The sequence below is a fragment of the Erpetoichthys calabaricus genome, chromosome 12 (assembly GCF_900747795.2).
Source record: "Erpetoichthys calabaricus chromosome 12, fErpCal1.3, whole genome shotgun sequence".
In the NCBI taxonomy this organism is placed as follows: Eukaryota; Metazoa; Chordata; class Cladistia; order Polypteriformes; family Polypteridae; genus Erpetoichthys; species Erpetoichthys calabaricus.
In genome coordinates this window covers 94044-231548 of record NC_041405.2, presented here as the reverse complement: position 1 = coordinate 231548, position 137505 = coordinate 94044, and the positions used below count along the sequence as shown (strand labels likewise).

General features: G+C 46.1%; 8 protein-coding genes across 14 annotated transcripts; 3 read left to right on the top strand and 5 right to left on the bottom strand.

Moving 5' to 3' along the window:
- Positions 1-2907: 2907 nt before the first annotated feature.
- Positions 2908-14162, bottom strand: LOC114663211 (uncharacterized). Of its 3 annotated transcripts, none has more exons than XM_028816959.2 (12): positions 13553-14162; positions 9411-9536; positions 6728-6788; positions 6234-6289; positions 6006-6098; positions 5841-5909; positions 5617-5715; positions 5447-5530; positions 5257-5343; positions 4336-4431; positions 4173-4232; positions 2908-3695 (listed from the first exon to the last, which is right to left on the bottom strand). In XM_028816959.2, the coding sequence occupies exons 1-12, from the start codon at positions 13590-13592 to the stop codon at positions 3556-3558; spliced, it is 1011 nt and encodes a 336-aa protein (XP_028672792.2). In that variant the 5' UTR covers positions 13593-14162; the 3' UTR covers positions 2908-3555. The 3 variants fall into 3 exon arrangements, with proteins under 3 accessions (XP_028672792.2, XP_028672790.2, XP_028672791.2); XM_028816957.2 differs by having other exon boundaries at positions 4336-4434; positions 13553-13700; XM_028816958.2 differs by having other exon boundaries at positions 2908-3692; positions 4336-4434; positions 13553-13692.
- A 5891-nt stretch (positions 14163-20053) lies between these two features.
- On the top strand, positions 20054-31253 carry rabep2 (rabaptin, RAB GTPase binding effector protein 2). Its single transcript, XM_051934754.1, has 12 exons — positions 20054-20303; positions 20391-20570; positions 25568-25647; positions 25916-26296; positions 26563-26679; positions 29443-29541; positions 29953-30069; positions 30144-30246; positions 30390-30559; positions 30642-30740; positions 30817-30933; positions 31025-31253. Exons 1-9 carry the CDS (start codon positions 20267-20269, stop codon positions 30410-30412), a joined length of 1137 nt encoding a protein of 378 aa, XP_051790714.1. The 5' UTR covers positions 20054-20266; the 3' UTR covers positions 30413-30559; positions 30642-30740; positions 30817-30933; positions 31025-31253.
- Positions 31254-32704: 1451 nt separating this feature from the next.
- atp2a1 (ATPase sarcoplasmic/endoplasmic reticulum Ca2+ transporting 1) lies at positions 32705-49112 on the bottom strand. Of its 2 annotated transcripts, XM_028814734.2 has the most exons (24): positions 48820-49112; positions 48230-48247; positions 48062-48144; positions 44923-45027; positions 44693-44831; positions 44049-44129; positions 43868-43953; positions 42863-43160; positions 42602-42768; positions 42430-42518; positions 42241-42343; positions 42014-42145; positions 41805-41930; positions 40620-40838; positions 40425-40536; positions 40122-40345; positions 39689-39909; positions 39399-39601; positions 39234-39319; positions 38988-39121; positions 35599-35716; positions 34631-34748; positions 34424-34465; positions 32705-32847 (listed from the first exon to the last, which is right to left on the bottom strand). In XM_028814734.2, exons 1-23 carry the CDS (start codon positions 48935-48937, stop codon positions 34461-34463), a joined length of 2985 nt encoding a protein of 994 aa, XP_028670567.1. In that variant the 5' UTR covers positions 48938-49112; the 3' UTR covers positions 32705-32847; positions 34424-34460. The 2 variants fall into 2 exon arrangements, with proteins under 2 accessions (XP_028670567.1, XP_028670566.1); XM_028814733.2 differs by lacking the exon at positions 34424-34465.
- Positions 49113-61908: 12796 nt separating this feature from the next.
- On the top strand, positions 61909-75037 carry LOC114661602 (tectonic-3-like). The gene is made up of 14 exons (XM_051934484.1): positions 61909-62158; positions 62238-62364; positions 67975-68090; positions 68187-68296; positions 68370-68478; positions 68554-68666; positions 68752-68790; positions 68866-68940; positions 69467-69589; positions 69773-69862; positions 69945-70042; positions 74032-74182; positions 74268-74408; positions 74577-75037. The coding sequence occupies exons 1-14, from the start codon at positions 62056-62058 to the stop codon at positions 74790-74792; spliced, it is 1611 nt and encodes a 536-aa protein (XP_051790444.1). The 5' UTR covers positions 61909-62055; the 3' UTR covers positions 74793-75037.
- A 46-nt stretch (positions 75038-75083) lies between these two features.
- Positions 75084-84444, bottom strand: tufm (Tu translation elongation factor, mitochondrial). The gene is made up of 10 exons (XM_028814730.2): positions 84362-84444; positions 81372-81412; positions 81135-81294; positions 80763-80929; positions 76370-76639; positions 76161-76293; positions 75971-76075; positions 75741-75892; positions 75486-75605; positions 75084-75399 (listed from the first exon to the last, which is right to left on the bottom strand). The coding sequence occupies exons 1-10, from the start codon at positions 84399-84401 to the stop codon at positions 75226-75228; spliced, it is 1362 nt and encodes a 453-aa protein (XP_028670563.2). The 5' UTR covers positions 84402-84444; the 3' UTR covers positions 75084-75225.
- Positions 84445-88545: 4101 nt separating this feature from the next.
- On the top strand, positions 88546-107581 carry LOC114661600 (serine/threonine-protein phosphatase alpha-2 isoform-like). Its single transcript, XM_028814729.2, has 7 exons — positions 88546-88712; positions 96961-97092; positions 97183-97413; positions 97788-97892; positions 104247-104470; positions 104554-104688; positions 106930-107581. Exons 1-7 carry the CDS (start codon positions 88658-88660, stop codon positions 107038-107040), a joined length of 993 nt encoding a protein of 330 aa, XP_028670562.1. The 5' UTR covers positions 88546-88657; the 3' UTR covers positions 107041-107581.
- Positions 107249-113502, bottom strand: mto1 (mitochondrial tRNA translation optimization 1). The gene is made up of 13 exons (XM_028814728.2): positions 113270-113502; positions 110944-111213; positions 110669-110868; positions 110469-110586; positions 110095-110384; positions 109281-109393; positions 108970-109160; positions 108755-108885; positions 108465-108669; positions 108223-108394; positions 108035-108144; positions 107807-107964; positions 107249-107725 (listed from the first exon to the last, which is right to left on the bottom strand). Exons 2-13 carry the CDS (start codon positions 111134-111136, stop codon positions 107609-107611), a joined length of 1998 nt encoding a protein of 665 aa, XP_028670561.1. The 5' UTR covers positions 111137-111213; positions 113270-113502; the 3' UTR covers positions 107249-107608.
- Positions 113503-119968: 6466 nt separating this feature from the next.
- LOC114661597 (SH2B adapter protein 1) lies at positions 119969-132337 on the bottom strand. Of its 4 annotated transcripts, XM_028814726.2 has the most exons (10): positions 131997-132308; positions 126967-128268; positions 126578-126679; positions 126414-126505; positions 126234-126340; positions 123918-124082; positions 123475-123680; positions 121689-121860; positions 121444-121534; positions 121117-121281 (listed from the first exon to the last, which is right to left on the bottom strand). In XM_028814726.2, the coding sequence occupies exons 2-10, from the start codon at positions 128182-128184 to the stop codon at positions 121263-121265; spliced, it is 2172 nt and encodes a 723-aa protein (XP_028670559.1). In that variant the 5' UTR covers positions 128185-128268; positions 131997-132308; the 3' UTR covers positions 121117-121262. The 4 variants fall into 4 exon arrangements, with proteins under 4 accessions (XP_051790447.1, XP_051790446.1, XP_028670559.1 ...); XM_051934487.1 differs by lacking the exon at positions 121444-121534 and having other exon boundaries at positions 119969-121281; positions 131974-132326; XM_051934486.1 differs by lacking the exon at positions 121444-121534 and having other exon boundaries at positions 119969-121281; positions 131997-132326.
- Positions 132338-137505: the final 5168 nt, after the last annotated feature.

The window sequence follows — 137505 nt, the reverse complement described above, 5'->3', positions numbered from 1 at the left end:
TATTCAACGCTGGCATGGACTGGGTGTTGGGCAAAGTCGTGGGGTCCAGCGGCTGGGGGGCATCTGTTGGTGAAGAAAGGTTCACGGATCTTGACTTTGCTGACGATGCTGTGATCTTCGCAGAGTCAATGGAGGCTCTGATCAGGACACTCGAGAGACTGAGTGAGGAGTCTGAGTGTCTGGGCTTGCAAGGGTCCTGATAAAAACCAAGATGGAGGCCTTTAATGACCTCTTGGGCACGGCCATCAGCAGTGTGTCTGTCTGCGGAGAGAGTGTCGACCTTGTTGAGAGGTTTACTTACCTGGGCAGTGACATTCACTTCTCTGGTGACTCTTCCTATGAAGTTAGTAGACGGATTGGGAGAGCATGTGGGGTGATGAGGTCGCTGGAAAGGGGTGTGTGGCGCTCCCGATATCTGCAAAAGGACGAAGGTCCAAGTCTTTAGAGTCCTGGTGCTTCCTGTCTTACTATATGGTTGCGAGACATGGACGTTATCCAGTGACCTGAGATGAAGACTGGACCCCTTCATGTGTGACTCTCCGGAAAATCCTCGGGTACCGTTGGTTTGACTTTGTGTTGCTCATGGAGTCCCGAATGAGGCACGTGACCTGCATTGTGAGGGAGCGTCAGTTGCGGCACTACGGCCATGTGGCGCAATTCCCCGAGGGTGATCAGCTCGTAAGATCTTCATTGTTGTGGACCCGAGTGGCTGGACAAGACCAAGAGGTCGCCCACATAACACCTGGCTGCAGCAGATAGAGGGTCATTTCTGGAGGGTGGGACTGGACCACGTGTCTGCCTGGGGGGTTGCCAACCGGGATCCCGAGTTGTTTCACCATGTAGTGGGTGTGATGACGGACTGTACCAGTGCAGGCTCCCCAACTTGACTTGACTTGTGACGTTTTGTAATTCAGGTTTAGAATGATTTCTCTTTATTGTGTTCACGAGAGGCTCGGGTTGCTTAGGAGTACACAGACAGACAGAAGGCGCGTGAGCAGGAGGAGCGAAGGACAGACGAGGTAAAGGCGAGCCTCAGTGACAATGGCCAAGACGTGCCACGCTGTGCTCAATGATGGTGACTCCAAGAAGACTAAAGCTGCTGACCCTCCCCGCTGTTACCCCCCACCTTTGTAGGTGAGAGTGTGGTCCAGACAACTTTGTCCAAGATGACCCATAAGAAGAATGAATGGACAAACATCTGAGTAAGGACATTTAAAAGTCAGCAGGCATTAGAAAAGGGAATTTTCAAAAATGGAAGAAGCCCAACTCTCAAGTTCATGTCCAGGCTCTTTGAAGGCTAACAGGCCGACAGGTGATGGGTGGGCAGTGCAGAGGAGTACAAAGCGCCATGTCATCCGCAGTGCTCTGTACAGAGGGCTGTCTGGACATCCGCAGACGGGCAGCACAGCAGATGGTAAGGAGACGCTCAGCCCAAGGTGGACAATGAGAGCTGATCTTAGACGTTCAGAACACTGCTGTGGACTGACATTGACTGTTGGGTCCCGAGGGGCTCATGTTAAATTTGAAGCATTTTAAAAGATTACACACAACAGCAGGTTTGTACAAAGATCTGAACTCCAAAACTGGACAAGCGTCACCTCCATGCCTAGAAGTGTTTGGAAGGCCAGAAAACCACAAGAGATGGCTGACCGAGGTGGGCAAAGCCATATGAAGTTATTACAACAGCATGGAAGTCACTGTCATACGAGAGGTCACCTTAAATGTCATGATGGCCACAGCTGCCCACTGTCCCAAATGAAAACATCACTGGGGGGTAAAATGGCAGGAGACCTCAGCACTCAAACCATGTGGCCCTCAGGCTGTCACTTTACCACTGGGGGCTTCAATTGTAGAAATATTGGACTTCACACAATGGGGACTTGGAAGTCACTTTGAATGAAATCATCAGACACAAAGCTCATTGATTGTTTGTTACTTTATCTCCATAACCCTGAAGTGAAGTGTTGGATGGACACATGAAGTGAACGTCAGTTGATTGTCACACTGTCACTGTGCTGGAGGCTCTTTAGTGTCCCTACAGGTTAAAGCTGATAAAGTCAAGTAGCATGTACAAGATTCAAGGTTCAAGATGAAGCTGCTGGTCAGTCTGGTCACTTTAGACTGGCAGTCACACATCTACTAGTCATTCATCATTAGGCTGAGGAAAAGTCCTAACATCTACAGGACATGTGGACAATGCAGTTTGAGCCCAGCCATATTCACCACTACATAGGAATGGAAAGGTTAAAGTCGTGCGTTTGAATGAGAAGGGGGCGCTAGTGGGCACTGAGGACACAGTGACTTTATACCAGTGGTCTGCCATCTCCACAGATGTCTCTATCTAACTGGCCAGTGTCCAGATCAGTAAAAGGCCAGTCACCGGCCCAAGGTCAGTCAGCACATGGCCACCACACAGTGCTTGAACCCTCCCAATTTTTGAACCCCCTCTTTTTAAATCATTCCAATGTGACTGAACTGGTGCCCCCCCCCCCCCCCCCCCCCCCCCTTACAGGACAGGTCACTACTTTGCTCCCAGTGCCGTTACAATGGTGACCATGTCCTGAACACAGTAAAGACAACGGGTGATCAAGTGACCAGTTAAATCACTGCTGGTCTCAAACTGTAGGTAGAGAATCCCTCATTCCTCGTCTTCCATTTTAAAGGACGTTCACAGTGACAAGGCGCTATATTGATGTTCTATTAAGGCTACCGCTCAAGAGTATCCTTACTCACTTTATTATTTTTTTATGTTAAGTTCATTTTTAATATTTGGGGTCTTGAACCTGACCCAGAGCACACAGGCTGGTGCAGACCACCGCCACACTCATCCCGTCTCCTTCACCTTTGGTTGTTCTTCAAAAGAAATGACCGAAAATCTGAACAAGAACTTCCAGGCAAACAAGTTCATTACGGAATAGAAAATGCTGAAAACTTTGGTAAATTTGTTAGAACGCAAACAGAAGGCTGGTCATTGACAACTGGATGGACACAACAATTAAACCAAGGCACATAGACCGTTAATGAAAGCATCAGCCACAAGGGGGCACCACCAGAGAGGTCAGGACCTCCATCTTTAAATGGGAGAACAACGCCAGGCTGCTGGGTAGAGTGGCCTGTCTTCTCCATCCTCCTCCAAGGGTCTTCAGTCACTGAGTCCTTTGTGTCTCCAATGTCACTGGCAGGAGACCACTGAGGAGGTGCCCCTTCACTTCACAGACCCCACGTCACTCAGAGATGACCAGTATGAAGCTTTCCCCACGACATTCACATCCACAGAGGCACACAGATAACGTAATTACTGAAGCTGCAGTCAGCCCACTGCCCCCAAAGTCTTTAGCCTGCGTCAGTTCAGCCACTAAGGTGGGCAAAGTGAGGATATCCCAGTGGTCTCATTGCCCCTCTTGGGATGGCCCCTCACTGCCATTTTGTTTTGTGACTCACTGACACCTCAAGTTGCTGACTTCAGTGTCATTGTGGACTTACACCCCTGCCCTCCAATGTGACTCCACTCTTCTGATGTTGGCGTCCCGAGACCCTCTAACTGTCCACCATGACTCAGCTTTTCTGCGCTTCCTCTGTCTTTCTGTCTTCTTTAATGTCAAGACCTGGACACAGTGCCCCCTGCTGGAGATGTCCCTTGATGCTGAAGTTCTGGTAGTGTCCACTGTTGTTTGAGCTCCACATCCAAGAGTCTGCTAGGAATAAAGACACACATGAAAGAGAACCAGATGAAGGCGCTAGAGAGCTGCCATCTACACCAGAATACTGCAGTGTTCAAAGACTCGATGGCTGGCCTTCACTAATAAGGTGAGGGGCTCTCTGGCACCCCTAGAGGCCACAAGGAGGACAGGCTTTCCCAAAATCATTCACCACCACAGATCTCCATGTCTTTAACTCCCAAACATAACCTCCGGTGACAAGTGGATGCCATTCTGTCAGCCCTGTCACTTACTTACTTACTTCCTGAACTTCCCTGGCATTCCATTCCTGACCTGACCCCATGATTGATGGCCATGACACTTCCACTTGTCATCATTCTAGCAGACCTAAGTGTCACTGGTGCCCCCTTGAGGTCACACAGAGGAGAGCCTCTTGAGCCTTGAGACCCACACTTGACTTCATTCCAGCAGACTCAATGGCACCCCCTAGAGGCACAGACTGTCATCCCTTACCTGGTACCACTGCTGCAGTACCCAAGTCGGCTGCCTCCATGTTCTCATACGAGTCGTTGTCTGTAAGATTAATAAAAGCAGACAAGGACTGTGAGAAAGTGTGCAGGTGATGAAGAAGTGGACAGAGGGACAGACAGACAGAGACAGAGAACTGGTCATTTACCGTCCTCCATGTTGGCCCCACTCAATGTCCTGAGGGGAGTGCTGCAGTTCTGAGGCACGGCGTACACTCGGGGGTCCACATCATCGCAGAATCGTCCTGCTGTGTTAAAGACAAACTGTGGTCATTCACTGGATGTCCAGGTCTTTGACCTGTGACCTGGTAAAAGAGCCGATGACTTCACCAAAACGTGTCATTAGGCCCAGTGTGTGAATTTGTGACTGAGTGTTCAGTGACACCTAAGGGGGGTACACCAGCATGGAGTAATGGTCAGTGGGGACGGACAGGGTTACTGTGTCCATGTCTGACTTCACAATCTGAGGTCATTCAGAAGAAGCAGGACACATGAGGAGGGGTCACTGCACTTAGCGGCCACTGTGAGTCAGTGAGATTTGGACCCTTGTTGTCATTTTAAAAAGTGACAGTGGAGCCGTTCAAGGGACTCTGTTATATGATTATCATCACAACTACACTTACGTATTTGATAGACATCTTTACCCAAATGGGACCCTACAAAGTGAGGATACGAGACAACTGTTGATGGATTTCTACTTCATGTTCTGTCGGTTTACGCATATTTTAGCATATATTAACATATCTCAGCATATGTTTTCTTAAAAGTGCAGTGCAGGCACGTTAAGTGACTTGCTTTGCACCTCACGGTGAATGACAGCCCCCGTCCCGTCCCCGAGTTGCTGTGCTGTAGCTGGTTTGAGACGCCACATGATATTCTCAACAACTGCTGACCATTTCATGGTCAAAATGAGGCCATGGCATATTTTCCAGGTGAAAGTTGAACAAAACAATTAAAAACATCTTTGAGCTGGGACTGACCAGGCAGCAGGTGCCATACTAGAGGACACCACATGTGACTCTACTGTCACCAGACTCCATACTGTTAGTGGACTCAGTGTCCCGTCTCACCTTCTCTCTCCCACTCAGCTGCTCCACTGAATTGACAGGTGTCCCCACTGGGCAGATGACCCTCCATATTCTCATAGGACTGGGTGTCTAGAACAGGAGACACAGAGAGCTCACATTAATGGCCTCTCTGATGACCCCTCAGTTCCTCTGTGAATTCTTCAGGTCTTCAGGTCTTTCTCCCTGGACTCACCTTCCTCCTGCTCCTTTTCCTGACCATTGTCTCCACTTGTCCTGTAGGGGGCACCGTTGCTCATATTCTCATAGGACTCTGCATCTGAAGATAGAAGAGCAAGTGAGACGGGTGGACGGCACACACGGTGTGTCACAGATGACACAGTGATGACGTCAGTGCCAGTGTACCCATCTCTGTGTGACTGGCCAGTCCCTCCTGCTCTGGCTCTGTAGACATCATCTCACTGTTCTTCCTCTCATCTTCTTCTTCATCTGGGTTAACATAATCTAAAAGACATAGAGATCTGAGTCATTTGCACTGGTCAGCTTCCGGGGGCTGCTGGACATGAGGACAGGAGTCAATGGGCATTTTAGGCATTTCCAATGGTGCCAACCATATAATACACACATACCGTTGACACTGAGCTGACAAGAGGTCTCCATCTTCTCGATAATTTTCTCCTCATCAGGAATGAGATAATCTGCAGATTGACAGAAAAAGAAATGACAGTCAAGTGGTCATTGTGGTCACTTCACTGAGCATGCAGCAGACATCAGTCCCAGCAGATATAACTTACCCTCCTCCACTGGCAAGTTCATCATGGAATCCATCATTTGCCCAGCTCCCACATTCTCATAGGAGACAGCATCGTCCATTGGGCCCTTCTGATCTGTGGGTAGGACATGTAGTGGTCAGTGAGAATAAGGACACTGGGGTCTGCTAATGGTGTGAATGAAGCCTGATTAGCCCGATGACCTGATATCCTGGAAATCCTTAACCACAGATATCCTTAATGGGGACTCACCTGGTTGTCTACAGATTGACTCCAGGGCACTTCCATTGGACTTGTCTTTGAAGAAGCTTCAAAGAAAATAATATAAAGAGCACAGTATGAGGACCTGTCGATTGGGGCTGTTCTCTTGAAATGTCCATTCCCAATGTGACCACCCATCATCTGTTGGTGTCATAACTAATATCAATGCTCTATTCTGGTCTTGTAAAGAATTTTTCTCCTCCATCTCGATCTTGTAATGACCACAGCTCCCTGTTTCTGTCTTCTCAGACCTCCACACATGTGTTACTTTTGCCATTGTCGCTTTGATCAATTGAGGTCTCATCCTGATTCCCAGCTCACCTCCCCACTCCTACGAGGCTTTCTTTTCCATTTCAGTCTCCTGAGGAGCCCCCTTGACTTCACACCACCTATAATTAAGTCATTCACCCCATCCAGATCTCATAATGACACCCTTCTGTCACCACTGCCCCACAGCCCACAACGCAGGCCTACATCCTCCATACCTCACAAAGGTCTTCATCCTCTCCTCCCGGCATCTCAAATTCCGCTGCATCACCCGATGCTCTGGAAGATATGAAGGTGTGTGGGGGTCAGAGGTCAGTGGCTCTCATGGCTTCTCCCTAATGAGTTGACTTTACTGTCAGTGCTAGCTCACTTGAAGGAGGATCAAAGGTCAATCAAAATTCTTTTTATGATACGGGTGTGGATGCTGAACAAGGATGATTTGTCATTTTTTGTCACTTGACCACTTTTTTCAAGTTCTTGGTCGTTGAACTTTTGCCTAGTCCCTACCAACTCTTCAAGTTCTCCTTAATGTCATCTTTCTTTTACCCCGTCATTCATTTTTAATCCACTTGCTTATGTTCAATTACATCTCCATCATTTTCATAACAAAAGCTTGGAGCAATAAATCTGAATGATCTCAAAGAGGGCTTGTTCCCAAATAAAACTACAAAAGGAACAAAAAGATCTCCAAGAGCAAGTAAAAGACTGATCCACTTCCGTTCTGCAAATAACATTTAAATAAATGGCAGATCATTTAATAGAAACAACAGGCAATCACAGCAGAGCCACCACAACTCCATGTACTCCACCCAGGTGGAGATGTAATATGTTTATCTCAGCCTTTCTCAGGGAAACAACTGGCATCAGGCATTCTTGGATTCAGACCTCATTTAATTCCCTGCAAAAACATTAAACATGTGCTTCCATCCAGTCTCAGAACCAGAACAACTGGACTACACCACTTACTACCGCTTTCCAGTTTACACTCAACTCAAGCATTTACTGAACATCCTGCCAATTCTCCCAGGGCTCAGAAATGCCACATTTAGATTTCATCACCAAGCCCCATACTCCTTCATGTTCAGCAAGATTGTTTTTTAAGAAAATGCTTCTTGAATGCTTTAAATAAATGACTGCAGATGATCTGTTTGTGCACCAGTTTAATAAGTGTGGGGTTTTCTGAATCAGTGCCAGCTGAACCTTGACCACGAACCACAATCCTACCCAACTGACAACTCAGACACATCACCTGTGTTGTTACAGCTTAGAAGTTTTCTTCAAAGAACTTACAGCCATTTTCAATCAGCTAGAAAGAAAAGATGTAGCAAGAATTTGTCTGTTAATGTGCTGGCAGGAGAATAAAATCCTAAGTGACCGAACGACAACCTCCAAAACAACAGCAGCAGATGTTGGGTGGGGAGACTCAGCTTGTGTGACTTTACTCAGAAACGGCCTTTCTAAGAATGAGGGAGACGAGCCTGAAAGTGACGTGGTGGGGGGCTCACTGGATGACATCATCAGTTTAGTTTGGCTCTGAAATGCTTGAGGGGGACTCAAAACTGCTGCTCCTAAACTAGGAACTGAAACCAAGGAAACGCAGGGCACAGGCCGAGGTGACAACAACAACAACAACATTTATTTCTAGAGCACATTTTCATACAAATAACGTAGCTCAAAGTGCTTTACATGATGAAGAAAGAGAGAAAAAAAAGACAAAATAAGAATTAAAATCAGAGAACACTAATGAACATAGAATAAAAGTAAGGTCCGATGTGCAGTGTTGCCCCTCAATTGAACTAATAGGAAAGGGAATTTAATGTAGACAGGAGTAAAGCTTATTTAATTTACCTTAACATTCTGATTACATTTTTGAATTTTCATGACTGGATTTCTTTGTTTGACTCCTCTAATTTTGACCTTTGTCTGTTTTCTGTCTCCCTTTAGTTTAACATTTTGAGGCTTCATCTCGCGCTCCACTTACTAATTCAACATGTCGTTCAGGATGAGCTCCTCTCAGCTCTCAACAGCGACACGTCAATGCAGTGTAAGTGCTTCACACTGACAGCAGCGGTACAAACAGCAGCTTTTATCATTTTTGAACAATCTTTACAGGACTTTTTCAATATTTTTAATATTTGTTTTTCTCATTTTCATCCTAAAGTGTTTGTTTAATACGTGACTTAGCCTTCCTAATTACACTAGTTGTGCATTTTCCACGTTTACCTGGTGTTAACATTCATACATACACTCTCGTGATTTGACTCTAATACTTTGATGGAGGTTATTAATAAGATGAGCAAATATCAGTTATTTAAACAAAGGACACATCATTCATCATTTTAAATTTTAGCAGTTGTTACTTCACTTTGTATCCGGACTGAAACTGAAAGCTCCTTTTCACTCAGGTAGTTGTAATGGCTCTGCGTTAACCGAAGTGTCACCGTCCCCCAGCACAGAATATCAGGCACCCAGATTGTCTTGTACTGTTGGCCCTTCCTGTGCCCAAGAATCAAAGGAAAACTAAGGAGCCCACTGTAATAGGCGGTTGGGGGTGGCAATTGTAAATAGACCCCAAATTGAAAATTCATTCATGGCTCTGCTATCGTAATCTGAGTTGCTTTACTGGCAGGAGTTCTGGAGTTCTCAGTTTTTAAGATGAAACAGCTGACCGTTTATATCAGAGGCGCTTATTGTTGTTTAATGGAGTCCTTACAAATATGGAGTCAGGAGTGAATTTAATAACCAGTGGTCACAAACTCTGACACCTCGCTGTCTGTACAACTGATCTGCACATCTGTAACCAGCTGCCCCACTTCCTGAAGACGAGATTTACTCTTTGTCAGTGCAAACTGGTCACACTTTGTTACGCCAGATACTTTTACTGGGACACACTGAGCTCACCTCGTCTGCGCTGCCACAGAGCCAGCATAAAGAGCAGCGCCCCCAGGAGGAAAGCAGATGCCGGTGTCACCAAGAGAATCCAGCCAGGCCAGTCCAGGAAGGAGATGTGGGACATCAAGCTGAGTCCTGTGGGGCAGAAGATCAGAAGACATGACAGTGTGGAATGATGAAGATGGACCTCAGGGAAAAACGAGCCGAGAGTGAAATCCCACTGAGCACTTGTAGTGTGTAAGCAAAGGAAGTGTCTGCTCACCTAAGGGACAGTCAGGAAAGGCACTATATGACACAGAGATGGAGGAAGGTAGACATTAAAGCTTTACAGAAGCTTCAGAAAAATACAAAAATGATAACACACCACAACCCCAAAAACACACAAGAACTTCTGACTGCTGCTGCCAGTGACAGTCTTGTAGGTGACAGTCACAGGAGCTCAGGTCTGCCCAGCTGTTGTGTCCTCAAATGGAAGAGCCTGATAGATGTCTGTCACTTACTAAGGGTCCTGGCTGAGACTGAATAATTCTTAATTAAGGACAATCCATGACATTTACCATTCATTACTCTAATTCTGTATCTTAAATCTGCTGGTGCTTGTAGCAGGAGGTATGAAAGGCACTATATAACAGATAGATAGATAGATAGATAGATAGATAGATAGATAGATAGATAGATAGATAGATAGATAGATAGAGATGAAAGGCGCTATATCATAGACAGAGTGTTGAGGACCCCTGAAGTGTTTCCAGTGACACACCCAACACTTCACTGCCTGCACTTCTCACTTCAGTGAAAAGGAAATTGTGACAAACCGCCACAGCAGGCTGGGTGACGACACAGACGTTCAGATGTCACCGAGCTCCAAACTGAATGTCTAACCCCAAGGTGATGTGATTTTTAGTAAACTTCGTCCTTTAGCAGGCGCTGATCTGTCTTTCCACCTCCTCCAAAGCTTGGCATCAGTCCGTGTCATCTCTCTGTCAGATTCTTGTGACATTTCTTGTAGCTCAGTCAGCAGTTTTTCTTCTTGCCCACATACAGTTAGGTCCATAAATATTTGGACAGAGACAACTTTTTTCTCATTTTGGTTCTGTACATTACCACAATGAATTTTAAATGAAACAACTCCGATGCAGTTGAAGTGCAGACTTTTAGCTTTAATTCAGTGGGGTGAACAAAACGATTGCATAAAAATGTGAGGCAACTAAAGCATTTTTTGAACACAATCCCTTCATTTCAGGGGCTCAAAAGTAATTGGACAAATGAAATAACTGGAAATCAAATGTTCATTTCTAATACTTGGTTGAAAACTCTTTGCTGGCAATGACAGCCTGAAGTCTTGAACTCCTGGACATCACCAGATGTTGGGTTTCCTCCTTTTGAATGCTCTGCCCGGCCTTTACTGCAGTGGCTTTCAGTTGCTGTTTGTTTGTGGGTCTTTCTGTCTGAAGTTTAGTCTTCAACAAGTGAAATGCCTGCTCAATTGGGTTAAGATCAGGTGACTGACTTGGCCATTCAAGAATTTTCCACTTCTTTGCTTTAATAAACTCCTGGGTTGCTTTGGCTGTATGTTTTGGGTCATTGTCCATCTGTATCATGAATCAATTTGACTGCTGTATTTAGCTGGATTTGAGCAGACAGTATGTCTCTGAACACCTCAGAATTCATTCGGCTGCTTCTGTCCTGTGTCACATCATCAATAAACACTAGTGTCCCAGTGCCACTGGCAGCCATGCACGCCCAAGCCATCACACTGCCTCCCTCCACCGTGTTGTACAGATGATGTGCTATGCTTTGGATAATGAGCTGTTCCACGCCTTCTCCATACTTTTTTCTTGCCATCATTCTGGTAGAGGTTGATCTTGGTTTCATCTGTCCAAAGAATGTTTTTCCAGAACTCTGCTGGCTTTTTTAGATGTTCTTTAGCAAAGTCCAATCTCGCCTTTCTATTCTTGAGGCTTATGAGTGGCTTGCACCTTGCAGTGCACCCTCTGGATTTACTTTCATGTAGTCTTCTCTTGATGGTAGACTTGGATATCAATACGCCTACCCCCTGGAGAGTGTTGTTCACTTGGTTGGCTGTTGTGAAGGGGTTTCTCTTCACCATGGAAATGATTCTGCGATCATCCACCACTGTTGTCTTCCGTGGACGTCCAGGTCTTTTTGCGTTGCTGAGTTCACCAGTGCTTGCTTTCTTTCTCAGGATGTACCAAACTGTAGATTTTGCCACTCGTAATATGGTAGCAATTTCTCGGATGGGTTTTTTCTGTTTTCGCAGCTTAAGGATGGCTTCTTTCACCTGCATGGAGAGCTCCTTTGACAGCATGTTGTCTGTTCACAGCAAAATCTTCCACATGCAAGCACCACACCTCAAATCAACTTCAGGCCTTTTATCTGCTTAATTGATAATGACATAATGATGGACTTGATCACACCTGCCCATGAAATAGCCTTTGAGTCAATTGTCCAATTACTTTTGAGCCCCTGAAATGAAGGGATTGTGTTCAAAAAATGCTTTAGTTGCCTCACATTTTTATGCAATCATTTTGTTCACCCCACTGAATTAAAGCTGAAAGTCTGCACTTCAACTGCATCGGAGTTGTTTCATTTAAAATTCATTGTGGTAATGTACAGAACCAAAATGAGAAAAAAGTGGTCTGTCCAAATATTTATGGACCTAACTGTATAACAGGGTATCCCAATGAAAACAGGAAAGGCACTATATAGTAGAAAGCTCTGAAAGACAATAAATTAAAGATAGACCCCCGTGCCCCCTTACACTTCAGGATTCTGCTCATGGTGGCCCCTTCTTCATATCGCTCATTCCCTAAAGAGCATTTTGCTTGTGCTGATGCCACATGGCTCCTTGTCCTAAGGATTTGAGTGCCAGTCATTCTACGTGCAGATTGTTCATATTTCTCCTGTCTTTCCTTCCACATCTCAGAATCTTTTTGTTTTAGGTCTCCTGGAGACTTCAAAGTGCTCCACTGTGACTAATTGTGGTAAATGTGTGTCTTGCCCTCATCTGGCATCCCTAACAGGAAGGATTTGTGCCCAGTGCTGTGGTGACCCTGAACTGGCGAGTGAGGCTCTTAACTTTATGGCTGGAGACCCCAGAACCTTCTTGGGATGCCCACCTGCTTGTCTCCTTTTCTTCACCTCGGATTTAGTGACCCAGCGTTGAGCTGCAAGTCGCCACTCAGTTTAGGGCACACCATTGCATAGCGCCTGCCCCTTCCTTCCCATCTTCTCAGTAGTTTTTAACCCCCAGGTTTTTCTGGACACTCCTTAACTATTTTGCTAATGTGATGGATTGCAGGCCCAGTCCCCCATTTACTAAATGGCCATTAGTGCCCCTGACCCACAGAATCTCATTCCGTTTGGACGTCTGAGTGCCCGTCTACTATTTAAGGTCCTTAATGTATCTGATTTAATGATCTTCATGCCTTATTGTGGATCTCCCTGTGGAAGGCGCAATATAAGTGACATTCTGACCTTTCCTGTGTCCCTCTGTCTCAGCCTTGACCCTTAGGTCACCAAACAGGGTGGCATTTGTACTTCTATACTTGTGCCTTGATGCCCACCCTGGGTCTAGCGGTCCAGCCTCAGGGCCCATCCTTTACACTAAACACAAGGCAGGCATTTGCCACTACAGGACAAACACGTCATCTTCACTTTGTATGTCACCTCGTGATGACAGCTCCTCTACAAGGCGCTATATGAGATGTTAACCACACTCAGACAATGGCACGTCTAAGCCCCCTGCTGCCCACCTCATCTCATACTCCAGCAGATCACCTGTTGCCCTCCTCATCTTTGTCTCATCAGGGGCCACTTCATGAATCCACTGCTGACCCCCCAAAGTCCTGCTGCTTCATGAGTTGCCATCTTTTAACTCATTCTGTCCACAACAGCATCCACAAGCACATTATTTTAATGATATAGCACCGTCATATGTAATTATATAGCGTCTTTTCAGTTGTGGTACTCCTCACCACCTTGCACATTGGCACCTTCAGACCTCAACAGCATTTTAATTCAAGTTTCTTTCCTCAGCCTCAGCTTTTGTTCCTCTTACCCCATGACAAGTCTGTGTCTGGAGGGGGCGCTATATAAACAAGCATATCAAGTAGTAAGCAGATCGATACCTGTAGTGTTGAAGGTCACCTGTGATGAGTTGTGTGCCATCCTGCCCAGCAGTGCCAGACCCCCAGGACCTCAATGCTCTCAAAATGCTGCCTGCTTGCCTGCCACAAGAGCCAAAAGACAAACGGCTTTAAGAGGCTGAAAGCAGCCACTGGAACGAGACCCCACCCCCCATCCCACCCCTCCTGAGGGTCTGACATCAAGAGTGGTAATGTATATAGTGCCTTTACTGGAACTGTGAACAGCCCTCTGAACATCTGTGTGCCAAACAATAGGGGGCTCCACGGTCCAAAACCTGAGCTGACACCAAACTGGTGCCATCCTGACCTGAATGTCTGTGACTCCTGAGGAGCTATAAAGAGGTGGGCACTTCACAAACTTACTGAGAGATAAACATCAGCCTGTCATGGAACTCAAGGGCTCTACTTTACATCCTTGTGGGGCCCTGCCCTTCTGATGACTGTGGTGGACCACCAGTGTGGACCACCACCCCACCCCCACTAAGCCTTCTGAGCAGCACAGGAAATGGCGGACTTAAAAAACACGAGCCGTAAAGAAACAAAAGGAGAAGTGAGAGCAGCGGGCCGTCCTGTTTACTAGCAGAGAGGAAGACGGGGCAGCCCCCATGGCAACAGACCGCCGCCTGGGAGGAAGTCAGGGGGTACTGGGGTGGTGGTGGAGGGGGCTTCACATTGGACACATGTTCCTCTCCATTGGTCAGCGAGTCCTGGAAAGCCACGAATAGCAGGAATTAGAATGAGTACAAGGGCGGAGTGTCACGCCTCACTGGGTGTGTGGGGTCCGCAGGGTGGGTCATTCTGTGACTGGTGAGGTGGCAGGAATAATGGCGGGCAAACCTCACTGGCCACCCTGACTGTGTTTGAGTGGCCGCGGTCACGTGTGTGTGTGGGGGGATCTGGGGGTGGGGGTCTTTAGGGGGGGTGCTGCGCCTTCTCGTGCTGCGCAGTTTCTCGGCTCCTTCCGTATTTTGAGTTTTCATTGTGACTTTGATCTGCAGTTCTGTTCAGCATACCAAAGTGAAAGGCGCTGTAAGAAATACACGATTGGCGTGGCCTTACATTTCATTACTCTTTCTGTGCATTACAAGAGTGCTGTGAGCTGGAACTCCATTCACTTTTCTTTGTTCTGCAGTGTTATGCTTCTAGAAAGGCGCTATATAATGCGCCAATAGCTTTATTTTAGCAATATGTTATAAACAACAGTTTAACATTTATGGGAGTTCCAAGACTGTCAGCTGCTGCCTACCCCCTGACTGGGAAAGACCCAAATATCTGCCACCATTTTCACAAGTGCCAGGGTGTGTCTGTGTTGGCGCCTGCTGTGGGCGATACCGCCATCTTATCTGACTGCGCCAATGAGGCTTCTGTGGTGTTGACCCTCCAGTGTGGCCCACAGTGTTCAGTAGAAATCAGCAGCTCCTGCAGTCAGTCGGGCTATTCTGCTGCTGCATGCATTTTTATAGCGCCTTTGTGATTGGGGGGCTAAGGCATATTTACAAATATAACAGGAGTTTAGAGACACACACGTTCAATTTATCTGGTTACTTGTGAATAAATGGGAGGAATCCTGGGGTGACAAGTTGAGAACCCCGCTTATGGCGCCAGACAGCAGCGACTACAACACGAGCAGACACAGAAGGGCGGGGAGGAATTTTGGGACAACGTCAAGTCACGTAAGTGACACTCTGCCAGCTCCCAGTCCAACTAATCTAAAGGCCCCTCTAAGGATTGTCACTGGAGTCCATCCCGCGCACAGCTGCACTGGCTGGGGTTCAAATGAAAGTCCACGGGGCGTCTCCCACATCCAGTGGCCGCCTGCTTTTGTGTTTCTACCTTCTTAGCTCGACGACTTTGTACGACGGAACTGAACAAGAAAAGGCTGACATCAGAGGAGCTCAAACTGCGTGCGTAGCCAATTCACGAAGTCGTACGTTAAACCCTTAAAGCCGACACCCCCCCTTATTATCAGGCCCATCAACTAATGTGGTAATCGGCATCGCTCCAACTCTACCCCGCACTTCTGACTCTGCAGCGCCGACCTTCTCCATAACCGTCCAAGTAAGTAGTGGCACTTCAACATCGGGACTTACCGTAGCGTACGAAGAGACGCGCATTTTAAAAAGTCAAAGGCACTGAAAACGACGGAGAGTGAACGCAGCCTGCGTGTAGTCCTGCAGCCCGAGGCTTCAGGTGTCTCTGACTTGGACTGTCCTGACGTGTAGAGAGTCCTGTGAGGAGTCACTGGTCAGGATATGGTGCCCTGTGATGATATATAGCGCCTTACTGTCCTGTAAAGATGTGATGACATATACCGCCTTACTTTTCTTTGACTCTGTCACGATATATGTTGCCTTACTAACAATTAAATTAGTGGTAATATATAGCACCATATTGTCCTGTGATTCTGTCACAATATATAGTGTCTTTCTCTACTGTGGCTGTGACAATACATAGCACCTCACTGTCCTGTGGTCCTGTGACTCTGTGATGCTACATAGCACTTTACTGCACTGTGGCTGTGATAATATATACCACTTTACTATTCTGTGACTCTGTGATACTATAAAGTGCCTTATGACTCCATAACTCTGTTATTATATAGCACCTTGCTATCCTGAAACTCTGTAATAATATACTAGTTGTGCTACTCATCTAAGGTGGATTGAAATGTAAGCAATCAACATAGACCTCAGTGCTAACACTTGCAGTGCACCATCTACTGGAAGGTACTGTGTAATACAGGGAGTAATAAAATGTATAGCATTAATCATTGCAACAGATGACACATCAAACATTTGTAGTATTAAAACGCATTAGTACAAATGTTTGTATGGGATCCATAAAAGCAGTGTTAATGTTTGTGGGGCACCATCTGTTGGAATGGCAATGCAATAATAATAATAATAATAATAATAAAACATTTCATTTATATAGAGCAAGGGTGGCAAACTCCAGTCCTGGAGTGCCGCAGTGGCTGCAGGTTTTCATTCTAACCCTTTTCCTAATCAGTGACCAGTTTTCACTGCTAATTAACTTCTTTTTCCCTTCATTTTAATAGCCCTGTTTTTAAGGATTCACTGCTCTGAATTAATTATTGTCTTTATTAAATGACAGCCAAACAAAAATCAAATGTGAAACAAGTCAACAGTTGACCAGCTAAATTAGGACTTCAAACTCCAACTAATTTCACTCCAACCAGTTTCTTAATGAGAAGCCAATTCTTGCTGTTAATTAAACTCATTATTCAATTCTATGGCTTGTTGCTGCTCTCATCCTGACACAGCAGACATTTCCAGAACTGTTGATTTTCTGTTTTTTTTAAGAACATTGTAAAAATGTTTTGGGGACCTGAGAGATCAACCTTACTGAGACCTTCACCTTTCTTTGTTTTCAGATATTGTGTGATGGGCACAGGTGAGCTGGTCATGTGGCACCTTGTTTTGTGTCTCATTATTGTTTGGCAGCTAATTAAATAAAAAGAAACAACTAAGGGACCTGAATCAAGTTAATTAAAATGAAGGCAAAAGAAGTTAATTAGCAGCAAAAACTAATGAAAAAGATGGTTAGAAGGAAAACCTGCAGCCACTGCGGCACTCCAGGACTGGAGTTTGCCACCCCTGACTTAGAGTCTTTCCCTTGCTCAATGTATTTTGTTACGACAAATGTTTATGGTGCACCATCTGTTGGAATGACACAGACATAGCAAACAAACACACAAGTAGCCTTTTATTAAGGTGGATAGCACCTTACTGGCTGGTAATGGTTTATATCATCCTAGTGCACTTTGATTCGGTGCCAAAATATAGCGCTTTGCTGGCATGTGACTTTTTGATAATATAGTCGTGTGAGAAAGTAAGTACACCTCACGGAAACTGTTAACTTTTTCAATATATTGAAACAGGCAAACATTCAGTCTTCATGGAAACAGTGCCTGCAGATAAAGGTGACCTACTTGAAGAAATAACACATCAAATGTCATGGTGTATTCATTCTCATAATTTAAATGAACAAAAATGCAGATTTGCAACATGGAAGACATAAATCCACCCCTCCATCAAATTAGAATCAGGTGCCAGTGATGAGAACCTCCTTATGGAGTCTGCAGGTGGACCCGACTGTTTTATTTAAAGTGCAGATATGAAGACTCTGGTGCTCTCTTTACTATTGACATGTGTGGTGTCATCACACCAAGTTCAAAAGAGCTCTCTACGGCCCTCAGAACAAAGGTTGTGGATGCCTTGGAATCTGGCAAGTGGTTTGAAAAGATCACCAAACATTTGGGAAATCAGCCATTCCCCTGTAAGGAAAACCATCTACAAATGGCATCAATTTCAAACAACTCCTAATTTGTCCAGGAGTGGCTAGCCCAGCAAATTGAGTCTAAGAGATGACCGCTTGATAGTAAAAGAAATATCAGAGAACTCCAAAATTTGATTGTAGGATTTGTAGGTAACTTTTGCAACAGTTTGTGTCAAAGTGCATGTATCTATAATTAGAAAGATATGACACAGATTTGACTGGCATGCAAGGTGTACCAGGAAAAAGCCTTTCCTACCTCTGCAGAACATCAGAGCAAGACTTCACTTTGTTATTGAACATCTAGGCGAAGGAAAGGCCTTCTGAAACAGATGAATCAAAGATGGAGTTGACTGGCTACAGTAACAGCATTTCAGGAGAAGACCCTCATGCCAACAGTGAAAGATGGTGGCAAAAATGTTCCGGTTTGGTGTTGCTTTGGGCAGCTTGCAGTCTTCGAGTCAGCTATGAAAGTGTGCTTGAGGAGAACACGAGGCCATCTGTCCTAAAGCTAAAGCACAGCTGGGCCTTTCAATATGATAATAACCTGGAGCATGCTAGCAAACCCACAAAAGAATATCTCAAAAAGACAAAATGAAGGGTTATGGACTGGCCAACTAGTCGAAGCCCTGATTTAAATCTCATTAAAATGTAGAAGCAGGCAGGAAATGCAAGAAAAACCACAAACTTCTTACGAGTGAAGGAACTGTGAGTGGAGGAGTGGGCGCCAAGTGAGTATCGGGGACTGCTGGGCAGTTATGCTAATCGGAAACAAGAAATTATTTCTGCTAAAGGGGGCAATATCAGCTTCAAGGGTGGACTTTCTTTTTCCCCTGTAGACCATCACAGCTATTGAGATTTTTCTTAAATGACAGAGAGGGCCCACTCTCCTTGTGTTGTTACTCAGGTATATCAGCTTTATCTGCCAGCACTGTGTGCATGAAGACCTAATGTTTGCCAGTTTCCAAGGGGTGTACTTACTTTTTCACATGACTGTACAATTATTAAAAAATCAGATATGTAAATGCTAAAAAAATTCATTCAGTTATGTAGCGGCAGATAAAGGGTGAGCTCCTTTGTTATTTTTTGATAGCTTTGATGATCTTGTATCTCATTTGTAAAAATGTGTTTAATCTCCAAATCTGTCATTCTGGGACAAGCCTCACGGCACTGGCACTGCACAGACATGTGGCTCTCCACTGGGCACTTGTATATCAGCTTAGTTTATTTTTTTATATATGAGATTTTGCTATGATAATTTGACACTTATGTGGAACACCTGGTGACAGTAATGTGACCAAAACATTAAAGGCTTTATAAAAGGTCTGCTGGCATCAATCAGATGAACCCAACCAATGGCAGCATCATGGGCTTCTATCAAAAGGGGACATTCCTCTTTATCTACATGCCAGGTTTGTCAATTTCACTTGAAAACACAAGTGAAAAAATAGAATGAGACTTCATCCGAGAAAACCACCGAGAAAGGACACCTCAATGAAGAGACCCCTAACTGTCCACATGCTGATATACCAGAGCCTCCTGTGATGGCACGTACTGATCTGTCTGTGCATTTTCACCGAGTGACTCTTATTAACTGTCATTGTTGTTTACTGCTGCTGCTGTTACCAGCTTTTCTGTTTTTATCAAAAGCACTTCATAAACTTCACCCAGGTGCTTCATGGCCGTGTCTCTGCATGACTGATCAGGGCTTCCCCCAAACAGTTGAGGCAGATCACTTACAAGAATTAAACTCAACTGCCAAAAAGTGTTATCCACTAGCACATTGGCATTCAGAGAGCTTCTCACGTGCAGCACCCTGCATTTGCTAATTTTACACTGACAACCTACAAATGTTTAAATCGATACACAGTGCCCCTAAATACAGATGGCACAACGGCCTTAAAACTTAAAGGGACCATTGGGTGTCCACCAAAGTTAGAATGAAAAGCAGGTGGTGACACCCACTGCAGCTGGCAGGGTTGGGTGACATCCACAGTGGTCTCAGTTTACGGCCTCTCTTCTCTGTATGACCCTCTAAACGTGTGGACTGGTTGAGGTTTCTTAATAAAGTCATTTCAAATCTTTGCCCATTACTGTATAAGGCTTGATATTTGTGGGTGGGTTTGTTTACAATTAGGGTGAATGTGCCAGTATAACGTAAGCCACGCCTCCTTCACTTTCTGTCCCACCTTATTATTGCCGGTACCGTCTGTTCTGTAGTCTAAAGTGACTTCTTCGGGTTCTCATTTAGTCCTCGGCAAACTACTAACCCGCCTGCGGCTCCCCGCCTCGTGACTCCAGTCTAAGCCGCCGTGGCGCTACGTGTTTCCGCCGCTGGGGCGGGACGCGGCTTCCTGGGGAGCAACCAGCGTCTACAAACGCAAACCCCGCTTGGGAGAAATGGAGGCTGCAGCCGACGAGTTATCCGATACCAGTGGTAAGCATCGCTCGGCGAGTGAGAAGCACTCGAGTGTCACAGCAGCCCGCGTACAAAGCTTCCTCATTCTGCGTCTCTCGTTTACAGATGCCTGCGACTCCGGCAGGCTGGCGGCCCGGCTGCAGGCCCAGCTGGTGGATGTGTTACGGGAAGTGGAGGACATGCGGGCTGCGGCGCTGGCGTCTGAAAGCACCAAGGAGCAGGCCGTCGAGGACATGTGTCGGCGCTGCCGAGAGCAGCTGGACAGTTTGCGGTCCGCCATCACAGGTGAGCTTCCATACTGGAGGCCCTGGGTGGGGGATAACCCGAAAGAAAGTAGGGGCATGCGCAGTAGAAGCGACGGCGGGCCGTTGAACTAGGACCGCCCATGTACTCGAGATGGGCGGGGTTGATAGTCATCCAGCCAATCATCACCCAACCCACCTAATCTCCACAAGGTGTGCAGGCGGAGACGTCTCACGGTCAGAGTTACAGATCCTTGAGTTGGCTTTCAGACTGGATACATTATCGTGACGTTTTGGAAATCGAGATTTATTACATTATTGAAGACATTAAGTACAGTTAGATTTCTTTATATATATTGTGACGTGTCTTGCCATTGCATGGGCTATAGGGAAGGGAAGCAGTGTTGGGGTGGAGTCTTGAGGGAACCCTGTTTGTAAGGGCTTGGGGCACCTCCCTAGAGAGAGATGAGTGACAGGGATCTGGGTTAATTAATGGGGCGTGATTAAAAGGGGTGTGTGGCCGGAAGTTTGAGTTGGAGGCTGGAGAAAGTGAGGAGAACAGTATAAGGTGTAAAGAAGGGAAGTACTGTAACTGTTTTTAGTGTAAGAGAGGTAGATAGGACGAAGGTGATTGGTCTTTGTTATTTTGGAGGTGTCCCCGTGACCCAGACAACGGGCGGCTGTAGGGCACCGTTTATATAGCGGCAGATTGAATAAAAAGCCAGTCGGCATTTTGTAAGACTTCCCCGGACAAGCGGCTCCTGAGTGTGTTTATTCCACGGGACGTCACAATATTTTGACGAATCGGCAAATAAAACACACAGGAGCCGCTTATCCTGGGAAGTCTTCCAAATGCCTACTGACCTTTTATTTGTTTTTCCGCGATATAAACGATGTCCTACCGCCACCCGTTGTCTAGGTCACGAGGACACCTCCAAAATAATAAAAACAGGTCGCCTCCGTCATCTGTGCCTCTCTCCTGTCCTTTAACAATTCGCTCCCTCTTCACCCTGATGCGGTCTTCCTAACTACTCCAATGCTTCTCCACGCCAGCCACACGCCACTCCTTTTCTCTGTTAATTGACCCTGACTCCTGTCACTCGGCTCTCTCTAAAGCGGTGCGCCGAGTCCTCACAAAGTACTTTCCCCCAAGACTACACTCCAACCCTGTTTCCACTATGGATTAAGATCGCTGTCAAAAATAACTCGTAATAATGTAAGTCAAGTTAAATTTCACACATGTCAGTTTCGGTTCGCTTCTAAATATTACAAGTACATTTCTCAAGAGTGAACAAACTGTCACGCAGCATTCTCTATCGAAGAAGAAACAATCGGTTTTTGTTACTGCGCATGTCCCACAAGGTGGAACGATGAAGTTTTTTTGACGGCGATCCTACTCCACATATACGGCTAAAGCTTTGGTCGTCGGATCAGTTGCCGCCTCGGTGTTGCGTGTTTCTGATCTAACTGGAGGTCACGGGACCGGAGTTTTCCCTAGCAGCATTTAGTTGAACATTCGTGGGCAATCAGCCCAGATTGTGACGGTAATCCACTACGGGGATGCGCCATTAGAGCGTTTATTTACTTCGCCTGCGAGTCTTCAGGAGGTCTGCCATAAAACCCACAGAGATATGGGGAGAAGGTGACCGTTTTATGTGAGCCTGAAGTTATTCGCTTTCAGCCAGTTTCTTATTCACACAACTTGTGCAAAGCAGTTACTTATTCAGCGATAAGAGCCAAACTATTCTTCTGCATAAAGAGATATTAACGCGTGTCACTAAAATGGGCCCTTTATTTGAAAAAAAAAAAGAAATCAATTTTCCACATTTTCTACCTGGTGAGATACAAAGGAGTTACGTCAAGTTGGACCAACTTAATTTTCAAAGTTTTGGGACAAGATGGGTGCTTTTGTTAAGTGGCAGTTCAGTTTTGCCCAGGTCACTGACAAACTTGGCACACTGTCATATCTAATGAGTAAGATGTACTGTGATGTTTAATGGGCACAATAAAGCGTTAGGTGATTCTGGGCAGCCCTCATTTTCACGGCTTTGTTACAAGACAGATGCCTTTGTTATTTATGAGTTGGATACATGGTCAAAGTGACAGGAAAAGTTGGCACATTCCCATATTTAATGTATAGAATTAGATGTTTAAAGGGCACTGCAGAGGGTTAGATGGCAGTGGGCTACGCTAGTGTTGAGAAAAGAAAGATGCCCTTGTTAAATTGCAGTTGAACTTTGGGTACATGGGGCCAATGGACTGGGAAATTTGTCATATTCCCATGAATCGAATGAACAGATTTCAGTGTGATGTTCGACTGGCATTATACAGGGTTGTTACCCACTGTAACTTTCAGAGAAAAGTGAATACCGTTGCAGTTGCAGTGCAGTTGAGTTTTGCTGTCCCAGTGCGATTACAAGGGTCAGACTGACTGGCAAACTTGGCAATAAGGGCAATTAACTGTGATGTTTAATGGGCACTGTAAAAGGGGTTAAATGGTGTTGGGCCACCCCAGTGGTCTCAGTTTTGAAAAAATGCAGATGATTTTGTGAAGTTGCAGTTGAGTTTTCCACAGACGATATGAATACGTGGCTCAAACTGACTGGCAAATTTGTCACATTCCCATTTTTAATGACTAGAATTAACTTTGACGTTTAACAGGCGCTGTAGAGGGTTGGGCAGCATTTTGGAACCCTTATTTTCATAGCTTTGTATAAAAAGATTCCTTTTTTATATTGCAGCTGAGATTTGACTGGCCCAGTGTGAGTTCAAGGGTCATGTTGGCTGGCAAACGTGGCTTATCCAATGAGTAGGTTTCACTGTGATGCCCAGTTGCCATTGCAAAGGGTTAAATGGCACTGGACCACCCTAATTTACACACACACACACACACAATTTAGTGCCGCCAAAGCACCTAACCTGCATGTCTTTGGACTGTGGGAGGAAACCCCACAGACATGGGGAGAACATGCAAACTCCTATTTTTAATATAATTATATATTTATTGTTATATTTGACAGTTTTCCATTTATTTTGCTTATTTATTCTTGTCCTAAATATTCCTCCATTATAAGGGCGTAACATTCTCCGCACTCAGTCGTTAATCTAACTCGGTGTTTCCACTTCGCTAGCATTAAAAAAAATCACTTCAAAGCAGTGTTGTCATGAGGGGGCTGCTTCAGAAGTTTATATTGTGCAAAGACCCCGATCTTTACGTCTGTTTTGTAGCTTTGTATATATTCATATCCTCCAGAGGGAGGGGCTAATAATTCAGTGCCCCCAACCCCAAATCTATGACCAAGACTGCTGAAATCGAAGGTTGGGGGGCTTCTGCAACATCTCGCTCTCCAATACACGTATAACAAACATCAGGACGCTCGGCTAAGACGTTATGTAAAGTTTAAAACGCACCAACATTAATTTGTTCATGTCATGCTCTCACTTTTTATTGTTAATTGCATGTTGTCATTATTTAATTAATTTCATTGTGTCGGTTTTATTTTGTTTTTTGTGTTTTGCCCTTTGGAGTCACTTGTGAGGGAGCTAAGTATGACGTACGATCGCTGTCAAAAATAACTCCATCTTTCCACCTTTGTGGCACATGCAGAGTAACAAAACTCAATTGTGTTTCTTCTTTGATAGAGAAAGCCTTTTTGGGTCCAATGGCATATTTTTGACAGTTTGTTCACGCTTGAGAATTGTACTCGTAATTTTCAGAAGCAAACATAACTTTCAGAAGCACATACATTATTGACACGTGTGAAATGTAAATTTGACTTAAATTACAGTATTACAAGTTATTTTTGACATATTCCACTCCCTACAGCACATGCAGTAGTAAGACACGTCACAATATATGCTGTTACCCATTTACTGTGGCGTGCTAAGTGGAAAAATCTTAATTTTATATAAAATATGTTCCATTTTATAGTGCAAAAAAACTGCAAACCACATCAAAATGCAAATAAGAAGATAAACAGTACACACTGGAAGGACCATTTTAATATATCTGAGAGGGTTTAAACAGAACAAAAAAAGCTATAAAAGTGATACCACACATACAGAAGAAAAGCGCAAGAAAATAATTTGGCATTCAGAGATGACTAACGGGGTACGGGGGGCTTTGTTTTCCTTCTTTAGTGGGATATAACAACAATAAATGTAAATACATGGAGTTTACACTTCACTCTCTACTCTGGATTGTAGTGTTCACATCTAGTTTGTGATGTGAATCAAGGACTCCTCACAAAGCAGTGCACAGCCCAGTCAGTCTGACCAAACCCCAGTCACAGCCCACAATGTGCTTTCATACAGAGATGTATGTGCTGAGCCATCGGGCGCCATGCTGATCAGGTTTTTATGTAAAGCACTCAGTAGATTTGATGTGGAATTAACCATAGCATGGGAAATGGCCTTGGTCTGCTACCTTTTGAAAACTGAAAGGCTTAAGACATGTTTAATGGAAAACCAGAACTTTCTACTATTTGATGACCATGCCATGAGGGGTTTGTGGGGTCCTAGTAATGCCAAAGTCACCACGTAGTGCCCCATTTCTAAAATTAAAAAGAGTTAGGTATAATGTGATTATTAGGCTCCCATTGCTATGATGTTTTAGTAGAGTCCACTTCATCAAAATATTGCCACTCCAGTATGTAAATATTTTTGTATGCACAACCATCCTTAACTTCAAAGACTTCGCCGGTTTGATTCCAGTTTAGTTATGTTGATCTGTTGTTTGTCAGACAATAGTAAATGTTTAACTTCAAAATTAAAGAATGTCCTTTGTCCTTTCTCAGCCATTCACCCCAGAATTGTTCCTGCTCCCCCCATAGCCGTTTCTGTCAAAACCTTCCTAATGACAATTACTAAGAGCATCGGGACGTCAGAGATATGTAAGATGGGAAGCAGGGCCTAGGGGTGTGTATAAAGGCAGCTGTGATGGCACAAAGTAAGATGAGGGAAGGCTTCATGTTGAAAGCTCCACTGGTCAAGCAGAGGGTACCAGATCTGTGTACCTTGACTCCTTCTTCTATCCCACAGGGTCTTCTGCTGCCTACACAGCCCAGATGAAATCTGTGAAAGCCCAGAAATGCCAGGGAGCGGACCCAGACACGGGGCAGGTGAGGAGAACTTGGTCTTTTTTAGTCCAGTGTACTACTGATTCCAGAATACAGCAAGTGACTCCTCAGGCCCACCCTGACCTTCCATTTTATTGTCTCCATGTAAAAGAGTTCTGTCTTTGGGACAGCAGATTGTAGGTGTACAGTATGTAGAAGTCAGGCACTGTTGTCTGTTACTCCCAGTCTGAACTGGAGTCAGGCAGGATGGTGTCCCATGACTGGTCACTGATGTCTTCTTTCACAATTTTATTGTTCTTGTGTCCTTCAGGCCTGTCACCCAACAGCCTCCCCCTCAAAAGACCAGTCAGAAACCCTGGCAGATGGAGAAAGAGATCCATCGGAGATCTTTCAGGTGGATCTGGAGGGAGTACAGACATGCAGTGCAGAGCTCACAGAGGAGTCCGAAGCAGCCGGACTGTTTGACTTGGAGCTGCAGGGCGGGGGCGACATGTTTGCTCGCAACTGTGATAGTGCCTCACTGGCTTCGTTCTCACTAAGTACACCTTCCATTAGACGCCGTTTTGGACCAGAGCAGGAAGACACAGCTTCGGTGATATCCTCTGGGACACTCGTTCCTGAAGCCATCTACATCCCACCACCAGGGCACAGGGTCGTCCCAGAGAGTGAGTGGAATCACCTGCATGCCGAGGTAACGGGCTGCTGGCACTGATTCTGGGCAGTTGGGGGGGTTGGAGTGTAATGTGGAGTGGGACAGTTGCAACATCACACTGCCAGATAGTACATCAGTTGTCTGGTGGTAGACAGACAATGAGAAAGACCCCCAGACCCCTCTGTGTTATTGTGTCATTAGGCCTCAAGTGTGAACTGGAGAAGCAGTGACCTTTGGCTCCCAGTCATGCTCTTTTATGTTACTGGACCTCCAGTCATCTCAGTTTCATCTCCATTCCCTCTCAGGTGAAGCTCCTGCAGGCTTCACTAAGTCAGGCCACTGTGGAACTGGACCGGGTTAAAGAAGAGAGGAGCAGCCTGGAAGAAGAGCTGGAGAGGAGCGCTGAGGAGTGGAGCAGGCAGGTATGTGTGGGCAGTGGACTTGCCAGTAGGCGCCAATGGCATCTGGACAGGACAGCGAGTTGCTGCCATTGTCTTGTGTGCCAGTGTTACACTGCTTACTTCTCATCCCGTGATGCTGTGCAGGTTTTTGAACAAAGTAAGGATGTAGCTGTGAATACTCGTCTTGTCCAACAGGTGGTGCTGTTAGCATTCAGAGTGTCCTCCAGGGTGTGAGGCTCACTATTTTATTGTGCACATTCATGGCCAGGCTTCTAAGGTGGAATATTTTAAATAAACATAGAAATAAATACTGTATTGATAGAATACTGTGTGAGCATAAATAATGAAATGCCTGTTTTGTTGCTCATTTTTTTATGTAGTTGTTCATTATATTGCAGTCTCTTTATTTCAGTGACACCACAGGCAATGTGACATGAGCCTTGGTCACTTTTATCCATTAAAGATGAGAGGGTGGGCTCTCTCAGGGCTTTTTGGATTGGTGCATCGTCTTTGCTCGATTGATTATGCCTTATTCCTAATTAATACACAAATCACAAAATACTCCTCCAGTTTGGTGTAATGCCACTTCCATGGAGAGCTACTGATGTACCAAGGAAATGTTGCTATCTGTTCAGGTGTTATAAATGAACTTTGAGAAATGACACTGGTAGCTGCTGAAGGTTTGAAACAATGACTGGAGTGAGCGGCTGTAATGTGAACAATGGAATGAGATGAAGTATTTGTAAAAGAAATGACAGAGTGAGTTAGCTAGCTAGCTAGGACTGCCAGAATCAGGCAGAGTGGGCATTGGTAGGCTGCCATCAAGTGCCGCATTTCCAGTAGACTCTCTCGACAGAGATTCCAGAGTTTAGGGCTTTTTGAATGAAGTAGTCACTTTGCACAGTAAGTCGGGAAAACTTTTTCTTGTGCTCATGTCCCACACAGATGCTTGAGGTTTCAGCTTTGTGTTTGATGGTAACAGCGGTCACTCACGGGTGTGCGATTGCTGAGTGCACTTTGTGGCTTACCTCTCGATTGCTCTGAACTCCTGGCCTTACAAGTGGGTTTGGTCGAGTAATTCTGACATTCACTGAGCCCTTGTATATCGATGGCTGAAAGTGACCGTTGTTGTCATGTTGCATGTGTGGTTATTAAAATAATGAAGTAAACATTTTAAGAAATAAGCAGCAAAATGCGTTCATTTCATACACATTTAATTAATAATACAGCTATATCATTTAATGTCACAATGCACAATATAGTTCTTAATTTGTATCTGTATTTATTTATTTAATATCATTCACAGTTTTCCTCCATTGTCCCCTGGGTGGAGCAAAGCAAATATATTTTTAAAACACATTGAAAAACAACTTTTGTTGACCAAGTACAGAAAGATTTTAAAATCTCACAAAAATGACAGACCTGTAATTATGCAAAGATGAACACATAAAACATAGTAGACAGCTGTAGGGGACTAAAGAAAAAGTTGGGTTTTGAGTCAAGATTTTGGGACAGTAATAGAAGGAGCTGATCTGGTATATAATTTATAGTTTCTAGAGTCATTATTGTCACGTGTACTGAGTGATGGAGGTAAGCTGTGACACAGGTGGTCATCTTTCATTTTATATTGTAATTGTGGATCAGCCAACAGAAACTGACTGGTAGATCTTAATGACATAGAAGCAGAATATTGACCGACTAGATCAGCAGTAAAAGAAGGGGCCAACACGTTTAGCGCTAAAGGTAAAACTTTAACATGAATCAGACAGTCGGCAGCCAGTGAAGGAACATTAAAATGGGGTAATGTGTCTCCTCATCTAGCCGCTGCATTTCGCACTGACTGTAAGTAAGACACACACGTCTGACTGATCTCTGCACGCTGACAATTACAGCAATCTAGTCTGGACAATGTGCAAGTGTGGATCAGTCATGAAAAGAGAGAAATGTCTTAAAGACTGCAATTGTTCTGAGCTGAAAAGAACTTCTCTTAACAACAGAGGTCTGAATGAAACATCACACCAAGAGGTTGGTCTTGTGTTCAGATATATGGGGACAGTTTGGGTTTTTTTTTGACACACTCTCAATACATTTGGAACATCCAAATAAAAGGACTCCTGATGTGTTGTCAATTAAGTGGAGGATGTTATTAGCTATTTAACATTTTATTTTGTCAAGACAATCACTGAGTGCCTTGAGAGACGCTCATGTTATTTGGAGTTAGTGGGAGATAAGCATACAGTAGGTCCTATAATGGAGCCTTGAGGGACACCTCTTCTGGTATTGTCTCCTAAGGAGAAAGAATCACTAATCTGAAGTGAAACGGGTCTGTGCTTAAGATATGAATAAAAGCAGCTGAGGGCCGGGCCCTGAATATCTGCTCTATGCTCAAGACATTCAAGGAGGTAGGAGGTAGTTATAATCAAACAAGAGACAACAGCAAGTAGAAGGACATTTTTCACCTTCAACAGGACAGATTCTGTGCCAGGCAGTGCTCTAAAACAAGATGCCATTTTAACTAACAGAAGACAAAATTGAGGGAAAAAAACAACATTTTGTAATATTATAGAGAGAGGTCAACAATATCAAGAGTTTGCTTTTTAAGCAGCTGCTCAGCCACTGCATATAAGACATGCTAGAGCAGAGGCAGAGAATGTACAGGACACCCTCCTGGTGGCGATGCTACACTTCAGCATTACTCAGAGGGTGCTGCACAATGCCAGCTTGTCCGCTAGGTGGCGCTGTTCACTCTCTCTCTCTCTCTCTCTCTCTCTGTCTGCTTTACAGGTGGCACTGCTCACCAGCCAAGTTCAGAGCTCAGAGTCTGTGTTGCAGGACCTGCAGAAAACGTTCTACCAATCGCAGAGTCAGGTGCAGGAGCAGCTGGTAAGTGTTTCTCTGGGACTGTGGCTTGTTGACCCCACTTAAGTGCCTGGTCATCCTCAGACCATCTGAAGATTGATGATCACATATTCTGTAGACCTCCCTCATTGTTCAGGTGACAAATGCCCCTATTTTAACTGCAGTGAAATGGATCATGTTGGGAAAATCCAAAATGGTTGAGGTTCTGATGTTGTGAGGTGAACTACAAGCATTTAAAAAAAAATGAGAAAAATCAAAATAAGTTAATTTCTTTATGCATGGTGTCAGTCTACCTTAAATTCCAAAAATGGCATTCAACTTAAGGTGTCAAAAGGAAGCAGATAGGCCTGTAGCACCTTTAGCTTGCAGAAATGGATCATCAATGGGTGTGTAACACCAGTAGAACAGGTCACCATCCATATGTTTGTCCTCCAGGCCGAGCTTTCCCAGTCCCACAGGAAGGTCTGTTACGAGCTGACACGGCTGTCCACTGAAAACCAACGTCTACGGGGCACCGTCCCTGCACACTCTGGGACCCATGGCTCTGTACAGGTGAGACCTTGCCCTCATCTTGGTGGTTTCTTCCTAAGAGACAGTCACTCATAGTACACTTCTCTGCCCGACAGGAAATGCCTCACCTACAGGGACCACCCAGCCACATGGAGGAGAGGTTACGCATTGAGATCATCAACCTGAGAGAGCAGTTGGAGACTCGCACAGAGATGAGTGGTGAGTGACTGTGGGGCTCCAGGGGTGTTTGGACAGAAGCAGCACTTGTCCTGGTGCGTTATCTTTAAAGATCACAGCAGCTTAGAATATCTAACATGTGTCTCTTCCTTCTTTACTGTTGTCTTTATCCTGACGGACATCAGAGGTGCTAGAAGGTGAGCCCTGATTGGCTGCTTCACAGTAGGTCTGCGTGTTTGTGTTTAATGCATATGTAAGGGAATGTGTATCCCTCACGTCTCCACTTTTATCATTCGTAGTTCAGCTGGCTAGTCTCAAAACCGAAGTTGAACGCATCCAGAGCGAGAGGCTCCAGGTAGGTGTTATAGTGGACACTCCAGGCAGAGTCCAGAAAGGCCTTCTTGTCCCTTGCCAACCACCCATGCTTTCATTTGCAGCTGGAATCAGAGTTGGCACAGAGTCGCTGTGAGCTATCTGACATGAAGGAGGTGTTGGCCCAACTGCAGAGGCGAGCGCAGGAGGACGATGCAGAGAAGGTAGGCCTCTGCCATCCTGCTATTTGTCCAACAATTGGTGAATGTGAAATCCTCACTTACTTTTCTTTCCTCGTAGAAAGCCTTCAGGCAACAGCTGGCAGAGGAACGGACCAAGAGCCTTCGGCTGCAAGCTGAGCTGGACACGAGCGAGGTGGTGCAGCGGGACTTTGTGCGATTGTCCCAAATGCTGCAGGTAGGACAGTCCATCCCATAATTTATGTACCTCCATGGGACCTGCTATTAGATGTGCGCCTCACATGTCTTGCAATACTCTTTTCGTACAGGTCCGGCTAGAGCGAGTACGCCAAGCCGAATCTTTGGATCAAATTAAGGACATTCTAGACCAGACCCATCTGTCTGATATCAAAGATACCAAAGAAGACTGAGCCAATCGAGAGTGAACTATCACTGGAGAGGGGTGGGCTTCAATGGTGAACTGCTCAGCTGGCCTGTCGAACTTCATCTCAGGTGATTTCTGATTCTAAACCCAGAATAAAGATTGACATTACTGTATCAATACTCCAGTATTGTGTCTCTGGAGGGAGGCTGGTCAGACTGGGAGGTCTACTGGGGTCTCTACATGTTACTGATCATGGTGTGTGGTGGCTATTTTTTGGACTTTGTTGTTGAGCCACAAGTCTGGCTTTGACAAACTGGGGTGGCTAGTTTTGGGCTTTAGTGAGGTGCTCATTAAGGGGGGCTGTAATGTTAGGGGGTAGTCCTCACCTCCCTTTTCATATGGAGGTGCTGAGGTGTCCTTGTGAGAGCCATTTTTGGCCCTTGTCATTTCTTGTGATGCAGACGCGTTCTGCACTGGATGGAGGTCATGTCTCCTGCCCCCAGTTCATGAGCTGGTGTTTCACTGCAGCTGCTTTTGATGTACGTATTTTGTGAGTCACATTCTGACTAGTGAGCACAAGACGCACAAACTCATGGCTATCACGTGTGTGAGGATGTGCTGATTTTAATAGTGTTGTGTGGGGAGAGGAAACACGTTTGGGGTATATCTAGTGGAAATGCAGTTTCAGTGGCTGTGGACAACTGGCCGTTATGACGTACACTGAATCCAAATTTGTTAACACGGGTAAAAGAACATTTTGTATTAAGCCTAACGTAACCTGGCCACAAAGAATTCCTTCTCATTACATCACTTTCAAGTGATTCAGCAAAGTTTCAGTCTTAAAGTAATATGAATGATGTATTTGTTGAGCCATCAAGAACTTTAACAATGTCAGAAAATTTTGAAAATGGCTGTAGAGTGGAGCCCTTGGCATTCTGCATGATGTCAGTTAGTCCAGTTTAATGTTTCTGACTAGTATATGAGGCAAGATCAGTAAACTGCATTGATTGATTATTTTTTTGACTACTTTAATTCTGCTTAAACTCGGTCCAACTGTCCTTTTAAATATTGTCACAACCTCACACCTCACCCGTTTGTTTCTACAGTAGACCTTCATGTCAGGGATTACCAAGACAGGTCCAGTCTGAAGAATTCAGAATTAGCGTGAATCCGGCCCCCTCTTGTACCCGCCATCGGTAACCCCACTTAAAGACGCTACACAAGGATGAGCCTGAGTCACTGCCATTGAGTCTCAGATTTTTCATTTTAATTAAATAAATAGTTTGAACTCCCACCTTAGACCCACCCACTTTGACCATCTCTTAAATATTATTTGTAAATCCAGTAAAAACAGCTGAGGATGAGGAAGGAAAGGGAGGGGGCAAATAGACACACACACACACACACACATACTCACACACACACACACAGAGGAGAGACAGAAGGAGCGCAGCACCGCCATTGGCTGCATTTTCAGGCCCCTGCACTTTACTGGTCCCAGTGAGTTCCTGTCCACACCAGCAAGTTCAGCAGGTAGTCTGAAAACACTCGGCTTGTGATGACCCCCCACCCTGTGAACAGAGTGCATTGCAGCGGAAGCGAGGGAGAGAGAATCAGACTGATCGTTAGTAATAAAATCTCTCTTTAATACAATTAAGAAAACTCCTAGAATAAAATGTCCTTCTTCTTCTTCTTCTTCTCATCTTCTTCTGTGCTGCTGTTGTCTTCTTCATTTCCATTTGTTTGTTATGAATTTGTCATCTTTCTCTGTGGAAGAACAAAAATCAGTAAATGACAGAAAGTGAGCTGCTTAGCCATCACTCCTTTATGCTACCAGGTCTTGATGCGTGAAGAAATCCAAAGCGGTGTCTGTGCCGTTAACATTATATATATATTATATATTATATTATATTTGCAGGTGGAGATCCACAAAGGGAGAAGAAAATGAATCACGTATCATAAAGTAGTTTTTATTCCTGAGCTTCTCTTCCATTATATTATATATAATATGATCGAGACGTGACCTGAACATTCACGTACCGATCCATGCGATGTGACATTGTGACGTGGCTAAGGCTAAACATGGATCCCTACTTGTGTTTTTAACTAACGCTTCATTCCATATGTTTTAGAAGCTGAGCTCCTTTTCTAAATATGGATCATCACAGAAAAGAGTTATGACATTATAGGTCTTAGCATTTCCTGCCATGATTTCCATTTCCTTCATTTTGAGAAAAATTTGTATTCACAATAAGGGGCCAGGAGTGGTGGTGTGGCATCGTGACTCCCTATGACTGAAGTATTTTTGAATATCTGTGTAATTGTATGTACCTGTGACACTCTCGCCCTTTAATGCGTCACGTGATGCTCAAAACAGTGATGTCATCAAGCCACACCAAAGACTGTTTAAACTTGGATAGAATACAGCCAATCAGAATCGAGTCATAATTCAGTGCCACATACAAAACCAAGCAGCCATTACCCAATCTCAAACTTCAGATATCATGTGGGTTTAGGTGTTTAAACCAAAATCTGATCTGTGCCAAACATGGAAAAATCAGAATTGGGTCACTTCAGACTGGTATTTAGTGATGACTGAAAAATGTTTTGAAAATAATGTTAAAATGTTGTCTTTAATGTGATTTTACAATTGCAAAATTCAAAACTCCCTAAAAAAGCTTTTTTAGGTTGGAAAGAAAAGAATTTTGCTCCCTAAGAGTTTTGGCAACTTTTTACACCCGTTGTGGACTTGCAGATTTCCCAGAAAAAAGGATCCAGATGAAAATCAAAAGTGGCTGTGTGTGTCTGTAAGCACCTAGGGGTTGGTGAGAGAAGGAGGAATGGACTTGGCACCCTGACAGCCACCCTCCAACATTGCTGTCCCAATCCTCCACAGCTCCCTCCATTCGCCACCAGCACTCTCATCTGCACCAAGTGAAGCTCCAAGTTTGGCTGCTGGCTCATTATTAGTGTTAGTGTAAAGATGGCTCCTGTGGGGTCTAAGCCTGACATTTACCTCTACTCCTCAGTGACTATGTTGGCAGTCTTTCTCTAGTGAGCCTCAGTCCTTCAAGGCCCGCGGGCAGCCAGGAAAGAAGCTGCAGACAAACGGAGAAGAAAGTGGTGCAGACCACCCATGAACATACTTTAGCCTTCGGATTCAAAGAGCCCACCTCTCCTAGATTGCTCTTGTCATCTGGCTCAGCTCTCCCTTTACCTCATATTAAGCTATTTGTTCCTCAGAGTGACTCTTTTTTTATTGTCTCTGGCCACTGTGCCAACGCACAGTGCAGGAGCAGGAAGGTCAGGATGCATGCAAGAGAAGAGGAAGGATGAGGATTACCTTTAAGACAGGAGCAGGGAAGGAAGAGGGAGCGGGTTTATGCTGTAATGGAAGGAAAGGAGAGGTTAGTGGGAGAGTCGGTCAGAGGAAGGAGGTCAGTAGTTGAGGACCAGCCATTCTTGACATCTAGGTGTGCTGCCCATCATTCGTGCAGCAGAAGTCTCTCCTATAATGAGTCCTGAACCGGAGGCAGAGGGGCTGCATTACCTTCCAGATAGGTGCGGGCCACAAACTTGAGCAGTTCATCCAGAAGGATGACTGGGAAGGAGATTTTAAGGACCACCAGCCATTGGGTGACGGTCAGATGTGTCAGTTTGAAGATCATCTGTGAACAGAAAGTAAGAGACGGTCATTATCAGACTCAAAGGTCCAACAAGGCTCAAGTCACCATATCCAAGACTAGAGTACTAAATACATCTAAACACCTGGCACTTGTGTGGACTGCAGGTGACATTGGCACATCAGAGGGACTGGCCTGAGGATGGTGGGAGTTATGTGACAAAGAGTGATGGAGATGGAATGGGGGACAGATGGTGAGAAGAAGTGAAAAGGAGCCTGGAAGGCATTAAACAATATGGGTGATGAATGGACATGGACCAGGTGATCAAAGAGAGAAAATGTAACTGTGGGTGGTAGGGTGTCACGTAACTGGGCCTGGCTGGACTTAAAGTGTAATGCGTAAGGAGTTGGAGTTGGAGGAATACTGGATGAGAGAAGATGAAGATGAAGTTTGTAAAGTGTTAAACGAATTACTGTGGGTAGGGAATGATGAGTGGACTTGGACCAGCTGGCCAAATGGCAGTAATGTGGCTGGCAGGTCCTAGGATGCTATGTAGAGTAGAGCTGGGACTCTGGAGGCATGAATATTTGGATGAGCTGACTGTTCCTGGGCAGACTGGAACTGAGGTGTTTAAAGGGTTTGAATTGGAGGAATAGTAGATGAAAGATGCAGGATAGGAGCAAGGAGTCTGGGAGTCTGTAGATATGGGGAGAGTACCTCGACCATGTGACCAAAGAGAGAGGGAATGTGATAGGGTGTCAGGTAGAGTGGGACTGGGACCTCTGAAAGTGTGAAGAGATGGAGGAGGTGACTGGGCCAGGAGCAGAAGAAATCCATACTTAGATGCTGGGAAATATTTTGTGTCAGACAGGATTAACTAGGAGACACTCCTTACAGGTAGAGGGTCCACGTAGATGATCAGGAAGTGCAGAGACATGGACAGGCAGATGGCACCCAGCAGCCAGCAGTTGGACCAGGGTGGCATTCTGACCAGGGACTGGTTCTCAGACAAGCTGTATATGAGAAAGGGAAAGAGAAAGAGTGATGAGTGATGGAGATCAGCAATGGACTCCATGAAGCGTTGGATCTGGATGAGTCCTGACTTGGGTTCTAGGGGGATATCAGGGACTCCCTCAAAGTTCAGGCCTCTGAGCTCCTGTTTGGATGATGAATTCAGGCGTACGAGTGTTACAGTACAGAATTTAGAGTATATAGAAGAATTAGTGATTATTGTGTAAACTTTACCAAAGTGAATCCACCAAAACCCTCACTTATTAAAAGTAAGGTGAAAATAAAAAAGGAACATCCTGGTTATATGGAGAGACCGATGGCTGTGAGATAATGAAATAAATGTAAAAGCCAACTTTAAATCGTGCAGGACCGTAAAATATCCAAAAAATGAATCAAAAGCAGTAAGAAACCTGGCAGGTCTCCTCAGAGAACATTACAAAATTACCAAAGAAAAGACACCGCGACAGCTGAAAAGAAGTTAGAAACGTCAGAAGACATATGGTGTCTAAAATGGAAGAGTCGTCCTAAAAGTCTGCGAGAGGCTGACAGTCTAGGAGAAGGTGAAGCACATTAACGATTAGCAACACGAGGGTGGAAATAAAATATACAGAAAGGCAAAGAGCAGATGATCCAAATTCATAATTATCCTGCAGTTTTTATCTTTGGGGAAAGGAACAAAGACGCCTGTGCCAACAGCAAATATTAAAGATGGGGTAAGAAAATCAAACTGCAATGACCAAAGCGACATAGGAGAAGAAAGATGTAAGATGAATAGCCCTGGACTGCCTACCCCTAAGACAGCACAAAAATGTTACCAAATGATTTACCCGTAATGTCTATTTTTTAAGAAGTGACTTGCAATGCAGCAATGCCTTGTCCAGGTCTGTTTCCTGCCTTGCACCTATCGACTGCCAGGATAGGCTCGAGTCCTCCACAGCCCTGAATTGGATTAAGTGGGCTTCGACTAGGACTACATGACCAGGAACTTCCTGGACACAAGAAGCGACTAAACATTCAGTTACATAGAAAAGGAAGCTCAGGTGACCACTGTGCAAGTTAAAGTGCACCATGGGTAAAGAAGCAGGAGCAACTCTAGAAGACAAGATGGAGACCCAGGTAAACTAATGCTATTGTCAACAGAGAGTCGTCGTGGCTTTGGACAAGGAAGTCGAGCTTCACTAACATGTTAAGAGTTCTATGAGTGTCTCAGTCCAAGAATTCGCTGTGTGGTATCACAGCTTACCCTGCTAAAGATGTCATGCCATCAGCTACATGGCCAGGGACAAATTCAATTGAAGCAATAATTTCCCAGTCTGCTAGATAGTTGATGTTTCCAGAGGTTTCTGTGAATTGTAGTCTTTGGCAGAGTCTCTGTAGGAACAAAGGTGAACCAAAGGATCTCCATCTTCTCATTCAGTGAGCTTGGAGTTGGGAGTGGAGCAGAGACAAGGACTCGCCTGATGAGGAGAAGGAGGAGGAGAATGGTACCAATACGTGGGTAGATACCCTGGGTGAGTATTGGTTGGCCCAGAGAGGCATAGGCAATGCTATTTATTTTTAATTTGATTGTACTGCTTATGCAGGGTGAGAGCAATTTTGAGAGGTAAAAGAATCAGAAGATGGTACAGACGTTCAGAATTCAACCAACACTGGTAACTGTAAAGGCTATAATTAAGTGAACAAATCTCATGATCAGGAAACACCCCTGAGAAATAGAACGCCAAGAAGGTACACATAACCAGGGCCAAATCATAAAACATAATTTGTAGTCCTCCATCCAGCCATCCATCCATTCATTCTCTGTCATTTACCAAGGTCAGGGTCACGGGGGCAGCAGTCGGAGTAAAGATGTCCCCACCACCTCTCTCAGTTACTCCAAAGGGATACTGAGGTGTTCCCAGGCCAGCCTAAGAGATATGATCTCTCCAGTTTGACCTGGGTCTTCCCAGAGATCTAGTCCTGCTTGAACATGCCATAGATCCATGTGCAAGAGGCGTCAATGAAACATCCTGATCAGATGTCTGACCACCTCAACTGGCTCCTTTCAATGTGGAGGAGCAGTGGTTCTACTTTGAGTTCCTCCCAAATGTCTGCACTCCTCACCCTATCTCTCAGGCTGAACCCAAACACATGCCACTTGTATCCACAACCTGGACCTTTTGGTCACTACCCAAAGCTCATGACCCTGGTGAGGTTTGGAACGTCCATCGAGCAGGAAATCAAGAGCTCTCTGTTCACCACAACTGACCGGTACAACGTCTACATGACTGCGGATGCTGCTCCAATGCATCTGCTTCCTTCTTCCTTCATTCGTCAACAAGAGCAGCAGCTCATTCCCAACCTTGAGAGGGCATTCCAACCTTTTCCGGCTTAGGTCAAAATACAGAAAACGGAGTCATAACCCGAAAACTCAAGAGTTTACAGATGGGACTGACGCTAGAGTTTAGTCGTTTGAGAATCCAAACGTGGACAACCAAGAAGTGTGTGACACTGACTTTTATAATGTTGCATAATAACATCACATATTGCACACACGTGGTCAACCTGCCTAGCAACAGCATAGCAACCATCAGCAAAACAATCCCAAAAAGGCGGTGCCCATAAGGAAAACAAGACAGAGCCATTGGAGACCAAAGTTAATTTTTAACAACTTTAAAAACACACAGGAACAAAAAAAGAACAGCACTACTGGATTGCTTGGCCTCCAAAAGAACAGAAAATATAGTCAAATATTTTTAGAGGCTAAGGAATGGTGGGAAAACATGAAAACCATAAACCATATCATGGTATTGATACCGCAAGTACTCCTTAGCTTCACCCTGTTTTATATATTTTGTGAACTTCCTTTCCTAACCCTTACTGTATCTGGACTGTGTTGGTGTGTTTCTGTGTACACGGTCTTCTTCAGAGCACCCCACATAGCTTAGTAGGCTTTGCTAAACACCTCAAGATGGACAAGATGAGCTACTCTTACAGCAGCAAACGACACCAATTGTCCATCATGACTCACAGCCTCTTTAATTTAAAGGTCTTGTCCACTGTCTCCTCCACATTGGCTGCATCAAAATAGGGCCATGAAGTCCTTGTTGTCAAACTGAGAAGTCATATTCCATGTAGAGATATAGACATCCCTGTTGTGTGAGGAGACAGTCGCACGTGGATGGTCACTTCACTGCCTGCCCTGTTCAGTCCTCCCTGGATTGCACTGTGATGTTTGTCACTCACTTTAATCAAGATGAGCCCCGCACAACATTCACTTTACTTTGAGCTCACCTGTTGAGGGCATTGCACATCTCAATGGTGACCAGCACAGACAATGCCATGGTCATGGGGGCGGGTGACTCAAAGACTTCGCATTCCAAGCCCTCAAAGTCTGCGTTCTCCTCTGTGCACTGCATGAAATGGGACTGTAGAGAGAGACACAAGTGTCAGGTAGAAGACCCCACAGAGTTACAACATACACGTTGGACTTGAATACACCATAAAAAACACACTTGGGGGTCACCAGGATTGTCTTACCAGCTGGTAGTAGGTGACATGAGGGCCATCATCTGCATACATGAACCACCAGGCTGCTGCTCCAACGGTAGCTGCACCGACGTACCCTGTGAGGCAGGACAGAAAACTGTAAGAAATGGGCACCAGTGACCAAGTGAGGAGGCCTGGAAATGCTATGGTTCTCACCTCCAATGGCCATGTATCTGAAGAAGAGCCAGCCGCTAATGAGGGGCTCCTTGGGGCTGCGGGGTTGCTTGCCCATGATGTCCAGGTCAGGGGGATTGAAGCCCAGGGCGGTGGCTGGCAGTCCATCTGTGACCAAGTTGACCCACAGCAGCTGCACAGGGATCAAAGCCTCAGGCAGGCCAAGGGCAGCAGTGAGGAAGATACTGAGGAAGAGAAGAGCGACTAGTGAAGAGTGAGTTCAGCTACTCGGAGTCTGAAGAGGCCGGGACGGACACGAGAAATTGCCTTACCAGACCACCTCACCCACGTTAGAGGAGATGAGGTAACGGATGAACTGCTTCATGTTGTTGTAGATGGCACGGCCCTCCTCTACGGCAGCCACAATGGAGGAGAAGTTGTCATCAGCCAGGACCATCTCAGAGGCTGACTTGGCGACAGCTGTGCCAGAGCCCATGGCAATGCCAATCTCAGCCTTCTTCAGTGCAGGGGCATCATTGACACCATCACCAGTCTGTTGGAGCAGAAGGTCAAAATGGTGTCAGGTCCATAAGATCAACCAGAAAATACCACAAAAAAAGGAAATTTAAGGGCTTAAGGAACGTCTTTATAACCCAGGGGTCTTTGAAAGGACCCCAAATGTGATTGACAAAGAAGCAACCCATATTGACACTGTCCCCAGAACGTGACCAGAGACCCCTGCACCCCTGTGTGCCAAGATCTTACCATGGCAGTGATCTCATCGAAGGACTGCAGGAACTCCACAATCTTTGACTTGTGGGATGGCTCCACTCTGGCGTAGCAGCAGGCCACACGGCAGGCCTCTCTCTGCTCAGCGGGTGGCAGATCATCAAACTCACGGCCAGTGAAGGCTCGGCCAGTCACTTCCTCATCCTCACCAAAGATGCCAATACGGCGGCAGATGGCCACAGCAGTTCCTTTGTTATCACCTGCAAGGAGACAAAGACTTTGTCAGGTGTGGCTGAGGTTGTCCTTTTGGGATCCTTGTGGTCTTTGGAGACAGCTGACCTGTAATCATGATGACACGAATTCCAGCCTTGCGGCAGAGGTCAATTGAGCCAGTGACTTCCTTGCGGGGTGGATCCAGCATGCCGACGCAGCCCACAAAGGTCAAGTCACACTGCGGAGAGAGCGGGGAGACTCAGTGGACAGGCTGCAGAGGGAACAGGGATGTCACGAGCGGACACCGGACGATGACCTCACCTCATACTCTGCAAACTTGGTGGAGTCCTCCAAGTTCATCTCTTCTTTCTTCAGTGGGGTATCACGTGTGGCCAGGGCCAAGCACCTCAAGGTGTCACGGCCTGTACCCCATTCCTTGATGACTGTCATGATCTTTTCCTTGACTGGAGGAGTGAGGGGAACACGGGTGGTGCCAACACGAACATAGGCGCAACGGTCAATTACTCCTTCTGGGGCACCCTAAGAGTCAAAAGAGAACTATAACTGCCCTGAAGATGAACAGAAGTATTATCTCAGCGCTATATAGCGCCTATCATTGGGAGTCTTGAGGCAGGAGAGGAGGCAAGCAGACACTTGAGACACCTGGAAGCCCACAGCACCAGCAAGCCCAAATCAAATGGACCACATGACAGCTCAGCCAAGCTCAGTGGGAGTATCAGTTTCTGGTCTCATGGGGCACCTTAAAGCCACCCAAAGGCTCCTGGGCCAATGCTAAAGCAAAATGGGAGTCACAGATCTGAAGAGCTTCTGGATGAACTCATAGGGCACCCAGAGGGAGGATCACAGGGAGAGAAGTACAGGAATGAAGTTAACCTTCCTGAAGGCCAAGGGGAGAATCGTAGAGAGCACAATCAAAGTGAGCACAATGCCTTCAGTGCCCTGAAGAGCCAGAGGGACTTCATGTGACAACTTCTGAATCTTTATGTAAGGGCCATGTGTCAAACTCTAGAGCTTATAAGGGAGCAGCAAATTTGAGTGCACTGAGTTCAGCTCCCTGAGGAGCCAGAGGGACATGAGGTGTCCTTGGTGGCACCAGATATGAGTGCAGTATGCTACTCCAGTGGAGGGCACAGCACGTGTGAGAGCAGAGTGCCGCACTCTGGAGTTTATAGGGGAGGATCAGACGGAGAGAAGCACAGGAAGGAATGGTGTGAACCTTGATGGAGGATCACATGGAGCTCACCTAATAAACGTGCAGTGAGCTCATCTCACTAAAGAGCCAGCAAGATGTGCAGCACTCCAAGAGGAGCACTTGGGATCGATGAAGGACGTACCACAAATAAGCCCAGTGTGACATAAGGGAGGATCACAGGGAGCAGCTACTGAATATGCACCATAAGATGGTATCACGTGTATGTGTCTGAACTGATAGGAATTTGAGGGCGCAGATGTCACCTGAGACTGGCGCGGACCTTAGGCACTTACTTTGACAAACATCTTGTTGCCCACAGCAGCACGGGACGCCTTTGCAGGGGAGCAGAAGACGGACATTGACTTCCTGTCCCTGGAGAATTCCAGAGTGAACTCCTTCTTCATGAGCTGCTTGATGACCTGTAATGGAGGAGCAGCGGTCAGTGTGACCGGCCAGTAGTGTCCTTCTCAGTCAGAGGACTGTGTCAGATGGTCAGACTCACCGAGGTACAAGCATTGGCACGCTCCACTTTGGACAGGCCACGGACTTCAGTGTTGAAGACGTTCATCTTTTCCACCAGGCAGCACAGGGCAGTTTCAGTGGCCTCACCGACCTTCTCATAGACACCTTTAGCCTGGTAAAAGAGAGAAAGTGGAGAGCAGTTTAGAGGTCAGTGAGACAAGCATGCAGGGGGCTGAGCAGGCCAGGGTGGACAGAAACGAGCCTCACCTCGTTGTAATCCAGGGAAGAGTCATTGCAGAGTGCGCAAATGGTGGCCAGCTCCACCAGTCCATCATACTGACCGCACTTGACTTGCTTGTCATTCTTCGTTCTGAAGAGAAAAGCCAAGGATTTAAAGAGTCGGGCCATTGGCCAGACAGTTGAGTGGCTAGTTAAGGTGACCTGATGGATACTTACACTTCACCCTCGGGGGCGTACTTGGAGCCAGAGATGTTGAAGTCATTGAGGACGCAGGTGTCACCATCCACTTTGTCAACGATGAACATCTGTAGGTGACATCGAGAGGGGTGAGCGGGCAGGGGGCTACACCACAAGTAGTTCAGCTGTTAACCATCAGACCATGACCTACCTTGCACACGGACATCTGGTTGGTGGTCAGTGTGCCAGTCTTATCTGAGCAGATGACTGAGGTGCAGCCCAGGGTCTCCACGGAGGGCAGACTCCTGACAATGGCATTCTTCTTGGCCATTCTGCGTGTGCCTAAAGCCAAGCAGGTGGTAATGACAGCTGGCAGACCTGCCGAGGGAAGAGAGATGTGGTCAGCAGTGTGCCTTGAGTGGACAGATACAGTAGGTCAGCGGACACTCCTATAAGGACTGAACATTCGGACCTTCAGGAATGGCGGCCACAGCCAAGGCCACAGCGATCTTGAAGTAGTAGACGGCGCCTCGGATCCAGGAGCCACCGTGCACGGGGTCATTGAAGTGACCGATGTTGATGAGCCACACAGCCACACAGATGAGGGAGATGACCTTGGACAGCTGCTCGCCAAACTCATCCAGTTTCTGCTGCAGAGGCGTTTTCTCTTGCTCTGTGGCAGCCATCTGGTCGCGGATCTTACCAATCTCAGTGCTGACACCGGTGGAGACCACCACACCCACTGCCTTGCCAGCTGCAATGTTGGTGCCCTGGGAAAAAAGAAGAAGAGGACAATGTGGGCAATGGCATGAAAAAGAGAGAGGACGAGGACACAAAGGCATGAAAGAGCAGGAGTGCTAGTGTGATGGACAGAGGAGTGGACACACATTGGAGATTACAGGAGTCAAGGCCCATCGGAGAGAGAGACAGACAGGAGTGGACACACAAAACAGTAGCAGAGAAGGACAGCGACATGCAGAAGGTGGACAGATGAGAGGTCACATGCTTGACAGACCCATCCAAGTAGGACTGAGGCAGGAGAGCAAAATGGAGGGAATAAACAGAAGTAAGACAGACAGAGAGGTGGGCATAAACACAGACAGGACAGGAGTGGACACATGTTTGAGATCACAGGACAGGAGGACCATTCAAAAAGGCCTGAGTCAGAGGGAAAGACACAGAAGGATGGAGCTGAAATGGAGTTGAAAATGAGCAGCGAGAGCTGGACACATGGACACAAAAGGGTCAGAGTCCTGAGTGGATATTCAGGCAGGGAGGACAGAAGAGTTGACAACCATTTGAGATTACGGCACTGAGGACCCATCCAAGTAGGCCTGAGACAGAGACAGACAAGATGGGACACACCAGAGAGCAACAGAGAAGGACAAATGAAGTGGACAACCAGCAGTAAGACAGCATAGCACTAAGGCACAGCTGGCCGCACGCGCACATGACAGACACAAGGTGGCTCACTCACTGAGAACAGCATGTTCTTCTTGTCCTGGTTGACAGCCCTGGTGTCGGGAACGACGTCAGTGTGCTTGATAACAGAGACGGACTCTCCTGTGGGAGTGAAGTGGTGCCATTGAGTTGGAGGGGGGGGGTTCAGTTACCTGTGGGGGGGCTGAGGTTTGGTTTTGATGTTCACGGTCACTCACCTGTCAGGATGGACTGGTCAACACGCAGGGTGGTGGAGCGGATGGATGTCAGACGGATGTCTGCAGGGACCTTGTCACCAACTGTGTGGACGGAGAGTGAATTTGGTCAATCAGCTGGACTGTGCAGTGACATACCCCCAACCCCCCCACCACCCAGTGCATCTCCTGGCCCACACTTAAACTCTTGGCCTGGCAGTCATCGCTGGACTAACGGCCTCCTGCCAAGTCTCAGCAGCGTGACTTGTTTTTCTCTGTGGGGATGAGCAGGGGGCTGCAGATGGTGTTTTCATTAGCCCCCCACCTCTACTCCCCCTCACCTCTCTGATTCGAATCTGGCACCAGGGAGCTGCAAGACGTGGAAACAGCAGCTCAGCACATTCCTGCCCAGAGCGCCAGCAGCTCCTTACAAGGACATTCCAGACAGCACCTGTCCTCGGGCCTGCCAGCCAAAAGCAGACCGTGGTGGTACTGGGTGGGGGGTGGGGGGGGTGGTATGGGTTGGTCTTGAGACTTACAGCATGGCAAAGTAAAAAGCAGAGTCACACTCAGTGAGGCCCAACAGGTCAGTAATGCCCGTCTGACTCCAGTTGAGGACACTTGGAGGACCCCACATACAGACCTCCCAGGACATCACAGTCACTCACCGGCCACCTCCACAATGTCTCCAGGCACGATCTCCCTGGCCTTGATTCTCTGGACGCTCTTCCTGTCAGTCCTGTACACTTTGCCCATCTCAGGCTCGTACTCCTTCAGGGCCTCAATGGCGCTCTCAGCATTCCTTTCCTGTGGACACACGAGACAGGTGGCCATAAGAGAGAGACCTGCTGTGAAGGGACATCAGAGTGGGCAGACCACTGGGGAAAAGGCCATTTACCTGCCAGACACCAACGACGGCATTGGCGATAAGAATGAGCAGGATGACAAAGGGCTCCACAAAGGCAGTGATGGTCTCCTCTCCTTCTTCAAACCAGGCCAGGACCTGCAGGTGGGGTAAAGTGGACAAAACTGAGTGACCAAACTAAACTGACCGTGTTTGGCTCAAGTGGTTTACTGGCCCCTTCTAGAATAAGCAGAATAAGTGGCCCACTTCTAGATGGCTGGGCATCTCTGATTACCTGGTCTACCTACGATAGGCCAATCCTACAATGGGGCGTTCTTATTCTGACTGACTTGTGGCAAATGAATTCATGAATGTCAAGCTTATCAGAGAGGAAGTTAAATAAATACATAAATAATATTATAATAATATAAATAAAATGCATCATTATTATTATTAGGGGAACTTTACATTAGCAGTAAATCTCAAAGTTCAACATAAAAAGATTAAACAAAGGTGAGACAAGATAAAAACAGAATAAATATTACACAGAAGAGGGTATGAAGATAGAATGGCCACCCAGTGAGTCATAGTGGAAGGCTAATTGAATTCTGGGTTATATAGCGCCTTGCTGTGAGGACAAGTCAAAGGAGATTGACACTTTAATGACTTCCTTGTGAAGTCCCATATGCAGCTAATGATGGACATAATGGCACCTGAGGGAGAGAGAAGAGCAACTGAAGTGAGCCCAGCATTTGAGCACCAGGCATGGACTGAAGGTCTCAGACTAAGAGGAGATGAGCACAGTGGGCTTAAATCATGGAGGACGTAGGCAGGGTGGGTGTTTCTCAATAACAGGGGGATGCAGATGGACCCCTGTGAAGAGTAAAGAATGTCTACCCTTCATCCAGAGGGCCAAGGAACAAGTGACTGTTGAGCGTGGAAGAGAGCGGCACTCTGGGCAGCTTCAAATTGAGACTGGCATTAGGTGAGCAATGAGCCGATCAACGACTAAAAGGCGTGAAAACTGTTACTCTGCGCTTGGTTTATGGAGACGGGCTTTGATGTGAAAGGCACTATATAAAAGTGAGCCGCTGGCCAGTCTCCTGTGATATCAGACTATGCACAACCCCTGAGGCTGGGGACTTTACTACTGACCCTCTATAAACCCCCTGATGTCCTCGTTGGCCATCTTCCTGACCCCTTCGCTCTGTAGCACCCCATCTTTGTCCTGATGCCCTGACCTTTTTGTCTTTGTGTGGCTCTTGCGTGGCTGTATTGTGACGACTGGTCTTTACCCCGATGTCTGCTGTCCACCTCATGCCATTGATGTCTGCTGTCCACCTCGTGCTGTTGTCATTGATTTGCACTTCTGCAGATTTTGTCACAGCCTCGAGGTTTGTCTCTGAGTTCTCTGTGACATTTTGTTCCTGACGCATTTCTTTTAATCAGGCAATTCTATGACCCTGAGGTCTCGTTCACTTTCAAAAGCCACTAGAGTTAAGACTTGCTGTGAAGGAGCTATATAAACTAAAGATTCAGGTCAAGGCGTCCAATAGAGAACTATTTAGGGGGATCTGTGGATTAGTGACCGGACCTGACAGGACAAGCTTGATGTGTTTATATGCTAAGGAAGCCACTGAGCTTGGCACACTGAGGTCCGACTGCCCAGGCAGCAGAGCCGGTCATTCTGTATGCTGACCCTAACCCTAACCCTAACCCTGTGCTCTGTGCATTTGACAGCAATGGCCCAGGAGTTGTGCTCTCCCTGTACTCCTCCCGCCAGGTTCACTCACTTCAAGGATGTTTAATGTGCCTGACACAACCTTCAGGGTGGCCAAGGCACACCGAATATTCTGGAAACTGCAGTCTGACACAAAGAAGGCCGCCCAGTCAACTGCAAGCCAGCAGTTCAATGGCACTTGAAAGACCTGTGATAACGCAACAACTTTCTACCCTCACCCTCACCCTCACCTCAGGGGTCCCCCTCTATTGCAGACCCCTACTTTAACTCTAAATTCAAGTCCAGACTCCTAACCTTCACCTTAATTTTGATGCCTCCCCCAGTCCAGGTGCCTATGTTAACCTTAACTTTAGTGCCCTGCATCCTGGTCCCCTTCTCTTAAGGCTATCATCGGTGTCGCCCATTCCTCCCAGTCCAGGTCCTTACCATAAAGCTAACTTCAGTGCCCCCTCCCCCCCACTCCAATCTGGGCACCTACTTTAGCCCTAAATTTTGTGCCCACTCTTTCCTGTTTCCCTTATCTTAACCCTAACTTCATTGTCCCCCGGTCCAGACCCCTACCTGAAACCTAGCCTTAGTGCCCCCCCCCCCCCACATTGTGGATGCCTACTTTAACTATAGCTTCAGTGCCTCCTGTCCAGATTCCCACTTTAATCCTATAGCAATATCCCCTACCCTAAACCTAACCCAAACCAAGATTTCTAATTCAAATTTAATGCCAGCCTGCCCACCTCTATAGAACTGTCAGGAGCGGGCAGCTCAGGAGTCTCCCTTTCTCTGCACTTTCATTTTTTGTCTGATGCCCACGAGTCCACTTTGTCCAAAGCCCTGACAATCAATCCAAGTGCCTGAGACCCGGACAGCAGATAGGGGGTGCGGGGGGGGGCAGACTCATTTAAACACCCCAGATTTAGCACAAGGCCAGGTGGCTCAGGACATGTGAGGTGGCTCAGCAATCAGAGGCTCGTCTTGCCTGCTGCCACTCTGCCTGTGCCCATCGGGCAGCTATTTCAACTCGAGCTCCTTGACCTTGCCTCCTAATCTCCCCCACCCCCCCCCCCCCCACGCCCCCCCCTCCCAGATTAGGTTACGCCGCCTCTCAGGTTCAGTTTGCCATCCAGAAATAAACGATTGTGCAAGCCCCATGTCCATGTTTGGGCAAACACCCAGTCAGTGTGGACAGTGAGTGGCACACCTGACCCCACAGCAAGTGCAGGGGCCTGCAAACCCTGGGAAAGCATCTCAGAATTTGAGAGCCCCGACCAGCCATCCCAGCAGAGTGACCACATTGGCAGACTGGATTGTCGTGTCCAGAGTCCCTAAAGAAAGGCACACCTTGCTGAGGACTAACCAGCGTATTGAAGTAAAAAGACCAGCAGGTGCAGAATTGGCCCAAGGCCCCAAGCCAGACCAGTGCCCAGCATAAACCCCCAGTCACTCAGAAACACTTACAAAGGAGATGCAGGCAGCCAGTAGCAGGATTCGCACCAGCAGATCCTCAAACTGCTCCACCACCAGCTCCCATAGCGTTTTTCCTGAAACAGAAAGAAGGACGTAGTGATGGACCAGACTGACCACCTCTCAGGTAGTTCAGCCTGTTCAACTGAAGGCCTTACTTACCCTCCTCGGCTGGGAGTTCTGCCAGTGACCAGGTCCACCCCAGGAAGAAGTGACAAGAGCCGCATGGGAACAGAAAAGAAGAGAATTGATTAGTGACCAAGTCTGACGTTCATTCAGCACAAGGCACCCTAACTTGTGAAAATATTTACTACTGGTCATTCGAGGTGCCCGGCCACTGACCCTAATGGCAACCAACAGCCAACCCTTCATGAGGAGCACCAAGTAAGCCAACAGACAAGTGGCCCGATGGGCACAAACGACACAGTTCAGAGGTCAATCACTTGGCCATCAGCCAGAGAAAGCCAACGCCTGCTGGCACATCGACAAATGGTCAGCCTCCTGCTGCATGGACTAACCGGTCAGACATATTGATCTTCTTCTGCGTACTCCTACATAGCAGCTTGGACACCAGCGACCCACTAAACAATCACATTCTTGGAGCAAATCATATGGATGACCCTGGACTACAGGCTGGTCATTCCAAGTCCTAGCTGCTGGGCATTCTGCACACTTGGGCTGCTGCCAGGCACTACAGACAAACCCAGCATGTGGACAAATCTAAGCAGTCCAGGAATGACCACCGCACTCACCGTTGGGGCCATACTTAGCGAAGTTCTTCTTGACCTGCTCCGGTGACAGTCCGGTGGTCTCATTCGCACCGAAGTAGGCGAGGCACTCCTCGGTGGTCTTGGTATGTCCGTTCTCCATGGCAGCGGAGGCTCGGAGAACTCAGAAGAGAAGCAGCTCGGCGTTCACCAGCGTCTGTCCGTCCGTCAGTCTGTCTGTCTACTGGTCAGTGTGAAGTCAGCAGCGCATGACAGTGAGAAGCACACAACGCCGCCTCTCTGCCCCTGCAAACTGGAAGCCAGGAGTGCGGCAACCAGTGCAGCCAATCCTATTTATATAGGGGTGGACAGGCTCGCCACCCCATTGGCCTGTGCCCCCCGTGACCTCATGCATCTCATTAGCACTTAAAAGGCACTTTGGGATTGGAAGTGCCGAGTCAGGGAAAGCGCGTGCGGCTTGAGTGAAGGAGCAATGTGTTGTGAGGGGAGGGGCGGCCGGCCAGGCACAACTTGGGCCTGTCACTCAGTGGGCTTCCACTGGCCAGCAACTGGGACTACAGCGAAAAGGCAGGGGCACTGCTGGGGGAGCCGTGGTAAGAAGCTCTGGAACGAAGGAGCTGCCAGGGATCAGAGAAAGAAGGAGTGGGCACTCTGGGCACAGATGACTGGCCCTCCACATCCAAGACGGGCTTAAGGAGCCCACAAAGAGTGTAGGGATAGTTAACTGGGGGCACTATGCCAGGGAGAGACAACAGTGAGTGGAGGGGTATGGCATGGCACTACCATTAAACAAGGGAACCGCCATGGTGGTGAGAAGCTATGGGTACAAGGTGCTGCCAGAGAGCACAGAGAAATAGTAGGTACTGGGGGCACAGATAAGTGGGACTTCATCCCATCTACATCCAAGAGTAAGAGTGTGGGGACAGCATGCCAGTGAGAAACACTAACAACTGAGGGGCTGTGGCCTAGCCCTGCCAGTAAAGAAGGGCATTGCCAGATAAGTCACAAAGTAGAAGAGCAGCTTCCCATAACTTGCCAGATAAGTGAGAAGCATGCCCAGCACTGACAGAGAAGTATGTAGTAAGGAAATTGAGCAGATATGACAATAGCGCCAGCCACGCACAGCTGGGAAGGACGTCAAGTGCAGTAAACATGGCACCTCCACAAAGAACAGAGCAACATGTAAGTGGCCAAGGTGCAATGTCAGGACAGCAGAAGTAGGATAACAATACTGCCGGCCTGATATGTATCAGGAATCCCAGCGTGCCAGTCCCTCCCTTGGAAGTCAAAGGAGGAAACGGCTGGGAAAGACATAGGCAGTGCCATGGGAATGTCAGTCTGAGATGGGCAGCATGCCCTGTGCTGCAGCCTAAGTGAGCTAATAGAGAAAAAGCAGCAATTTAGGACATGCCACGGTGCCCTGCTCATGTCACCCCCTGTCCCACATCACCTGCATGACAGCTGGCACATGGCAGCCAACTTTGCGACATGGGGTAGCCCAGAGCCTGCTGGTCACACTGCCATCTGGAAGGTGAGGGCCTGTCAGGGTTCAGCCCTCCCCCACCCACCACTCAGATTGACTGGGACAAGTGACAAGCAGCTGTGCCCTCACTGACCTATGACCTCACGCACACTTGGATAAGAAACCGAAGGCTTTTAAAGGTGGCACTGAGTGCGAGGCACTATATGACCTTTTTCATTTGCTGCTAAGAAAATGAGAGCCTTGAAAGATGGCACAGTGTGCATGGCATTAGATTCCCTAAATGCAGGTTTCCAAGGAAGCTAGATGCCAGTTAAACCTTCATGAAGGCTCAGCCCTGACTCCCGCATCCCGTCAGCAGGCTGGCACCAGACACTCATTTGTGTGACCAGGTGGTGGCGCTTGTGCCCCAGAGGCTTCCAAATCCCATGAGCTCCTGGCACTGCTCCTGCACTCGTTTATCTTCAAACCACTAAAGCTGTCAGCAGCTCAGTAGACAGACTGGGAAGAAACCAGTGTGGGACGCTGCCAGGAAGAGACGTCTGCACAATCAGAGGGTGAAGATGCAGTAGTGGACTGCAGTTGAGAGAGGATGGTGGACCTTAACTGGCCAGCATGGGGCAGCAGCAGGTCAAGCTGTCAGAGCCTCTGGATGTGGTTACTCTGAGTGGAGGAATAAGAAGATGAAGGGCATTGGACATTTGGCCAGTTGCTGGTCGACTCGCTCATGGGCACGCAGAGTGGCAGCATCACAGTCCAGTACAACACCCACTGGGCCACATTAAGCCCACTGCGAGGGCTCACCTAATGGTGGTCACCCACATTCAATGCAGATCTACATGACTGCAGCTGCGAGGCGTCCACTCCCCGAGTGCCTGGTCACTTTGTTGTGGACGGATGTTCCTAGCAGAGCACGTGGAATGAAATCTGAGCCGAGCTGGAGATTGAGTTAAATGTCACCGTCTCCTCGGCAGGATTGATGTGACAAGCTGAGGACTCGCACAGCGGCTGACCCTAAAGGTAAAGGGTCGAGGAATAGGACAGCAGCTGACTGTGATGGACAAAGTGTTCTTCTAAAATTAGAGGAGGAGAGAAGGACCCTGAAGACTCAGGCTTAGCAGTGTGTGAAAACTCGGCCTCTGGGGTCAAGCCTGTGGGCACACGAGGATGGCACTGAGGTTGGGCAGACTTGTAGGTGTTGACACAGGCAGGCAGGCTGGTACCCTCACTTGGGATGGACAGAGTGTCCCAGATGCTCAGGCGCCAACACATTCTTATGCATGTGACATGACACACACACACGAGGTCACTCAGTCCCACTGCTGACCAAGCCTGCCTAGGGCCACTCCACCTGACCCACGCCATCAGACGCTGGGCCTGCAGTTGTCCCACTGGGGCACCGCAGGGTCCCTCCACACTCGTCCTGTCCTACAATGAGGTGGCCTGCCAGCTGACTCCATACCAGGAGGCTAAATTTAGTTCCCTGCCTCTCATCAGCTGTCTCCTTCTGCCGCCCTCCCTGATCTGGTGGCCCATTGGGTGCTACGCAGACTCAGTGGCACTATTCGTGAACGCTTTTGTGCCCGCTGGCAGCTGGACAGCAGGTGCCCAACTGGAAGCCAGTTAATCTCTATCAGAGGTCACTTTCCAGCTGGTAGAGAGTGACAATTCCACATTCCTGAACCCAAAGAAAACACCAATGAGTTGCTGAGGCTGGCAGCAGGGGAAATCCGTGGGTGGCATCTAAGAAGATGCCACTCACGATGCAACTTCTGAGCTTGCTGTGGTGCTGGGGCTCTTTGCCATGGCACTTTAACCTGCTTGAAGGACACAGCAGGACAGTTTTAGTGAAGGAGGCCCTTCAGGCTGACCGCTTGTATCTGTTAAAGGATATCAAGTTTAGATCTGGAGCTAAACAGGGCATCGCTCTAGCACGCTGGCTGGCACCCTAGAACACTCTACTCACGTCAGCCTACTCATTGTCACTTGATGTTTGCCTTGGCACTGTGAGTGACAGCCCATCACTGTCCATGTCACTCTCGACACCCTCCTGAGGCACTCACAGTTTCTCTGTAATGAAACTGCTGCCCACCACTCTGTGCCCTCCAGCTGGAACAATTGATACCAGTAGGGTAACATCTGCGTGACTCAATATGCCTCTTGCACAATGGGTGTGAGTGTGAAGCCCTTCCTGTTACTCTTGAGCCGTTGGCACCCCTGTAGTACTCTCTGTGAACAGCTGGCACAATACCTGTAACTCTAGAGTGTCTACTGTTCTAGAACAGATCTGATTACTCTCCAGCTCTTGAGACCCAAATCCCTGGTGCTGCTCTCTTAAGCAGCCTGCACCATCTGCTGTTCCTGAACCCCTGAAGCCACTCGAGTCCACCACTGTGCTACGCATGATGCCAGTCTGTGACACCACTCTGGTACAGTTGCCGTTCTAGAATTTGTGACTCTTGTTACGCACTCCATGCCACTCTCACATTCTGGAGCATTTGGGCCAGTGGCAGGCCATTCTACTACTCTAGAACCCCGGACATTGTTCTAGCACTTTCTCTGTAACTTTGAGATACCTGATGCCAGTAAGTACCACTCGTGTGCCAACGGGGCTCAGTACTTGGACCGCCACTTTGGGATCCCCAGAGATTCTTATTTGAGCACAAATGGAGCTTTGCCAGTGGTGTCCTTTAATTACAGCATTTGTGTCTGTGAGTTAAAGGAGTGGATGGATGTCTCTGACTACAGAAACTCTGAAACGGGGGGATGAGAAGACCACGGCACATTGTGCCACTTTGTAACCCAGCTGGTCTAAACATCAGCTTGACTGAAGACGTTGTCTCTGAAACCATTGGCAGTACGGCCTTTAAAACACACACTGCAGCCCAAAATTATTGAAATATTATGACAGTTTCAAAATATGAAGGCCACCGAGAAGCAAATTCCTGCTTATCTCAAGTAGGAAGTGTCACTCAGGGGCTTTTCAATTCACTTCCATTTATTTTTGTGTAGTGCTCTTCACTGAGTGCCGGTGCAGGGTGCTGTGACAGGTTCTCTGATACAATAATAAAGTATAAACAACGGAGGAGAGGAAAGTAAAAACTGCAAAGAGCAGCATCAATGGGGAAAGAAAGAAACCTCTGGAGGGTCCACAGTCAGCTAGAAGAGAGAAAGTCAAAGATCTAGCCAGCAGCCTGGAGACCCCAGCCAGCTAGCCGCCCACTAAGTGAGCCACTTTCCACTTATTCAAGATGCCCTTACTGGGAGTGGAGAGTCCAAGCACACAACCCGTGTCCTTGAGCCGATGCACTGGCCGCCCTCCAGTTAAGCTTAGCACTGGTTTCCAAATCCTCCTTCTTTCACATAAAGCTTGAAATGGCCGAGGCCCTGCTTATCTGACTGAGTGAGTACAAACATCTGAAGATGCTGGCCTGCTAACGCATTTCATAAAACAACGGTGGAGCTCGAGGAGCCCATAGCTGCGGCGTGACACAATGTCTGAAGCTGCTTGTTGTAATGTTCAGAATTCCTTCATTCCTTAACATTTCTTGCATTTATCAGTTATGTAGATCTGGGTGTCCATTATGTTTAGCATTGTTATGATGACATCAGCATGCTGCTATTTTGTAATTGTTTTCTTGACTTGGCACTGCCATTGTGTGGTGCTAATGGCTTGGCAGCTGTCATCTTGTATGCGGCAATGTGGCCTTTCATCAGTCATGTGAGTGGTGTGAAGGCCAGGGGGCGCCAGTGAGCCCAAACCCCATACACAATCACCCAAGACAGATAAAGGGTGTTTTATTACAAACACAAGCGCAAACCAGTCGTCTCTTCTCCTCCAGTCGAGTGCTGCCTTCCTTCCTCCCAGCTCCGACTCATCTGGTCAAGGCAGTGTGGTCGTTTCTGGTGACAGGGCTTTTGCCCATTTGAAGTAGTTCTGGGTCATACAGAGGTTTCCAGTAACAGGGAGTGTAACTCCTTGCAGTGCCCTCTTGTGGCACCCATGGACCTCAGCATGCTCTACTGGTTGCCAACCGAGCACCGATATCCAGGGCCATTGCCTTCTAGTATCCTGGGGAGATAAACAGTCCTCAGCAACAGTCCTTCCATGCCCTTCCCTTTTATCCTGGACAGGAACGGTACTCCAAATATATCTGGCCGGGACACGTGTCCATCTGCCTGTCCAGGTAAGGAATCTTCCTTTCCTTCTGGAATGTCCATCCATCTATTTGAGGAGTCTTCTTCGGGTATGGCTTCTTTCTCTCTCTCTCTACCTGGTTGCTTGCCCATCCACTTAGGGCCTCCCGTCGGGGTAAGGAACCTTCTCCTCTCCTGGTCGGGATGCCCATCCTTCCTGTGTGGCACTTACAGTGGGTATGTGATGTCAATGTGATCTCCTTGGTGCTCCAGTTTCAGGGTTCTGTTCTATCTATGACGTTTTCCTCTCCTGTTAGTGTTAATGAAAATCCTGAGGTACTTCTGAGGCAAACTTAGTGTCAGGTCCTCATTTGCTCGTTTTTGTTCTTTTCTGTGATTTAAAGGCCTTGATGGTTGCTCTTTGGGTCTTCTCACTTTATTTGCCATTTTCCTGTCTCTGCCTGGTCCTTTTTAAGGACCTCGTCTCCTGTTCTGCCTGCTGCCACTCTTTGTTCTCCTAACTCGTTCCTCACACTCTTCATATTCCACATCCACTAACAGCCTGTCCACCATTGCCTTCTCCTACTGCTCCCATTTTCTTTTCTTTATTCATCTCACTGAGGCTGTTGGTGCCATGCTGCTTTAGCCAGCTTACTGTCTATGGACTGAGACATCACAGTGACTGGGCACCTCAGGATTCAGTGCCAGGCTTTCAAATGTCACAGTTGTGGAGCTCACAATGTGCCATGTGACATTGTTGAGTGTCTAGGTGCTCAGCTGGCCAAGGTTACCTGAACTGTCCATTTTTATGCTCTTACTGACTGTGGACCCCCTCAATGTGTATTTTTCCCTCACTGGTCAGTGTACTTTTTGCCACCCTAAGCTTCATTGTCACTTCCCAGAGTTGTTGTAACCCCAAGGACATGCTGCTGACACTTTATCAACAAGAGGCCCCAGCTTCTTTGCTCATTGGCCTTTTTATATGCTCAAATATGTCCAGCTTTTACTGTCAAGCCTTGTACTGCAATTCTTTTGTGTTTGCGGTGGTCCTCATTGAAGGGTGCGACATAAAGCCTGAGTGAACTAACCGGTGGCAGACTCCATCACACTGCACTCCAGCTTCCCCTTGTTGACTCAAGCCCTTCCTGTCCCTCTTGAACCCATGACACAGATTAGACATGTGACACCTGACTGGTCCCCTCTCTCTGCCCACTGAACGTCACTCCCTGTGACTCTTGGGCTGGCACGCTTCTCTTCTTGCCACTCTCGCACTTCCCTCTTCTGTAATCCACACACAGCTGCCCCCCGGATATTTTGGGAAGGTGACCTCCTCTCCAAGGGCTATCCCAGCTGGGGGGATGGGCTGCCTCCTGGAATAGCTGGCTTCCTCCATGAAGGACACCAACGCTGCTGCCCATCACTAAGTACAGTGCCTGGCAACTCTGTTTACTCTGCTTGTGTGTGTGTGTGTGTGTGTGTGTGACATGTGCCGAGAAGACCACATGGGTGACAGGATCACATAGCAGCCCCCAAGGCCCGGTCACACAATACAAGTCAGCAATGGGCACATAGCCATCCCAGTAGCCATGTCCATGGGTCCCAGCCTTCTGGAATTCGTCCTCTCAATGCCACGAAATTAGAACAAGAGCTGTGAAAACAGCAATTGGCTGTCAGTCAATCGTAATTTAATATAGCGCCAAGCGAGGACTGAGACAAAGTGCCGCACCAGGCGGTGAGACACATTAAAGAACAGGGTGGGGAAAGAAGCCATCTGCACAAGAAAACGTCCATACAAGGATGGTATGGTCAAAATGGGCAGAAGGTTAAGAATAAAAATGGGACTTGTGTCTGTAATAAAGACCACCGGTGACATTAAATGAACATTTGATACACGGCCTGCACGTGAACAAGCACAACGATGAATCCAGACAAGCAGTTTGATCAGACGTTAGTCAGGCGAGCCACTAATGGCACACCAGCGTGGTCTGCAGCCCCGTCACCTTCGAATCCCAGGCTGTCACTACCTGTCCTCCTCGGTCCTTGGGGGCTTCTCTGGGGGTCCTCAGATTGCCACTAAGACAACGACATGAACAGAACTTGTGAAAGACACCTTCACGGCAAACGTCTCCACCAAGGGGTTTGGTAAAAAGTAAAACACCTAAACAGATTTTATAAAATGGTTATGTGGGTAAATAAATAAATAAATACATTTTAAAAATGGATAAGCAAACCAATAAGTAAACAATGACAAAATGGAAGATGAGATGAAGCCTGCTGGCCTGAGGCTGTTCTGATGGCTCAGCTCAGGGTCCCACCAGATAACACAGGCGGCCATGGAGGTGAAGGCCATGGAGGTGACATGCAGGAGCCACTGAGCGATCGTGTGGATGCTATGGACTGACATTGGAGAGTTTAGAGAGGAAGAGAGGAAAATTCAAACATCATAAAAATAAACCTGTTAGGGCTGCAGAGCCGAAAGCAACATTCAACATAAAAATGAGCAGACAATTCATTCATAAACAGTCGGTGATCCATCGCAGTGTGAACACACACACACACACACACACACACACACACACACACACACACACACACACACACACACACACACACTTGGGCCCGTTTAGCTTCGCCTGTACATGTAACTGGCATGTCTCTGGACATCTGACAGAAAGGCACACAAACACAGGGAGAACAGGCCAGCTACACACAGAAAGGCTCCTGGATGCCAGCCTGGTTTCCTTATTGTGAGGCAGCAGCACTGCCACTGCGCCAACCATGATAAATAATGATAAAATAAAATAGAGAAAGATGCTATATTGATAGATATAAACAGACAGTAAGAGAACTATGAAGAGCCATCTTAAATTAGGCAGACAGTAGTAATGACAGTATATTATTGTCACATGTACACATGACAGTGCAATTCTTAGAACTTGCCAGTCTAAATACCAGGCTTACATGGCCATTCTCTGGCACCAAGATAAACAAGAATGGCTTCCCCCAGGACCCTGGGTTTGGAAAATGGCTGGATAGACAGATAGAACTTTATTTGTCCCCAGGGGGAAATTTAGCTTTGTACAGGAGGAGGATGAGGAGGAGGTTGGGAGCATATACTGACAGCGTGATGCCACATCCACTGCATGTCAGACCACCTGGATTAGGACCCGAGTGCCGTGGGTGACACCTCAGCATCACCCTGGAACACTGTGTGTGTGTTTTTTACAGTGGCTGGAGTGCCAACCCTGACACCAACCCGCAGGACCTGCTTGAAGGTTAACATCAGACCCAGGAGGAAACAATGGAAGGTTAAGGGCCTTGCTAAGGTCACTTCTGGAGTTTACGGGTTTCAGACTGGCAACCTTCTGATTGCGAGCACAGATCCCTAGCCTAAGAGGCACCACTCCGCCCTGAAGGCCATTAAATAAAGAAAGAAATAAATAAGCAGACCCCCATGACCCTGTGTTAGGATATAGCGGGTTGGTCAATGACTGACTAACTGACCTATACTGTAGGTGCCAGAAAGGAAGGACAAGCATCCTGACCGGGATAAATGAAGGATTCATGCCTACCCAGGAGGCCATAATGGAAGAAGCAGGCAAACCAGCTCACTGGGAGCAGTTCATTCCCCCACAAAACATGTGGAAGCGCACCTCAAGGCTGGGCCAGTTTCAGGTACCCGCAGGGTGGCATAGGAAGTGGAGTCCGGAAACACAGCCCTTTCGGGGTCTTTGGGACCACTAGAGGGCACTGCTGTGGGAAATGCTCTTTTAGAGGATTGTGCACGGTGCATTTTGCTGGTGACTGTATGAAGAAGGCATTTCGTCAAATGAAAATTCTTGATTGGAACCTGGAAGTGTGTTGAGTATTGCTGTGTCTGTGATTTGGGGCTCAGTGGAGCCCCCTAGTGGCTATAATGTATATATACAGTGATCTGAACACACACTAGAATGACAGAAGGAAAGGAAAGCTTCCATCTTGGCAGTCCCAGTCCCAGTGAGGCACTATACAGGTGTATTGCTGTTGGAGTAATGGAGCCCCCATTGCGTTTCTTGACACATTTCTGCCTAATAATTTGTTGGCGCGTTGGTGTGTCAGAGCGTGGATGTGCAGCGTTGTTCATTGAGGCACTCAGTTTTGTCTTCATCCTCTCCTCCACTGCTACCTCCAGGGTGTCCCATAAGTGAGCCTGTCTATTCGGTGGGCCACCCTTGATGCAATGTTACTGGCCTAGCATACCACAGATTGTTTCAAATACAGAACTTCATTTACTTAATAAAAAGCAGAACACTCTTCAGCTGAGGTCCTCTTTGCTCATTGGAGAACAATGAAGTTCAAAAGCAAATTGGTGGAATGAGAATATGGACGAATGTTTGATGATTTTCCTGACTAATTCCTAATCTTCCATGCCTTTTCCCTCTCTCTCCTCTCTAAAGGCACATTGCTTCATTTCATTTACCCTTTTGGTGTTGCACAAGCCACTAACTTCTTATTCTTAGGACTTCACCCTCCACCTTCTCCATGTGCTCCCCGTGTTCTGTATTTCCTTTCTAGCTGCTTGCTCTTCACTCCCACCCTTCCTCCATAATTTCTAATATTCTCCTGTGGCTTTGTTCTCATTTTTTGGCACATTTTTTCCTGCAGCCTCATCCTTACAATGAGCCCCCAACCACTGGTAACAAAATGCCATCTTTTTAGGTTGTCTAAGGTTCTTCTGTGTGTTAAACACCAGGCCAGCTTTGGCACACCTTTAGTCGAGTTCTGTTCAGTCCATGTGTGCAAATAAAATGAAAAAGCAGCCAGTCGTTGTATCACAAAAAACAGCAGGGCAGGCATTTACAAACAATGGGGGACTCTGAAGAACAAATGTCAAATTTCTTATGTTCTAAAAACAAACTTAACTCCTAACTCAGGGTTGCATTGTTTGCCCATCAGACATATTAATAAACTACATACGGACAGGAATAATGCTTCTGATGCAGACATTTCTTGTGTTCATCTAACTGATCACTTTGTAATCTGTATCGTTTTAAAAATGCTAACACTAAGATAACTAAAAAGAAAAAATACTGGAAAATAAATATAGTTTTTAAATGAGGAGATAGGTTGCAGAGATGTGCAGGTAAGACCCACAAGACAAGGAAGAATCTAAGAATATAAATTGTACCTTATACAATACAATACAATACAATACAATTTATTTTTGTATAGCCCAAAATCACACGAGAAGTGCCGCAATGGGCTTTAACAGGCCCTGCCTGCCTCTTGACAGCCCCCCAGCCTCAACTCTCTCAGAAGACAAGAAAAAACTCCCAAAAAAACCTTGTAGGGAAAAATGGAAGAAACCTCCGGAAAGGCAGTTCAAAGAGAGAGACCCCTTACCAGGTAAGTTGGGCGTGCAGTGGGTGTCAAAAAGAAGGGGGTCAATACAATACAATACACAAAACAGAACAAATCCTCAATACAGTATAAAAATAAAAATTTTGGAAGTACGGAGTAGAATTTAACAGTAGATGATATCACATAAGAAGATTTGGATATATTTAGAGTCCTGGAGACCTCATCCATCAAGCGGCCGCCCCCATTTGGCCATTCCATGGCTGAAACAGCGCTGGGCCAGCCTGTCCGATACAATCATAAAGCCATTCCAACAAAATTAACAAACACCAACAAGAATTAGTAAGACAACATAGCAAGATGGCACGTTCTTCAAAGTGATTTACAATAACTACATCACAAAGTTTCAAAAAGACAAACTAAAGAACAACTATTTGTAAATTATGGAAGTGTATTAGGGCCAAAGTGAAGAAATAAAAAACTTTATGCTCGTAGTTTGTCATTAAAGTAGAACATCGTAAACTAAACTTCACCTTAAAATGAATATTTAATTTACTAGATTTTCTCAAACCCCGTCATAAGTTAAATGCTTTGTGTTCAGTGTTCCCGTCCCAGTTGTTAATCTCTACGCGCTTCTTAAACAGACTCCCTCTTGGACTGAGGAGGCGCAGGCAGCGATCACCACACACAATCCATTCACTTCATGATATTCCTGCTCCCTGAATATTTAGAATGCTAAGATAAATAAATAGTTGATATCATTTGCATTAAAGCGTGTATTAAACACGTAGGGGCACGGTGGCGTGGAGGTTGCACTCCTGCCTCGCAGCAAGGGCGTCCCGGGAGTTCCCTGCCTTGAGTTTTCATGTTTTTTCTGGTGCGTTTACTCGGCGTGCTTCAGTTTCCTTTCAAAGTCATGTAGGCTGTGGGGTTTTATTATGCTATATTGACCCTGCTAGCGTGTGTGTGTGTGTGTGTGTGTGTGTGTGTCAGATAGAGACGGCACGCATGCAATAAAGAAAGCCCCTCAGAAGCGCATCCTTTGAGTTCTGTGTTCGTATCTCCAACCAGCAGATCACAAACCCAACACTTACACAATATTTCAGTTAAACCTGTATGATATCCATTCATACGTCCAGTTTTTTGGAGCCTCGTCACACCTGCCATAAAGTTCTCCACACTGAACGTAGACCTGGGGACCCCTTAAGGCGAGGGAGCAGCACCACTGCCACACCACCGTGCATGTTTAATACCTGCTTTAATGCATTTCATCATGAAAATGATATCAAGTATTTATCTTAGCATTCTAAGTGTTCAAAGAGCAGGAATAAATAAAGTGAATGGATTGTGTGGGGCGATCGCTGCCTTAGTGCAGAGGAAGTCAGTTTAAGAAGCGCATAGCGATTAACAACTGGGTCGGGGAACACTTAACACAAAGCATTTAATGTGCGACATTAACTTATGACGGGGTTTGAGAAAATCTCATTCATTTTAAGATGAAGTTAAGTTTACAACATTCTACTAACAAAATTAACTACGAGAATAAAGTGGAAGTGTCGAGAATAAAGACAACATGTCGCCTTTCTTCTCGACATGTGTTTTTTTTTCTTCACCGTGGCCCAAATACGCAAACATTGCACTTGTTCGTGGATAAGAGAAGATTAGGGGTCTTGGATTAATGACTGACAGGTGACCCAAACTGAGGGGTGCCAGCAGGCCAAGTAGCAGGCAGGTCCTGTGCTCTGTGACTGATCATCTGCTCCAAGTTATGATGGATGTCCTGCCTGGAAGGTGCTGTCTGGCCATTTATGGGTGAGCTGGGACTTGGGCCTGCATGAACACCGGGGGCCTATACGCCACTGCGCCAACCTAGGAAAATGGGTTAATGTACAGTATTCCTAAATACATTACCACTTAATCGTTGTTCATTTACAACTTTTAAGGTGTTCTCATTCCGAGTTTGATTAGTTCATTCTTTCAGGCATCTTAATAATAAATAAGCCTTTACTTTTGAGTACACGGTTTGATAACATGTTTAGTTGTTCTGGTGGAGTTGCGTCTTTAACATACTTCTGTAACTTGCCTTTTGTCTTTATTCGCAGTTTATTTCAGAGTGCGGCTGACAGACTGGCGCTGGAGGCGGGAGTGTACAGCCGGAACGCGACAGGAAGTGACGTAGAGAGCTGTCGGTTGCTAGGCTTCAGCCATGCTTCTCGGCGCGTCGCGAAGCTCCTACAACGCCTTAGCAGAGTGTAAGAGGCGAAGTGTGTGATCGACAGCAGGGTCGCCACACCGCGTCTCTCAGGATGGGTCTGCCTTTGCCCATTCTAGGGCTACACTGTCTTGCGCTTCTGCTTGTGGGTTGTTTAGCCGATGGGCCCACAGAGCGCGCCACCACGGGCACCTACGGTGAGTGTCCGCTCTTTGGGTTTGTCGTTGTCGTTGTGAAGACAAACGTAATGCGCTTCTTCTTGTTGTGACCCTGTAGATCTGGCCATATGCCCCTGTGACCTCACGAGTGGAGTGTGTGACATCAACTGCTGCTGTGACTTGAGCGATTGCGGCCTTAGCAACCCGGAAGGCGTCTTCTCGTCGTGCAGTACCGGCAGCAAACGGTTAGTGAGACGTCGTTGAGTGTTGTTTGTCCTGTCCGTGCCTTGAATTGGCGATTAGTGTGTTTAGGCCACTTGACCACCGTTTACAATGCGACCGACCCAGTGTGTCATCTGGCCGCTTTGAGCTTTAAACCACAAACGTCACTTGTGACCCTGAATGAATGATTTAACAGCCCACCTAAAAATGCACAACGGTATAACTGTAATTCGCGCAGAATGAAGTCGTCTGCCAATTTCCGATATTATTCAATGTTTGTGTGCTGCCTGCTAAGTGCTGTTCAGTGATTTCGTTGCTTTTTAGTTTTAATGGATACGGCAAGCTGAATTAATACTTAGATCTATCGCAAAATTAATTTTAGATATCTTAAAATGCAGTTTACTTCTTAAGACAGCTGAAACTTGTTTAGAGATATTTAAACAATACTTCATTTGAAGATATATGCAGTACATTTCAAAATATCTCAAATTAACTGCATCTTAAATTATCTGCAATATTTGAAAAATGCGTGTCCCAATGATCCTAGGAGCTCTGTTGTCCGGGGCTTTATGCCCCTGGTAGGGCCACCCAAGGCAAACTGGTCCTAGGTGAGGGATGAGACAAAGAGCGGTTAAACAAACCTCCTATGAAGAAAAACCATTTTGGACGGCGTTTTCCCCTTGCCCGGACGCGGGTCACCGGGGCCCCAATCTGGAGCCAGGCCTGGAGGTGGGGCTCGATGGCGAGCGCCTGGTGGCCGGGCCTGCACCCATGGGGCTCGGCCGGGCACAGCCCGAAGAGGCAACGTGGGTCCCCCTTCCCATGGGCTCACCACCTATGGGAGGGGCCAAGGCGGTCGGGTGCAGTGTGAGTTGGGTGGTGGCCGAAGGCGGGGACCTTGGCGGTCCGATCCTCGGCTACAGAAACTGGCTCTTGGGACGTGGAATGTCACCTCTCTGAAGGGGAAGGAGCCTGAGCTAGTGCGCGAAGTTGAGAGGTCCGGCTAGATATAGTCGGGACTCACCTCGACGCACAGCTTGGACTCTGGAACCAATCTCCTTGAGAGGGGCTGGACTCTCTACCACTCTGGAGTTGCCCCCGGTGAGAGGCGCCGAGCAGGTGTGGGTATACTTATTGGCCCCCAACTTGGAGCCTGTACATTGGGGTTTACCCCGGTGGACGAGAGGTAGCCTCCCTTCGCCTTCGGGTGGGGGGACGGGTCCTAACTGTTGTTTGTGCGTATGCACCGAACAGCAGTTCGGAGTACCCACCCTTTTTGGAGTCCCTGGAGGGGGTGCTAGAGGGCATACCTTCTGGGACTCCCTCGTTCTGCTGGGAGACTTCAATGCTCACGTGGGCAATGACAGTGAGACCTGGAAGGGCGTGATTGGGAGGAATGGCCCCCCCTGATCTGAACCCCGAGCGGTGTTTTGTTATTGGACCTTCTGTGCTCGTCACGGATTCTCCATAACGAACACCATGTTCAAGCATAGGGGTGTTCATATGTGCACTTGGCACCAGGACACCCTAGGCCTCAGTTCGATGATCGACTTTGTGGTCGTGTCGTCGGACTTGCGCCACATGTCTTGGACACTCGGGTGAAGAGAGGGGCGGAGCTGTCAACTGATCACCACCTGGTGGTGAGTTGGCTTCGATGGTGGGGGAGGATGCCGGTCAGGCCTGGTAGGCCCAAACGTGTTGTGAGGGTCTGCTGGGAACGTCTGGCAGAGCCCCCTGTCAGAAGTAGCTTCAACTCCCACCTCCGGCAGAACTTCGACCACATCCCGAGGGAGGTGGGGGACATTGAGTCCGAATGGGCCATGTTCCGTGCCTCTATTGTTGAGGCAGCTGACTGGAGCTGTGACCGTAAGGTGGTCGGTGCCTGTCGTGGCGGCAATCCCCGAACCCGCTGGTGGACACCGGCGGTGAAGGATGCCGTCAAGCTGAAGAAGGAGTCCTACAGGACCCTTTTGTCCTGTGGGACCCCGGAGGCAGCTGATAGGTACCGGCAGGCCAAGCGGAATGCGGCTTTGGTGGTTGCTGAGGCTAAAACTCGGGCGTGGGAGGAGTTTGGGGAGGCCATGGAGAATGACTTTCGGACGGCTTCGAGGAGATTCTGGTCCACCATCCGGCGTCTCAGGAAGGGGAAGCAGTGCAGTGTCAACACTGTATATGGTGGGGATGGTGCGCTGCTGACCTCGACTCGGGACGTTGTGGGTCGGTGGGGGAATACTTCGAAGACCTCCTCAATCCCATTAACATGCCTTCCAATGAGGAAGCAGAGCCTGGGGACTCAGAGGTGGGCTCCCCCATCTCTGGGACTGAGGTCACCGAGGTGGTCAAAAAACTCCTTGGTGGCAGGGGCCCCGGGGGTGGATGAGATACGCCCGGAGTTCCTCAAGGCTCTGGATGTTGTAGGACTGTCTTGGCTGACACGCCTCTGCAACATCGCATGGACATCAGGGGACAGTGCCTCTGGATTGGCAGACCGGGGTGGTGGTCCCCCTCTTTAAGAAGGGGGATCGGAGGGTGTGTTCCAACTACAGAGGGATCACACTCTCAGCCTCCCTGGAAAAGTCTATTCAGGGGTCCTGGAGAGGAGGGTCCGTCGGATAGTCGAGCCTCGGATTCAGGAGGAACAGTGTGGTTTTCGTCCTGGTCGCGGAACAGTGGACCAGCTCTATACCCTTAGCAGGGTCCTGGAGGGTGCATGGGAGTTTGCCCAACCAGTCTACATGTGTTTTGTGGACTTAGAAAAGGCATTCGACCGTGTCCCTCGGGGAATCCTGTGGGGGGTACTCCGAGAGTATGGGGTACCGGCCCCCCTGATAAGGGCTGTTAGGTCCCTGTACGATCAGTGCCAGAGCTTGGTCCGCATTGCCCGGCAGTAAGTCGAACCCGTTTCCAGTGAGAGTTGGACTCCGCCAGGGCTGCCCTTTGTCACCGATTCTGTTCATATCTTTTATGGACAGAATTTCTAGGCGCAGCCAGGGTGTTGAGGGGGTCCGGTTTGGTGGGCTCAGGATTGGGTCACTGCTTTTTGCAGATGATGTTGTCCTGTTTGCTTCATCAGGCCGTGATCTTCAGCTCTCTCTGGATCGGTTCGCAGCCGAGTGTGAAGCGGCTGGGATGAGAATCAGCACCTCCAAATCCGAGACCATGGTCCTCAACCGGAAAAGGGTGGAGTGCCCTCTCAGGGTTGGTAGCGAGATCCTGCCCCAAGTGGAGGAGTTCAAGTATCTCGGGGTCTTGTTCACGAGTAAGGGAAGAATGGAGCGTGAGATCGACAGGCGGATCGGTGTGGCATCCGCAGTAATGCGGGCATTGCATCGGTCTGTCGTGGTGAAAAAGGAGCTGAGCCGCAAGGCGAAGCTCTCAATTTACCAGTCGATCTATGTTCCTACCCTCACCTATGGTCATGAGCTATGGGTAGTGACCGAAAGAACGAGATCGAGAATACAAGCGGCTGAAATGAGTTTCCCTCCGCAGGGTGTCTGGGCTTTCCCTTAAAGATAGGGTGAGAAGCTCAGTCATCCGGGAGGGGCTCAGAGTAGAGCCGCTGCTCCTCCGCATCGAGAGGAGTCAGATGAGGTGGCTCGGGCATCTGATCAGGATGCCTCCTGGACGCCTCCCTGGTGAGGTGTTCCGGGCACGTCCAACCGGGAGGAGGCCCCGGGGAAGACCCAGGACACGCTGGAGGGACTATGTCTCTCGACTGGCCTGGGAACGCCTTGGGATTCTCCCGGAAGAGCTAGAAGAAGTGGCCGGGAAGAGGGAAGTCTGGGCATCTCTGCTCAAGCTGCTGCCCCCGCGACCCGACCTCGGATAAGCGGGAGACAATGGATGGATGGATGGATTTGAAAAATGTCTTAATATTTCAATGGGATTTCTTTCCTGTCGATATCTTGAAATGAGCAGGAGGTTATTTGGAGATATATTGACATGCATCTAAAACATCTGAAAATGGACTGAATGCTATTTTGAGATATCCTAGACTGCACTGTAGATATATGAAAATGGTATTCAGATACCTTGAAATAATTTGTTTTTAAAGTTATATTAAGATGTAGTTAAGATATTTTGAATTGCGCAGGAATTTATTTTGAGATCATCTGAAAATGCCTCCAGATGTTTTTTTAAAATATCTCAAAATGCACTGGAGCAGATCTCAAGATATCTGCTATTGTTTTTGAGATATCTCAGAGTGATAGTTTGGTTTGCCATATGTGGGTGTATAATTACAGTAAAATGAATTAATTAGAAGTCATTCAGAGCGCCCAGTAAAGAGAATTGATACATGAACATTCTGGATAATGTGAATCAGAAGAAATGTGTGCACTGTTGTATTTAATCTGATTTAGGTCATGCGTCTCACAAGTTGATTTGTATCGTTTTGAATTAGTAGCTGACTTTCATTTCAGGTTGAAAAGTCCATTTCCATCATTGCCTTAGATATCTGGGGTGGACTCTCACTTGAAGGAAGCTGATGAAGTATAGAGATTCAGTCGATATCTTCATCACTGCTAGATAGTACAGTTCCCACAGCAGAGACCGAGGACTGGGCTAAAAAAGTCAACTTGGCTTCTTCTGCATTGTATGCAGTAAACTAAACATGTTCATGAAAAGTCATATCTGAGATACTGTTGTTCAACTAATCGTTTTTCTGCCTGATTGATTGCTAATTCTTTTGTCATTCTTGCATTATAATGAATTGTCTGCCATCTTTTTGGATCTCAGTAGTGTGCCCAGCCAACAGTCCATGATGTGAATGTGTCAAGTCAGTCTTTCTGCGTTTTCATATGTCAGGAATTCTGTTGTCTATGTGCATATTGGTAACAGCATAGTTGTCTATATGAACATGAATTAGACGGTGTATGTCACTTATTGGCGGCACGGTGGCGCAGTGGGTAGCGCTGCTGCCTCGCAGTTGGGAGACCTGGGGACCTGGGTTCGCTTCCCAGGTCCTCCCTGTGTGGAGTTTGCATGTTCTCCCCGTGTCTGCGTGGGTTTCCTCCGGGCGCTCTGGTTTCCTCCCACAGTCCAAAGACGTGCAGGTTAGGTGGATTGGCAATTCTAAATTGGCCCTAGTGTGTGCTTGGTGTTTGGGTGTGTTTGTGTGTGTCCTGCGGTGGGTTGGCACCCTGCCCGGGATTGGTTCCTGCATTGTGCCCTGTGTTGGCTGGGATTGGCTCCAGCGGACCCCCGTGACCCTGTGTCCAGATTCAGCGGGTTAGATAATGGATGGATGGATGGATGGGTGGATGGATGTCACTTATTGAACTGCATAGTGTGCCACATAGTAGGTATTTGCCCAGGTGTCCGATGACCAGCACTACTCTGCTCCTTCTATCTTCTAGGTGAGTGTACCTGCCTAAGTAAAGAAAAAAAACAGTAAATGTGATCCAAGGGCTGAAAAAATAGAAAATAAAACTAGTACTTTACAGCTCTATAGCCTTACCAGGTATGTGAGGACAAAGGAAAAAATACAGGAGGGGAAGGAGGGAGGAACACAAAGGGCAGATGAAAGAAGTGAAAGGTAGCCATTTGAAAACGTGAATGAAGAGGTCATTTGTCTGAGGGCTGGTCAGTTTGTCCATTGTTTCTTCTGACTTAGTTGTTTTCTCATTCTACAGAGTTGTGTCATGGCAGTGTGCAGAGGAATTTCTAATTTTCAGTGCCAACACTCCTAGCTTGACCACCCTGCTCATGGATGGGCAGACACGGCTTTTCTGTGTTCAGGTCGATAATGGTAAGAACAGAGGGATAGTGTCCAGTTATTATATCCCTGTGAAGTCCTCCAGGTCTCCCATTGTGATTACGTTCTATTTCCCATTGCTTCTTTTAGGCAAGCTAAACTATGTAGCTCTGCCTCCTACGGCCACACGAGTGTCCGGCTTCCCTTCCTTCTTCATGCAAGCCACTCAACAGACTCCCACTACTGCAGCATTCTACCGAGTAAGAGTCATCCACCTCCCTGTTTTTTATCTTATCCTGCAGAATATTTCGAGTCATGTATCTCTTTCCTCAGGCCGGAGATGTCATCCTTTCCATCTTCAGTGTCTCCTCAGTGTTTGGCAAATTTCGTCAGCCAGGACCCAGTGGTACAAGTGGAGCATGCAACGACTACAATCCTGCAGGTTCAGGAGCTCAGTGTAGTGGGAGTGGGAGCACAATGATGTCTAGACTGTGGCTGACTATAGCCTTTCTCTCAGTTTTCTTGCAGAGTGGGCAGACATCCTGTACCCGCAGTGTGACAAGCAGCTCCTGTGAGACAGCCAATGGACTCAAAGCCAGCACCTTCTATGCGGATTTCTTCCTTTTACGGGTACGAGTGTCCAGTTGCACACACATGGCGTCTGATCCTTGGTACTTTTGCTAAGTTGTCTTCTGTTTTGTTTTGTTTTTTTCAGATACCCAGCCCCTCACTTGCCAGTGTACCAGCTATGAAGGTGAACTTAGAGGTCACTTATCTAACTTCTTAGACCATCGGTTACCCCTTTAACCTACATTTGTAATTTTGACAGATCAACATACAGCCAATGTCACAGTGGCCACAGCCAGTTCTCATTGGGAACGTCTGTAAAAACGTGACATCCCAGGTGAGCTATGATGCTGGTTTGTAAGGTACAGCAGTATCAATGGGAGTGTCGCATAGAAAGCTTGTGAGATGTTGCAGCAAAATAATTAGAAGTCGCACTGCCTGTTGAAGATGCTGCTTTATAATAGTAACTCAGCAGGTCTGGATTACGATGCTGAGGAGAGTAGGGTCTATTAGAGCTGCTGCAATGTTACTGAGGTCAATAAAATTGGTCAATTCATTAAACATATAACTAATACTCTTTGTAGGAGCTACTTCATTAAAGCAATAAAGCCTTCAGGGGTACTTTACTCCTACTGAGACTGCTAGGGTCAGTAGATGGGCCCTGCATTGCCATTAGAGCACGTGATAAGTTATGATAAGTGAGGTATAGCAGTATTACTAACCACCTAACTGGGACCTGAGCACCAAGACCTAGGCAGGCTTCTGGGTAGTGAGTGATACACTAGTGGCATCTATATGGCATGTTTTACTAAGCAGAACCATCACGGTGAACCATTGTTATCTGATTCACTCTCTCCATTCAGGTCTCCTACATCTTAAACTTCTCAGCATCTGGTGAAATTGTTAGCGCCTCTGTGGATGTGCAACTGGCAGATGTGAAAATAAGCGACAGCAACATGGTACAGACCTTTTCAGTACAGTATCAGGTGAGATATGTAGTTGCATCCACTCAGTATGTTTTGTGTGTGAGGATGTAAAAAGTGGAATGTGGTGCATAATGCATTTACCTTAAAATGTCGATGGCTTAGTTCTGCTGGGTTTGACTTACTGTGTTGTTGCACCTTGAATTTGCTTCATGTAAGCGTCTTGTCTGTTGCTTCTGTCTCCAGCCTTCTACTCCTACTGCCACTTCTCAGGTGAAGCTGGGCCTTGCCCCTGGTGAACCAGTGACTGGACAGTTTGCTGGCCAAGCAAATCCAGTATCCTTTGCATGTTGTCTTTGACTGTATGAATGAGACCCTCTTGATTTTAGAGTTAAGCCCTTGACCAGCCGCCACTAAGATTTTGGTGTCTAGTGGATTGCCAGATGGAGTCTGCTCTGTTTCCTCAAGAAGACCTCTACTGTTCAAGGAAAACCTGCTGACAAGCTGCTTACTGAAGTAAGGATGCCTCCTTTGTGTATTTTGTGCTCTCTGGCTGTGTGTTGAGAAGAGAGACTTCTGATACCGCAGAGTCAAAAGAAAAAGCACAGACATTTCTGTTAAGCGCTGCCTTCAGCATGTAGAAAGGCTTTTTTAAGTGAGTGACTACATGCATTCATCCAAAGCTGATTACAAATGTTAACAGTGCATTCCAGGACACATTTCAGGGACATTATCAAATATTTCATGTAGAACCTGTCTGCCATCAAATCAAATCCATTTTTTTTTTTGTCACATACAAATTATTCATACAATGCAATATGTAGGGAATGCTTAGTTCTTCAAGTGCAATGACTGTGCCTTAAGGAAGAACATCAAAGGACAATGACAATGATATGAGACTTTATAAATATCAAAAATAATTATAAGTATAAATAATATCTAAATAAATATCTGAATGTAACAGAGTTTACAATAGGACGTCATGTATTTATATTCCTTATTCACGATGCGGATGGACTATGGGAAAACGCAACTCCTCAGTCTCTCTGAAGTGGACTTTAGGCAGCAATAGCGTTTACCTGACCGCAGCACAGAAAAGCGGCCATTGTTGGGATGGCTGGTGTAACGAATCATTTCCTTGTCCCGGTCCAACGTCGCTTGGTGCAGATGACCTGGAAGTTAGGGCAGAGCTTTGTGGTCCTGCTGTGTGCTGTTCCCAAACCAGGCAGTAAGTCTTCCCGTCAGGATAGTTTTGATGGAGGATTTATTGAAAGTAAATAGGAGGGCAGCCTGAAATCCCTGAGGCACCGGAGGTGGTTTCTTTATCAAGGTGTTCATATTTTCAAACTGTTGTATCGGTACATTGTAAATATCTCCTCAGATGTTCCTCTATAATGTAATTGCTAGCAGTTTTAGTTGATTTCTGAAAGTCACACAGTTACTCTAGTGGGAGCTTTACTTGTGGCCTTATGAGTTAAATGTAGCATTTAGCAGACATCATGCTGCATTCACTTTAGTAGATTAATTATATTACTGCATATACATTTAATTGTTCTGCAGTTGATGTTGATACCCAACAAAGAAATAGCCATATCTTGTATAATGGAGTTGTGAGATGGGAAGGAAGTTTAAATTGAAAATCACCAATAGAATCAAACAGGTCTGTTAAAAAAAACCAAAAACAACCTTAAGCAGGCATGTGACATGGACTTATGTTTATTTGCATGAAAGCTAAGCACATTAGCACATTTGTTGGTTTAGCTTTTTATATATGTGCCTCTGTCAAACATTTCTTAAACTAGGTGCAATTGTATGAAATCATCATCATTATTATATTAACTGTCCCCCGCAGCTCCACCCGTGTAGTAGTGAAACGGGACAAACTTTAAAAATCAGTAAACAAACAGGTATCGCTAGCTAAGCGGAGGCAAGGTGCGCACCAACATGTGGCCAGAGGTAGAGCGATTCAAACGGAGTCTGAGTGAGGAGGGCCCTGCCCGGCCCCCCACTGCTGACATCACGCTTCCCCCTCCCCTCGGCCCGCAGCCTTTGTCTCGGATTAGCACGAAAAAAATCGCTCCTGCAAGCGAACTGTGATTCATGTGCGATGAGAGAGGTCGCAAAATCAACCGGAATGTTCAAGCAAATTATAGAAAAAAAATGATCTAAATCACGAGAGAGTAGTTCTCTCGTGGAAAGTGGACAGACAGACAGAAAGACGTTGCATTTTATTTTTGTTTTAATCTTTAAAGAGATTAGAACACTCTAGATGAGAACAGGTCATTCAGCCCAACAAAGCTCGCCAGACCTATCTACTTATTTCTTCCAAACACTTCACACCTGGTTTGATTTTCTGAATTTTAAACTTCATGATGGCTATGCCAAGACTCACCTTAATTTTTTATTTTGTGATCAACTTTATAATAAGCAAAAAACAAATTGACAGGAATAAACGGACATATCATACAAAGTAACCCAAGCCACTGTCTCCCACCCCGCCTGAGCCAGGGGATTATTTAAAAAATAAAAATCAAAGTGTTGCAAGCTGAGATTTAGTTGGTTTCAGTTGCATTACTGGAAGGTCCAACTCCAAAAGTATTGAACTGTAGGAGGAGGACTGCCAGTTGTCAGCAGTGACACATTCAGGTGTCATCCAGCGGGAGGCATTAAGTAGTTTGGCTGTCAGGGAATCCAAAGAGAATAACTTGCATTCAGAGAATTTGAACGGAAGCCTAAAAAGATCTGAAAGAAGAAAGATGGGGGGTACATGTGGAGAAAAGTGCCAGGTAAACCAAGGGAACATAATTTAGAGAGAGGATCAGTAGTGAGGCCCTTCAGAAACCACTTTTGGGGAGCAGGAGAGAGTCTGTAGAGTTCTGAACTGGGTGTGCTGGTAGTTTGGGTTTCTAGAATAAAACCTGACATTGGAGAGAATGGTATCCCATGAAAGGTGTGAAGGGAGAGGAAGAAGGTCTCTGGACCAAAGAGAAATCAAGGGCACGGGTTATAGGATGCTTTGCACAGTAAGGAGTAGTGGGGAGAGACAGGCCTATTCTTGGGAGAGAAAGAACAAAACAAGGAGTACAAAGAGTGTTTTGGTCAGGGAGTAGTCAGAGAAATCCCACATGGAATATCTAAATAAATAACCAGGGAGATTAATAGTTCAGGACTTAGGACGTCTTGCCATTCCAGAGGAACCTTGAGATCAGTGAACTGACTTCAGACTGATATTTAGTAGGAGGTGGAAGTGGCGGCATGGAGTTAATGAAGTTGAAGTGGGGTACAATATTCATTTGGATAATAGCCAGACAAGACTAAAAAAAGAGGGTGAGTTTGGAGCAGGTGATTGTGGAGTGGCATCTTGTTGTCCACTTAATGGTGGATCAAGTGTCGTGACCGCACCTTTGTGCAGGAACAGTCTTCAGCCACCTCTGACATCTGTCTTTCCACCTACTTTCCATTTCCAGTCTTCTTCCATGCTGTATAATCAAGTCACTTTAAAACATCATTCATTTATTAACTGGGACACATATTCACACACATTCTCCATTTGTAATGAATATTTGGCAGACACTTTTATTAAAGTCAACTTACAAGACGAGTTACGTTACAACTGTTTACAGGATTTTTTTTTTTACATAGCGTGAGCACAGGCAGGTCACAGTGAGGCGGACGTGGAAACCAAACTGGCAACCTCATGCTTTAAAGTCCAATGCCTGACCTCACCTAGACTGCCTTGGCATGGCATTAAGGGGGCAAATCTGAAATTACTTAAGACAGAGTTGAAGACAAAGAAAGAGTTACAAGAAATAAAAGAACAATAGAAAATACAAAGGGGTAAAGTTAGAAAGAAGAAGGAAAAGGGAAAAAGGAAATACTTTCTATCACACTTGTTCAGGCGCTAGCACTGACGGTGAACTGTAGTTGCTCACTGCATTGACTTCCAACGTGTAGGTCAGAGGGCACTTTTGGCTGCTGCATTACTATGGACAGCAAGCCAACCTTCAAGTGCTCCCGCATGTCCATCCATTCCTAGAACCCATTTAATTCAATCCCTTCCACCTTTTGTCTGCATGATCTTTATTCCACATCCCAAAGGCTTACTGTAAGACTGGGTGGATGATGGACTGGTGCCTGCTTCAGCCCAGTGGTGCCAGAATACCGTGGGATCTGCCGTGAGCCTGGTTCGGATCAAGCAAGGTTAAAATTGGGCGGACGGTTTGACCTTATCCGGAGCAAGCATTGATTTGTATTTATTTTTGCACACTTACCCACACACTTGTGATGGCCATCCGTGAATTCATTTTCAATTTACTTTGCTTTGTAAAAGTGCATATGGTCATCACCATTATCAAAAAAAATAAAACAAAGGCAACTAGTAACAGCAGCAAGGTATAGAGAAACTGAAGGTGGCTAACAGACTAAGTACAACTCAGTGAGAAAAACAGATTGTATAATTAAATATCAACTCCATGACAATGAAAGCCCTATAACCTTCTTGGTAGTTTTGTGGCCCAGGACTGTCAACAACTGAATACTCAGGCCTATGCCTTCCTGAGAGGCAACAGCACCCCAGAGTTTGTAGCAATGACGCATGGTGCACAAGCGGCCTCCGACTGGACCAGAGTCATCGTCAGTGACTGTGCTCCCCAGCAGGTGAGAGACGGGGCAAGTAGGGGGCACCACCTGGGGGGAAGCAGAATTGACTCAGAAAACAACCTTGTTTGATTTCTTCTTGCAGGGGAACCAGAGCTGTTCAACTGGATGTTGGATACCCACTTCTATGTCATACCAACTGCTGTGGGCTCAGCGCGGATTAGTGAGCCACCCACAGAACCAGATTACTGGGGTCAAAGTCACTTTCAGCTGTGAAACTTTGCAGGTGAGCTGACTAAGAAGCTGTTTATCTCAAAATGTGCCGTTGCCAGTACCAAACCAGCAGGGCGTCTGTCCACCACAACATCATCAGCATTTCTTTACTTCAGGCTGACATACTCATCCAGATGGCTCCTCAAGTTTTTCAATAACTGTAACCCTTCCTTTGTTTCAGTGTTCTTCTAAACCTCACCTCACAGTAGATGTGACATTTGTGGAAACCACGGTTTACCCAGAAGTACCACGGGGACGCCCCACACCGGACTGGAAGCTGCCTTTTGACTTCTTCTACCCGTTTCGTATGGCCGCACTAACTAATCGAGCTGCTGGTCTGCTCAGATTTGGGTTTGGTGGAATGCTGACCATTGTGATGAGTCAAGTGTTACTTTAACTGTTTGTCAATGGGTACTTGGGCCTGATGGGACGAAAAATTTTCTTAACAGAATTTATATATTTTTATGTAAAACAATGGAATTAAATTTTTTTTAAATCAAGAGTCTTTGCATTGGTCACTAGGTTGAAATCCTAGGTCAAGTGGTTTGCGGTAGCTGCACAAGTATTGTAATTCCCACATTCACAGCATGGAGTTGTTCAGATGAGTCTTCCACTATCTGGAATTCCACTATGAACCCCCCCCCCCCCCAAAAAAAAAAAACCTGCCCACATGAATACAACATGGGGCTACCTTTGAGCAATAGTTTAATAGCAATTATTACAAATATCATGTTGTATCAGTTTGCAGAGCTGAGTCCAAAATGAGAAAGCTAGTAAGTCAGAGCACTGGTCATCAGAGCCATCAGTTTTTATAACTTTCAAAAGTCAACTTATCCCCCCCAGTTCACTTCGTCTTCTGCTGTCACTGTCAGTACCTCAGTGACGATGCCTGTTCCAATGGTTTTGTTACCATCTCTGAGGGTAAAGCGTTGGCCTTTCTCTAGAACCATTGGCTGTCGTAGGGTCAGGGTAAGTGATGTGTCCTCACCAGGCATTACCATTTCCTAACAGCACAAAGACAGAAGATGGTCAGATGGCAGACATAACCACCAAGCTGTGGGTCAGGTATAAGCAGGCATCAAGGCCTCACCTTGTTCTGTGGGAGATTTACACGGCAAGCCATATCCCAGGTCAAGGAGAACATAACGGGCATGAAATTAGAAACAAAGGGCTTATGGCGTCCTCCCTCCTCCTGGCTGAGCACATAGACCTGGAAACAGAAAGTGAGCGACCACAGTTATTGGTACAAACCAACACAAAACTACAGTGAACATCGTCCAGATAATTAAAGAGTGATCATCGTCTCTCTTATATACAGGTTACTCTCTGTTAAGTGAATACACACCTGCGCCTGCACTTTCTGGTGAGGCTTAATGGATCCTGGCTTGCACATCACCATGCCACGCCGCGCATCCTCCCTCTTTAGTCCACGCACCAGAGCACCGAGGTTGTCACCAGCTTCTGCACGCTCCAGGCTCTTGTGAAACATCTCAACACCTACAGGGCAAAGTGCCAGCAATCACCAACTGACCCTTCCACTTTCTCCCTCAACCGTCTTGCTGGAAACTCTCTTACCAGTCACAATGGACTTGAAGGCTTTGTTGTGTCCCACAAACTCACACTCGTCACCCTTCTTGATGACGCCACGCTCTAGGGTTCCAGTCACCACGGTGCCCCTTCCTGCCAAAATATTACTGAAGCTCCAGCAAATACAAGACTCTTACCCCTACCACCGCCAGTCTTAGGCACCACTTGCCCCTCTCACCTGGAATAGAGTAGACTGCTTCAATGGGCAGCAGGTAGGGCTTATCCAGCTCCCGTTTGGGCAAAGGGATATATTCATCCACAACTTCAAGAAGCTTCAGTATAGAGTTTACTCCCAGTTCAGATTCTCTGCTCTGTAGGTCACCAAAAGACAGATCAATGGAGAAGTTTAGACAGAGCCAGACACACATGAATGAAAGTGGGTCTCACCTCAAGAGCACACAGAGCAGAGCCGATGATGACAGGGGTCTTCTCGCCATCATAGCCAAACTCGCTGAGCAGCTCACGGATCTCCAGCTCCACCAAATCCAACATCTCTTTGTCTTCGACAGCATCCGCCTTGTTCACAAATACCACCACATGCTCCACTCCAATCTGTCGTGCCAGCAGGAGGTGCTCACGAGTCTGTGGCATCTGGCCATCTGTGGCAGCCACCACTAAGATGCAGCCATCCATCTGAGCAGTGCCTGTAATCATGTTCTGAAAACCAATATTTTAAATTTGAACAGCAGCAATCCAAATGGAAGTTAAGACAAGATGAACATACTGTATATTACTGAACAATAACATACAATTGTGATGAGTCAAGTGTTACTTTAACTGTTTGTCAATGGGTACTTGGGACTGATGGAACAAAAAATTTTCTTAACAGAATTTATATTTTTATGTAAGACAATGGAATTAATTTTTGTTTTTTTAAATAAAGAGTCCTTGCATTGGTCACTAGGGTCAAATCCTAGGTCAAGTGGTTTGCGGTAGCTGCACAAGTATTGTAATTCCCACATTCATAGCATGGAGCAGTTCCCCTCCTCGAACCGCCACATTATCGTGGTGGAGGGGTTTGCGTGTCCCAATGATCCTAGGAGCTCCGTTGTCCGGGGCTTTATGCCCCTGGTAGGGCCACCCAAGGCAAACTGGTCCTAGGTGAGGGATGAGACAAAGTGCGGTTCAACACAACCTCCTATGATGAATAAAAAATTTGGACGGCGTTTTCCCTTGCCCGGACGTGGGTCACCGGGGCCCCCCTCTGGAGCCAGGCCTGGAGGTGGGGCTCGATGGCGAGCGCCTGGTGGTCGGGCTTGCACCCATGGGGCTCGGCCGGGCACAGCCCAAAGAGGTAACGTGGGTCCCCCTTCCCATGGGCTCACCACCTATGGGAAGGGCCAAGGAGGTTGGGTGCAGTGCGAGTTGGGTGGTGGCCGAAGGCAGGGACCTTGGCGGTCCGATCCTCGGCTACAGAAGCTGGCTCTTGGGACATGGAATGTCACCTCTCTGAAGGTGAAGGAGCCTGAGCTTGTGCGCGAGGCTGAGAGGTTCCGGCTAGATATAGTCGGGCTCACCTCGATGCACAGCTTGGACTCTGGAACCAATCTCCTTGAGAGGGGCTGGACTCTCTACCACTCTGGAGTTGATCCCGGTGAGAGGCGCCGAGCAGGTGTGGGTATACTTATTGCCCCCCAACTTGGAGCCTGTACATTGGGGTTTACCCCGGTGGACGAGAGGGTAGCCTCCCTTCGCCTTCGGGTGGGGGGACGGGTCCTAACTGTTGTTTGTGTGTATGCACCGAACAGCAGTTCAGAGTACCCACCCTTTTTGGAGTCCCTGGAGGGGGTGCTAGAGGGCATACCTTCTGGGGACTCCCTCGTTCTGCTGGGAGACTTCAATGCTCACGTGGGCAATGACAGTGAGACCTGGCAGGGCGTGATTGGGAGGAATGGCCCTCCCGATCTGAACCCGAGTGGTGTTTTGTTATTGGACTTCTGTGCCCGTCACTGATTGTCCATAACGAACACCATGTTCAAGCATAGGGGTGTTCATATGTGAACTTGGCACCAGGACACCCTAGGCCTCAGTTCGATGATCGACTTTGTGTTCGTGTCGTTGGACTTGCGGTCACATGTCTTGAACACTCGGGTGAAGAGAGGGGCGGAGCTGTCAACTGATCACCACCTGGTGGTGAGTTGGCTTCAATGGTGGGGGAGGATGCCAGTCAGGCCTGGTAGGCCCAAACGTGTTGTGAGGGTCTGCTGGGAACGTCTGGCAGAGCCCCCTGTCAGAAGTAGCTTCAACTCCCACCTCCGGCAGAACTTCGACCACGTCCCGAGGGAGGTGGGGGACATTGAGTCCGAATGGGCCATGTTCCGTGCCTCTATTGTTGAGGCAGCTGACCGGAGCTGTGGCCGTAAGGTGGTCGGTGCCTGTCGTGGCGGCAATCCCCGAACCCGTTGGTGGACATCGGTGGTGAGGGATGCTGTCAAGCTGAAGAAGGAGTCCTACCGGTCCCTTTTGTTCTGTGGGTCTCTGGAGGCAGCTGATAGGTACCGGCAGGCCAAGCGGAATGCGCCTTTGGTGGTTGCTGAGGCAAAAACTCGGGCATGGGAGGAGTTTGGGGAGGCCATGGAGAACGACTTTCGGATGGTTCGAGGAGATTCTGGTCCACCATCCGGCGTCTCAGGAGGGGGAAGCAGTGCAGTGTCAACACTGTATATGGTGGGGATGGTGCGCTGCGGACCTCGACTCGGGACGTTGTGGGTCGGTGGCGGGAATTCTGTGAAGACCTCCTCAATCCCACCAACATGCCTTCCAATGAGGAAGCAGAGCCTGGGGACTCAGAGGTGGGCTTCCCCATCTCTGGGACTGAGGTCACCGAGGTGGTCAAAAAACTCCTTGGTGGCAGGGCCCCGGGGGTGGATGAGATACGCCCGAAGTTCCTCAAGGCTCTGGATGTTGTAGGGCTGTCTTGGTTGACACGTCTCTGCAACATCACATGGACATCAGGGACAGTGCCTGTGGATTGGCAGACCAGGGTGGTGGTCCCCCTCTTTAAGAAGGGGGACCGGAGGGTGTGTTTCAACTACAGAGGGATCACACTCCTCAGCCTCCCTGGAAAAGTCTATTCGGGGGTTCTGGAGAGGAGGGTCCGTCGGATAGTCCAGCCTCGGATTCAGGAGGAACAGTGTGGTTTTCGTCCTGGTCGCGGAACAGTGGATCAGCTCTACACCCTTTGCAGAGTCCTGGAGGGTGCAGGGGAGTTCGCCCAACAAGTCTACATGTGTTTTGCGGACTTGGAAAAGGCGTTCGACCATGTCCCTCGGGGAATCCTGTGGGGGGGTGCTCCGAGAGTATGGGGTACCGGACCTCCTGATAAGGGCTGTTCGGTCCCTGTACAATCGGTGCCAGAGCTTGGTCCGCATTGCCGGCAGTAAGTCGAACCCGTTTCCAGTGAGAGTTGGACTCCGCCAGGGCTGCCCTTTGTCACCGATTTTGTTCATAACTTTTATGGACAGAATTTCTAGGCACAGCCAGGGTGTTGAGGGGGTCCGGCTTGGTGGACTCAGGATTGGGTCACTGCTTTTTGCAGATGACGTTGTCCTGTTTGCTTCATCAGGCCGTGATCTTCAACTCTCTCTGGATCGGTTCGCAGCGGAGTGTGAAGCGGCTGGGATGGGAATCAGCACCTCCAAATCCGAGACCATGGTCCTCAGCCGGAAAAGGGTAGAGTGTTCTCTCAGGGTTGGGAGCGAGATCCTGCCCCAAGTGGAGGAGATCAAGTATCTCGGGGTCTTGTTCACGAGTGAGGGAAGAATGGAGCGGGAGATCGACAGGCGGATCGGTGCGGTGTCCACAGTAATGCGGGCCCTGCATCGGTCTGTCGTGGTGAAAAAGGAGCTGAGCTGCAAGGCGAAGCTCTCAATTTACCAGTCGATCTATGTTCCTACCCTCACCTATGGTCATGAGCTATGAGTAGTGACCGAAAGAATGAGATCGCGAATACAAGCGGCTGAAATGAGTTTCCTCCGCAGGGTGTCTGGGCTCTCCCTTAAAGATAGGGTGAGAAGCTCAGTCATCCGGGAGGGGCTCAGAGTAGAGCCGCTTCTCCTCCGCATCGAGAGGAGTCAGATGAGGTGGCTCGGGCATCTGATCAGGATGCCTCCTGGACGCCTCCCTGGTGAGGTGTTCCGGGCACGTCCAACCGGGAGGAGGCCCCGGGGAAGACCCAGGACAAGCTGGAGGGACTATGTCTACCGGCTGGCCTGGGAACGCCTCGGGATTCTCCCAGAAGAGCTAGAAGAAGTGGCCGGGGAGAGGGAAGTCTGGGCATCTCTGCTCAAGCTGCTGCCCCCGCGACCCGACCTCGGATAAGCGGAAGAGGATGGATGGATGGATGGAATAACATACAATGGCCCAGAAATGTAGAGCCTTCCAGCAGGTTAAGGGGTGAGTGAGTGTGTGCAAGTCAACCTAATAATTGCTTTGGTTGCAAGACTAGTTGTGCTCTCCCACTGATGGATAACACCAAGTACAGCTCAAATACAGGGCAGCCACCTTCAACCAGTTCCGACACCTGGTGTGAATGTGCTTCTTTGTCCAAATATCAATTCAAATCTAATCATGCCTTTCTACAGACATCAGAAAACAGCAGAGATGATTAATGCCTAGTAAGCCTCTCTACACCAGCATCATGGCCATGCACAAAGCCCCCTATATGTACAGGCCAGCTGCTAATGTGCCAAATCCATCACTGTTTACATGGCTCAGTTGTGGAGGGCAGGTCAAAGGGCAGCACAGGCAACAAGAAGATGCTGCAGTGAGTCAGGCCTACCTTGACATAGTCTGCATGGCCAGGACAGTCTGTGTGAGCATAGTGCCGGTTGGCCGTGGTGTACTCCACGTGTGATGCATTAATGGTGATTCCCCGCGCCTTCTCTTCCGGTGCATTGTCAATATCTTCGTATTTCTTGTAATGAGCTCCACCAGCTTCAGCCAGGACTGTAAATACAAGGAGACGAGTCAGAAAATACAGAAACGTGCAGCCCACCAGCAGAACCAAAAAGGGTCACAGACGACTCCAAAGAATGAAACTGTTTGGTCAGGCTCAAACCTGGTAGCTACTGATGTGAACTGGCTTACCTGCCAAGGTCAGTCATAAACTGCTTGTACTATCACTCCAACACAAGGTGGGCACATCCCTTACCTTTGGTGATGGCTGCGGTCAGAGTAGTCTTCCCATGGTCAACATGTCCAATAGTACCAATGTTCACATGAGGCTTGTCACGTGTGAAAGTTTTCTTGGCTTCTGCAGCGTAATGCCTGAAGAACACGGGTGCCACTCCGAGACGTGAGCAGAGGGGCGCCTGTTGACAAGAGCAAAATGAGGACAGGATAGGACAGCGGCAGAGTGTGAAGGGACACAACAGTGAAACAGACTCACCACTCTACTGTAGAGGAGCCCAGAAGTGCAACCATGTAGAGCTGAGAAGAGAAGAAGCAGAAAGGGTGTTAATGAATAGAGCTGTTCCTTGGAGGGGGCTCAGCACTCTGATGACACTACCCGCTCAGAGTCCATTCCCAGTAAGACTTGCTCTGGAGCCTTCTTGGGGGAGCTCCAGAAAGTTTAATATGAACAAGTGCCACTCCTCTTCAAATGGGACTTGCTATCTTCATGGAAGTTGTAGCAGGAGTAACTGCCTTCTTTACACTGGTGAAAGTCCAGTTCTGTCTTCATTTAAATTGGTCCTGGGTGTCAGCACAAGCTGCTCAGTGGTTCAAGTCCATTTACGCTGAGGCACACCTCTTTATACTGGCCCAAGGCCAGTCCTGCTAGAACTCATTACCTCTTTTGTACTGGTACTACAGCAGAATTTAAATGTACCAGAGAGTCCCACCATTCTTGAAGCCAGTGTGATTTTCAAAACTGTTTATGGACTAAACATCTCCTCCACTCCAGGAACAGTCCAGCATTGCTGTAAAACTGTACCTACCCTAAACTGGCATCTTTTTGATTACTAGAAAGTTGACTATTAATAATGAATTATACCTATATAGTCCTTTTCTAACCTCCTCAAAGAGCTTCACATAGATGGTGAGGAGCCACTTCAACCACAGTCATGTGTGGCGTTCACCTGGAAGATGCGACGGCAGCCATTCCTGTGCCAGTACTCGCACCACACATTGGGTATTTGGTGGTGAAGGGGTGACAGATAGTTAGTCAGTATGGGAGAAGGAATGACTAGAAATTCAGAATGATCAGACCATGGTGGACAATTTAGCCAGGACATTGGGGTAGTCCATACTCTTTTCACAAGATGAAGAGGGGCTTTTTATGACCATAAGAGAATCAGGACCTCAGTTTTACATCTTATCTGAAGGCCAACACCATTTTTTTACAGCACAGTGTCCCTGTCACTGCACTGGGGTTCACACACAGACCATAGGGAAAGTGCCCCCTGCTGGACACACCAACACCTCTTCCAGCAGCAACCCAGGCTTTTCCTAGATGGTCTCCCATCCAAGTAATTGCCAGGCCCAAAGACACATGGCTTTAGGTGGACAGCTGGTTCTGACTGCACCTTTTATGGCTGCTGGTTGCTTATCCTCAGACCGCGGCCTAACATATACCCACCAGCTTCTCCACAGTGGCATGAGGCCATTTCTAGCTTCTCCGTGTTATTCTAAACTGGTACTAGGGGTCAGCTAGAGCTGCACAATGGTCAGGTCCATTTACATTGAGACACACTCTTTCAACTGGCCTAAGTCCGGCCCCACTGGATCTCATTACTTTTTATTGTGTATTATGTTTTTTCTCCTCTACCTTATATGCTCAGGTGAAGTTTAGCAACTAAGCATTTCTCCACATATCGCACTGTGTACGTAACTGCATGTGACCAATAACGTTTTCATTTGAAATCTGTACTGGTAAAGTATCTATCTATCTATCTACTCCCAAGCAACTCTGATGTAGCGCAGGACAAATCTTACTAGAACAGGATTGGGCAGCGTCAGTAGGGGAGGGCCGCAGTGGCTGCTGGTTTTTGTTCCAAACCAATTTCTTAATGACAAGTCAATTGCTCAAGTGACATTTTTCTGCTTCATTTTAGTGGTCTTGCTTGTTAGGGTTCCCCACCCTTAATTGCTTATTTCAGTCTTAAACAGCTGCATTCAGTATTTTAATAGCCCCTTACTAGCAAATGACAAAGGAGCCAGCAGTTCTCCCACTAAGCTGTCTGTGTTTACACCTGTGTGGGTTCATCACACACCATTTGGTTTAATAAAACACTTGAAAGGAAAGTGATATGAACCGAGGGTCGTGCATTTGTTTTAGGCTTCAGATCATTTGGATAAAACACTAAAAAGCCATAAAATAAAAATAATAAAAGTGAGAGACTGGCAATAATTGGTTTCTAATTAAGCATTTTGGTTGGAACGAAAACCTGCAGCCACTGTGGCCCTTCCAGGACCGGTGCTGCACACCCCTGTACTAGACAGTCCCACCCTCCTTGATCCTGGTGGGCTTTTCTAAACAGCTTATGGACTCTCCACCTCTTCACCTGTGAATTGGGACCTTATCTAAACTGGCATCCCATCCTTTATAGCGAGGTGTTGCTAATCCTTAGAGTGCCATCCCACATTGACCTGCCAGCTGCTTTACACTGGTGTAATAAACTTCACTGCCAAACTCTACACTGGTACCGGGTGTCAGTGCCAGCTCAACAACAGTTCACCTTCACGTACACTGAGATACACCAGTCCAGTCCTTCTCAGACTCGTTGTCTCGCCCAGTCTTACTAGAACGTACCACCTCCTCTATACAGGTGCCATTCTAGGTAGTCTCGCCATGCTTGGACTCGGTGTCTTTGCTAAGCACCTCCTTTACACTGGGCACAGTACGACACCATTATGAAAAGCGGCTTTCAGTAAACTGGTCTTTTTTGTGTATTGCACGGTGCTGCTCTTCCTCAGGGCGCCGTCAACATTAACTCGCCATTTTCATTACGCAGGTTGTTCCGTTCTGACTCGGTACCGGGTGACATTCTATGTCATTCACTTCTGTCCCGCTATTTGCTCCGCAACGCTGGGACTCCATGCCTTTCTCTTCTGGTACCTCACCGCGTCTGCTTTGAAGCCAGTCACACAAGGACTCGTCACCTATGCTGCTTCTGCACCTTCGAGTTCGCCCCCTGCCCGCTCTTTTCTGATCTCAGTCCAGTTCTGCCGACTCCTCTTAACCGGTGCGAATCTCCTCTCTCCCGGACGCGTCGTGCACCACAATGACCTTTGAGGTAGCGCCGAGACCGCTTGTCTAATCCCCGCAGTCCGACCATATCGCCCCGATTTACCTTCACTTCATCTCCCGTGCCCTACACACCTGTCCAACTTGCCTACATTTCTTTGCTGTTTCCCCACGGGCGGCTAGTCACTCACCTCCACGCGCGCACACACGAACTACAGCAAGTGCCGCCATGTCGGGCTGTCAGACGCGCCGGAAGCGGACCGTGACGTCATCAACTAGCGACGGGTATGAGTTTTAAACGCTCGGTAAAGCTTTTATCATGAACATGCTGAAAACGCACCAGCGATCAAACTTTGTAATATACCAGCAGCCACCTTCCGAATTGAATACAATAACGTAACAGCGTTAAAGCAGTCAATATAAGAGACTTCAAAATATTCCAATTGTATGGAGGTTCCGGGTGAAGGATCGAAAGAAAAGGAGACTGCAGTTATTAGTGAGAACACAGGAGGGAGCAACGGAGTCGACTTGACGCCCGAGCCAAAAGTGTAATTGCCTTACGTTCGTCACAGGTATCGCATGTCGCCTCGACACGAGCAGGGAGATGAAAAGGAATATACGGAAGAGCAAAGACGGGAAAAGCTGGCAGAACGCAGAGAATAATTCAAGGGTAAGAACAGGAGTGAAATAAAGAGGCAGTTTAAGAAGCGTGCAGAGTGACAGCACAAGTCATCAGGTGCACAACAGGTAAATGTACAAACACCTGTTAACAAGAAAGAGAAAACCCCAGAAACACAGGTATACTATCTTCTTAGTCTGACGTTGTTCTGTGATAGCTCCAGGCTGACATGTAAAGACTGGATTAGATTAGATAAACCTTGTTAATCCGAATATATCAGTGAGCAGACATGACCCCCAGAGGCGCTTCTTAACACACCGTGGTGGAAATGAACCTGCAGCTAAAAGTGTTGTAAAAGAGCGCCTCCTGGAGGGGATGGACGGTTAAAGGAGCAAAAAACTTCCTCAGTCTTCTTGGTTTTATTCAGCATTGCAGGTGGGCCTCATAGCCCCCAAGCCCAGGGCTCAAGTCCCAGCCTGGCGTCTATCTGTGTGCAGGCTGCATAATGTTAGTGTAGGCTTCCCCTCTGGTTTTCAGTTTTCTTAAACACCTCAAAGATGTGTTTTTTAACAATGGTACCTGTAAGTCGTTTACATGTATTTTGTCTTGTGACACCCCTAGTCAGCTTTCTGTTAGATTCTCTTCCCAATGCTGTCACCCATTTTCACCAGAGTTATAAACGTGATTACATCTTTAGGGACACTCCATATACACTGATTGTAGGCAGCTGTGAAATAAAGAAAATAGACTTGTCTGCTTTATGATTGTAGCTTTTCAATAAGATCTTTAGGCCTGACATGATTCACACATCTTTGTGATATTAGGTAGAATATTGGAGAGACAGACGCTCAGTACTTCTTCAGTCATTTGCAGCCTTTCTCTCTTGTTAGCTTTTATACTTGAAATACAGAAAATCCTAACTCACACAGTCTATAGAGCCTCTATGCCCAGTCACTATTCAAGGAGTCTATGTGGAGGTGGTGCACTGGCACAAGTACTTGGTGGTCCACATCAATGACAGGCTCAGCTGGTCTTGTAACACAGAGGAACTAGAGAAGAAAGCACAGAGCAGACTCTTTTTTTCTTAGGAGACTGAGACCTTTTAATGTGGGAAGTGACATCATCCTCATCTTGTACAGCTCTGGGATGGCCAGTGTGGTGTTCTTGACCAGTAACATCACTTCAAGAGAGGCCCACCAAATCCACAAACTAATTAAAAGGACAAGCTCACTTATGGGACGTCCTCTGGACCTGCTGGAGACAAAACTGAGTGCCATCATTAACAATGCTGCACATTCTCTCTGTGACACAGCGACACTGAGGACTTTCAGCCAACAAGTCATTCAGTAGAAATGTGTCAAGAAACACTATGGGGGCGCCTTTATATCAAATGAATTCCTGAATAGCACCTCGCTGGGAAGGTGATCTATAAAAACCATATTTTCCCTTGGGAACAAATCAAGATCGATCTATCTATCTATCTATCTATCTATCTATCTATCTATCTATCTATCTATCTATCTATCTATCTATCTATCTATCTATCTATCTAATCTTAAACATGAGTAGTAGAATTATTCGAGCTTTTTCCTCTATAGGAGTATATTCATTCTTCATTTATATCCACAGTTTCTGAAGAAGCTCCTCTTTATGTCTGAATTTCATCATTACATACTTTAAATCATTTCTATTCCTCTATGAGACAGGGCTTAGAATGATGGGTTCCTCAACCCATTCTTTTATGTAAGTGCGAATTCTGTTTACAAGTTTGGAAAATAATACTAAATATTTGTCATGCATGTCAAGATGCTCAATGAAATGATACATTTATTCTCTGTTGCAGCAACGTTTCTGGTAACAATTTGTAACCACAAAGGGGCACCACTGAGCCACAAACACAGTATCACCCAACACAGTCCTGGGTTCAAATAAAAGTTTTTTTTTTTTTTTCAACCAACTTTTTTCCAAATGAGTATCAGCAAAATACGCAAAAATAATCAGAGTCACTTCTTCCACCCCCCTGATGAATGTTGCCCACTGCCTTCCGACTCCTCTAGAAGATGCGGCGGGCTTCTTTTAAACAGGACCCAGGAATGTTTCCAGTGGTCATCTGAAGCACCTCCAGTCTGCCCCCGACAGCACACTCATGCAACACCCAAAGACCCCAACAGGGCTGTTCTTCTAAGAGATGTTAATTATTGGAGGGAATGATGTTGATAGCAACAATATTTTGTCATCATTTAACTCAGTTGGAATCCCCATTAATTTTACTGAATCAGCCCATAATCTAGGAGTTTTCTTTGACTCTAGCATGTCATTTAAAATGCACATTACAAAGTTGTCCAAATCAAGTTTCTTCCATCTTAAGAATGCTAAGAAATTAAGACGTTTTCTAAATAAGCGGGTTTCTGAGAAATTAATTCATGCATTTATTTCTAGTAGACACCTGAAGATGGCCGTTCTACAGATGCTTCCCATCCAGTCTAACAGAGCTTGAGAGGACCTGCCAAGAAGAATGGGATAAAGTTCCCAAATCCAGATGTACAAAGCTTGTAGAGACTTACCAAGAAGACAAGTAATTAAGGATCAGAGTACTCCTAAGAATGAGAGATTTAAAAGAGATTTAAAAATTTATTTTGATTTTTAATACATTTTCACACCTTACTGTAAACATGTTTTTACTTTGTCATTATGGGTTACTGTGTGTAGACATGTCTTCTTCTTCGGGATGCTACCATTTAGAGGTTGCCACAGCGGATCATCCGTCTCCCTGTCCTTTACATTGTTTTCTGCTACATGGACTGCCTTCATGTCCTCCCTCACCACATCCATAAACCTCCTATTTGGTCTTCCTCTTTTCCTCTTACCTTGTGGTTCCATCCTCAACATGTGTTTCTCAATGTTCCCCTCATCTCTCCTCTACACATGCCCAAACCATCTCATCCTTCCCTGTCTCACTTTTGTCACCAAACTGTTGTACCTGTGTTGTTCCTCTATTATCCTCATTCCTAATCCTGTCTACTCTTGTTATTCCAAGTAACTCAATGGGTTATTGTATGAGGACTAATGGGCAAAAATGGCAAATGTTTCCATTTAAAATTAGATACACAGCACAATAAAGAACGGAGCTAGTGATGGGGTCTAATTACTTTCTGAATCCACCGTGCAAGATTAAGTTCAATTTAAAAGTGATAAACTGGTGTAATAAAATGTAAAAATACTATTGAAATTGCGTATATAACGCTAGAATACCTAACCAAGTCCCTAGGAAGTTACTGCGAGCCTCGAATGCTACGAGTTGCTTTTTTTGTCTGATGTTTTACTCCAAATCCCCCAACATGTGTTGTTATGCTAATTGCAGCCGCTTTATTGGCCCGGAGTGACTAAACGTAGTTGTGTACGTCAGTGTGCTTTGCCGCTCCCTTCAGGGTTGACCCCGATTCTGCCGTTGCTGGCTGAAGAGCCTCGCAAACCTGAACTGAGTAATCGCTACTCTAAAAAAATGATTACTTAAAAAATAATTCCTAATTAGAAAAAAAAGTATGAAACCGTTTTAATGAAGCAGCGATGTCAAACCCTGGTTCATTTAATCAGTATTGACGTCGGGTACTTTGCCCACCCTAAAACTGTTGACGTTTGTAATGACACGTGCGGTGACCAATAGAGCCTCACGAATGTCGTTCAAACGGCAGACGTTACCTCGTTTGCGACCAATCAACGTTTGTAATTTTGTTGAGTGGGCGTTAATGGACCGAACGACCTTGTTGCGCAGGCGCAATCTGGTTGCCTGGGAGGCCGAAGGAGCGAAGTAGTAGCCGGGAACCGTTGGAAAAGGCGAAACGCCGTGAAAGGCACGCACGCGGATACCATGGTGGAACCAGATAAGCTTAACATTGACTCCATCATCCAGCGACTACTTGAGGGTAAGTGGCGGGGCCGCAGGTTGGGGTTTACATAGAAACCGGTTAAGATGGAGAGTGAGGGGGTGTGGGTGGGAGGAACTAGGCGGGGAGAGAAAGGTGACCCGCCCGTGCGCGACGTTAAATCACCACGCAGCGCTTGCAGGATTTCCGCGGGTTACTTACCAGGAGCACACCGGCTTAACGGCTCTATTGTTAGAGGAGTGAAATTCGGTAGTCTTGCGACACGCCGGCTTATGTGGACTTAAGCTCTGTGTTACGATTGCTAGTGCTCTAGTGTGTAATGGCTGAATTTAATGTATATGTGCATTTTTCCGTCATGTTATTGTATGTTTTGGGCCAGAGCAGTCATATCGGTTAGTTTGGTGGATTTGATCTGGTCCTGTGCTCAGCGCTGCGACCGCGAACTGGACAGGCGGTTTAGAAAGCGAGCGAGCGAATGAATGAATGGCCGAGGAGCCAGAAGTGGACATCATTCAGTCCTGTAGTAGAAGGAGAGATGATTGAAATGAAGGAAAGAAGGCCAGGACTGCTGTATAACCCAGTTTTAGTTTCGGAGCTGGGGTTACCATACATGTGTTTCTTTAAGCATCCCGGGCTTTGGATGAGATGGTATGCCACATGGTCTGTGTGACTAATCCCGAACCATCTTTTAGCCCCGACTCCAACTGCAAAATGTGATGGAATGCACCCATCCTGCCCAGCGCCAGACTGGTTTGTGCCAAAGTACCATCGTTCGGATGTTTGGGTCTTCATTACATTAGATAATAACGACATTCATTTCACAGATTCATTCATTTCTGTTCAAAATAACATTTCTTCAAGCTTTATGTTCCTCATGAGTCCCACATGTACAGCAGTGACAGTGTCGTGGCCCTCAGGCCATCTAGCTGCAGTTCTTCATGACATTTAGGTGAAGGCAGGCAGTGTGGCACAGTGATTTAAGGCTTTGTTTGGATTTCAAATTGTGAGATTGTAGTTTCAAATCCCAACACAGACACTGTGTGACCCTGAGCATCTCATTTCACCCGCCTATGCTCCAATTGGAACAACAAAAGATTTGTAACCAATTGTACTGAAAATGTTGGAAGTGTCATTGGCTAAAGCGTCGGCCGGATAAATAAATGTAAGTTTCACCCACACTTCATATAGTTCTGCCCATAGGTGTGATTGGCTTAGGGTGCATTTTATTGGCCATACCTTCAAACTGCACCCACATCTGAGGCAGTACTACACCTTACTGCTTCTTCACCAAAGAGTTTATATAAATATATATACAGTGGACCCTTGACTTACGAACTCAATTCGTTCGCGAGGGCTGGTTGTAACTCAAGTTGGTTGTAAGTCAAGACTATTTTTCCCATAAGAAATAATGGAAATACCCATAATGCGTTCCGAACCTCCCACTGCAACACTTACTTAACCTTTTCATAATAAAAAAAGGGTTGTATAATGTGCATAATTTACCAAAACACCAATAATTTTTCTAATGTACTAACCAAAAAGTAATAAAAAGTGCCTAGCCTACCAGAAACAACAATTTCATACTGTACTCACCATTTAATTTGACATCTTTGGGCTGCAGGAAGGGAGGAGGATGATAATGAAACTGAAGGCTTTTTAAAGGCTTTCTTTAACTTGCACTCAGGCATTTGCAATCATTTCAATAGCTTCTTTTGCGTTAATTTTAATCTCCTCCTGCCTACAAGTTATTCTGACGAGAATTTTTCTCAGCATTTCCTTGCGATGATACAAGGAACTGTTTCTGAACTCTTCTGAGACCCCCCACGCACTCACTAAGTGCGTCCTGAAGCGCGATTGCCGCGACTGTGGAAGCTTGCTTGTCCATTGCCGGGCAGGGATATCACATGCATATCACCCATCGATATCTTTTCTGTTTGCTTTGGTTGAGAGACTCAGCACAGCTTTAAGCCGGCTTTTGCCCCAGCAACAGATAAACAGTCTTCCATACGGAGTTTGGACTTTGGCATGTCTTCTAGTTGGGGGAGGTCCCAAGAGAGTTTACAAACCTGACATTTTATTGAATGAGTGCCGCATTAATAGGAATGTTTCTGTTTGTTTACAATCGCGCAAGCGGATACACGTGACGGCATTCAGGTCGTAACGCAAGATGTTGGTCGTAAATCAAAATAAAAATTTTGGTCGTAAATCAAGTTGTTCGCATGTCAAGCCGGTCGTATATCAAGGGTCGACTGTATATATTAAAAAAGCTTACAGGTGTGTTTTGGGTCTTTGTTTTACTGAATGATGAAAGTGGCTCTAGTCAAGTGTCCATTGGGAATGGCATGCGTTTGTAAAATAGACTTTTAACCTTTTTAGTTCAGCATTCCTTGCACTTGCTGTCTGCCATCTTACAAGCACAAAACCAGCCCCTCATCAGTCCATTTCCTCAAGAATGCTTGACTGATGCCAGACTCTTCCAGCAATCTTTAATTTATTCTTTATCCAAATACTTTGATTTATCTCTTCCAGTCATCTAATGTCAAATCGTTTTCTTTTTTTTTTTTTTTTATGAGAACCGCCTGTAAGGCCAGCATCCCTGAGTTGTCCTTACACAATTTTCTTTCACTTTGTCCCTTCCCTTCTAAGTCTGAAGTGAGGTTATTTGTGTGTATTACAGATTACCCATTTTAGGTGTCTACAGTCTAATAAAGCTGATGACCTGTGAGGCACCCGTCTCTCAAAGCACACACTCTGATGTCCTTAGAACATAACAACATAATAAATCTGACAAACGAGTGGACACCATTCAGTCCTTCAAGCTCGTCTGATTAGCTAATAACTTGGCTGTCCCAATGATGTCCTTGTCATCGTAAGCAGGTGTGTATCTGGACTTTCCACTTCTCCTTCTGTCAGATGGCAGTGTACATTTGTGTAACATTTTTCATTTCTTGGGAATTTTGTGCATTGTACAGCCTTCATCTCTCAAATCAGTAATAGATTTGATGAGTTTCTAGGGAAAGCTGCACTTTGTTGCACTTTCTTGGAAACAAATTGACAATTCAGAGATGCCAGTTCACTGGCCACTTCATCCACTGAAAGAAAGACAATATGTGGCAGTTTTCTTACTTCACTAATGAACACCGTGGTTTTCGTGTTCTCAACAGCAAATCCGCCCTTTAGCGAGCAGGATCTGCCAAGCATGAGAAGGTGCAGAAGGAGATGTGAGCGGACTTTGCAGGCCTCTGGAAAAACTGAGTTATTAAACATTCGTTTTAAAAAAAATATAATAGTAATTAGGGCTTCCACTTATGTTGTAAAAGATAAGTCTAATGATCTTTTTATTGATTAATCTAAGACCTGAATTTTATACAGTAATTCAAATAGGCATATACATGTTACAGTCTTTGTTAACAAATTGTGAGATACTTTTGAGAAACATATATTTAGAGTTTTACAAAAGCTCAAAAATAAATGCATTTTCTGTCTTTGCTTGAATATTCTCCATTTAACTCAGAGATTGTATAAATATTTTCATGTGTAAATCCACTCTTTTAAGACTTGCTGAACTTTTTTTTTTTTTTTAATTGATCCTAAATTGAGATGATTATTTGCAGAAATTCTGCGGTGGGCCGGCGCCCTGCTGGGGGTTTGTTTCCTGCCTTGTGCCCTGTGCTGGCTGGGATTGGCTCCAGCAGACCCCCGTGACCCTGTGCTAGGATGATGACTGACTGTTTGTAGAATTTGTGAATGCAGATGCAGTGTTGTTTTTTTCTAAATCCAAAATGATTACCTTAGCTGTGTATATTTGTAAGGCATAAGGTGGATTATTAAAGTATTAAATAAAGTATGAATGATAGCAATGGAAAGCTCATTGTATGGGCAGCAACTTGTATCTCTTGACAAGAAGACAAAGGTAAAAACAATGCACTGCGCTTCTGCAGCCACATTGTCTTATATATAAACGTCTACATGTGAGGTGTATGTGTCTGTCCGGCCCGGAGTGAGAGGCTACTACAGCATGAAGCTCAGAGAGTCAGCAAGGCAACCCAAGTTAACAAGTTGGAAGAAGAAAGCAACTGTGTTGCCATAGTAAAATGCAGAGGAAAGAGAGAAACTCTTACGCAAGCAAGACGAGCACATTGGCAAAACGAATCCTCCTAGCAGAGAGACGCCCAGAGCAGTTCCTTTCAATTTCCTGACATCTCTACATTTCATTTTTTTTTTTTTTCTGACGATTTCAATGGGGCTTTTTACAGCACGGGCTTACACAGCTAGTATTAAATAATTCTGTAACTCCACTTGTCTGGAAGTTAATTCTGGGACCTCCCACTCTGGTACAGCTTTGTGCTTGGTTCTGGTGGGAGGACATCTGCAAAGCCAGCAAGTTTTTAGTCACCCCCAAAATTGTTTATTACCATAATCACATTTAAACATCTATATATTTATTATGGACAAGTGTGTCATTGCAAGCTCTATATGTTACTTCTTTACAGAGCAGTTCTTGAAATTTAACATCTTGCTCTGACAGTTTGTTAGATATATTAAATATAAAAATGGAGACAAGCAGGACTAGCAAAACGCTCGTAAATCAGTTTGCACATCTTTAAATTCCTGATGTTTGTCGGCAATGTTTCCCTTTTTGGAAAGAGAGCCTACTAGATATCTTAATAAGCAGGTTACCACAGAAGTGTACCATGCACATTGTTAAGCTGTCAGAGATCCCGTTATTCGCTCTGCTCTTGTAGCAAGCATGTGGTTCAGTAACACACACAAATGACTTTTACACAGCACAGCACTTGATAGGCAGCATTTAGTAGAATTCCAGATGTTACTCTTCCATTCTGGAAAGATGAGGGGAGCAGGATGGTCATCCACACAAACGAGAGAGAAGTCTGAAGGAGCACAGATGCCTTTCACTGCAGAAGTTGAGAAGTCCTTCCATTTTTATGTAAATACATAAAGGAGTATTTTATTGTGCTGTGCAACGGAGAAAATACCTAAAATAACTTGGCAAAACCATCCGATTTTTATATAGGATGTTATAGCCGTTGTTTTCTTTCAGATCCATGAGATGTCATAAGGCATATATATAAGTCACATTGAAACACAATTTAATATGACAAACGTCCAGCTATTTCAATAGGTTTTAAAAAATACCTTGACTGTACTGGCGGTATGCAATGGAAACATTGAGACATGAAACGACACTGGAAAATAAAAGACTAAAACTTACCAAATATGTCCTTTTTCACTTTCAGTAAAAGAAAATATGCCGTTTGTGTTTCCACGCATGTTTGTGACAAATAAAGAGATCTGGAAAAATTAATTTTATTGCATATTCCTGGTAATGTGTTTCTCTAAGTAAGGATATTCGCTTGTGTGAGTTCACACGTACATGTAGAAGTAAATCCAAACAAAACATACCATGTGACATGAGCAGTTTGCTGTGATTTGGATGAAAACCACTTCCTTAGGGGTGAAAGGTTAACAGAAGACTAAGTGCTGAGGTGGCGGGCACAACTGGTTTTCTTTTAAAATGGCTGAATCTCATACTATTGATGTTTTTTGAACCAAAAAATGACAGTGTAAGCTATTTTACTGTATATGTGTGTGTGTTTGCAAGTTGCAGCTCAGCACTCAACAACTGTCTTGGCTTGAAATTGGGCATATTTGGTAAGTTGAAAGACTTTTGTTTTCAAGCTAGACCCCTGCCCTTTTAATTCCAATGTAATTCCAGCAGTGTGGGCAAGATATTTTTAATATTTATAAACATCACTGGACTTTAGAGCACAATTGCCTATGGTAAATGTTTATATATTGTGTATTGTGAAGAGATAATGTTGAATTGAAAAATACTGAACTGTATTGGTTTCATATCCCTGAAAGAACAATTGTCAGACAGCTTAACAAATCGGGTCATGTATGGTACTGATGTCATGTCCTGTGCTGAGCGTTTCCTCATCTGGGGCCTCATGTTTAAATGGTGTGAATGCACAAAAATGTTGCGTACTCCCGTTTCCCCTCACACTTTGAGATGTATAAAAACCAAACTTGGCGTAAAGCCACACACATTTTCATGGTAGCCCCCTATCTTGCATACGCACATTTCTGCTCGGTTTTGCAAACTGGTGACACCCAGCGTCCAAGCACTGCTACTGTTTCTGTGTCGTTTACTTTTCTTTTTTATATTCGCATCAACAACGTGGGATTTATCAGATACACTAAAATTAATTGCATATCATTTACAAATTTAATTCATTTGATTGTAATCATTCTGTAACAATATAATGGTACATGGAATGGCCAGACTGTTCCAACCACCATAGCTGCTATAACGTTGTTAGAAGACATCGCAAATGGAAGAATTAGAAGAGAGCACCTTGTATTTAGAGATGATGATGATGATGACTGGGTTCTTAGTCGTTTTAGATATCCCAGAGCTCCTCTCTTGGCGTTGTGTGCTGAACTGGCACCGGCTTTACAAAGGCAGACTTTGAGGACTCGTGTTCTACCTGTGAGTTCTGTCCACTCCCTGGTTTTTAACCACAGGAGCTTTTCAACATGAACTTACTGACCACTCGGGTATTTCACAAACATCACCAGGTCGCGCCATGCCAGCGGTATAGGATGGTGTTATCCGCTTGTCATCCAGACAGATAAGACTTCCTTACACTGTGTTTGAACTGCAAAACCTCAAAGCACAATTCACAGCAACGTCCAGTTTTCCAAATGTAATTGGAGTGGTCAACTGCAGGCCCACTGCTATGGCAACGGCGCTCGACAAGTTACATCAGCCAGGGATGAATCGGCAAAAGAATGAGCTGCCATTACATCATCTATAGCTGGAGAACCTATAAAAATGGCAACTCCGTACAGTCACAGGGGCATTTTCTAACTAGTTGCAGCAAAAAGCAAGCAATTCTTTTAAAGATCGCAAGTCACCTCACATAGGCATGTAAAGAAAAGAGAATCAATCAGTCGTGTCGCTCATTGTCGATGCTACACTATAAAGGTGCCGTCCAAGGATGAATTTGCTTATAGAATGCATTGCCCCTCTATGAATGTGCACTCTATAGTCCACAGAAAGTGTGTCGCATTGTGATGCACTATGATGACCTTGCCTAACCCACTAAATGATCAGCCAAAGCATTACAACTTTGTGTGAATGTAAATAGCAGAATGTAAGAACAGGTAATCATGCAGCATTTATTTTTTAACCAATTCATTTAAACTGTTGTTAATATTACAGAATAGTGCCCTTATATTTCTTAGTTCATTGGCCACATCTCTTACAGCATCCACCATTGCACTTTGTGACTCGGAGCAGTGTCCGCCTGCACACAGCCAGATGGCAGAGGTGTGAGTGCAGCCAGCGCCTGAAGACGAGCTCGGCACAGCAGCACTGTCACCGCGGGGGGGCAGCGTTTGTAATGTTGTCTGAAATAGGATAAGCAGACGGCGGGCTGCCTTTTCACGTCGACTGTGATATCTGACCACTTCCTTTTTTATTTCGGGCACTGTGTTACTTTCTGAACTTGAACTTTCGAGTGTCTCTGCCACGCTTTTGTTGCTTAAACTATTGTGTAAGCCAACAAATAGTACGTTTTTCTTTGCCTCCACTTTGCATTCACTGAAATTCTTTTTTTTTTCATGTGCTTTTGCCATTTTCTTGTAACCAAAAACTGAACGGAAGGGTTATTTATATTGATTTGCAAAAATTTAAATCTTTGGAATTTTGGGTGGAGTCGGGGTGGGGTGGCAGGTGCATGCACATGCGTTACACTTCACACTGACTGGCATTTATGGAGCAGAAGTGTGTGGAAGTTGGCTTACGCATGGCTTTGTGCATCTGGATTTTTTTGTGCGTACGCACATTTCCTGAATTCTATGCACAGCGTTATACATAAGGGCCCCTGGTGTTTGTGCATGAAAATAGTGTTGATGTGGTGAAATCTCTCGCCAGGAGAATATTTTTAGATGATATTTGGAGAGACCTTCCTGTGGAGAATACGGTGCTGCTACAGAGCATGGTGGCGTGCCAGAGTGCAGTTTGAGAGGACATTGCTGGGACGATTAGACATTAAGAAAATACACTTGGATTCATTTTGTGTGTAAATTAGTGCTTATCAGTGTTTTGTATCAACATTAATATGTTTCCTAAAGTTTTTGATCATTTCAAAGAGTAAAAGTATCAGTTTCTTTCATCATCATGAAAGTTCCATGGTGTAGGAGGGTTGAGTGATCGAACAGTCTTAGGTGAATTTCTAACAAGGTCTTTTGCTTCTAGTCAAAGGCTCTCGTCCTGGAAAAAATGTTCAGCTAACTGAAAATGAGATCCGTGGCCTCTGTCTTAAGTCCCGTGAGATTTTCCTCAGCCAGCCTATCTTGCTCGAACTTGAGGCCCCCCTAAAGATTTGTGGTGAGTTGATGATTTACCTGCTTACTGTTGTCTTTGTCTCCTGGTGCACCTCTCTTGCTCAATCAACTTCATTGGTCCTTTTTATTTAAGGAGATGTACACGGTCAGTACTATGATTTGCTCCGACTGTTTGAGTATGGTGGATTCCCACCAGAGAGCAACTACCTCTTTCTTGGAGACTACGTGGACCGTGGGAAGCAGTCGCTGGAGACGATCTGTTTGCTGCTTGCCTACAAAGTCAAATACCCAGAAAACTTCTTCCTACTCAGGGGCAACCATGAGTGTGCATCAATCAACCGTATTTATGGATTCTATGACGAGTGTGAGTATTTATTTGTATATATTCATTTACAGATACTATTTCTGTGCAGTCTGGATATCCATACCAAAGTGGGATGGAGCTTACAAATGGAATCCTTTTTAGCAGTTTCTTATCTGGACTGACTTAATGTTATTTTTCTTTAATGTTAGTCTGGTTAGTTTTAAGTTGTATTGATAGTTGGAGACTTGAAGCCTGTCTATAGTGGGACAATGGATGGGGGTTAATGCAGCGGCATAATGAATTGGCATCTGATTCTTCATTAGAATCGATTCTCTGATTGTTATTAATGGAGATCCCAAAATAAAAGCAGTCTCTGCACATGTTTGCTGTTCTTAAAAGTGTGCCTTTGCGCATTTCTTCCTCTCTTCTCACAGGCAAGCGAAGATACAATATCAAGCTTTGGAAAACCTTCACGGACTGCTTCAACTGCTTGCCGGTAGCAGCAATTGTGGACGAGAAGATTTTCTGCTGCCATGGAGGTACGTCTGCCTGGCTGGAGGTGGGCTTATGCTCGCCGGATGCCTCCAGAATTCCTGGCTTAGTCCTTAGTCTTTGTCAGATTTTCGCTACGGTTTAGAGATGTAGTGTGCACTCCCAAGAGCGACATGAAAGTTAAACTTTATTATGCCAAAAGGAAAAAAGTAACTTAGTCACGTACAGCATATATGAATGACAGAAATGAGAAAAAAAAAATAGAAAAACATATCAGCCACAGAAAGAAAAAATCTTCACGTGTGTATATAAAAATACAGAAAATTTTGATTGCATTACTCCGATGGGTCTTTATGAGCTAAGCTTTCCAATTAGTGGATAAGACTGCTTAATATACACGTAGACGTTTGACAAAAGAAAAGACTAGAAAGCAAATTTACTGTATATTGAGGAAAAAGGAGAGTTTGAGCAAACCCATTAGAAGAAGATGTGCATATTGCACTTCTGCAGATGACTTTACATATTGCTGTGGAGTTTAACCTTTAGCGTGATGCACCCATTTTCAAGAGCAGAGATCAGACCAAAGCACATGATACCATGCAAAATGAGTCTAACTGATGTTTGAATTCAGCAGTTAAGTGTGAAGTAAACCATTTTACTTCTGGCAAATCTCCTTGTAATGCGAGTCTGCTTCATATGAAGACTAGCTGCCGCTTACAGAGCATATTTGAGCTCAGACAGGTAGTCAGCTGCAGGGTCATAGTTGTGATGCTGGGTTTGTGTTTGAGGCATTCTTTAACTTTCAGATGTAGTATAGTAACTGGGAACCAAGGTTTAAATTGGGGTGTTGTAGAAACGGGTGAGCTTACCAAATAATACGGAAATAAACCCAACCAATCCTCGAGCACAATAGCAGAAATTCATAGATGTACTCCCTATGGCTTCTACCGTGGTGTGTTGGCATACTGGTGAGAAGAAGCCTTTCTCAATGTAATATACGATTTCATAATTCAGATCCTAGATGTTGTAGAGCCTCCAGTAGGACCTAAAGATGGCAATGATGTGAATCATGAGTGTTTCAGCAAAGGGATTCTGCAAGATATAAAATAATTTATTTCGAAAAGGTAAATTTCATGATAGATAACAAAGGTTAAAGTGGGATGAGCTTATGAATTTAAAGACGGTTGAGATTTATGGTGGCTTCCAGTGGACACTTCCTACAGTACAGCCCAAGTTAATGCCAAAGATGAGAAGAAAAAGAAAATATAAGCCAATGGGAATGGAAAAATGATAAACCAGCGTCTCTGCAGTGCTTTCAGTGTTGTTTTTTAGTGGTAGCTGTAGGGCATAGAAGCGCTGGAAAGCGCCAGTTAAAGACTTCGATATGCAAAAAAGGCGATCTTTTGTTAAAAATGAAAAAGTCGAACATATTTTAGCTGAAAGGGAGCAATCAAGGAGGAGGTGCAGTGCATTAAGAACAGTGATTAAAATACAGTATGTAGAAAGAGCAAATTCTCTGAATTCACACTACTTTCATGTGTAATGCAAATGTGAAGCGTATGGCACCAAAGGGAGAATTCACACAAACGTCATTACAAGTGGCAGCACCCAGCAGGAGGATTTGGAGTTAACTTTGTTATGCAAATTGACGACTAAGATGTGATGGTAATGCTGACCTTTCACCTTCTCTCATCATATATTTAAAAAGCCAGAAAAGACATTTGGCAGTCGGAGGCGATTTTGGATCACTTGTTTATTTTCACAATAAATAATTAGAGCCAATCTTCAGATGCTTTTGTGTGAGCCAGTCTTGCATTTTACTAAAAACTCTAACCTGAAACACTTACAGGCAGCGCAGGATGGGAAGGCCTGCCATTTTCAAACATTAGCTCTCAAAATAAATGCAGCCTTGGATTTACCCAGCAGTTTGGTTTATGAGGAGGTAAATACAATTTTGGGTTATTAAACGATGAAGTGCTCCTTGGTTTAAAAAGTTGTAGAGTGAATAAATTGCATGACATTTTTTCCAGGATTGGTGAAAGATTCATGTGTATAAAACAGAGCTGATGCCAAGGAAACTTCTGTAGTGAGGAGCCTCTGAAATTCTTATGGGAATTTTAATATTTTGGTTGAAACTGAGCCATTGCAACTGTCCAAGTGACATGCTGTTTTCGCTTGCTGTAACAAAAAATGCTCATTGTAGAATCAGTCTTAATCTTTAAGTTGTATTTTATTATCCTATTGATGATCACTCCTGAAATAAAACATAATATGGCTGCAGCCTTGACTTCCTCCCACATCCACCTTCCTAATTAGATTAATAGCTGTTTGAGGTAATGCATTTCTAAAAGTCTGTGCAAGGTAAACTCGCTGTGTATGACGTATATGCACAACTGTTGTAATTTGGAAACTCGGTTCACTTACTGAACAAAACTGCAGGCTCTGAGTTTACCCTGCAGGTATACAGTGATCCCTCGCTATATCGCGCTTCGCCTTTCGCGGCTTCACTCTATCGCGGATTTTATATGTAAGCATATTTAAATATATATCGCGGATTTTTTGCTGGTTCACGGATTTCTGAGGACAATGGGTCTTTTAATTTCTGGTACATGCTTCCTCAGTTGGTTTGCCCAGTTGATTTCATACAAGGGACGCTATTGGCAGATGGCTGAGAAGCTACCCAACGTACTTTTCTCTCTCTCTTGCGCTGACTTTCTCTGATCCTGACGTAGGGGGTGTGAGCAGGGGGGCTGTTCGCACACCTAGACGATACGGATGCTCGTCTAAAAATGCTGAAAGATTATCTTCACGTTGCTATCTTCTGTGCAGCTGCTTCCTGAAGCGACATGCTGCACGGTGCTTCGCATACTTAAAAGCACGAAGGGCACATATTGATTTTTGACTGTTTGTTTTTCTGTCTCTCTCTCTCTCTCTCTGCTCCTGATGGAGGGGGGTGTGAGCTGCCGCCTTCAACAGCTTTGTACCGGCGGTGCTTCGCATACTTAAAAGCCAAACAGCCCTATTGATTTGTTTGCTTTCCTCTGTCTTTCTGACAGACTCTGCTCCTGACGCGCACTCCTTTGAAGAGGAAGATATGTTTGCATTCTTTTAATTGTGAGACTGAACTGTCATCTCTGTCTTGTCATGGAGCACAGTTTAAACTTTTGAAAAAGAGACAAATGTTTGTTTGCAGTGTTTGAATAACGTTCCTGTCTCTCTACAACCTCCTGTGTTTCTGCGCAAATCTGTGACCCAAGCATGACAATATAAAAATAACTATATAAACATATGGTTTCTACTTCGCGGATTTTCTTATTTCGCGGGTGGCTCTGGAACGCAACTCCCGCGATGGAGGAGGGATTACTGTAGTTGATAACGCAAATGTTGAAAAATTACCTTAAAAGACTGTTCAGAGCTGGCGTCAGTTTGAACAGGACAGACGCGTCACCTTGGGTGTGAATTAGGGGTTTGGTGAAGTTATCTGACAAGATGGCTACATGGGGGGCATCCTCCCTTTTTGCCACCATGTGGCACTGGGCCTTGTGTTTAAAAAAAAAAAAAAAAGAAAAATGCCATTATAATATATGATAATTTTCAGAAATAAATGCTTACTGGAATATTCAGTAATATGGTGGCAGGTACAGGGGGTGTTAAGAAAATGGCTTTCTGTAATCTCAAAATGTTTTCTCAAAAGTGCTAATAAGGTTAAAAAAAACTAAATTAACAAAAACAGGGAACATTTACCAAAGAGAACTCTAGGAAGGTCTTAACTGGGAGTACAGTTCCATAATGCAGCTTTTACAACGCATTGCCTAAACTCTTAAAGGACTGGATGCTAGTAAATGGTGCCTAATTTTGCCAACATGGGCTGTCCCTGCTAAAGACAGACCTGTTTGGTTCATCTATACTACAGGAGGATTAGCAGAAGCCATTGTTAAAGACTTGACCGAGGACAAGCCATCTACATCTAGCACCGTTGTGTTAACAGACAATCAGCATGGATTTAAGAGATCAGTTTGTCATTGACTAATAAGATTAGGAAACATTGAGGCATTTCATCACAGGCAAGTATGCAATATTTAAATTGTTATCTGAGTTGACCGATGTCAGAAGTAGGAGCGCACAGGGACCAGCAAGTTGTTATCATCATTAGCAACTACCATAAGTTTAAATACAGTAAATGCTTTGACTAAAGTTCTTATGAACAAGTTAGTTAAATCTACTGAAGGCTCAACAATGAGAAGATCAGTCGATAACCCAGAACAGGGGGTCTCAAACTTGGTCCTGGGGACCCACTGTGCCTGCAGGGTTTTGTTCCAATCAGATTCACAATCGGTGATGATAATCGATAACAACTGATCTCATTTAATCAGCTGCTCTTTTTTTACTCTTCTCTTATTCTGCATTCAGAAAAGCACAACAGTATGGTTTTTACATTTATAAGGCATTTACAAATATTTGCTATAAATGCTTAACTCTCTCTTGTTATTTTTCTATTATTTTTCCCTTTTCCTGTTTAGTTTGTTCCCTTCATTTAATACTAATAGTGACAATTAACAACCAGCACAGCAGACACCCGGGATGATGAAAGCAGCAACGACTTTAGTGTCAGACCCGCTAATTAGCAAATAATCAATTAAATTACTAGAACATCTGAAAAGAAGAATGAAAATTAGGTTGAAAATACTTTTAAAAATTTACATATTCTCCATATAACCGCTTATTACTTAGTTATTACTTAGTTTGTAATTTCTACATTAACTCCAAAACACAGAAATTGGGAAATAATGACAACTCACTTAATTAGGCTAAGAGTCCAAGGGAAAAGCAGAAGTTGGTTGGAACAAAAACCGGCAGCCACAGGGGGTCCCCGGGCCGAGTTTGGGAAGCACTGCCCTAGAAGTTGGCATAGTCTGTGCTTTAGCTGTATTTGCGGTAGGTGAAGTTTGGATTAAATGTGTGTGAAGTCTTTCACATAGTAAACATGAAATATTAATTACACTTAGAGAGCAGTGAGGGTTGTCTGTGCCTACAAATGTTTGCCTTATGAGTGATTTTTACACGTGTACAGTGGCACAAAAACTTGTCAGTTCCAAATGTATTTAAGAAAAAAATCCATAGAAGCTCAATACAATTTTGGCCCATTTCAGATTAATTTTAATTAACAGTAAGTTATAGCCTGAACATTCCTCTGCAGTTAAGGTTGAATTTGATCATTATAATTACATAGCATCCTAAAATCTTCCTAGACTTGTCTATAACTTTCTCTCGTTGCTAAACACCTTACAATTTTGCGTATGTTTTCTAGTGTCTTCCAAGTAACACTTAAAAGTTCTTCCTTTTTTTTTTTAATTGAAACATTTTTTGATTTTTTTGTTCAGATGTGTTATTGGGTAGTGAATAACGTTACTCCTGTTACTTTGAAGGAAGTGCACGGTAACAAACGTTGGGATGGCTATGAAGGAGTAATCCTACTTTTATGTTGTACCGCTAACTCATCAACCAAGCAGAAATCTGGTGGTTCAGCCCTTACCAGTGTAGGAGATACGGGACCTTTTTAATAAATAAATAAAAAAACATATTTTGCCAGCCCTGTCACCTGGAATATTTGGCCATTAAGACCTTCAAAGACTGCCTCAGGTTCTCTGCCTAATTCTATCTGGAGTTCTGCTGAGTGCACTGATGACACACAGTGAGCTCTTAACTCGGAGTCCTTCCACAGCGCGGCCGCCTTGTTATCTCATTTGCTAGGTCAGAATCCTCTCTTTATAATAAAATGACTTCAAGAAAGCCCAATTTTCTTAGAATCTTATAAGCTTTTTTTAGGGGTTGATATATCGGTTCAGTGTTCAGTTTAGTGCATGGTTCACTTTTCCAGTCCGTTTCCATTTGCAAAAGTTACACCTCCACGCTGCTCAGCATACCAAGCCAAGTCATCCATTTTGTGTACGACTTTTCCTAAGTCACACTCCTACTGTGTCGCCAGTTAGGTGTGTTCAGAGTGAAGAGAGTTACGAGATGGTGTGGCAGGCGCCCTTAGGTTTTTTGGAGAGCTGTGTGCAGCACCTCAGCTAGAGTGTTAAAGGATGTTTCAAAGATCATTATGGAGAAAGCTGTACATAGCAGGGTACTCTTCACTGGAGTGAGACATGATAAGGAGAACTTTACAGGTAAAGGGTCTGCAAGGCAGCCACGTCTGGGACCAGAAAGGTTCCTTATGATGGCCGTATAACACATGGGAGGACGAGAAGCTACTACTGCATATTTGAATTTAGTACTGGAATTATGTTCATGAGCTATTTCATTTCATTTTTCCAAGCCACAACTTGTGACACTGACATCCCGGTCCTCAATGTAACTTGGCCACCCTCTTCACGAAAATCTTCTTTTCCACCCCACAGGCTTGTCTCCAGACCTCCAGTCCATGGAGCAGGTCCGTCGCGTCATGCGGCCTACAGATGTTCCAGATCAGGGCCTGCTGTGTGACCTGCTTTGGGCTGATCCTGATAAAGATGTGCTGGGATGGGGCGAGAATGACCGGGGGGTGTCTTTCACATTTGGAGCGGACGTTGTGGCCAAGTTCCTGCACAAACATGATATGGATCTCATCTGCAGGGCACATCAGGTGAGCTTTGTGAAGCCTTTACCAGAGGCAGCACACACCGGGCACTAGCTTGTGCTGTAACCGTCTGCCGTTCTTCTTTGTAGGTGGTAGAAGATGGCTATGAATTCTTTGCCAAGAGGCAGCTGGTCACCTTGTTCTCAGCACCCAATTATTGTGGCGAGTTTGATAACGCTGGAGCAATGATGACTGTGGATGAGACCCTCATGTGTTCGTTTCAGGTGAGCATCACAGATGAGAGCTCGGCTTGTGTTTAAGATTTAGCCCTTCACTCTTACTTTAGTGGGTTGTCTGCTCACGTGGTCAATACTTTGATGAAATGGCAAATCATAGCTGGCCAGCTGAAGGTTTAGATAGGAGCCCGGTCAAATGATCACATGGGGCACATAAAAAGTGACTCCATTTTGATCCTCGGCTCATACCTTCATGAATTGTTTGACACTTCAGAGTCCTTTTCAAACAATTGAAATCCACCATGAGTGTGTTTGGAGATCTTGCCTGAAAGTTCAGCCTAACAGCCCACCGTGAATGCCAACAGCAGGCTGACTGCTGCAAAACTTTATATCTGAGAATTTATGAGTTGGTGCTGATGAGGCAGATAAATAAAGAGAAAGGTCATAGCTGCTGCACAGAGCACAGTTACCACTGCCATGTCTGTTTGTAGAAACCAGGAGACCCAAGAGGTGAGCCAGCACCGGTGGGAGTGACATCTGAAGGGGGGGGGGCAACACAGTGGTGTGACAATTTCAAGAGAAACAGTCACATTTTATCTTTTATAAGTGAGAAGTGATGTGCAGGTTTATATAAAAAAAACAAAAAGTCACCAGATGGTCCAATATCATTGAAGAGGTCGGAGTAGTGATGGCAGAGGCTGGCCTAGTAGAAGTACCTGCTGATCAATATGATTATTGATGAACTGCGGGTTTTCAGATTGTTTCCCACTTGTGACAAAGTGAACATCTTTGTGGAGACTTCCACCCAAAATAATTAAATAGCAAGTTTGTGACTTCCAGGCTTCATAAACATCTACTGGGATTCTGGCCCTCCATACGAGGAAGCCTTCGTGCCACACAACTTCAAAGGTCCTGTGTGACACTAACTTATGAAGTAGTTTGACAAAGGCAGCGGATGAGCACTTGATCTCTTTTTTACGTTGCAGTCATTGCCGTGAAGACTATGGTGACAGCATTCATCAATGGGTTCAAATGTGCCCCTAGCAACACAAACATGGCTGGGCCATGTCAAGACGTGCCACCACTGACCATACCAATGTAAATCGGGCAGGAATGGCGTAGTCCACGGCGCTGCATTGATTACTAGGATAGGAGTTGGTACAAGAGGTGCGAATGTGCAGGGTCCCGTACTTCTGACAGCGTTTAAGAATTAATCATTTCGCACCACAACTGTTACTTGGGTCAGCGTCTGTCCACGAGAGTGAGGATATGCATGTGAGCTAAAAAACGCATTGGGCTGTCTTAACTAGTGCCAATTACTGCACACGTCCACCACCTCAATCTTAGGTGAGAGAGATGGACAGCACACACGACTTGTGCTCCCTGCTTTGAGGAGGTTCGAGTTAATGACGGACTGATTACAAGCCCACCTCCGGCTCGATTTTCACATTTCTTAAGTATTGCCCCATTCGAACAGCCAGCTGCTGTACTGGCTGCAGCTACGGTCTTGTCCTTCCATTCCCATTCTGTCAGGTACCATAACCATGCAGGCCTGGCTTGAGTTTGCTCAGTGTTAAATGCATTCCCATGGCCGTGAATTAAGACAAATCAAAGATGTGACCTGGGATGTGACGGAGCAGAGCCACCTGCGCCTCCACTGGCATGGTCATTGATAAGCCTTGTGGGTAAATGAGCTCAGAGTTCAGGCCTTCAGGGACCAGCCACACCTGGTGAGCACTGCCTGGAAAGCGGAGCACTTTGGACTCGGTGGAGGGGCAGTACCTGTACTGGGCAGCAAGATGGAGTGACCCAGACTGGTGTTTACCTTCAAGGGGGCAAAGTACCACACATCTAGAGAGAGGGGCTCTAAATCGATCAGGGAGTTAAGACACGGGGACTTACCGAGGGCCTTTGGTGTCCTGCTGGACGTGATCATTGACTGCCAGAGTGTCCCGCACGACATTCTCGACCCCCGGTGTTGTGTAAGTCAGGTGGCACAGGAGCTGCTGGCTGGGCTGGTCAGTGGGGACAAAAGTCAGCTGTTAGACTGAGACCCAGCAATGAAAAGATGAAGGCGGCTCATGGTGAGTTGCAGACTGGTCTGACTGAGCTGATGGGGATATCAAACTACACGGCCTGTAAATGTAGTCTGGAAAAGTAGTTTAGATAAATGGAGTGAATTGGGGAGATTTGTACGGAGGATACAAGAGCAGAGTGCTGGAGAGCACCGTGTTCCTGGAATCCTGCATCAGGAAGGCCTTCATTTTTTCTTTTCTTTTCTTCTTTTAGATCCTCAAGCCAGCAGATAAGAAACTCTTCTCCTATGGGGGCGGTGGTATGGGTTCAGCACGGCCCGTGACACCACCACGAAACTCGGCGAAGTCCAAACCCAAGAAATAACACCCTGCCCCCTCTCCCCCCTCCCCCACCACCACCCTCAATAAGCTGTCAAGCCTGACTCCGCCTTGGGAGGCGGAGCCAAGGACTCCAGACCTGGCCTCCTAGGGACAGGGCCACAGACTGCTGATGACCGCTCAGCCACTGCCACCACATTCATCGTGTGAGTAGCAGGTAGTAAGCTAACGTCAAGAAGCCTCCCCACTATTTCAGTTTTTAATTTCACATTGACCTCGTGCACCAGCAAGGCAAACTGGTGTGTGAGCACCGCTGAATCTCCTCATCATGTCAAGCTGCTGCCCTTGCAGGACAAGATGTTCTCTCCATCGCTCAGGGTGACAGATGCAGGATGGAGAGGGGACACAACTCTCCTCTGTTGAGGAAAAAGCACATCCTTCCCCACCACAGACCTCGGCACCCTGTGTGGGTCCAGGAGAATCGGGCACAGAGACTTGAATTCCTGTCGATTTTATTTTAAAGTGTTGCGAGAGTGAGTCTGTACATGTTTAAGAAAAAACCACTAAATAAAGAGCTCCAAGAGCGACGGGTGGCTGTGCTGTCTGCTCCTTTCCTATCGCTCCACTAGCGGCCCACCGGCCTCCTCCTGCTGCCCACTGGCCCTAAGAAAGTACAGCAAGTGCATGATGGCAGCCGGGGTAACGCCAGGCAATCGAGTGGCTGCAGCAATCTGAGAGAGAGAGACAGAGAGAGCAAAAATGAGACCAAAGGCCACCTAATGCCACCCTTCATCTGCCCAGCATGTACTCACCGTAGGAGGGCGGTGACGATCCAAAACCTCGCGGGCCTCAATGGACAGGGAGGCAGGTAGGTGCAGGTAGTCGAGATCCACAGGCAGGGGCAACTGTTCATCTCGGCGGACCTGCTCCATGTCCAGCTTCTGCTGCTCGGTGTGCGGTTCATATAGCGCTGTGGAATAAGGCGGGCAGGTGAGTTTGAGGCCAGTGGTCAACAGGGGCAGGACGGGGACAGCACTCACCTGCAACTTGTATTCGATCGGACAGGTCCAGCAATGGCGCCAGGGCTTGTGGAAACACAACTGCTAAAGTGTCCAGGGTCACTCCTCGGTACTGCAGCACGTCAAAGGCGCTATAATGAGGGTCACATGTGAGAAGCTGCGCCTCTTGAGCTCGAGCTTCACGACTGAAATGGGCTTTTGTATCTCACCTCATGTGTCCACTCCGCTCCTGGCTGATGCCAACCTCGGGCAGCAACTGCTTCCACCGGTAACTGGACAGACACAGAGACTTGAGCAGCGTGATGCCCTCGCTAAGCCGTGAGGTTATGCGGCGGGCAGTCACCACCCGGGCACTGGAGATACAGCCAGTTTGATGATAAGCTGGAAAAGAGAAGCGAGGTCAAGAGCAATGCTGCAGCCCTCCGAGGTGTCACTGGTGATGCCCACTCACCTCTTTGTGTCAACCGCTGATCGGCGTTGTCTGGTCTCAGTGTGGTTCGGAATTCTGCTCGGCTTGTGAACATCCTGTATGGCTCGGTGACCCCTAGTGACGTCAGGTCATCGATAAGCACCCCAATGTAGCCCTCTGTGCGGCTGATGGTGAAGGGTGGCAGTGAATGGGTATGCAGAAATGCATTGATGCCAGCCACAATGCCCTGCAATACGGCAACGTCCAGGTAAGCAATTTGGGAATTGGGTTGTCACAACAGCAGATTCTTCAAAATCCAAATCCAGCTCTACCTGTGCAGCAGCCTCCTCATACCCCGTGGTACCATTTATCTGCCCGGCCATGAAGAGGCCCTGCACTTTACGGGTCTCCAGCGTGGGGTGAAGCTGCCGAGGGTCGAGGTAGTCGTACTGCACTCCATAACCTGGTAGGGGCACAAAGAGGGCTCATGTCATCGGGTCCAATAGTCAGGGCCCAGTCTGACCCCACCTGAGAAACACATCCACACCTGCAGCTGCAATGTCTGCGGCTTCGAGGCCTGGGATGTGACGGAGCAGAGCCACCTGTGCCTCCACTGGCATGGTCATCGATAAGCCTTGTGGGTAAATGAGCTCAGAGTTCAGGCCTTCAGGTTCCAGCCACACCTGGTGAACACGGCCCGGAAAGCGGAGCACTTTGGACTCGATGGAGGGGCAGTACCTGTACTGGGCAGCAAGATGGAGTGACCCAGACTGGTGTTTACCTTCAAGGGGGCAAAGTACCACACATCTAGAGAGAGGGGCTCTAAATCGAGCAGGGAGTTAAGACACGGGGACTTACCGAGGGCCTTTGGTGTCCTGCTGGACGTGATCATTGACTGCCAGAGTGTCCCACACGACATTCTCGACCCCCGGTGTTGTGTAAGTCAGGTGGCACAGGAGCTGCTGGCTGGGCTGGTCAGTGGGGACAAATGTCAGCTGTTAGACTGAGACCCAGAAATGAAAAGATGAAGGCAGCAAGCGCAGCCCCGAAGACGCTCCGTGAAACTGAGCCGTCACGCGCCTGAAAGAGCTTTATGACCGGACAACCTCGTCTAGAAAACGAAGCAAAACCACAAGTGAAATAACAAAAGCTTCAGCACCCGGTCGCGTGATTTAGTCGGCTGTCCTTTTGCTTTTTCTAAGAAATTCTCTATGGCCAAGCTGCAAATTCTGAGGTTTTCTTCGCCATCACCTTTAAAGTTCTTCTTCACTGCGGAGTTTTATCCAAATGCTGACAAAACTAAAGGCTACAAAGGAGCCGTGACTTCAGGGCCATATTGATCGGCTGCTGTCCTTTAGCCTTCAGTGCCATCTGCACCGCTAATCTTCAGCATCTCCAATAATTAGAGAGTCAATAAAAAGACAAAACGGCACACAATACGAATATTTAGAAACGTCCTGTCGGCCAAGTAACTAAACATTGACATCACTTCAAGGTAAGAATGACGCACTGCTGGTAGCATCAGTTGGGGTCCCCGAGGACTGAACTTGACCACCAGTGCCATCTTCAAACATATCTAAATTAGGCTGGCACTGGACCCACACACTCTCTTGGCACAAGGTCTGTGTGAACTCACACTGGACAGCTGGAAAAGCTGCGTGGGCATCCTCACCTCAATTGCCACTTCCGCATTCATGAAGCTAAATGGCACTGGGCGCTCGTCGCCCTGGTGGGCCTCCAGCTTGTCAAAATTGACCGATGCCTTTCTAATGCGTGGTGGGGTGCCAGTCTTCAGACGGCCTTTGGTGAAGCCCAGTTCTGACAGGGAGCGAGACAGATTGACTGAGGGGGCTTCTCCAAGCCTGCCGCCAGGAACGCTACTAGTACCAAACTTCAGGGAGCCCGAGAGGAAAGTGCCTGTGGTTAAAATGACTGCTCGGCCCAGAAGGATGGCTCCATCACCTGCAACACAGAGGACGAGCAGTGGTTAAGGCCCAGAAAGGGTAATGGTGCCCCACATACAGTTCCCAAAGCCAACTGTCTTACCCAAACGGACCCCAGTCACTCTGGCTAGCCCTGGCCTGCTGGTGTCGGGATCTTCCACGATCAGGTCCTCCACTGAGGCTTCTCGCACATTCAACAGCGCGGTGGCGCAAATCTCTCTCTGAACGGGCAGAAGGACACCAGTGGACAGTGAGTACAGCGGGGTGGCAGAGAGTCCTGACATCCGTACAAATGCGTCCCACCTGCATGGCGCTCCGATACTGGATACGGTCCACTTGCGCTCGCAGCCCCCACACAGCCGGCCCTTTGCTGCGGTTCAGAACCTTGAAGTGGATCCCAGCCTGGTCACACATGCGTCCACAGAGACCATCCAGTGCATCCACTTCCCGAACCAGATGACCCTTCCCAATCCCACCAAATGATGGGTTACAGGAGAGCGTCCCTAGAAGAAAGGCCAAGACCATCAGCTTGACAAACAAACTTGGAACTTGGCTCTAAATAATCAAGATGATCTCACCAATGGTGCTGAATTTTTGAGTGACCAATAAAGTCCGCGCTCCGCCCCGCGCTGCTGCTGCCGCTGCCTCGGTGCCTGCGTGACCACCACCCACCACGATGACATCGTACTGGTCACCATTCTGTCCTATCAGCCTTGTGGAAAGGAACTGGAGGCGAGCACGGTGACAGTGACAAAAGCGGCGAGGCAGCATCAGTACAGTCAAAGACCACCGGCAGGTTCATCAATCCAAGTAGGTGACCGGGATGGGTGTGCAGGCTGACTGCGAGTCTGGAAGAAAACATCTGCATCAAAAAGGCAAAAATGAACTGGAGACCACCCAGTCAAACCTGCCAGAAGGAGGGTCCACAAGACAAGCTGACCGCAGTGCCCTGGAGATGACCAGATAGCGTCAGCTGGCAGGAAACTGGACAGTAAAGCAACGTCAGTCCTACCAGCAGAAGGCCAGTGCCGGGACAAGTCTGACCGCAGGCAGGGTGCAGGACCCCCAATGAGGGCACTTGCTGAATTTGCAATGAACCTGCCTGGTGAATAGAAGACAGCGGGCAAGTGCAAGGATCAGGCCCGAACTAAGACAAGTGCAACCATCTCATTTATGGAGAAACAGAGCAACGGCAATAAAAAATGCACTGAAAACAAATGGATGCGTGAGCTCCAGACCTTCTCATACGTCTGCTTTAGGGCCTGCCTGGCATGTCCGCCATCGCTGAAGTACAGTGCAGGGACTTGCACCTGTCACGTGTCCTTTTATGTACACGAGGGTTACGGTCCTCAGGTCATGTGGAGCACAAACATCCTCAATGGCTTTACTGCAGCGAGACGCGCACTTTTAGAGTTGAACATTTGAACTTACTGTTGACGTCTGACGCTGCTGTGCCAGCCGGCTTTCCTTCTGTTGACAGTGGCTACCCGAGGGGTTCATGTTCTGGTTAACCGGGTCCTAACCCGGCAGCCCACTACTGTCCAAACCAACGTCGGGGTGCCATACCCTGCAGAAGTTTCCTGCTTTCAAATCTTTTCATTGAATACGTCTCACAATTGTAGGTAGCACTGTAACAGGTACTCAAGTGAAGAAGACTGAAGTTTTGAGATCAGGTGGTCCTACTTGACATGACGCACGTTGATGAGCTCGCTGAACTCTGTGACATTAATGATTGAAAAAAAAAAAAAAAAAACTACAGAAACCATTTTATGATTCTGTTACTGAATTGTGTCGAATTTACTGGACCTGGCAATCGGGCTGGCACCACAATGAGGGCTTATGAGGGTTTAAGAAATGCCAAGACATTCCACTGCACAAAACATCAGGGTGGGCAGCAGGCACCACATGACAAAACAGCTCGAGGTCCTGGTTGGCACCCCCCTAGGCAGACACACAGTCCAGTCCCACCCTCCGGAAATGACCCTCTACGTGGGCGTCCCTTTGGCCACTTGGGTCCTTAACAATGAGGGTCCTGTGAGCCGGATCACAAAAACTAAACTGCTAGGTATAAAATTAAATCAGGCACAATTACACCCATTTTATTTCATTGAAACACAGTTAATATTTAACTTTTAATTCTTCATTTTTTAGCCTTTGCCTCCCCTAGTGACCTTTCTCGTGTCTCGCTTCCAGAAGGACGACCAGAAGCCAGCGATCATTTTGGACCCTGCACTCGGACTCAACGATCGTCACGATCAGTGCCAGTTCTAACCTTTCAGTGTGTGCTTTTCCTTTGGCCTCTTTGATGGGTGGCCTTTCATTAAAAGGGGTCACCAGGCTGGATCCCCCAAATCTTTGACGTCATCGCGCTCTTATCTTACACTGTACGTTATTATTGGAGTAGCGAGATGTTCAAATGTACTGAACACGAATGGGGAACTTCTGGGTCCCACAACACGAGTCCAGTACGTATTCTGCCCGGGTCGGTGCCTCGACTGGACTGTCCAGGTGCCTCCTGCCTTTGTCATTTGTATTTGACACCGTAGTAATTGTTGGCTGGCAGCGGCTAAAACGGTCAGATTTCGAAGGGGATGCGGCGGCCCAGCAGCTGCGCACCACAAAGCCGACAATACGAACACCAGACCTCCGCCCGCTGTGTCTCGGCCTTCATGGCATCCGATTGGGAGACGGAGCCTCGGGGCCCAAAGGCCTGCGCTACCGACAGATTTGGGTGACTCTGAAGCTCCCGACAAGTGCGACAGCATCCTACTCGCGCTGACTTCACGCACACGTCAACATTTTTCTTAAACTACAACTCCAAAGCTCGCAATCAGCAGGACGAAGTCGTTTCGGCGCAATTACAGCAACGCTGGCACAAATCACAAAGTCAACCGTCACGCTCACCTTGCCGGTTTCTCTTTCTGCGGGTGACCGCCGTTTGTGCGCGTTTTGTCAAATGTACCCCTGAGACGGTCATGCTTGCGGAAGCGGATATGACGCAGTATTTCTCGCGCGCTGATGGGCAGAGCGTTAGCGTCAGAATTGACGAACAGATACTACCTAAGAGGGCGCAGTGCGGTTGAATGTGTTTTACTGAAAAGTCCGATTCCGTCCGTCTGTCTTCCCGTCAGGTCATTGGCGCCTGGTTTAATGAAAGCTGCCAAATACGACAGGCATGTCGGTGGTTTGGCTCCCCCCAGTGGACCGAGTGCGTATTTCTCCAGACAAGGCGGCGGCGGTCACCACTCCACTACTTCACTTCACGGCTCTTTTCCATTCGCACCAAAGATGAAACGGGGCCGACGGTCCGTCTCCAGGCGCTAGTCCGTTATCAGCGTGAACTCCAAAGGAGGCCCTGGTCGTACGTTAACCACATGAAATGAGACATTCAAGCGTTTCACCGCATAGTACATACGGAGGAAGTGCCGGCGGGAGAAACTCTGCTTTTTATGCTCGTACTGTGACGATTGTATGGATTATTTTTTTTACGGTGCTTTGGATTCTTATTTCTGCCAACTACTTTGATATTTACTTGTATGACGCTTCATTTTAATGAACGGGTAAAAAAAAAAAAAAAAAAAAATACACACTGACACTGTGAGGGTAAGCTGCAGCCCCCCTGAGACCCCACCATGGATGGACAGGCTGAACCCTGACTGAGCGACTGGGTGTTTTCAGGGTGGAGTTCTTTCTTTTGTGCTTTTTTTTTTGTCACAATTACCTGGTGTGCCATGGCATTGCCCAGTGGCCTTCATGATATTAACAAGTGCCATTTGGCGTTTTGTAACCCCTGGGCCCGTGCTGTGCTTACTGTCACAGTGGACTCGATGCCTTTTACAACATTCATAATCACCATGTTAATAAACTCAATAAGGTCAACATGCTTGTGTGGACATAACGTGGCACCATGTTGAATGTCGACCAGTGATGCCAGCGCAGATTGCTTTACACTCCACTATAGTGATGAAGAAGACGCAGTGTCCCCAAAAGGACATGCAGTGGAGGTCACAGTCACAAAGAGCCCCGGGCTCATACAATTACGCCATGTCTTGGGCTCCACACTATTGATGTAGCTGGTTTCTCGTGGACACCGAACATGTGATTTGGAGTTGATGCCGTGCGTGACGTTGTCACAAAATGGCCACCATCTGATGTTCACTCTCTTGGATTTAAAAGAAACCAATAAGGACCTGCCATCATCTCAGAGCTGCCTTAGCTGAAGGTCCTGCTTGTTTTTGCTTGTCTGAGCCCAGCTCTCTGCTCTGATGATGTTTCATATCTGACCCTTCACCTCCTGCTCTACCTTTGGATGTGCCATCATCTCCTCGGCCATAGACATTGACCTCTGTGAGTGTCTCCCGATTAGTGCGTTTAGCTCAGCAGGCTTTATATTCTTATGGTGTGTTTCAGATGACCACCTGGATTAGTTTAGTTTAAGGTTATTGTCACATTTACACCGATTATGTCACATCTAGAGCAGGCCACCGGTGGCACCTGCCTGTTGTCCTTATCCAAATCCAAGTGGCCCTGTTGATGCTTGTTATTAAGGATCGAAAACTGGCACTACATAAAAACCGTGTCATGTTTCCCAACTTTCAAAACCTTCGCACACTATAAAGCGGGGGTCCGCAGATTCATTCTTCCAAGACAAGTCTTTAACACATTGTAAATTTTTTGTTTTCTGAGAACTTTATCCATATGTTTAAGCACAAGGAGACTAAGACGAGACCTGATTGAAGTGTTTAAAATGATGAAGTGAATGAGTCCAGTGGTTCAGGATGGTGACTTTAAAAAAGTTCATCAAGAACACGCAGGGGGACACCATTGGAAACTTGTGAAGGGAGAATCTCACACAAACATTAGGAGGAGGACGAGAGACACGTGGACTAAGTGACCAAGTAGTGTGGTGGTAGCCTGGAGGACTTTAGGGACCTTCAAAACTCAACTGGATGCTATTTTAGAAGAATGAAGTGGACAGGACTGGCAGGCTTTTTTGGACTGAATGGCCTCTTCTTGTCCAGATTGCTCTTCTGTTGTAATGTTTTGTGGTCCTTCCCTTCTCTCTCATTTATTTCCAAAGCTTTTATTAACACAGATAACGCCATCTAGCTGGAGAGCTGGGGGCTTCTTTCACATTTGCACCTCCTTATTAACTGGAGGCTTGTTAAAAAAAACGGGCGACAAATAAAACTGAAATGCAATCGTTTAACACTAAAATAGGCCATTATGAGCTCGGATTCATAACAAACGAGTTAACTAAATCTGAGCCCAAAACAAACAAAGTCATGGCTGGAATTATCGGCACCCCTGGAATTTTCTCAGAAAATGCATCATTTCTCCCAGAAAATTGTTGCAATTACAAATGTTTTGGTATCCACACGTTTATTTCCTTTATGTGCACTGGAACAACACAAAAAAACAGAGAAAAAAAGCCAAATCTGACATCATGTAACACAGAACTCCAAAATTGGGCTGGACAAAATTATTGGCACCCTTTCAAAATTGTGAATAAATCGTTTTATTTCAAGCATATGATGCTCGTTTGAACTCACCTGTGGCAAGAAACAGCTGCTGGCAATACAGCAATCACACCTGAAGCCAGTTAAAATGGAGACAAGCTGACTCCACCTTTCTGTTGTGTGTCTGAGTGTGCCACACTAAGCATGGAGAACAGAAAGAAGAGCAGAGGATTGTCTGAGGACTTGAGAGCAAAAATTGTGGAAAAATATCAACAATCACAAGGCTACAAGTCCATCTCCAGAGATCTTCATGTTCCTTTGTCCACAACATAATCAAGAAGTTCACAACACATAGCACTGTAGCTAATCTCCCTGGACGTGGACGGAAGAGAAAAATTGATAAAAGACTGCGACAAAGTATAGTCCTTATGGTGGATAAACAACCCCAATCAACTTCAAAACATATTTAAGCTGTTCTGCAGACTCAGAGTGCAACAGTGTCAGCTCGAACTATCCATCGACATCTGAACGAAATGAAACGCTATGGCAGGAGAGCCAGGAGGACCCCACTGCTGACACGGAAACATAAAAAAAGCCAGACTGGAGTTTGCCAAAATGTCCTTGAGGAAGCCAAAATCCTTCTGGGTGAACATCTTGTGGACAGATGAGACCAAGGTAGAGGTTTTTGGTAAAGCTCATCATTCTACTGTTTACAGAAACCGGCCTACAAAGAAAAGAACACAGTACCTACAGTCAAACATGGTGGAGGTTCTAAGATGTTTTGGGGATGTTTTGCTGCTTCTGGCACTGGATGCCTTGACTGTGTGCAAGGCATCATGAAATCTGAAGACTACCAAAAGATATTAGGGTGCAATGTAGGGCCCAGTGTCAGAAAGCTGGGTCTGCGTCAGAGGTCATGGGTGTTCCAGCAGGACAATCACCACAAACATACCTCTAAAAGCACTCAGAAATGGTTGAAGACAAAGCACTGGAGAGTTCTGAAGTGGCCAGCTATGAGTCCGGATCTAAATCTGATTGAACACTTATGGAGAGATCTCAAAATTGCCGTTGGGAGAAGGGGCCCTTCAAATCTGAGAGACCTTGAGCAGTTTGCAAAAGAGTGGTCGGAAATTCCAGTTGAGAGGTGTAACAAGCTTGTTGATGGTTATAGGAAGCGCTTGATTTCAGTTATTTTTTCCCAAAGGGTGTGCAACCAAATATTAAGTAGAGGGTGCCAATAATTTTGTCCAGCCCGGTTTTTGAGTTTTGTGTGAAATGATGTCAAATTTGGCTTTTTTTCTCTGTTTTTTTGTGTTGTTCCAATGCACATAAAGGAAATAAACGTGTATACCAAAATATTTGTAATTGCAATAATTATCTGGGAGAAACGTTGCATTTTCTGGGAAAATTCCAGGGGTGCCGATAATTTCGGCCATGACTGTAGTTCTCAAGTAGAAAATAAATGGGTTCTGATTAAAAAACGGCGTGGTGGACCTCCAGGACCGGAGTGGAGTACCCTGGCTATAAAGTGTTAACTTATAGGATCTTGAAATGCTCGTTTGTTCATTTATTTGATCTGAACGGACTACAGAATGCTTCATGGTGGGCCTGCTCAGGCCTCTCACTTACCCCCCTCCAGTTCCTTTAAGTCCCTTCAATTCCCGAGCTCCCCCTAGTGGTTACACTAAGAATGGTTTCATGCTGTTCAGAGTGTCAGCTAGATTGAAATAAAGTGCTCCTCTGCGGGTCTACCCGATAACGGCCAGTAGTCTGTCCTGCTCAGGAGTTTCTTTCTAAGCAAAGCTTTAACTTTATTTAAGACGCTTGTTGGCACATTCTGAAATGGGGGCAATAACGCTACATGCTCACCCAGACCTGTAATGGTGGGTTGTCCAGCTGGGACATTGTGACGGACGAGTATGGACCTAATCCAAACGCTAGAGCAATCTGCTCCCAGCTGTGCATCATGGGAGCTGCTCTCGGCTAACAATCCATTACTCACGTTCCGTCAAGCCGCAGAGCTCATGGCCAAAGTTAGTTGCAGCTTTGTGGTTAGTACTTGAAATGTGAAGCCTTCCATGAAGCTTCTCACTGACATCAGTCAGGCCGTAAAGAGACAGGAAAGCAAGGACTAGCGAGCCGCTGACAGATGGCGGGGATTATAACCCAGAGGCCTAGGAGGCAGGTGCTGGACTGGGCTCTACACATTCTAAGCTCCATTTAAGGTCTTCTGTGCTTAGTTAGCATGTCCTCCCTGCAATGCCATTAAATGGTGCATGGAGCCGTTAATCCCATGCCTCATGCTGAGGGTCCGCAATTCAAAGTTATCTCACATTAGGATAAGAAGTGCAGCATACTGTTCAGTGAAAATGTTGGTACAAAAATCCTTACTGAGACCAGAATGTCTGACCACACAACACCAGTCCTCAAGTCACCACACTGGCTTCCAGTTAAGCTTAGGGCCGATTTCAAAATTCTCCTCTTCACCTTTAGAGCTTTAAATGACTGAGACCGTACTTACGTACAAGAATTTATCATTAGGATAAGATCTCGAGATGCTGGCCTACTAAACATTTTAATTAGATTAATGAAATAATAATGGGAGGCTGAGCTTTTGGATATTGGGACCCACTTTATATCTGCTGACCCTCTGCTCTCAGGCTGAAGAATCATAACCTTAGTTGACACACCCTGACTAGAGCTTCTGATTGGTTGTGCTTATGGCAGCTTGTGTTTGTTAGTCCTTCATACAAAAATAAAAGTATTCGCCGTTTCTCTTACCAAGTAAAAGTAGTGGCCATGATGCCCAGCTATTACAATCACCAACTCGGCAATCCACAGGCACTGAATCTGTAAGGGGCCTAAAGGCATTGCAGCGTTCATGTAGTTTTAGATCACGGAGAGGTTTTGATGGGGGCACACTACAGTGGAGTCATCCATGTTTTTTATAGACCGGCTCTTATTCTGGAGTTCTTTTAGCCGATTGACTGGCAAACTGACCACCACTTTGAGCTACTTGAATACGTGACTTTAGGAAGCAGCAAACACACTTGGAAACCATCTTTTAATTCTTAGTCATGTTCTACAATTCATTTGCAGTGTCATCTATAGTGACAGAGCAGCAGCCGCGGTCCTTAAATGTGACACACCTTCACTGCGAGTTGTTTTACGATGTAAATCTGACACGGCCTCATCCCTACAGCAAATGCTTTCCCATAATTTTCACCCCATACCAATAATTTAAATTGTAATGAAAGCGAACAGTTATGTTCTAATAAGTAGGACGTCAGCACTTATCAGAAGATGCCTGCATGGCATTATTATTTAATTATTTATAGCTTCAATTACTTGTTTATTTAATCAGTGACAATTTTCTAGTGGAAAGGCGGAGTATTACATTAAGTACCATTTCTCTCCTTCTGTGCTCCGTTTGTCTTCTCTCGATCTTACTGTGCCACTCACTTCCACTGCTGTACTGTCAAACTGCAAAAACACTTGGAACTTACGGACGCGAGGATTCTGTTGTTTTATTTAACCACACAGCACAATCCCATACAAAAGATCTCATTCAAGGTGGGTGTCGACGAGTCACCGTTATGGGCCAGATCTGTCAAGAGAAGCCACCTGCAATGCAATTCTTACTTTTATCCACTAGAAGTCATACGCTTCGTTCATGGGGAGCTCATACAGTTCTTAGTTGTATGTGATTGATAAAAAAAAGAAACAAAAATGTGAGCCTAGTCATGATAGGAAGTCTCAAGATAAATGACTTTAGAATGGCCATGAGGGGGTCAGGTGCCAGCTGGCCCAGGTCTGCCACCCTGTGATCACGTCGGACCCTGACACACTGAAGTTTATTTTCCTTTCCTCTCTGAAACGGTCAGATCTCTATCATAATTTTAATGGTCAGATATTGTTTGTATTCCTTTTATGCAAATTTTGTTTAAATTAATCAGCATTTTTACATGTGCGTTACATATTTTGTAAAGTTTCTAATTCGTACCGCACATGTGAGCTTGTCACGGCAGTCTCGGCCTGAACTCGGTCAGTCAAGTGCACCGTACACCTAAACTTCAACTTGCAGCACGGGTCCCACATACTTTTAGTCTGATCAGCGTGACGTTGATAAATAGGGAGCACCACAAATATTCCAATTATTTATTACTTTCATGTGAAATTCCAAAAAAGTACCACTGATAATAAGCGCCGGGCACGATAGATACATTCACAACTAGTATAAACAGGCCTGCAGTCCAACTCCCAACCCTACGGTGCGTGTGCACATGGCACCACATTCACTCCTTTGCAATGAATGCGGCCTCAGTCCCTCCTGAAGTGACCAGCAGGCCAGTCATGCCTGAGGTAAATAAACGAGCCACGTCACACATGTGGCACAACACCGGATTTCTCCCAGCCGCTACGTAAGCGCAGCCAGCTGCCTGTGCTGATGTCACCATTGGAAAAAAGGCACTTAGAAATGCAAGTGACCACAAACTGGTAGAGGTGCCAAGGGAGACAGAATACCCTTAAGCCAAGTGGAGTCCATGTTTGAATACGGTGTGCCAGCTGAGGAGGAAGTGTTGGGTAGATGGTGAACCTGCTGGTCAGGTAGTGTCAACTCGGGCTGGGAGCTGCACTGCAGACAGAAACAGTCTCCTTAAATAATGCAAGAAAATTTGGCCACACCACCCATGGGCCGTGTGGTGTGTTTTTGTGTTGTGTCTCCAGAGGTGGGACAAATGTCTTTTTCACTCAAGACGACCCACTCGCTGTTCAAACAGTTGCTAAGCCATCAAATCATGTCAGCACATGTAGAATTCATCGTCTTCCGTTCACCAACTCCTCTCTTGTCTGATCCACAGGCCCCTTTTGTCGTCTTTATCTTGAGGTCCCTCTCCTCTTTCCTTGTCCTAAGCACACTTCTTAGTGAGCTTCACTCAAAGAATTGGTCTTTTAGTATTGTTTAGTCCTTCCTTTTGTGCACTTCTCCGTTGTGCCTTCCCCGTCCTGGCCACTCTCTCTTTTGTCCTCACCCACTGTCAAGATTGTTCTTGCTTAATCATCTGTTCTTTCAGGAGCCTCCATCTCAACCTTGTCCACTCATTTAGGTCTCCTTCCATCTTGTCCACTTTGCCAGGACTCACTCTTCTATGTCAGTTACTTTTTAGAGACCTGTGGCCCCTTCATCACGCCCATCTGCATGGTCCTTAAATTCTCAAAAGAACGAGTATTGGTTGTCAACAGCTCTTGTCCTCATGCTGTCTCGCTCGTCACCCTCAGACAACGAAGGTTCAAGCTGTCGCAGTGTCACCCCCTCTCTCTCCCCACTGTCCTCATCCTCTCCCTCACTTCCCCTCTCTCTGTCCTGTGGGGGACTGGGCGGTGGCGGTCGCGCAGGTGGTAGAGGGGGCGCCGGAGGGGGAGGCAGGGTAGCAGGGCTACGGGAGCTGATCAAGTCTGTTTGACAACAGAGAAGGGGAAGAAAGGGGAGAGTGGTAAGAACAACACACAGGAGTCAGTACACAGACACAGACATTCCTGGCGATGCACACTGTGATCATGTAGACAAACACACGTGCGCGCGCACACACACACACAAGTCGGTGTAGTCCCACTTACACACAGTCAGAGATGGGGGTTGATGGAGATTCAGGGTGGCGCGGGGTGATGACATCACACACTGCTGATCGGCTGCCTGAGCGGTCCCGGCCTGCGGAGAGGACCCAATGACAAACAAGAATAAAAACAGCCGATCAGAGGCAAAAAAAAAATGCCAGGGTGGGGCGAGCGAGGGATTGGCCGTGCAGCTGAAGAGGCTATGCCACGTTAACACATAACTGTCTTCATATCACACACCAGCTTACCGTGCTGCCGACTGGCGGACACTACAAAACTGATAAGTGTCACGTCACTGGCTCCTCCTGACTCCAGCGGAATGGGGTGCACACGAAAATGCTCAAGCATGTCGAAGATGGACTGAAACCAGAGATGCTGGACACGGCATTGGCCGTCTTCATTCAGAGACAGGCGCAAATGCTTCAAAAGAGAGGAGGTTGGGGTTAGAAGGTCAAAGGCTTTACATCCAGGGAAATTATTTCTTCGGAGGTAAGGTGCTCAAGCAAGACATAAGTATGAGCAGCAGCAGTTTCAACAGTGTAAGGCACTATATTACAAAAGTACTTGATTGAAAAAGATCTGCAAAACTGAGGCGCTATGTTAATCATGTATGGGAAGTAATGCTGATGATGTCAATTATATCAAAAAGGCAGGCAAGCAAGCAAAAGGAATCCCAATAGGCTATTAGTCACATGCATACTGTTACAGGTAGGTGTACACTATGCAGTCTCCTCACTGGTTAGAACATCAGGAGTTCAGGTGCCATCTACCACTTAACAGCTCATTGGAGGCTGGTACTTTACACATTACAGGCTTATGACAGGTTGGAGAACTTTTGAACAATTTTAAGGGAGATTGTTTGGGCGATACAATTGGATGAAGAATGATGCGCTACTTCACTGTGCATCAGTTTCTACAGTTGGCAACATTTCAGCTGCATAACTTTCATCAGACATCAACAAAATTTGTCTTTAATCGCCTATTCTTTTCAGTGTGCAAATAACCCTCCACATTTTTTTCCTTTACAAATGCATGCTGATGGGCCCTATGCTGACTTAAATGTAACTCCACTCATTATTTAGTGCTCATTTGATTGGCCTGTCATCAAGTTGCTTCTGCTAATCTGTTAATAGGGACAAATGTATAAAGCTTTCAGAAATTTAGCTGCTGGGCAATGTTCCTCAGTATTTCTTCTCTGAAGACCCAATATCATATTCGATTTTTCTCAGAAGTATCATACACAGGATGATTCTCTTGCCAACTGAGTTAATAATTTTATTAAGTTACTGGGTTTTAATGCAATAATTAGCTGGGGAAATTAGTACAGCTGCTCTCCATACTTGTGCACAGATAAACATTTATTGTGACTTTATGCACATTTTATTATTTCAATTTCATGTTGACCTACAGTAGTGGACTGAAAGCTTTGGTATTTTTATTAACTGGTGATATCAGGGAGGACTTTACTTGCACTAAATAACTGTCTGTTGGCGGTTTCTCCCCTTAGGATCTTTTTTAATATACTGTATTTTTAAATAAATAACTTTTTACTATAAACGTGGAGTCCCTTCCTGATTGGTGAATGGGAACTGAAATGCAGAATTGGTTTGCATGACCTTTTATACTATTGGCAGCCCATAAACCACACTAATGTATCTTTTAGCTTGCAAATGCTGCCACTACACCCTTGTTTCGCAATTCTGTGCCAATTAGAAAACCCATCTAGCGACTGCAGCTCAGACTAAAATTGCACAGTGTGCACCTACCATGAGGCACTCTTCACTTTTAAGACACTACATTACATATGTGGTGCATGTCAAAAATGAGCTATCCCAGTGTAAGATGCTGTACTATGGGATTCCCACAGACTCAGGCTGTTCTATCCATTTAAGTTATTACATCAGACAAACACTATACCGGAGGCATTCTAGCATGCATTTTATTCACAGCAAAACATGCTATCACAGAATCTCAACATAAACTTGTTAACTTTTACACAATTGTTATGCATGCTGGTCCAGTATCAAGGCTCACCTTTGCCTTTCCTTGGAAGTTGAAGGTCAGCACATATTCTCCCCGTCTTGTTTCACTCTGTCGTACCAGAAAAACTCCATGGCTGCCAGGACCTCCAGCCAGCACAAGCTGTGCTGCTTTAAGTCGTGACAGGGTCCCATGGAACCAAGGGCACTCTGAGAGAGAGTGGTCAAGTACCTCCACTGTGTCAGAGAAGAGGAAGGAACCTGTAGAAAACAGAAATCCAGGGTACCAAACCTTACATAACAGCTATCTTTAAATGGAACGTTCACCTTTCCAAATGGCACTGCTTCCCCTTCTGCAGCCCTTCATGATGTCTCCTCTTGCAAGGCACAGTTGCCTAACTTCCCATGCCTGATTTGAACTCCATGAAAGCACAGCACAGGCTGCACTCAGAAGTCTGGCTCCAGTGGAATCCAGACCAAAAGGAAAAGGTAACCTACCTGTTCCATCAGGGGTCTCCGCAAAAGGTGTTATAACATTGGCTCCACCTCCATGTAGTCGGTCTAGAGATTCATCAACTGGGATGCGAGGGGGCAGCTCAGGTGGGTGGGGTTCCGCAGAACTTGGGGAGGCTGACTGAGTTCCCCCCAGTCCCCCATATCCACCTGAGTGAAAACGACACAAACTGAAAGCTCTAAAAGATTGGAATTTTGTGATGTGTGCTATTGCTGCTGTGAAGTTAGACGTTACCAAAATAATCAGTTTAATTAGTGTGGCTATGGGTAGAGACAAAAACACCAGAGTGGCGTCTGGCACCACATGGGTTCTGACAGTGGTGTGATGGTTAGCACTGTCTTTCAACCAAGAAATCTCGGTTAACGTCCTACCCATTATATTTAATTTTTTCTTCAATCAAACATTTTACTTGCTATATGGAGCCACATTGCAACAAATACCTCTGGAGACCATTTGAATGAAAAACCAAGAAACTAGCTTTCCGATACTTGCAATATCACATATAAAATGCAGCAAATTTAATGTTAATAAAGCATAGGAATCCACAATTTGCAATTACTTTTGCCTTTCCTTTTTCCCTCCAAACAAGAAATTCTGCAGATCTCAGCTAACATAATCCATAAAAACATATTTTAATGAGGCTTTTGGGACATTCATTTTAGGGAAAACACAAAACAAACTGGACTAAGCAGTAATAAAGACTGAGGAATCAGAATGTTCAGGATTAACACACCACCAGTGCTTTTCATGGTTAATCCCGTGGCCCCCTGTGGCTGCAGGTTGTTATTCCAAACAGTTTCACAGTCAGAGAGCCATTTTACCTCAAACTGATTTCTTTCATTGATTAGCTAATCTTTTATTCTAAAAGTGCAGCAGTGTGAAATTTATATTAACATGGAATTTACAAATATTGGTATTGTTTCCAAAGCTTACGGTCTTACTCTGTTTTTTTATGATTTTTTTATTATTGCACCTTTTTCTGTGGATTTTGTACCCTTCATTGCGGCCTAATATTGAGAGGTAACAATGAGGAGACTAGACACAGTCACAAATACCACACAATGATAACAGACGTCAAAAGACTTACCATCAAGCTCATTAGTAAATAATGAATAATAACCGGGAAACTTGGAAAAGTTAAATGAAAATCACAATCGCAACAAAAATATCAAGCTAACACCAAATTATGACCATGTCACATACAGGTGGGTCTCAGAAGGTTATGATGAAGATCCATTCCTGGAGATATTTCAAACTCCATTTTGTATGTAAGTCAGAATTGCCCATTAGTGGGAAATGGCAAAAAAAACACTTATTTTACAGAAAAACGTTTCATAGACAGAATGACAGTGAAGCAATATTACCATAATAAACATAAGCTATCTAGTTTTAAAATGAAGAGTTTGTCCAGTATCTCAACACCCTACAGTTCTTTATAATGATATGGTACCTCATGGAACAATAATGGTCACCACTCCCTGACAACGGAGAGATCACACTGGGTATTGGTTCCCTTCCCAAAACCTGAGATGGCACGGCTGGATGTGCATTTAGGACACCGAGAATTATAAGCAGCATGTCCTACCCACTTAGCTAAATGGCCAGCTGCCAGTCTAAGTGCTCATTTGTCATGGAGTTTGCTGCATAGATGCCTGTGTGGCCAGCTACATTTGGCAGGACGGGAGAATGAAAGCACAAAATGACTGAAAAATGGTGACAGGGTATGTACTGTAACATGCCCCAGCATTAGCGACAGCTGCCATGTATTAATCCAAGTCAAAACTAGTGTGCTTTGCTTGTAAATGTAAAGCAGAATTTGTTAGTTAAAAAATTATTGAAATTCAGTCGGAAAAAAGAAAAAAAAAAGTTTTATGCATCCATTCATATCTGCTGAACTGCAGTGAAGTTGACCCAAGACTCACCTGCAGACAAATGATTGCTTTATTATTACAATAAAAAAATTGTTTTGGAATTTCAGGATCGACACCAAAACAGGAAAACTGGGAAATACCAACTTGATTAATTAAAAGCAAAAGTGAAATGGCACAAAAATCTGCAACCACAGTGGGCCGGATAGGACTGCATTTAGAAACCAATGTACGTCACACAGTTAAGGTAGGGTGAACCCCACAACCTGTCAGAACATTCGCTGGACCAGTGTAAAAAACAATCTGTTAGGCTGCAAAGTACTGTCACAAGTGTAAAAAAAAAAAAAGGTTAAAGGTTACTAAGTGCAGCACCACCTCGGCAGACTCATTCAAAGCTGCAAACATTGGAAATGGAATAGGACCAAAACATACCCTGTGAGAGTCGATCACTCAGGTCACTGGGCCCAGCCGGTAGCTGTCTACTCGAGACACTCTCAGAGTGGCTGAGACACGAAATATCTAAAGTGTCATCTCGGTCACTGCAAAACACACAAGACAGTCAGTGCCATGCAAAATGGCGGATTTCAAGAGGCAAGATGTACAGCCACTGACCAGCAGTTCATGCAGTCCCGAATGTCTGAGAGCCAAGATCTCATCTGAAGGGCATCAACCGTCTCCAGGATGTATTCCACTGCATCCTCCATCTACAGACAGAAAGGGCAATAATGACTCCCCACCTGTTGGCTCACACCCTCAGCACCACAGGCGCCACCCACCTTTAGCACAAAAGTGTTCTCCTTGTCTGGCATCTCCAGAGGGGTAGTAGTTCTGACATCCACAATACCAGAGCACAGAATGCTGATACGAGGCTTTGAGGCCTACAGTAAAAGGACACAGTGAACAGACATTTCAAAATGGAATGGCGAGTGGAGTGCGGCAGTGTACCACACTGGGACCTTGCTCAATATTCTAAGCTACCTCAACACATGAAAATCAAGCCAACATTCAACATTGTGCCTGAACACACTTGACATGACCCTGCATAATCCTAACCCTTCTTGCACATGAAGTGTTTCTAATGTCATCAGTTGTACTTTGTAACACTGCATTTCCATCCTGGCTTCCCACGCTCACTTCACCGCAATACCCTAAAGAGCTCTTTTACCTTTGGTGGGACAAAGAATTCCAGCACGTAGTCCTCGGCATTTCGTACGGGTGAGACTCCGTCCGGCCTGATTTCTCTGCGCAGCATCAAGCGGCACTTCTGCCAGCGAGACCTCATGCCAATGCCTCCTGCTGCCGAAGCAGGCACCCCTGCTGGGTATACAGTAGTGTGACTGCTCTGCTCCTCATAGCAGGCAATGCCAGCACTCAGCTCATCTGCCACCATGTACGATAGGAGCCCCTCTCTTCGGATGTCTGACAGTTCTACCTTGGATGGCAAAGGGGAGCGAGAGAGCCGAAGTTTTTCAAAGCGATGAGTCCATTTGTCCCGTTCTGCCTTTTCAGCCAAGCGGCCACTCTTCCTCTGTTCCTTCTGCTCTGATGAGAATGAAGATGATGAGCTGCTGGATGAAGGAGGAAGTGATGGTGCATGAGAGGCCAGTGGCAGTGATAAGGAAATGGGTAGGCCGCTGGCACTTCTGCTACCTCGGCCCACGGGTTGACCCAACATCTTCCCCTCATCACTGCCTCCCAGTACCTCACGCTCCTCCACGCTGGGGGAACTGGACTCACTACCTGCACTCTTCCAATGTAAAATGCCTCGCATGCTGCCACGGACACTGCGGCCCACACTGCGCAGAGAGAAGCGCTTGCGCAGTTTTGGCTTGCCAGGAACAACCCCTACAGCATTCTGCACAGAACTACATCCTAGCGGCTGACCGGGTCCAGTCAGCCCTGTGGTGTACGAGGACATGGATGAGAGCGAAATGTCCTCAGAGCTCCTTGATTGGCTACTGGACAAGCCCATGGGCAGGGCCGGAGCATACACTGGCAGGATGGGGTCTTGGGCAGTCAGAGGTGAGGTCACAGAGGAGGAGTCCTCATTGGAGCAGGTCTCTGCCCACAGAGCATCACTGCCCACTTCTTCTGCTCCTGGGTGCAGGATGCTACCCCCCACTTCACTCTCAAAGTGGCAGATGAAGTGCTCAGCAAAGCATCTGGAAAAAGTGTTTCCGGCGCCTCCTGGCAGTGCCACATACTGGGGATTCTCAGCCAAGAAGTTCTTCACATGATGCGCAAACTCTGAGGCGGCAGCGCGGGCATGAATCTCGCAGAACTCCCTCCAAGAAGGTGATGGGGGAGGCATAAGTGTTAGAGCCTCACCACAGTGGGGGCTGGTCTCCTCACTCGAATTACTTGGCAAAGTTGTTCCATTCATAGTTCACCAGCATCTGATGGCACAAAGTGGCAGCATCAAATTGAGGGGCGTCCTCTTCTCTCAGCAGAAGCAGCTGTCCAGGATCTGTGGAAAAATGGAAAGTCGGGCTCAGATAAGTAAAAGCACCAACTATGGGACATCGTGAAATGAGATGGCAAGTCCGCTCACCGTAGGCACTCACCCCTAAACACATAACACTGATCAGAGACCCACTGTCTCAAACTTAGCTTGAACCATTTAAAAAATCCTGCGAATGAGCAGAAGGTTTTACACCATAAGATCAAGGAGAGAAGAATGAGAACGGGTTTTGTTGCAGTCAACATCTGTTCTTCATTGGAACTCCCACCTTGGTTAAGCCTGCCTTAGTTGATGCAATACAGGAGAGCTTCATCATCAGATTACAGAATGACACTACTCACCTTTTAGAAGAATTTTAAACTTTCTCCTAGAGACCAATAAAGTGAAAAAATAATAAGTATGATTGTTATCGTTATTTATCTAGAAATGTCTTTTTATTTTAATATTATTACACAGGTGGGTGGCACGGTGGTGCAGTGGGTAGAGCTGCTGCCTCGCAGTAAGGAGACCCATCTGGGTTCGCTTCCCGGGTCCTCCCTGCGTGGAGTTTGCATGTTCTCCCCGTGTCTGCGTGGGTTTCCTCCCACAATCCAAAGTCATGCAGGTTAGGTGCATTGGCGATTCTAAATTGGCCCTAGTGTGTGCTTGGTGTCTGTGCATTGTGGTGGGCTGGCGCCCTGCCCGGGGATTTGTACCTGCCTTGTGCCCTGGGTTGGCTGGGATTGGCTCCAGCAGACCCCCATGACCCTGGAGTTAGGGTATAGTGGGTTGGATAATGGATGGATGGAGCCAATTCTCTCTAGGAGTTAGTGCCAGCATCCAGTCTCTGTCAACTGTCACTGCTTGTAAACAAATTAGAGCGCAAGCTTTTATTTTCTTATTTTTATTTCACAGAAAGGGCCCCAGACCTACAGAAACATGCTGAATTCCCTTTTGACCACAAAATGAAAACAGGAAAAGGCCAGGTAACAGCATAAGAAAGTTTAATAGGTGCTGACATCATATATTTTATTTAAATAGTGTCATACAAACCAAGTGTGCAAGATGGAGTCACAACACCCAGTGGAGACAGATAAGAGGGGTACAACCCCCGGCCCATTCATGCGCGCACACTTGGGCTTGGATCAGGGCCTCCAGGAGGACAGTAAAATGAACATGGAATTTACAATAAAAGAGGGCAGACAACAAACCGTTAAGACAGTCAAAAGGTGTGCCATTCAGCAGCCTAAGCATGAGTGCATCATTTTATCAAATATTTTTCACTTTGTAAAATTAGCAGGATGCTGACAAACTTGTTTGTTCAACAGGCACAAGAGAACCACAACCTATCACAAATCTGGAAGTGTAGGGGAAGAATATATGGCATATGAACTCAGATCCCCAGAAGTGTGTTGGCAGGGCCTAGCAATGCTCAGGTGAATGAATGGGTGCAGCTGTGCGACAGAAGCCTGCTCTGCACAAGTGTAGAACACGGTGACCTCAATCCAAACGTGTCTGCCTTCCACATTGCAGGTTCATATTAGAAAGGAGTTGGGAATGGTAAAACAATCAGCACTCTTGGCCAGGTGGTGTTCAGCCGTGGGGCTACGCATTTTAATCCCAAACTATTTCAGTTTTGAATTGGACTCCTACCCTAATTAAGGAAGCTGCTATTTCCTGTCAATCTAGGACTTACAAACCTGCACTTGCTAACTTTCTACTGAAATTTGGCAATCATTTGTCTGTTACATTGTTATAACTTAGTGTAATTGTTTTAAAATTGTCATTATCATCATCATTAGTGGCACCATAATTTTCAGTTGTTGTCACAGTCTAAATCTTTATTTACTATGGGCTCACTGGTGGGTCTGACAGTCTGACAGCTGCTTACGCAATGAGATCAGTAGCTGATTGAGAAACTGGTTGGAACAAAAACTTTCAGCCAAAGGGGCCCCCAGGCCTGAAACTGAGGACCACCTTTCTAGTGCAGTGGTTCTCAAGTTCAGTCTTGGCAGCAGCACCCCGCCGAGGCAGCAGGTTTTTGTCCCAACCAGTTCCCAGTCAGTCAGTTTTTGTGACATGTGATAGAACTTGCTGCTTAATTAGCCAACCCGTTTTTTCTTTTTATTTTGCATTTGGAAAAGTGCAGTGGTGTCAGCTTTCCACTTATAGGGCAGTAAGACATACATGTATTTTCTCTTAATTTTATTTTGCTATTTTTTAAATTCACTTTTTCTGTAGAGTTTGCCTTCTTAATTGTATCTGAATATTGACAACTAATGATGAGCTGAACAGACACCAGTGCAAGAGAGTAACTACTTCAGTGTTACCCACTGGTGTGCTTATTAGTAAATAAAATATTGAAAAGGAAAAATGAATGAATTCTTGTCCATCTAACCCATTATAAATTTCTACTTCATTCAATTAAAACACAGCAAAACCAGTTTGCAATTTCTGGATGGATGCAAAAAACTGCGAGACCAGGAAGCAATGGCTTGCTTAACTGAGGTAGGAGTCCAATTACGGGAAGAAATGGGTTGGGAGAAAACCCTGCAGCCACAGGTGTCCCCCAGGTCTGAAGTTGAGGATGGCTACCCAGTGGCACAGCTGAAAGCCCCACGAGAGGGTGCAGGACACGACAACAGCCGTCTTTGATAAGGATCCTCAATCTTGGCCCTGGAAGGCTGCACATACCTCAAGTCTTCATTTCTACCACAACATTCTATTTTTTTATATTAGAAACAAAATATAACAACAAAGACCCAACCGAACAAAAGAAAACAACACAGCAAGTACAATAGTATGCCTTGAAAACAACCCAACAAATCCTAATCCACAATCCTAATTGTTCTTACATGGAATTCAAGTACTACTGCAGATGCACCATCTTTTAGAGCTTAATTTGTACTCCTGTCCTTCTTCAACATAAAATCCTTAATTGCTCCTTTAACAGTTAAACTGCAGATTTTATGATTTTAGATGATTTTCGTTTTCATGAGCAGCAGCAAAGAGTGTAGTTACAATTTTAAAAAGAGAGAGAGAAACAACGGTGTCTGGTCACAAGTTACAACTGTTTGTACTCACCAAAGCATCTGTTTAAAGAGTAGAATTTTGTATAGAAATGACAGTGAAACGCGAAAGAACACGCAGCACAAATCTTCCTGAAATATGTGGGTGATAAGATATATCCTCGGAAACTCAAAACCAGCGAAAATCGAAAAGCCATACAATTTAAAGTAAAAAAAACTGACAACAGCCACCGAGACCCTGAAAGCCAAGTCTGGCCGAGATACACCCAAAGGCAAGTAGAGGGAACGGAACGGAACCCACCACAGAATTCAAATCAGGAATGCAAAAGAAAGAGTGCAGCAGAGCAAGCTGGACGGGGAGAGGATGGAGCGACCCCTGCACCATTAGAAATGGACCCCAACTGACAGAATGGAGAGTGGCGGACAGCCTGCCCGACCCCACCCCCAAATAAAATGCATCGCTCCCCTCCAGAGAAGGCGCCGGGGACTCTGTGACACCTCGGTGGAGGACTGGCTCCCGTTTCCATCACGCAGGCTGCTGTCCCCTTTAGTTTTAACGCGGTGGAGCATGCGCGACGGTGCCGCTCACCACTCGTGGTCATCTCGGGGCCGGCCGCGCTCGGCTCTGCCAGGCTGAGCCCCCGTTTCTGTCACAGCTTTCCCTCCCCGTGCCTCCCAAGAGCCGTGAAACTTGCCACCCCACCCCGCCGTTTCGCCAGCTCCCACCTGCTTCTCTCCGGCCCGCCGGTCCATTGCTCGGGGGAGACCGGTCCAAATCGGAGGCGCCTCGCTGGGTGTGGGTCGGCGGGCGGGTCCAGGGCGCGATGATATACTCGTCGACGAGGGGCTGCGGCTACGCTACATCGCCACGGAGCCCTGGTTCGGTTCGGCAAAGGTCGAGCCCACCTGGGCCGAGGGTTCGACTGGGCTGGCGATGGTGCCGAGCTGCGGCTAGCGCTGCGATATCGAGGATGAGGATGGTAGTGACGGGTCCATGCCTCTCGCGAGAGCTGGGCGGGGGCGACTTTGAATCCAAAGCTTTATTGAGAGAAAAGTTTCCATGTGTGCGGAGCGAATCCTGGAGATCCTGACTACCTGCCCGATTTTCGTTGAAGCGATAAAGAGAGGAAATATTAAGAGGCGCCACGCCGCTGACCGTTCGGAAGATCAACATGCACTAAGGCCGGAGGCTCCCTCTGCGCGAGCCTGCACGTATTAAGAATAACTGTGCAAGGTGAGCTGAAATAAAAAACACGACTCCACAAGGAGCCCCGCAGTGTTAGACAAGAGAAGAGAGACGAGACGAAAAGTAGTCCGGGGTCAATCACACGAAATGCCGCCCAAACGGGGCCTTCTCGCTCATGCTCTGCTCCAGCCTCCTTGTCCGCCTGTGGCTTCAGACTCACTACGTTTGGGTCGCTTTACTTCTTCCAGGATGCCCTCAGTAGGAGTTTCTGTACTTGTCCTCCAGTGTTGCTAACTGGCCATATCTCAGTTCATGTGTTGACCTCACTTTATAGTGCCACGATTTGTTTATGTCAGTCATCAAAATGTACTCGCTTTTATGATATTGTAGTGCCAGTGAATTTTCTGGGACGTTAGATCGCACGTTTAGGTACCTCGCTGGCCTTTGAAGAACCTCTTGCAGTTGTTGCGCTAGTTGAAGTCCTTTGCGACTTTGGCAGGATTGACGTTACAGCTGGCTCTGAAGCCCCTCGTTTATGATGACATAAACGTACATGATAGAGTGCCAGCTAAAAATCAGTGATCCTATCCCCAGTTTGATACCACTTGTCAGCACCGTTACACTGTCCTCCCATCAAAGTTACTTTTCCCATTTTTGTCTCCTTGAAACGGTGCACAAACATCTTTGAAATGTCAGGGCAGTCTTTGTTTCTGTTGTAGTCATGCAGCTGGTGACAATGGAATATCCACAGGGGTCCTGAGTGCTTCCTTGTCGGGGGCACAGCAGGGTAGTTGAGTGTTTTGCTGTCATGCAATGCAGCAGAGGTGTTGAACGCTGCATTTACTGTACGTATGTCCAGTGATCTGTCCATTGCATGTGGGCAGGTGGACCTCCTTGTCAGGAGCTGTAGATGTACCATTCTCGCTGCTGCCTTCTTTCATGAACTGAGGGTGCAAACTGCGTTTCCAGGCCCAGACCTCAACTGTGAGACACTCCGTTCACGGCTGCTCTGAAATGCTTCTGTGATCTGCCTTGTCCATTGCCATCACAGTTTTCCCAACAGCCCTGCTTCACAATGCTCACCTGGAGTCAGTGGTGACTCCAAGAGCCCAAAGCTCAAGTTATTTCTAGTCATGCATCTGAGAACTATTTTAATAAAGCCTTCTTGTCGAAAGATTTTTTATGTTAATCAACCGCTAGTGATGCTGATGCACTAAGCAGTCAAGCCTTATTTAAGAAATGGGATCGTGCCGGTTTGAGAAGACTTCATCCAGTCCCACAGGCAAGCTAATATTAACATACCATTTACTCTGAAAGCAAACTAGAGTTACTAAAGGACAATATTAAACTCAGGCCATCAAACCAAAAATGTAACAAGCTAATAAAGGCATTAAAGGTTTTGATTGTAACAATAAATGTTGCAGGCATTAATATAAGACCATATTAGCAAAATATTGTATAAATCCAATTAATAACACACTCAACACCTGAATTAAACATCCCCAAGGCAGATGACATGGGTGTGGACAGTAAAGCGACAGAAACACCCAAGACACGCAACAAAGCAGAGAGAGAAGGATGGAGACCTGTGGTGTGCCCTAAGTAAAGCGGAGCAAAGCATCTTCTGTTTGAGTTGGACCTTCTCATTAAAAGGTCCTGCCTTAACATCCTACCCCCTGGTAGCTGTATTCTACCTCCATCAATGTCATATGCCTCCATTATAGTATCAGTTTGAGAGAAAGTCCATCCATCCATCCATTATCCAACCCACTATATCCTAACACAGCGTCACGGGGGCCTGCTGGAGCTAATCCCAGCCTACACAGGGCTCAAGGCAGGAACAAACCACGGGCAGGATGCCAGCCCACTGCAGGGCACACACACCAAATACACACTAGGGACCATTTAGGATTGCCAGTACACCTAACCTGCATGTCTTTGGACTGTGGGAGGAAACCCACGCAGGGAGGACCCGGGAAGCGAACCCAGACGGGTGTCCTTACTGCGAGGTTTGAGAGAATGTGTCTTTTCTTATCTTGTCTGCACGTAAACTAAAAGGGCTTTGGTTTCAGCCATTTTTAAATATCTATATAGAGTATTTTGGTTTTCAGAAACAATGCTGCCTGCTTTGTAATTGACAATAATCTACACCAGGGGTAGGCAACGTCGGTCCTGGTGAGCCGCAGTATGTGCAGGTTTTTGTTCCAACCCAGTTCCTTAACGAGAACTCAATTATTGCTGATGAAGCACATATTGCTTAAGTGACATTTTGATGCTTCATTTTAGTGGTCTCGCTTGTCAAGGTTCTCCAACCTTAATTGCTTATTTCAATCTTAAACTGCTGCATTCAGTTTTTTAATTGCTCCTTATTAGCAATAAGATGTAAAAGACAAAGCAGCCAGCAGTTCTCCAGCTAGCTTTTTTCCAATTACATCTGTGTGTGTTCATCATGCACTGTTTGATTTAATAAAACACTTAATAGAAAAATGTGACAGACTGAAAATGATCTGTTTTAGGCTTCAAATCATTTGGATCAGGGGTAGGCAATCTCAGTCCTGGAGTGCCACAGTATGTGCAGGTTTTTGTTCCAACCCAGTTCCTTAACGAGAACTCAATTATTGCTGATGAAGCACATATTGCTTAAGTGACATTTTAATGCTTCATTTTAGTGGTCTCGCTTGTTAAGGTTCTCCAACCTTAATTGCTTATTTCAATCTTAAACTGCTGCATTCAGTGTTTTAATTGCTCCTTATTAGCAATAAGATGTAAAACAGGGGTAGGCAACGTCGGTCCTGGTCAGCCGCAGTGGCTACAGGTTTTCATTCCAACCCAATTGCTTAATTAGAAACCAATCATTGCCAATCTCAGACCTTATTTAATTTTATGGCTTGTTAGTCTGTGCAATGTAAGGCTTTTATATCGTAGATTTTTTTCTTTTCCAAGGATATCATCCAAATGATTTGAAGCCTAAAACAGATCATTTTCAGTCTGTCACATTTTTCTATTAAGTGTTTTATTAAATCAAACCGTGCATGATGAACACACACAGATGTAATTGGAAAAAAGCTAGCTGGAGAACTGCTGGCTGCTTTGTCTTTTACATCTTATTGCTAATAAGGAGCAATTAAAACACTGAATGCAGCAGTTTAAGATTGAAATAAGCAATTAAGGTTGGAGAACCTTAACAAGCGAGACCACTAAAATGAAGCATTAAAATGTCACTTAAGCAATATGTGCTTCATCAGCAATAATTGAGTTCTCGTTAAGGAACTGGGTTGGAACAAAAACCTGCACATACTGTGGCACTCCAGGACCGAGATTGCCTACCCCTGATTTGGATGATATCCTTGGAAAGGAAAAAAATCTACGATATAAGAGCCTTACATTGCACAGACTAACAAGCCATAAAATGAAATAAGGTCTGAGATTGGCAATGATTGGTTTCTAATTAAGCAATTGGGTTGGAATGAAAACCTGTAGCCACTGCGGCTACCAGGACCGATGTTGCCTATCCCTGATCTACACTAATGGCAGTGGATGTATGCACCAGCTTCCACCCAAGCTAATAATACGTTATTCCTAGCACCGACTACCATAAAATATAATTACACTTATTACAAGGATGCCTGCCAATCAGTAAAATCAATTATTTAGTTCTTTGTCCATTTAGAAGTATATTTTCTGCAACCCAGATTTGCCTCCAAAACCTTTGTAAAGCTGTTTGCTCCAACATCCCACAATTATCATCTACAGTGCATCTGGAAAGTATTCACAGCGCATCACTTTTCCCACATTTTGTTATGTTACAGCTTTATTCCAAAATGGATTCAATTCATTTTTTTCCTCAGAATTCTACACACAACACCCCATAATGACAACGTGAAAAAAGTTTACTTGAGGTTTTTGCAAATTTATTAGAAATAAATGCACTGTATAATGCTTACACCACGTAAACCTAGATAGATACTTTATTAATCCCAATGGGAAATTCACATTCTTCAGCAGCAGCATACTGATACAATAAATAATATTAAATTAAAGAATGATAATAATACAGGTGAAAAAACAGACAATAACTATGTATAATGTTAAATATTAATGTTTACCCCCCCTGGTGGAATTAAAGAGTCGCATAGTTTGGGGGAGGAACGATAACTGGATAACTCAGGTTTTTCTGACCCTGGCCTTCTTAATGTTCCACAGCCACATTTCATCAGTCTTGGTAAACATTCAGTTGATCTCGAAGGCTCAAACTCTCCTCCTCATTGTGATTGTTAGGCTCAAACATCAGACTAAAGATCCACTTGCTCTCCTGCTGCTGTCCTTTCACTCACGAGTCTTAACTGCACTTGGGACTGTATTGTGACAACCACAGTGACCGATACTGACATGGCCAGCTGGTCTTAAAAACACGACCCAGAGCTTATCAGTTTACTCGCAGATGTCATCTTGATACTTACAGATGAGGCCTATCAGATATGCTTTCAAATTCCTCCTGACATTTCCCAATGGCATCTTTCTCGTAATTACTGAATTTTTATTGTACTGCTTATGTATACACTGTATATATATATATACATATATATATATATATATATATATATATACTAGCTGTGCAAGCCTGTGGTGTAAAAAACCAGGGCTCCTAGAAACCATGGATTCTGGCACTTCAATCAATCAATCGCATCAGTTGTGTATTTTTGGCTCCTAGTTGGTTTCATTTTGCCAATGTACTTACCTCCGTTGTCTGTAAGTGGCTAAGCAACCTTTTCTGTCCTCGGATTTTTGGTTTTACCGATGTGCTCACTTCGCTTATGTGTTAACGGGCGGTTTCAATTTGGCAACTTAGTCGCTTTCTTTGAGCTTTAAGCTGTAGCCTTGCACTTCCCGGCCGGACAGGCAGACAGACACACACACTTCCACGCTAGATACCTATATATATATATATATATATATATATATATATATATATCCATCCATCCATCCATTTTCCAACCCGCTGAATCTGAACACAGGGTCACGGGGGTCTGCTGGAGCCAATCCCAGCCA

Coding starts and splice junctions, on each gene's coding strand:
- atp2a1 (XM_028814733.2), bottom strand. CDS start 48,937: ATGGAGAACGGACATACCAAGACCACCGAGGAGTGCCTCGCCTACTTC. Junction 42,344..42,429: donor TACGCCCCCGAGGGTGAAGT/GTAAGTATCCAT, acceptor TTTTCTCTTCAG/AACGAAGAATGACAAGCAAG. Junction 32,848..34,630: donor GGCCCGCACCTATCTGGAAG/GTAATGCAGCCC, acceptor GTTCTTCCACAG/AGAAAGATGACAAATTCATA.
- LOC114661600 (XM_028814729.2), top strand. CDS start 88,658: ATGGTGGAACCAGATAAGCTTAACATTGACTCCATCATCCAGCGACTA. Junction 97,093..97,182: donor GGCCCCCCTAAAGATTTGTG/GTGAGTTGATGA, acceptor TTTTTATTTAAG/GAGATGTACACGGTCAGTAC. Junction 97,414..97,787: donor TTATGGATTCTATGACGAGT/GTGAGTATTTAT, acceptor CTCTTCTCACAG/GCAAGCGAAGATACAATATC.
- rabep2 (XM_051934754.1), top strand. CDS start 20,267: ATGGAGGCTGCAGCCGACGAGTTATCCGATACCAGTG. Junction 25,648..25,915: donor CGGACCCAGACACGGGGCAG/GTGAGGAGAACT, acceptor TGTGTCCTTCAG/GCCTGTCACCCAACAGCCTC. Junction 30,247..30,389: donor GACTCGCACAGAGATGAGTG/GTGAGTGACTGT, acceptor GACGGACATCAG/AGGTGCTAGAAGGTGAGCCC.
- LOC114661597 (XM_051934487.1), bottom strand. CDS start 128,184: ATGAATGGAACAACTTTGCCAAGTAATTCGAGTGAGGAGACCAGCCCC. Junction 124,083..126,233: donor GAGTGATCGACTCTCACAGG/GTATGTTTTGGT, acceptor GTTTTCACTCAG/GTGGATATGGGGGACTGGGG. Junction 121,861..123,474: donor ACTTCCAAGGAAAGGCAAAG/GTGAGCCTTGAT, acceptor TCTCTTTTGAAG/CATTTGCGCCTGTCTCTGAA.
- tufm (XM_028814730.2), bottom strand. CDS start 84,401: ATGGCGGCACTTGCTGTAGTTCGTGTGTGCGCGCGTGGAG. Junction 76,076..76,160: donor AGCAGTCTACTCTATTCCAG/GTGAGAGGGGCA, acceptor ATATTTTGGCAG/GAAGGGGCACCGTGGTGACT. Junction 75,400..75,485: donor TAAATCTCCCACAGAACAAG/GTGAGGCCTTGA, acceptor TTGTGCTGTTAG/GAAATGGTAATGCCTGGTGA.
- LOC114663211 (XM_028816957.2), bottom strand. CDS start 13,592: ATGGCACACAACTCATCACAGGTGACCTTCAACACTACAG. Junction 6,290..6,727: donor AGGATGAAGACCTTTGTGAG/GTATGGAGGATG, acceptor TTTTCTTTGAAG/CTTCTTCAAAGACAAGTCCA. Junction 5,344..5,446: donor GGAAAAGGAGCAGGAGGAAG/GTGAGTCCAGGG, acceptor CTCCTGTTCTAG/ACACCCAGTCCTATGAGAAT.
- LOC114661602 (XM_051934484.1), top strand. CDS start 62,056: ATGGGTCTGCCTTTGCCCATTCTAGGGCTACACTGTCTTGCGCTTCTG. Junction 68,479..68,553: donor CAACGACTACAATCCTGCAG/GTTCAGGAGCTC, acceptor CCTTTCTCTCAG/TTTTCTTGCAGAGTGGGCAG. Junction 68,667..68,751: donor CGGATTTCTTCCTTTTACGG/GTACGAGTGTCC, acceptor TGTTTTTTTCAG/ATACCCAGCCCCTCACTTGC.
- mto1 (XM_028814728.2), bottom strand. CDS start 111,136: ATGCTGCCTCGCCGCTTTTGTCACTGTCACCGTGCTCGCCTCCAGTTC. Junction 110,385..110,468: donor AGTGACTGGGGTCCGTTTGG/GTAAGACAGTTG, acceptor TCTGTGTTGCAG/GTGATGGAGCCATCCTTCTG. Junction 108,670..108,754: donor ATGAGGAGGCTGCTGCACAG/GTAGAGCTGGAT, acceptor GCCGTATTGCAG/GGCATTGTGGCTGGCATCAA.